This window comes from Neomonachus schauinslandi, chromosome 4, assembly GCF_002201575.2.
Source record: "Neomonachus schauinslandi chromosome 4, ASM220157v2, whole genome shotgun sequence".
Classification (NCBI taxonomy): Eukaryota; Metazoa; Chordata; class Mammalia; order Carnivora; family Phocidae; genus Neomonachus; species Neomonachus schauinslandi.
In genome coordinates this window covers 17950013-18094191 of record NC_058406.1, presented here as the reverse complement: position 1 = coordinate 18094191, position 144179 = coordinate 17950013, and the positions used below count along the sequence as shown (strand labels likewise).

General features: G+C 45.5%; 2 protein-coding genes across 2 annotated transcripts in view; one reads left to right on the top strand and one right to left on the bottom strand.

The window, feature by feature from the left end:
• Window positions 1-24150, top strand: part of RUNX3 (RUNX family transcription factor 3) — a 60201-nt gene extending 36051 nt beyond the window's left edge. Inside the window, exons 4-6 of the mRNA XM_044913905.1 lie at window positions 5354-5458; window positions 16090-16248; window positions 21343-24150. Coding sequence (XP_044769840.1) covers window positions 5354-5458; window positions 16090-16248; window positions 21343-21872 — 794 coding nt within the window. The 3' untranslated portion in view covers window positions 21873-24150. The remainder of the gene's footprint in view (window positions 1-5353; window positions 5459-16089; window positions 16249-21342) is intronic.
• A 40932-nt stretch (window positions 24151-65082) lies between these two features.
• CLIC4 (chloride intracellular channel 4) lies at window positions 65083-138857 on the bottom strand. The gene is made up of 6 exons (XM_044914438.1): window positions 138636-138857; window positions 101439-101548; window positions 90501-90626; window positions 83694-83800; window positions 69980-70161; window positions 65083-69243 (listed from the first exon to the last, which is right to left on the bottom strand). The coding sequence occupies exons 1-6, from the start codon at window positions 138705-138707 to the stop codon at window positions 69079-69081; spliced, it is 762 nt and encodes a 253-aa protein (XP_044770373.1). The 5' UTR covers window positions 138708-138857; the 3' UTR covers window positions 65083-69078.
• Window positions 138858-144179: the final 5322 nt, after the last annotated feature.

Here is a 144179-nt window from a genome sequence, read left to right as displayed (position 1 = left end):
GACAGGTTGGAGTTTGGGACCCAGAGCCTTTCCCTGGCCCTCCGACTTCTGCCAAGACCAAGAAGCCAGATGGAAACTTCTGTTTGTTTCCTTGCCTTTTATTCCTTGATGCCATCTTAATTCCAGGAAGATAGGTTTCCACGGAGGACATAGACACACCACCACCACAGAGCCCTCACGATAAGCCTGAAGGTGGGACCCAAGGCAAGGGAGGGAAAGAAAGCAAGTTGTTGGTGTCTCCAGCAATTAGGCCCCAGGTTCCCACCCCACCAGATGTAGTGCCTTTCTCACAACAAATATTCTATAATGCACCCTTCGCTGTCCTACAGTGAAATGTGTAACTAATGGAACCTACCTACTTACGTGCAGTTTCAAAATCCATAGAAGTCCATAGCTATAATGGAGAACAAAGGGGAAAGGGATTTATGATAAAATATCCATCTGAATATATAAATGTGGGGCGAGACCGCACTGAGGTGAGCGGGTGCCTGCCCCCCTGGCAGAAGCCCCGGGAGTGCCACGGCAGACCTCCAGCTGGGCGTGCAGGACTCAGAGTCCGCTGCCGTCGATGACATGGTCTTCTGAAGTGGTGAACAATGCTTGGCAAAGTTCTGAACAAAGTTTCGGGGGGGGGGGAAGAACTGTCTTCCATCCTGGAAAATTCAACAGATACTAAAAGTGTGCAAAAATCCTTTGCTTTATTTTATGTAAAATTGATTTAGGCTCATGGCTCAGAGAATTTTTGTAACAAGTGTTTCACACCCAGGAGGAACCACTACCTGGGTGCGCGGTACGGTGCTGGACGTCTGTGTCCTCCGTCCCCCACGCCCCCTCTCCGGGACCACATACCACAAATTCCAAAAATGTCCTCTAGGAGGCAGCCTAGGTGAAAGTGAAAACAGCATGAGTTCTGGAACTGTCATTAGCTGGTTAAAAAGAAATCATAGTAGGTAGAGCGAGATTTGAGGTGAGATGTGTGGGTGCAGCCTACAGGCTTCTTGACCAATGTCGAGAAAACCCAGAGGTCCCCTGACACGTGTCCCCCACCTGCTGTCCATGAAGCCCCCGTGGTGGGGGTTTATGATACGACAACCCAGGCTGAGGGGGACAGAGACTGGCCCAGAGCCACACTGCCAAAGGCGGCTGTAAGTGTTGATTGGTCCAGGGGCCCTGGGTCCTGCGAGATTGTCTGGGGTCACCTAGGGCCCCGAGGGGTAGCTGTTTCCAGACTAGGACTTCTCCCCTCCAGCCGGGCCCAGCCCTGGGAGTGCCTTGATTTGCAGTTCCTGGACTTCTGGCTGATGGCAGGTTTGCCAGGGGTTCCTGCACAAAATCCTCCACCTTCTCCGTCATCTCAGCTTCCTGCCCTGAGACAGGGAGAGATGGGAAGATGGGTTCACCACCAGGTAGAGAGAGAGAGAGGTGAGGGGCACTCAGGGGGACAGCTTTCCCCCACCCCTTGTTCGGAGACCCCCCGCCTCCCATGGTACCTGACACGTGACCCTCCCTTCCACTCCTGCTCCCAGGTCCCGGCCCCTGCCTTTTGTCCTTCTCCCTCCCTCCTCCCTTTGGGCACCTGGGAAGGGTGGTGCCAGGCCTGGAAAGTGGGAGGAAACTGTAGAGGAGGGCTGATGGCCTCAGGGGTAGTTTGTGGTTTGCTGCCTGGTGAGAGTGGGGGCTTCTCACTCCCCAGGAGCAGGTCCTTAGTATGGGGTTGGGAGAGGGGCAGGCTCCAGCACATTCTAACCTTTCTGGCCCTGCCTAGATACTATTGACCTGGATGACTCATTGCCCCTCTGTGAGTCTCAGTGTTCCCATCTGTAAAATGGAAATGGTTGTCTCTCCCATAATGCATTTAACAAACATTTCTTGAGCGCCTCTTATGTGCCGGATGCTATCCTAGGGGCTGGGGACACAGCAGTGAACAAGACAGAAGTTCTGGTGCCCAGGGAGTTTACCATCTAGAAGAGGGAGACAAAAGAAAATAAATAAGTAGAGGAATTGCCGAACGTAATAAGCACAATGGGGGAGGTTTGAGCAGGGAGGTTGGGAGTGGGAAGGTCTCTGATGCTTCACATTGAGCTTCTTAACCTTTTTTTTTTTTTACCCCATGGGCCACTTGACAGTTTCAGAATAATGTGTTTTAAAGAATAAAATAAAATACAAAGGATTACAATGGAAACCAATTATAATAAAACATAGTTAGCAAAATGTCTAAAAAAATTGGGATAAATGTGCTCTTTTAGTAGTGTATTAAATAATTAAGATGTGGCAATGGGTCTGATGATGACCGTGATTTTGAAGTTGTGACGAGCATAAAAGATATTTAGAGAAATATGCAATGTCTGTAATGTGATATGTAAATATCTGTGACGTCTGTTGGTGACAAGGTCACAGGGACTTCTATAATACCTCTGTGGTTTGTTGCCCACGGTCATACTTGAGGGAGATGCTAAACTGTAGCCAGAGGTTAGAGACAATACAGTTGTCTCCTTTTCTCCTGTCCCTGTTCACAGGGCCCACTTAATCCTAAGAAGGAGGCCTGGATGCCAAGTTTAAAATGCCTGCTTTAGATAAAGGGGACAGAGAGGGCTTCACTGAGGAGGTGACTTTTCAGTGGAGACCTGAGGGAAATGAGGGAGACACAGGAGCACTTCAGTAATTGGGGCCCATCTGGCCCAGCACCTGGCAGTGTCTAGGAGGTGATGGAAGCAGCAGAGGCCCAGGGACCCCCCCCCACCCCCTGCCTACCCGGGAAAGTGCCCGGCTGGCAGGGGAGGGAGGAGTCCAGGGGAAAAATGACCAAAGAGGGAGGGATGGCAGATCCCAGGAAGGGTAGGTGGGCAGGGAGCCTGAGGCCACCTGCCTGGCATTTCCCTAGACCTTCTGCACTTTCGGTTTCCAGAAACCATGGAAAGTGCCCCTGTGGTCTGAGAGTGAGGGGTTTGATTTCCTCTGACCCAGGACTCCAGGGGCAGGTGCTGTGTGCATTTCCATCCCTGCCTCCAGTGTACTGGCTCAGGAAAATTCTTCCAGAGAGGCCCCACCCTGCCCCAGTTTGAGTCACACCTCGATTTAAACCAACCCCTGGTGTCTCAGAAGCCCTGGGGTTCCGTGGTGTGGCCCTGGAAGCCTGGCTGGTTTACTTTTGTTCTGGATTCTCCTGTTTCCGGGACTTGAGTTTTCACATGATCACCGGACCCAGTCCGGCAAAGAGAACCACAAGCTCTCCTTCCCTGCCCTGAGTTTTCATCTCCAGCCTGTGAAGGGGGGTAGCAAGACTGCCTGCCCACCTTGGAGAGTGCAGGGAAAACAGAGGGGTCCCCATGGGCAGCCTCCCTCAGTTGCCCACCCTGACCCAGCCCTGGCGGACACAGGTGCACTGAGCCATTGGGCCTCTGCCCTTAGGGAGTCCCTGGATCGATAAATGGGGCCCAGAGATAGGGATGCTCAGAAGCAGAGAAGGAGGAGGCCAAGCTTAGGAGACGAGCAAAGCCCCCCGCCCCGCCACCCAGCGCCCCAGCCTCCCCAATCTCATACTGTGTGGGGGCTTTGATGCTGGTAAGAAGAAGGCAAGAGAGAAGGGACTCCTACTTCACTGAAGGTGCTGGGAGAATTGGGTTGCCCTTATCTTTCCCTTATACCACACCCACCAGTTAAACCCCAGAAGAATCAAGGAATTAAAGGTAGAAGGTAGGGAGAACGCTGTTTATCTAAGGTCAACCTTATCTGCTTGTTACATGGGGAACCGTGCCTGAACATGAAACACTAGGAGAAATCACCAACAGGAGGAAGAACTGAAAATGCTAAACAGCTCCGTATCAGAAGGCAGAATGTAAAAGCCACTGAGCTGAGAAACTGGTTGCCACAAAGAGGGTGGGGAAGTGCTAATAGGTTAACACAGGCTGATTTCTAAAAGGCACTAGAACGCGAATAAGGAAAGCGTAAAGGAACACGAAGCGATAATTTGTGTTGGGTTGGGAAGACCATAATCATATAAAAAGTTTCAGTCTCACTAGGCATGCAGAGCGGCAGATGAAGTCAGGAGCATGTAGATCTTCCACCTTGATAGGCGGCCATGCTGCCGATGGCCGCGTGCTGAGTGGGGGCGGTCACGGTCACAGTGACTCTGGAGGAGCATCCTCTCACTTGAGAGATCAATGCCCCTGAATGCGTCCCAGCCCTCTGATGCGATGAAATCACTCACCACTTCTTGGAATCTGTTCTAAGGAAATAAGCAGAGATGGAGACAAAGATTTTTATAAACAAAAGGTCATTTTCGTTTTATTTTAAATGGTAAAAAAAAAAATTATTATTTTAAAGGTTTTTCCTCTCTTAGGAATTTTGAATGGAGACTTTGGAGCCAAATGTCTATCTAAAAATAGAACAGAGTTCTGGAAATAACAGTTACGTCTACAAATGAAATGTCGGCAGCTCCCCAATCAGCCCACTTTCAGCGGCCCCCCAGGGGGCCTCTGGGAGGAGGCTGCAGGGGCAGCAGCAGGGAGTAAGGAGGCAGATAAAGAAAAGACGAGGCTTCTGTGGGTTGAAGTATTTTGCAGCCATTAAAAATGAAGTTTGTGAAGGATTTTTAATGACATCAGAAAGTGCTTATGATGTGAGGTTAAATGAAGAAAAACAAAACCGGGGTATGAAGATACGTATTTTGGGATCCTTGCCATTCTATAAACACACATACCCACCCAAAAGGGATTAGAGCAGAAAACACCCAAATGTTAAGTGTTTATTTCTGGCTAGTGGAACTGTGGGTGATTTTTCTGTGTTCCCCAAATTTTTTATAAAGTTCATAATTTACTTCCAGGAAAAAAAATACGTATTTTTTTAAAAGATTTTATTTATTTGTTTGAGAGAGAGAGAGAGCATGAGCAGGAGTGGGGGGAGAGGCAGAGGGAGAGGGAGAAGCAGACTCCCCGTTGAGCAGGGAGCCTAACCCATGACCCCAGGATTGTGATCTGAGCCGAAGGTAGATGTTTAACTGGCTGAGCCACCCAGGTGCCCCCCAAATATGTATTTTATACAAATTTTTATAAATACATGGGGTGCTCCCCACCCCAAAATCATGAGGGTCTCTGAGTAGAAGGAATGGCACAAAGGCCAGGAAGCAGGGAGGAAATAGCAGGGTGCCCAGAGCATGGGGTGGGGGAAGATGATAAAGTTGGTGCCAGACCTCCCGAGGCCTTGAATGCCAAGACCAGCAGGTAGAACTTCACCCAGAGCCCCATCTTCTGCCCAGGTTCAAAGGAGAGAGATCTGCCCCTTCTGGAAGGGAGAACAGGCTATCGTTAATAGCTCCAGGTGCCAACCTTCTGCCTTTATTTTCCACTCCCCCCAGGGAAGAGTTTCACACTGACCATCACCGTGTTCACCAACCCCACCCAAGTGGCCACCTACCACCGAGCCATCAAGGTGACCGTGGATGGACCCCGGGAACCCAGACGTAAGTGCCAGAGTCACTGAGCCCCCTGGGTGGGGGAAGAGAGCCCCACATGTGGTGGAGAGGGCAGCAGCCAAGGTCAGATAGATGGCACTGGGTCCCTGGAGCTCTCCTGTGGGGGATCGCAGTCCTGGGCTCTACATCCCAACACACACTGTGTGCCTGCCAGCAACCCCTGAACCCTCTGTGCTTAGCCCTGGACTGCTGGAGGCCAGCGAGGATGCTGGGAGGGGAAGAGGCAGAATTAGCTTGACCCCCTTCGCTGTGGGATGCCTGCCCATGGAAAGCGGGGGGGTGGATGGGCCTCTAAGGGAGTATGGATTTGCAGTTTGCATCTGTTAAGGAAAGTCTTCAGGGATGGAAAAGGCTTCAGATAGGGTATTGGTGAGGGGAGGGGGGTCAGGCCAGGTTTGCTCTACTCCACCCCAGCTTCCTCTGCCAGGGGCTGAGGGAGGGAGCCATCAAAAACAGGAGCTGGTCTGGCTGTGAGGCCAGATCCACTCCTTGGAAACGTTCTTTGGATCTCAGTATGTGACTTAAGTCACACACAGCCCAGGCACTCTGACCCCAAAACCTACACTCAGGAATGCAGATTTGATTCTGCAAATATTTATTGAGCACCTACTATGTGCAGGGGGTCCTGATGTGTGCTTTTTAACATCAGAGACACTTGTGTTTAATTGCTTCTGCCTGCTGAAGGACCCCCAGTTTGCAGATTTAGATTAGGGAAATTGGAGGGAGGGGCAGTTGCCACAGAGTGGGCCAGAGGTTTATGTTCACTGAATGAATGAATGAATGAATGAATGAATGAATGAATGAAACTGAGAACCAGCTGGCCATCTCTGGACTGGCTGCTTTCTGACCAGGGTCCTGACCAGAGTGCTTTCATGGACCACCCCCGGATTTGCGACCTGCTCAGTGTGGGGCATTGAGAGCTACCCTGTCTTGCTCTTTAGGATAGTGACCCTTTGCAGTTTGGAAAACCCTCTCACATTGATTATCTCATGGGATCCTTGTGACAGCAGAGCCAAAGGGTCACCCCAGTTCCAGTGAGGAGAGAATCCAGGCCAGGGGACATTGAGAACCTGCCAGGGCCTCCCACAGTCTGCTGAGAGGTGCCCTGTCTTCCTAAGACAGTCTGGGATTTCTATTCTAAGCTGGGTGGACTTGGGGCAGGAAGACAGAATGGGGACCTGAGCCCAGGAGGCTCAGAACAAGGGTGTGGCTATGCCAGGGTGTTGTCAGTGAGGGCCACCCAGGCCTGGCCGTGGGCTGGCCCCTTCCTTCTTGGGAATCAGGCTGGCCTGGCTCCCCATCTAGCCAATTCCTGGGCCACGAGGCTCACAGGCGGGCATCTGCTCTGGCCATATTCCTGTTGGGATTGGACTTGGATGGGTCCATGCCCCTGGCCTTGGGCTTCATAGCCCTGGACAAGTTGTGTCTTCTTTTTGGCCTCAGTTTTGTCATCTGTGAACTGGGTCAGTGATCCCAAGAGTCTCAGGGGGTGATGTTTAGGAAGCTCTTGTGAGCCGTAGGCCACCATGATGCAGAGAGCAGATCCTGAGCCAGCCCGCCCAGTTGAGGGACCTCGGGGCCTCAGCCCCTCCTCCCGGAAGTGGGGTGATACCACCCACGCTGCAGGCCTAGAGATCAGTGACGGCATGTGGATAGCATCTGGCTGTGGCAGAGGGAAGGGTCCTGGTGAGTCACTGGATTCATGGTGTCCTGTTATCCCCAGTACCTGGCCACTGCCATGCATTCCCACCACCACCACCATTAGTGGATGGTGACCCTCTCTTGGTCAGCAGCAGGATGGCTGCTGAGAAACCGAAGCCATGGCCATAGAGGTATAAAGGAGGTGACATGCCACTCTGTCTCTAGGGGCCGAATCGGGATGGACAGGAGCCACGGTTGGGCTCAATGTGATGCTGCAATGCTTAGCAGCCACTCCACAAAGCACCCAGTCCGTAGAGGCATGCGAGGAGGGGGTCCCGGAGCTTGCTAGGAACATTCCCTGGGGGGCCCAGCAATGCCTGGAATCCCACAGGGCGTCCACGTCCAGCCTCGCTCGTCCCAGAGCCGCCCACCCTCCCCCTTGAGGCCCCTGGATGAGGATAGAGGCTCAGCTCTCCTGTGGGAGCCCCCAGTTCGAATCCTCTGCCTACTCCTCTCCCCTGGGGTCCCCCAGACCTGAGACAGCCCTTCTGGGGGGTGAGCTGATGGGGGAGGGTGACACGGGACAAGGCAGTAGAGGCCAGAGGGAGACGAGGCAGCAAGAGGAAGGAAAGGAAGCTGGGCCGGGGGACAGGCTGGAGTCGGAGGCTAGGCTGGCTCCGCGACCTGAGGCAGATGGCGCCCCTCTCTGGGCCTTGGCACGGGCCAGACCCATGGGTTTAAAGAGACTTGTTCAGACAAAATCTTAGCAGAAGCTGATTTCTGGAAAAGAGCAGCTATGGGAGGGGGCGGCTCTGCAGGCCGCCCGTGCTGAGGCCCTGCTGGCTTCTGCCCCTGCCCACCCCAGCCTGCGGGTCAGGCCTCACCAGCACCCTGGCCTCTAACCCTGACCTGGCCTTCAGTCTGTGACCTTGGACAAGTCCTCTTCCTTTCTGGGCCTCTCTGTCCCCACCTATATGAGGTAAGAGGCCAGCTGCTGGCTGCCAGGCATTCCCCACGCGCCAGGCCTGGTGCGAAGTCCCCGTTAACGGGCCCTCAGCCACCCCAGGAGGGGACAGGCCAGGAGGCAGAGCCCCTGGCCCAAGGGTGAGCTTCAGTGCCCCCCACGGGCTCCAGTCTAGGATTCAGAGAAGTGAGGGCCACTTGGAAGGGCCTTCCCACCTCCCTGTGCTCATGTATAAAATGGGGACGATAGTAGCTCTCAGCATCTGCCCTGTGGGGTCGTCCTGAGTGGTAAAGGAGCTGGTAGCCGCCCAGCCCCGCCGGAAGTACCAAACCCTCATGGATGATCACAGGATTTCCTTTCTGGGCTTTTCTCCTGCTTGCTGACTCCCAACCCCATGTGAGGCCTGAGCCTCCTGTGGAGTGGGGTGGGAGTAGGGGCTGGTTCTGGGAGCCAAGGAGTGGGAGTCTACAGATCCCTGAGGCCCAGCTGTGGGTTCTGTGGCTGGGTCGTTCCCCTCTGGTGCCCTGCAGAGCATGCCCGATCTGCAGCCAGGTGGCTGGCTGGGTTTGAAGGCTGGCTTGGTGGCTTCCTGCCTGTGTGGCCTTGGTTTCTGAGGTTCTCAATGCTGGTGTCCCTCATAGTCACTGGGGGCTGGTTAAAAAAGCAGGTGGCTGAGCAGGATCCAGGATTCAGGCAGGAGGCAGTCCAGTGCCTAGCAATTCTGGCATGGACCGTGGTTTAAGAACCACTCACCCCATCTTCCAGGCTTAGCAGGTGCTGGTACCTGAAAGGGTAGGACCCAAGTTCTTAATCCTGCCTGGGGCAGAGGGGGGCAGTTCAGGCATCTTGCCTGTGGGCCCTTTCTTCCCAAAAATGTACATGGAATGATTTCAACAAATATTTTCCCGGGCACCTTTCATGTGTCTGGCACTGTTCTAGAAGCTGGGGATGCCACAGTGAACCCAGTAGACAGGCTCCGGGGAAAGATGGTAAACAGCGGGGGTCACCACGACCCACAGGGCCCCACCTGCTCTGTGCTCATTACCCCCTGCCTTCCTCCCTGACATCCTTGGCCTCACTCACCCCACTCTGGCCACCCCAGCCTCCTGGCTGGTCTTCCAACTGGCCAGCCACATCCCTGCCTCAGGGCCTTTGCACTGCTCTTCTCTCTCCCTGGAACACTCCTCCCCGGACACCCCCAGATACATGGCTTGCTCTTTCCCACCCCGAATGAAGGCTTTACTCTAACTTCTCAGCGAGCCCTCCCCTGACATGTTGTTTCAAATCATACACACCCCCACCCCCACCCACACTTACCAGCCTTGATTTTACCTAGAGCCCTGATTACCTTCCAAGATGCTATAGCGTTCACTCATTTATTTCTCATCTCCCCTTACCGGTGCTTATGCTCCATGGGGCAGAGGTTCTTTCCTCTGCTTTGCCAGATGCTGGCCGGGACCCCGAAATACAGACATGAGCACTTAGGAGGTACTCAGTAACTGTTTGTTGAATAAATGAAGTAAGCAAATGATTAACTGACTTAATTTCAGGTAGTGAGAAGTCTTAGGAAGAAAAACAGAGCTGGGGGGAGGGGTGGAGAGTGCACGGATGGGACATGGGCAGGGAGCAGATCCAGGTGGGGGCCTCTTAAAGAGGTGACATTTGACCAGAGAGGTCTGAAGGAAGTGAGCACAGAGCCAGTGGTTGCTGTGGGCCCCAGACAGCATGGGCAGGAGAAGTGACCCTAACTAAGCCTGTCTCTGGGCCTTTGAGGGTCCTAAAGTTGCCCCAGTTTCGTTCGCAGCTCCAGGTGTGGGGAGGCAGAGGGATGCCCGGGTTGCAGAGAGGCAACGGCTTCCGGCCCCCGGCTCCCAGGATCCCCTTGATCCCCAGGGGAGTGCACCCAGCAGGAGGGAAGGGGTTAACCTCAGACCTCCCGGCTTCCCCTAATCAACCCCAGGCCGATGGAAGCCCCACTTGCAGCCCTGGGAGGGAGACGCTTGCCTCCCTGCCCGCTGGCCCCCCGCCAGCCCATTTCCCTGCCCAGCCACCGACCAGCTTTCATCTGCTCACAGGGGGCCGATTCAAGGCGGACCACCCGGGGCCCAGCACCCGCCTGCGAGTCCGCGCGCGGTTGTTAAGAGTCGGGTGTAAATCTCCTGACAGGCCACAGAGCGGGCCTCGGGCCCGGGTGCCCCACCCCACAGCTGGGCGGACAGCGGCTGCTGTGTCTGCGTTGTGACCGCACCAGGGCCCGGCCAGGCGGCCGAGTGGCTTCAGACGGGTGAAGGCCCCGTCACGGGGGCCCACATTGTTCCCGGCAGCCGATGCTCTTCCTGAGCCCTGCCCAGCTCTGCTTCTCCCTGTTCCCCGTCCCCTTTGCCTCCTGTCCCTCCCCCACCCCGCTGAGGCTGAGCTGGTCTCTTGCCAGGGGAGCCTCAGTACCCGTCAACATAGCACTCCTCTCTTGGAGGTCTTGGGAAGCCAAGACCTGAGCTGCCAAGCTTCATGCAGCATGCTGACCATTCCAGGTTTGACCTGACCTCATGCCTCCACTTTCCCATCTGTAAAATGGGGGCACTGGTCGTAGCCTCTCAGAGGGCTGTGGCCCTTGTAGATGACATGCACGGCCCACCTAGCACAGTGCCTGGCCCATCGGAGATGGTTGCCAGTCTCATCACGGGGGCTGGCGTTGGGCCAGCGTGAAGGCAGGGGGATGGCCCTGCTGGTTCCCCCAGAAGCACCAGGTACCTGGTAGGTGCGGGGACCCCATGCTGGCCCAGCTGGTGGTGATGAAGGATGCCCTGGGACTGGCGGTAAGGGAGCCCCCAACCCAGAACCCGGCCCTTGTCCTCTGCCTCCAGCACTGGGTGACCCTGGGTGAATCACCCAGTCTGGCTGGGCCGCAGCATTCATTCCCCTTCTTCTGATCCTCCTCAAACATCTGCGAGGCTGGGCACACTCACTGTGTAGACCAGTAAGGAAGAACTGTGGAGCCCAGAATACCTTCCTTGAGGGCCAAGGCCAGACTGCCCATCTTGCCCATCTAATTCCTGCAGCATGTCCACACACCCTCGGGAGTCAGAATGGGATCTCCATTTTACAGATGAGACAGCTGGAGCCCCGAGGGGGAGAGTGACCTACCCCTGATCACCAGTGGGTGAGAGCTGGCTCGTACAGGCCTGGGCCACCGGGACCCGCCCTTCCACAAGTGAGGGTCCCAGCACGAAGGGAGGCGGTGTTGCAGGGGTGTGCTGATCTGAGCCCAGCTCCTGGAGGCTGACAGGTAGCCCAGGCCAGGTGTGGTGGGCCCAGGTGGGGCCTTACTCAGGTGGTCCCCATCCTCCCTGCAAAGTGCTTTCCTTTTAAACACTTGGAGTCTGTCCTGCAGCTCATCCTCCCTTCGGGGGCTAGACAGTAGGGAAACCACACTGCAGGTGTGGCAGCTGAGGCCCAGAGGAGGAGAAGGGCTTGGTGGGTGAGAGCAAAGCATGGTTAGAGAGCTGGACTCTCAGCCCTGAGCCTCAGAGCAGGGCAGGGCTCCTGGGGGAGTCCACTGAGACCCTCTCCTCTTCTCCCCAGGCCCACCCTCCTGGGCCTGCAGAGAGCCGGTCTGGGCCCTGGGCCTGGGCTGGGCCCTAACACCCATTGTCTGGAGGCCCTGATGATCAAAACCCAGGCCCCTTTCTAGCAGGATGGCCTCCAGGAAGAGAAGATGGCCTCAAGCCATCTGCGTGACCTCAGGCATGTCGCTGACCCTCAACCAGCCTCCACTTCCTCACCTGCAGAATAGGGACAGTGCAGGGTGAAGCCAGGCAGGGCATGTGGACGACTTAGACGCTGGAGCGGAGGAAGCGTTCCGTGAGTTCTGGCGGCTGGTTTTACTTCCGGTCGTGCTAGCTCCTGCTGGGGGCCTGTGGAGGTGCTGCAGAGGCTCGGTGCGGGGACGGGGGGGTCTGCCTGCCGGAGAGAGGCCCTTGGGGTGAGCCCCGAGCGACAGGGAAGCGTTCGTGGCAGGGGCTCCCCCTGCGCCGTGGCTCTGAGGTGTGAGGGACTACCTGAGAAACGCCGGGAAGAGCAGCCCAAGAGGAGGTGGGTGGTGGGGGCTGAGCCGTGCGGTCGAGGCAGCCCTGCCTTCTCTCCTTCTGGAGGCCCTCAGATGGCCAGGGGCTGAGCTTTGTAAGCGTCAGCCGGAGACTTTCAGAGCTAGAGGGGCCTCCGTGAACAAGCTGTGTGGAGGGGAAACTGAGGCACGGTGTGACAGGGCTGGGCCCCAGGTGGCCACGTGAGCGGGGTCAGAGCTCCCAGCCCACTCCCGCTGTGGGTGGCCAAATGAAAGAGGTCTATTCTGTAGGCCCATCTCTCCTCGGGCACAGGAAGTTCCGTTCTGCTCCAAATGTGACGGCCGGGGCCCTGTGGCTCGGAGACTCTCTGGCGCCCTGGCCACGTGGAGCCACCTCAGCTTCCCTTGGCCCCTCCCTGGCAGTGGCCCCGGAGTCCCACAGCGGCAAGGAGGCGAGTCGCAGAGTGCTGTTAGAGCAGCCCTGCTCCAGGAAGCGTGGCCCTGGCGAAGCAGAGCCCCCTATGGTGGAGGGCGTGCTCTCGGGCCAGATGACCTGATTTCTACCCCAAACCAACCGCTTGGCGCACATCTCAGCTGGAAGCCTCAGTAGCCCCACCTGGACAGTGGGAGCAAAAAGGAGACTGTCAGGAGGAAGAACATTCCGTGGACTTGGCCTCGGGGGTCTGCACACCGGTGTTGGCTCTGCCGTCCCGGCTTTGTGTCCAACTCACCACCGCGGCCCCGGCGTCCCGGTCTCTGACGTGGGCATGATAATCCTGCCTCCCGGGGCATGCGCTGGGGTACAAGTGGCCCGTGTGGCCGGGGCGCATTCGGAGACCTTGTTTGGCCACGAAGGGGACACCGTGGCTTGCGGGGGGGCGGGGACTCGGGTGAGGCCACGGGGCGCACAGGCGGCAGGCCCGTCCTTGAGCCCACGCTGGCTGGGAACCCCGCCCTCCTTCCACTGGGCTGCGGGCGCGAGTGTGAACACTTGGTATACAGCGTGACTCAGAGACAGGACTTCGTCCCCCAGTGACGGTAACGACAAGGCCTGAGGTTTTGCAGCTGTCCTGGCAGCACCCTGTTGGCTCACGTCAAGCTTGTGGTTGACTGAGACACCCAGAATCTCTGCACCCAAGCTGCTCGCAGGTCAGTCTGCAGTCCCCCCACGTCTATCCGGCTGACTTCCTGCCTGTTGAGATTGTTCTGAATTCGTTTGTCCCCCAGCTTGTCCACATCACCCCGCCATTTTCAGGGGCCACCACAGCCGTGTCAACAACATGTCTTCCAAGGCCCCTTGGGGCTGAGCCCCGAGACACGCCCCTAGAGACCACCTCCCGAGGGGTCTCTGTTAAGCAGTCCTCAGTTGGCGAAAGTTACCCAACCCACCAGAAAATGAAATCTCAAACTTTGAGGTTGCAAACTGGCAGCCCGTGAGCAGGACACATCCTACAGGTTGGTTTGGGGGTTTGGGGGTTTTTTCTTTTTCTTTTTTTGCAGTGTTGGAATTAATTGCCAACATGTAAAGATTTCACATCAAAGCAGGTTTCTTCTGGTAAACAGGAAGCTCTGGCCACACTGGGCCCACGCACATCAGGGCACTGGCCAGCTGGACCGGGTGGCACCTACCCCTTCTGCAAGGCACACCCTCTCCAGTCTGCCCCACTCCCCAACCATCCCATGTGCCTCACTTACGTGACTTGCCTGGTCCCCACGGGCATCAGAGTCTGCAGCCCCAGCTCCAGCTCAAGTCACCCCAGCCTCCATTTGCCCCCTTACCAATGGTCCTGGGAGGCAGCCCAGGGGGGCCTGGCTGGAAGCCGAGTGTTCTCATCCCAGCTGACAGTGTCCCTTGGGCTCCAGGCCTCGGGCGTCCTCCGAGGAGAAAGTGGGTTCCCTGCTTCTTGATGACTTGCTGAGCCCACTGTGGCTCCCAGGACTACGGGTTCATCTCTAAAAGCACTGGGATGCCCATTTGAGGCAGGGATGGGCAGGGAGCCTGGGCATGTCTGGTGCCAGAATCCATTGCATCCCCATTTTGAAAATCAGAAATCAAGCCCATTTTGAAGCCTCCAACTCTGTTTCCTCATTCCCAAGGGCAGTCACTAGTCATTTCATGCTTTTCTAGGCCCCCAGCATGTTTCCAGGCCTCAGGAAGAACAGTGAGGGTTTCTATTTTCCCTCCCACCTACTTCTCTCTTCTCTCCTTGTCAATCCAGAAAACTCGGCATGTCACTGCGGACCCGAGGACTCAGGCAAGCCTTGCCTCTCCCTTAGCTGCTCCCCATGCTTCTCCAAGGGATCCCAGATCCAGGACATCCTTCTCCCTTCCTCACTGTGTGACTGAGGGCAAGCCTTTGCACCTCTCTGAGCTGCAATTCTCTTTGTAAAAAGAGAACCTGGCCACCCTGTTTGCCTGGCCTCCTGCCTCAGGGTCGGGGTCAGGTGGAGAGGAACGGTCCAGCCTCTGGATGTTAGCCGAGCGGATGTTAGGCTAATGGCTGGTGTCTGGCTGATCAGCCCATTCTAGTGTCTGTGCTGGAGAAATCCCCAGACACAAAGAGGTGTGAGGAGGGTGGTTCTGGAGAGTACCGCATGTGAATAGCGGAGGAAATGTGAGAACAGCCTAATCATCCATCCTAGAGGATGAGGGGCTGAGTGAGTTGTGGCCTCTGGGGCTGTGACATGCCGGTCGAGGGACATCTGCTGGCTAGTGGCCGGTCCTCCTCCTCCTCGCTGTGCCCTCACTGTGCCCCAGGGGGGGCTCCCAAGGTGTAGCGGGAACTGCGCTGTTACCACAGGGCTGGGTTACTCCCCCCATTTTACAGATCAGGAAACTGAGGTGGGACTCTGGGATGTGCTCCTGGAAAAGCGAGCTAGAGAATGACAAACCAGGCTGAGAACATTCGAGAGGTTCTGTGAGAAACTTGCTCCATGTTTTCCATGCTGTGACACCAAAAAAGGCTGGAAAGAAAGACCACCAAACTGACTACGTGGGGGCTTCTGGGGAGGGGTTTAGGGTGGGTCAAAGGAGCCATTAGTCTGACCTGTAATTCTGTAATGCTTTTATTTTTGTAGCGGTTCATGTGTTGCTTGTGAAATATAAAATGAATAATTGAAAAAGGGAGGGGGAGTCCCTGCAAGCTTGACGTCATTTGGAAGCCGTGAGGGTAGCCTCAGCTAGGCCGCAGAGACAGGGGCGTGGCAGCCCGACCCTGCCCACACCCTCGGGGCCCGGGAGACGAAGCTGGGGCCCCTCGTGAGTGGGCCCCGGCAGAGAAGTCATGGGAAATGCTAGCAGTTTGTCTAGGTGTGATGCCCCAAGCCAGGGGTGCTGGTCCCCTGTCCCCAGCTTCCAGTCAGAGGCGGGAGCTCAGCCCCGCCCAGAAGTGCCCCAGGCCTCTTCTCATCCCAGCGGATTTTCCCTTCTGTCGAAGGCCTTCCGGGAGAGGAAAAGCGCGCCCTGGGGGTCCCAGGGTGGCTCAGGGCTGGAGCAGCCGGTTGTCACACTGCAGGACCACCTCCCGCTATTCTTGTAGATGTGGGGAGTGGGGGGGTTCTGGGACACTGGGAGGCAGAGGGTGGCAGCACTCCTGGGTTCTCTCCCTAGTCCCACAGAAGCCCCCTTGAGCCACTTTTCACAGGCCTGCTGCCTCAGTTTCCCCTTCTGCACAGTGGGTTGTAGAGGTTCAGGTAGAAGCACGTGTATTCCTACTCAAGCAGGCAGGGGTGAGACAGACCATCATGGCAGCCCCAAGACAGCACATCGTGGCCACTCTCTGTCCAGAAAGCCTGTGGGAACCTCAGCAAAGAGGTTGGTAGTCACCTGAGGATTGTCCCTGCAGAGGTCTCAGGTTGGACCTCAGGGAGAACCTCCCAGCAGAGTGAGGCATTTCTGTCCCCCTGAGACTCTCGGGAACCAGCTGCTGATGGGCTCCCCATGCTCTGCAGGGCACCGGCAGAAGCTGGAGGACCAGACCAAGCCATTCCCTGACCGCTTCGGGGACCTGGAACGGCTGCGCATGCGCGTGACCCCGAGCACGCCCAGTCCCCGTGGCTCAATCAGCACCACCAGCCACTATAGCAGCCAGGCCCAGACCCCCATCCAAGGTACGGCACAGGGGGAGCCGGGGTGCGGCGGGTGGAGGGAGGGTGGACGGGACCCTGGACGTGGTCCTGCTTCTCCAGACAAAAGGCTCATTTAAAGGTCATTCACTGCACTGCCTTGTTTGATGAAAGAGGGCGCTCTTGCTCATTGGCTCCTACAGATGTTTCCTGGGGATACTGTGTGCCCAGACCTGGGCTAGGCCCTTCATTCATCACTCAGCAAACATGTACAGACGCCTACCACGTGCCACGCGCGGGATCAGCATGAATAGACACAGGCCCTGCCTCCAGGAACTCACGGTCTCCTGAGGGACATGGGTATTAATCCCATAGTGTACCCGTTAAAATTGGGGCATGACTTATCTAAGGAGCCTGTGGACCCCATGTGCCCCCTCCTGAGCCATCCGAAAGAGGGGCAGTGGTGGATGCCTCTGCCCAGGGCTGGGGCGACATTCTGAGGCCACGACAGCACTCGGGCAGCATTTGTAAACAGCAGAGCGATGGTGCAGCCCTGGACACACACAGCATTTCCTGGAGAAAGTCCCCCGTTGGCCCAGAGACTTCTCCCAAACAGAGAAGACGAGGGCGGCCTCTCAGCTGAGGCCCCAGACAGGTCTGTGTCCCCACTGCCTGGGGGGACGCGGCAGGCACGAGGAGGCCTTGCAGAGGAGATGCATGCCTGGCCCGGGGCAGGTCCATACATGGCCCAGTGAGGAGCATCTCCTCCGTTTTCCGGGCCCTCTCAGCCAGCAGGCTGGGGCACAGGAGCCTGTGTGTGATGGGCCCTTGGACCAGGTGGGGCAGAGAGCCCTCGTCCGAAGTGCCGAGAGTGGCCATTCCTGCAGGGCCTGCTTACAACCCATCTAGCAGAGGAGTGAACTGAGGCCCAAGAGATTAAGAGCCACTCTTGGGTCACAGAGCCCATCGATGACCAGGTCCGAAGTCCCCCACACACCTGCTCCCAGGAACTTCCTGCACTTCTGAGGGTGCAGACAAGGGGGCCCCAAGCAGGAAGAGCCCGGGGTGGGGTGCGAGCTGACCCCCTTCTCCATGCTCCAGGACGGGCTTGGGGCTTACTGGGGCCCTCCGCTAAGGGAGGCCTTGCCCCCAGCCCTTGCCACGTGCACCAGGCGTGATGCAGTGGCCGGGGTCTTGATACGGCCTCGCAGCATGAAGAGACGGTCCCTTCTTTTCCGGGATAGGAAGCTTCTGCTCTTGGCCTTGCTGAGCCCGCAAGGTGAGGAGAGACCCGTGGGCTAGTGAGTTTGAGGCAGTCAGTGGTTCTGAGCCCCGGGGGGCCTGCGCATGGGGGTCTGACCTCAAGAGACCGGGAGAGGTAATCTGCTCTCCAGGTTCCTGTCCGCCCCTGCCCGAAAGCTGTCCCTGCTCCCATCTCCCCCAGGCCAGCCCTTGTCAAGGCACACTGGCCTGACACGCCAGGCCTTTCCCTGCCATGGGCACAGCTGGGGCCCAGGGGGTATTGGAGCCCGGCCTGGGAGCCCCAGATTCTAGAAGGTGAGGGTGAATAATGGCTTCCTGTGCAGCAGCTCCCCTGGAAGGAACACCTACCTCCCCCCTGCCACAGGTGACGGACACGGCTTAGAAATCGGTGCCTACAGAGCCTGAGGCAAGCCTACCCGCCCCCTGTCCGGCCACTAAGGGCCGGGCCAGAATCCCTACCTCCACCCTGGGGCTGGGAGGAGAGGAGGCTGGGCCTGTATGGGGTGTGGCTGACCCAGTCCTTCCCCTTCTGCAGCATCCTGAGGCAGGGCCCCCAGGCCCTCCCTCCATACCCACGGGCAGCCTGTGTGGCCCTCTGCCCCAGCCAGCTCTCCCCCTTCCGGGGCCTGTGCTCTCTGGAGTGAACTTTGCCGTCAGGTGGACCTGGCTAGGGATCCAGCTCTGCCAGGCCCCGGCTGTGATCTCAGGCAGATTACTTCACCTCTCTGAAACCTCAGTATTCTCATCTGTAATGTGGGAAGAAGAGGGGTGTTGGCAGGGCCGGGTTTGGGGCCCCCTCATTGGCATTCCCCCTGTGGTGGGATGAGCCTCTGCCCTCAGACTCTATCCTGGGGATCCCCCTCAGGGCACCCCACCATCACTTCTGTCGATGCCCCTTAATAGCTTTGACCCCCTGGCTTTGGTCACTAGTAAGCAGTGCCGAGACCCCGACTGCTCCAGACGCCAGCCCCCGGCCCCCTCGGCTGTGGCTGCCCACGGTGGGGGCTTCTCGCAGCTCAAAGGCCTCATTCAGCCACGATGCAGCAGCTGGGGCAATTTGGAGAAGAAAATAAACATTTCCTTCCAGTGTTGGGATTGGCTGCTCCTCAGCCGACCAGCTCGGGTTTCCTGGGGCTACTGGGTTGGGGGTGCGGGGTAGCAGCCACAGGGGTGCTGAGGGCAGGCCCTCCCCCACCACCCAGGCAGTGAGGCAGGAGAGGACAGTAGCAGTCTGGGTGAGCCCAGCTCAGAGCCCACAGCCCATGGGAACTTCAAGGGCCACACGCACCAGGCCCGGGTCCACCTTGCACGGCCCTGGGCTTCCTGGGCCCTGTGCTTCCTGGGCTGCAGCCCTACTGTCACGTTCTGGGGTCCCTGCTTGGGTTTCCTTTGTTTGGAGGATGGGGCTCCCATCGCGTGGGCGGCACTCACTTCCTGGGCTCAGAGTGGGGGTGTCAACCTCGTGCTTGGCTCTGCTCGGGGAGCCAGGCGCTGTCCACAAGGCCTTCTGCCCTGGTGTGCTGAGCTGAGGCAGGGAGCCAGGCACCTCTGACCCCTTACACCCCAGGGCAGCACTGACCAGCCAGGGGCCCTGTTAGAATACTAGATGTTCCAGAAGGCCCCAGTCATCCGTCGCCTTGATCCCCCCATCCACCCACCTGGAGTCTGGGAGCGTTGTTCCATTCTGATTCACAGTCAGGACCAGAACCAGAGCCTGCTAAGGCAACACCCCCAGTGGAGTCAGGAAGGTCCCAAAGCCCTGAGAAGTTACAGGTGTCACTTGAGGTCACACAGCACCTCAGGCAGATCTGGGGAAACTAGAGGCCTGAGGGGACCTGCAGCTCGCCACCCTTAGCCAAGCCTCAGAGCAGGCAGGGCCCACGTAGAGCTGGCCACGTGACAGGGACAGGTCTCCCTCTGAGTCCTATTTGGTGGGGGTAGCACAGAGGGGTTGGGGCCAGACAGACTTGCCCTCGGGACCACCACTGGGGGATCATCCACCTCTCTACTGCTGCCCAGAGTCACCCCCTCGGCCAGGGTACAAGGAAAGCCCAGGGTCAGGGACCCCCCTTTGCAGGGCCCTGCACGGGCCAGTTCTCTCAGGTGCTCAGAGCAAGAGGTGCTCCAGCTGGTGCACAGTGCAAACCCTCATCGGAGCCTCTACTCTGTGTGGGTCTAAGCACTTCACATGTAGGAACTAATTTAACCCCTAGCAACTGTTACTGCCTGTATTTTTCACGTGGGAAGATATGCACAGAGAGGTTAGGTGACTTGCCCAAGGACACACAACCAGTAAGTGTCAGACAACCGGGATACACACAACACACAACCAGGATAAGTGCCGTGCTGGGCTGCCTCAGAGACAGGACAGCTACCTGTCAGGCCCATTCCAGAGCTCAAAACCTGAGCCCTAGGATTCTGTGCCAGGTCGTGTGCTGTGTGACCCTTAGGCAAGCGCCTCACCCTCTCTAGGCCTGAGTTTTCCTACTGAAGGGGTTAGACTCAATCCTGAAGCCCCTTTGAATGCTGAGGTTCAGGGGGTCTGTGACTGCAAGAGTAGGGCGCAGAGGCTGAGAGGCTCTTGTCTGGGAGTCCAGTGAGGACCCATACCTGCAGGAACTAGGGCAGGGCCTGGGCTGGACGCCGGGTCCCTCCGTGTGAAGGCGCGTTTGGCCCACCAAGCCCCTCCGGCTGCCGTCTCGTTTTGCTGCTGAGCCAGGTGAAAGTGGTGTCTCTTCCCTGTCTGGCCCCCGGTCAGCCTCAGCCCACAGGACAGCCCTGGGGACACAGGCCCACGGTGAGGGACAGACAGCGGCTGTGGAGCCAGCCCCCACAACACCAGCAGGAGCTCCTGGAAGCTACCTGAGCCCCACCTGGGCAGGAGAGGTGCACACACCCAGCAGCAGGGAGCCGAAAGCAGAGGCCTTGGGATGAGCTCCAGTCCTTCCTTTGCAAAATTAGGAAAATCAGTCTCTCTGGGCCTCAGTTTCCCTATCTGTAAAAGCATGCTCCAGCTCCCAAGCTCAGAGCACCATTGGAGACTCTCTTCATACCCACAGTCTTACCAGTTATTAACAGCGAGGGAGGAAGGCAGAAGCTGTTCCTCACACCCCCAGCAGCCCAGGTGGGCCCACCTTCATGCCCTGGACAGGCTTCTGCACTGCTAGGCTGTAAAGAGGACTCCATGAGGAGAAGGGAAAGTCCTCCCCTTTCTCCACGTGCCCACGGAGGCCTCCAAGGCCACCCATGGCCCAGGCACCTGCTCTCACCTGCCTCCCAGGTGGGGCCGCATTCCGAGCTGGGCAGACTCCAGCCTGCAAGCAGCCCAGGGCAGTAAGAGCGAAGGCAGATCTAGAAGCAGGGATTCCCCGCAATTGGCCGGTGAACCAGAGCCCCGACGCTTCATTCTTTTTTTTTTTTTTTAATTATTTGGGGCGCCTGGGTGGCTCAGTCATTAAGTGTCTGCCTTCGGCCCAGGTCATGATCCCGGGATCCTGGGATCGAGCCCCGCATCGGGCTCCCTGCTCCACGGGAAGCCTGTTTCTCCCTCTCCCATTCCCCCTGCTGTGCTAGCTCTCTATCAAATAAATAAATAAAATCTTTAAAAAAAGAAAAAGATTTGTTTATTTGAGAGAGAGAAAGAGCACACATGCTCAGCGGGGACGGGCAGAGAGGGAGTCTTAAGCAGATTCCCTGCTGAACATGGAGCCCCGCGCAGGGCTCGATCTCACAACCCGGGGATCATGACCTGAGCCGAAACGGCGCCGGGCGCCCCACCAATGGGCCACCCAGGCGCCCCTCCCAAGGTCATTCTTGAAGAGGCCCCCCTGGGGTGCTGTCAGACTGTGGCTGACTGTCCCCCTTGCTGTCCCCCAGGCACCTCGGACTTGAACCCTTTCTCCGACCCCCGCCAGTTTGACCGCTCCTTCCCGGCGCTGCAGACGTTCACGGAGAGCCGCTTCCCGGACCCCAGGATGCATTACCCGGGCGCCATGTCGGCCGCCTTCCCCTACAGCGCGACGCCCTCGGGCGGCCTCAGCGTGGCCAGCATGCCGGCCACCAGCCGCTTCCACCACACCTACCTCCCGCCGCCCTACCCAGGGGCCCCGCAGAACCAGAGCGGGCCTTTCCAGGCCAACCCGTCCCCCTACCACCTCTACTACGGCGCATCCTCCGGCTCCTACCAGTTCTCCATGGTGGCCGGCAGCAGCAGCGGGGGCGACCGCTCCCCCACCCGCATGCTGGCCTCCTGCACCAGCAGCGCGTCTGTCGCCGCCGGCAACCTCATGAACCCCAGCCTGGGCGGCCAGAGCGACAGCGTGGAGGCGGACGGCAGCCACAGCAACTCCCCCACCGCCCTGAGCACGCCGGGCCGCATGGACGAAGCCGTGTGGCGGCCCTACTGACCCCCCGCCCTCCCCCGGCTCCAGGCGGACTGCTCCCGACGGAGGCAGGGACCCCGCGAACCTTCCCGGCAAGTGGCTGGCCCGGCTCGGAGGCTTGGGGCAGGAATGGGACTTATGCTCCGGGCCAGTCATGGGCCCAGGGTCCACGAGTCCTGGGGCCCAGAGCTGGTGGGTGGCTCCGAGAGCATCTAGTCCAGCCACGTCGTTGTACAGATAGGTAGGGACCTCCCTCAGGCCGCTGCCCTATAGCTCAGATCCTCATCTCATCCCACGTGCCTGTGGGAAGGTATCCTCCTGCCACCTCCCCTGGAATAACCTGGCTGTCCCCAGCCGTGCCCGGTGCTATCACAGGGCCCAGGTCCCCTGGGGGCAGAGACCATCTGTTCCAGAGAGAGGTGGCATTTGCCCACATGGCCTGCGTCTGACCCACGGGGCCCTGGAAAGACCTCCCCACCCCCTCCCCTTCCTCAGAGACCCTGTTACCCCATGGGCCCAGCCCTCCCTCAGCATTTATGCAAACTGAATCAGAACTGGAAGGTCTCCCTGCCCCTGAGAGGGTTTCCCCTCATTGTATAGATGGGGACGGGACCCATCCAGAGGCCCTAGGAAGTCGCTGGCAGAGATGGGATGAGAAGACCCCCAAGCCAGTTGCCCCCCGCCCCACCCAGCTCTGCTTCCCTAGAGTTCCTAACAGCTGAAAGCCTCCCACCCTGTCCCAGCTGTCTGCGGGTCCCAAGCCCCAGAGACGAGCCAATGGTAGCGGGTCCCTAAAACCAGGAAAAACACCTGCAGACAGGTCCTCCGTGCACTTTACCAGCCCAAGGTGTTCACCCTCTCTTCTCTTGGTGGAGGGCCAGGGATCCCCCTTCCCCCGCCTCCTTGGCTGGTCTCAGAATTGCCATTTTTGGAAAGAGCACAGGGACCAGAGAGGTCCTAGCAGAAGGCATCGGGGTGAGAGGTCACGGGGTCAGATTTCAGCAACCCTGTCCCACCTCGGTCCAGCCAAGCTGTGCACACCCCCAACCCCCAGGCTTGTGGGCAGGCCCGGCCAGATCTTCCAGCCTTTGACAGCACTCCATCTTGAACCAGTCTGTGCTCCAAAAGCAGGCTTGAACAAAAACCAGTTTTTAAAGCTGATTTTAGAATAAGAAGCATCAAACATTTTCAAACCCACGGTCTCTTAGAGGTAAAGCCCTACAGTAGTGACCAGCAGCCCCTCTGCCTTCAGAGAGTGTGGCATTGTAAGGCCTTCCGGCGTCCTACCAACTTCCAGCCGAAGGCCCACGTTGGTGGGGACCCAAGGGAACCCCAGGCGACGCTAGAGCTCACGTCTGCGGCTCGCAGACATTTGCCCAAGAGGAATTGGAGAGGTGGGGAGCCGCGGCTGCGGGGCGGCGGGACCGAAGGGCTGGCCAGCCTCGGCGCAGCACCCCCTGTCCTCAGGGGGGAGGTGTTGCCCCTTTAGTTTGCAGATGGGAAAGCAGGACCTGCCCAGGGGTTCAGGCTGCACAGATGCTCATGTCTGAGTTTAGTTCTAAAAAGGCACAAGTGGAAAGGACAAGAAGACCCGTAAAGGCTAGACAGCGTGTGGTTTTCAGTCATCGTTTCAGCCACATCCTCTGTGGATGTGACAACCTGCCCTCCGTCCTTGTTGTCTCTGTGATAGCTCTCGGCCTGCCGTGCCACCCCCGACCTGTAACAGCAACCAGATGATGCGCACCGGATACACACTCCAGCGAGCTAGGAAGTCTTGTGGTGATCTCACTCAAACCCCTCCTGCTGCAGTTTCTCTGGTCCTGTCCTCACTGGAAAAAGCAGTCTCCATCTCTTCAAGATAGCTGCTGGGGTGTCCTGCTGATTCCCTGCACCCGGGGGGGGGCTCCCCACCCCTTCTCAGGAAGCAGCTACAAATCCATTGCCCTGGTACCTCCCTCACGCCTGTTCTCTGTGGTTGCAGACTGGCCCCAGGCCTGCATGGGAGGCGCCCTGGGGTTCCCAGTGCCCAGCACTTTGTAGCCCCACTCCGGATTACTAGCCCTTCCTGATAGCCAAGGCCTGGTAGGGGCAGAGACAGGAAATAAATGGATCTCCTCCCCACCCCACCCCCACCCCCACCACCCCCGCCCCCGCCGACTAAGCGATGACAGCCATGCTGAGTCTGGTTTTAAGGCCCATAGTGGGTACAGACGGCTCAGGCTGCTAGGAATGGGTCCTTACTTACAAGGCTGCTTTAAAGTTGTCCTCGGCGAACACACTGATTTAGAAAGCACAAGGAAACGGAGGGGTTTTGATACCATATTACTGTAAGTTTGGTGGTGGTGGGTACAGAGCCTTTGTGACATATTGTCATGTCGAGGTGTTAATACCTGCCACACACACATCTTCAGTGAAACCGTCCCAGAGCTGGGAAGGGGGGGAGGGGTGGAAACTGCTTTGCACTATAATTTGCTTAGTGTGTTTGTTTTCAATGCACAACTTGCTGTACAGTAAACTGTCTGTCTTCTGTACTATTTAACTGTAAAATGGAATTTTGACTGATTTGTTACAATAATATAACTCTGAGATGTGTTGAAGGATCCCAATGCCAGACTTCTAGGGCTGTGTGTATGGGGTTGGAAGCCGGCAGGGTGGGGGTGGGGGGCTCTCCGACCATGGCCAAGGAGGAACAGGGCAGGGCCTGGGGACAGGAACAGGACTAAACCCACTGCTTTGGAGACCTCCAGCACCTTGGCCTCCCTGCATCCAGCTCCAACAGTAATGACCACGGGAACCGCTCTGGGCAAGTGCGGCCTCCTCCTGGTGTGGCTGGAACCCCAGAGGGACATCAGACAGGTCTTCATGGTGCCACCACGACTCACAAGTAGCCCGAAGGAGCAGTGTACCCCATCTTGTTCCCCAGGCTCGGATTGGGGCGGGGGCAGAGGCGGGTGGAGGGAGCACAGCCACGGGGAGCACCCCGCCCCGGGGCCTGTGTTTGCTGGGCCCACAGCAGTTTAGCAGCAGATCAGAACTACAAAGCAGGCAGCTGGGTCAGCTCCCCCCGTTTGCAGATGAGGCAGTAAAGGTGCAGAGAGGGTGTCACCTGGCCTCCCATCTCCCCAGAGATGTTTGTGGCTGACGGCGGGCGCTCTGCGTGTGACTGCCCGGGGACCTGTCTCGGTGCCTGCCAGCGAAGAGGCCCGGCCGCCCGTGCCTGTCCAGGTGGGACCTGGGGGGGTGAATTTTCACAGAACAGACCTTATTCTCTAATGAAAATACTTCAAAACTAATCCCAAGACTTTGCCCCTTTCCGTTAGGTCGGTCTGCCTGAAACCCAACACCCGACAGGAAGTTTCCCTTTCCTCGGCCTAAACCCTTGATCCGGGCCCCTGCCCCCACAGCACCCGTTGGGCCCCAGGGGCGGCAGGCTGTCTCCCAGCAAGCCCCCAAACCCAGCTGCAGAATTTCTGAGTGTGCTTGGGTGGCGTCTACCTGGCATGAGCAGGGCTGGTCCTGGACAGGCCAACACTCTGCTTCCAGAAATGGGTTGAGTTGGGGTCACTTTGTAGGCAATCGTGGAGATTAGGAGGGGACCACAGTTCAAGCCCCTGTGCCCCAGCCACACTTTGGTGCCACGGCTGCTGGGAGAGGAGCTGTGACCTCTAGAGCCCCTGACTCAAAGCTCCATCGCCTTCCCCCAGCAGGCACGGACCAGCGCACCCAGTGCATCCAAGACGAGAACTGAGGCGGGAAGAAGTCCTGGGACTTGGCCCCCGGGGGGGGGGGGGGGGGGGGGCGGCGTGCGGGGGATCACAGAGCTTGAGGGCTGTAACCACAGTGGCCTGCAGGTGGCAGCAGGTGGGGAGCATGCAAGGTCCCCTCAGGGTGGTGGTTCAGTGGGACTTCCTAATCTTGGGAGCTTCATCCTCAGAAGGGCCTGGGAAATGTCTTGGTTGGAAGAACGATTTGCTTTCCCCCTTTAGCTGTGTGGCAGTGGGTGGTCCCTGTTCCCCTCTGAGCTTCCTTTTCTATTCATACTTCTATTCTATACTGTGTCCGAGTACCAGTGCGTGAGTGGAATCACAGGTCCCATGATCACTAAAGGCCCTGCTTTGGGACAGCCGTTTACTTGGCTTGAGGGAAAGTTTGACATCCCTAGTTCGGTAACCCCAGAGTCCTAGAGCCCTGGCCAGGCGCCCCCACCTCCCCTGAGCTGCCATCAGGAGCTCAGGACGTGAAGCAGTCTGTCCAGGATGAAGAGGCCATTTTGTCCCAGAGTCTGGGAGCCCGTTGGCCTCCAGAATTCCATTTTGGAGGCTCCAGGAGTTGCTCTGGGCTGGGCGGGGCCTACAGTCTCACCAAACCCCACGCCCGCCCCACAGCCTGTGTGTGGCTGGTCTGGCCATAGGCTGAGAGCAGCAGTGCAGGCCTTGGGACTCCCAGAGGTGGCCTCCTGGGCACGGGGCTGTGCTGAGCACCTCCTGAGAGGGGATGTGGCCCCCAGACAAAGCACTGCCCCTCGGAGCAGTCCTGCAACTGCAGGGCTTCCGGCCATAGGGACGGCTCTGGCTTGTATTCTGAGAGGGACGTCCCGGCAGGATTTTATGACCCGAGACAGTGACACGTGCCCAAGGGGAATATTGTGAGGGTCTTAGAAGACTCCTGGGGGGCCAGCAGGGGGTATTCCGGGGAGGATCAGGGTTAGACGCAGACCCCATAAACACAGGCACCCAGGTTCCCCCCTCCCCCTGCCGGCATGGCCCAGGGGCAGCTCTCAGCCACACCACGTACCCGCTTGGCCACGTGAGCAGGGAATGGCACCTCAGTGGGTCAGTTCGTTTTGGGGTCGTAAATGAAATGAGCTGTCAAACAAATGGGGGTAGGGGCAGCCAGAGTGAAAGAATGAACTGTTCCTTGCGGAAACCCGGAGTGCCCCCATTCCTCCCCGCGAGGGCCGGGGAGCTGGAAAGGGGAGGGGCCGCACCCCCCAACATCCGCATCCACACCTGTGTGGTCCATCGGCTAGAGGAGCCTGGAGGGCCGGATTCCAGGCTTCCTATTTTTAGTTTTGCAGCTAAACTCGTGCTGTTTTATATATTTATATTGACCCGTGGAGAAAGCCTGCCCTGAGCCCGGCCAGGAGGAAGGCTTCAGGGGAATGGGGAGTAGAACAGCCCCAGAGCCAGTTTTCTGGAGCCACTTTGTGCCCACGCCGACTGCTGGAAACAGTTGTGGCCTCGCTGGTGTCCTAATGGGTGGCAGCTGTCTGGGCCACACCACCCCACGCTGCTCTTTCGGCTTGATGTCTGCAAGGCCTTGGCCAGGGTTCTTCACTCATTCGCCAAACACAGACCCAAGCCCCACCGTACCAGCAGCTGCCAGACAGCAAGAAGAAATGGCAAATAAGTCACAGCCATGCTCTTGAGGAGCACATAGGGCTGACAGGCAGGAAAACAGGTGTGCTCACCCATGGGATACATGGTGTGGATGAGACAAGATGGAAAGATCAGGAAATTCACCTGGCAGAGATGTGGCAGCTGGGCTGCATCTAAGCATCTAAGCAGAGGGCACCGCCTGTGCACAGGCCTGAAGGACGGGAGCTGGGCAGTGGGGAAAGCGGAGTAACAGCAACAGGATGGGGAGACAGAGGGGCCCAGGTCACAGAGGCCGGCAGCCAGTCGGAGGGGATTTGGTTCTGCAGACATTGGGGAGCCAAGCTGAGGTGTGGCGGCACATTCAGATAGGTGTGTGTTGGAGGGGATAGCACTGTGGTGGCGTGCAATGTGGGCTGCAAGCAGGTGCAGAGACCTGTTCACAAGCTACTGCAATAGTCCAGGCAGAGGAGGGCAGAGCCTGTGCAAAATGGCAGGAGGAGGAGCAAAGCGTTCCTAAGGCACTTTTAACACTGAAGTCACAGGAAGGACCCCAGGACCTAAACCTCAGCTCTGTTTTTCTCGGTTTCTCAGGGTTATAGCCTCTGAAGGAGCCACCGGAGACAAGGTTGCAATAAGAGTTTGCAATAAGAGTTTTTGTTATTGACAGCTGTGCAAAAACAACAGCCCTGCCCTCTCCCTGACCTCCCACCCCACAGGTTGTCCTGCCTCATGACAACCACCTGACCACCACACCCAAGGCCACAGGCAGCCTCTCAGACTAAAGCATTCAGGGCTCAGAGTCTGGTCCAGCCACCCCACTCTCCTCTGTGGCCTGAAGATATAATAGTTATAAGACCTTGAGTTTGAGGTTCCCAAGTTCTATGTATTACAAATTGTAAAATCACATTTTAAAATTACACTAAATAACAGGGTGCTGGGTAGCTCAGCCAGTTAGGCATCTGACTCTTGGTTTTGGCTCAGGTCATGATCTCAGGGTCGTGAGATCAAGCCCTGAGTCGGGCTCTGTGCTGGATGTGGAGCCTGTTTAAGAGTCTCTCTCAAAAATAAATAAATAAATAAATGAAAAAACTACTCTAAATAATACATAGTCACGGGAGAGAAGGGAGATAATACAGATCACCAAAAAGAGCACAAGAAAAATCACCCACAATCCCACCCCTCCAAAGATAAGCATTGTTAATATTTTCAGTGTTTTTTTCCCCCATCCAGAACTCTATTTTCTATAAATATGTACTTTTCCAGGAATAAACATTTTTCTAGCCAGTTATACATTGTATAACAGTATATCAATTAATGCATTTTAAAGATAGAAACAAAAGTAATCTAGAATGAAATCACTGAAAGGATGGGGTTATAACTGTTTTCCATATTCTTCTTTATATTTTTTGGTGTTTTCCAAAGTTCTCCAAAATGAGCACATTTGTCAGGGGGATCATATATTATTAAATTTCTAGACCCTAAATATGCAAGCAGAGGAGTTCAAGATTGGGTTTAGACCGAAGCTTTTGACATTAGCTGAGGCATCGCCTCTTCCAGAGAGCCTTCCTTGATAACCCCGTGCTAGGTTTGGTGCCTTCTCTGTGCATTTATCTTTGAAATAATAACAACAACAGCTAATACTGCTTGCCAAATATTTTACCATTTTTAACTCAGCTCATTAAGGTGTATACTATCACTATCCCCATTTTACAGATGAGGAAACTGAGGACCAAGAACAGAATTCCCCCCCAATTCTAGTGAGGGCAGAGCAATACCTGAGAAGGTTGTTTGCTCCCCATCAGCTGAAGGTATTGGAAACTCAAAGTAAGAACTGACCTCAGGGAAAAGGCGCTATTTTCTGCACACCTGGGTTTGTGCCCCATGGCTTGTACTTGCATAAAGACTGATCATCAAAGGGAAAAAGAAAGGAAAAAGAAATCATTTTCTAATTTTTGGTCTTTTCTTTTAAAAAGTAGAAGCAGATGGGGCACCTAGGTGGCTCAGTCGGTTAAGCATCTGCCTTCAGCTCAGGTCATGATCCCGGGGTCCTGGGACTGAGTCCCACATTGGGCTCCCTGTTCAACAGGGTGTCTGCTTCTCCCCCTGCTTGTGCTCTCTCTCAAATAAATAAAAAATAAAATAAAAAGCAGAAGCAGAAAGGACTCAAGGTTTTATGGCCTTTTCTCTGCTTCTGAGAGTGATGTGTCTGCCTTTCTGGGTTGTGATTCTGAGAGTCACAAAGCAGGAAATCCAAAGACGGAAATCCGTGTCTCTGCACCCTCTGGTGACCCCCCAGTCCATCCTTCCCCATTCCGAGAGGACGCCCCGTGAACGAGGCCTCCCTGGAGGCGGGCGACGGGGCTCACTCCCCCAGGACCCGCACACAGGGGGGCTATCTGCCGAGGTGGCCGTCTCACCCTGCCTCACACAAGTTCTATTTCTTTTTCCATGAAAACAAGTCAGTCCTAAATCACCAACGCCTGAAAGTAGAAAAATACGAGGCCCATATCATCATAAAACAATTTTAACACGGCGGGGCCCTCCTGGTGGCAGGAGGGGTGGCCAAGAGCTCCATGGCAGCCCCTTCCAGTTGCAGCCCCTGGAAATGCTCAGAGGGATGCGAAATTTGGTTTTCATTAGCAGCGAATGTGAGGAGTTCTGTCGCTCTGAATGGACCTTTGATTCTGGCTGGCGGTGGAATCTTTCCAGGGCCCAGTGAGTTTTGTTTTGTTTTGTGTTTTTTTCACAGAAAATGGGCCAGGCCCTCCTCGCTTATATCTCCCTGGACTACACGGGGATTGGGCAACACCCCAACCTCTTGACTTCTAAAGTCAACAGCTGGGGCGGGCAAGAGAGGCACGGAGACCATTCGGCTTTATTGACTCTGAGGTTTTATTAAAAATGTTATGTTTCCTTGAGGTCTGCGTCAGACCCAACAAGAAGCCCGGCCAGTGAGGGGCTGGCCCGGGCCGAGGGGATTTTCAGCACCTGGAAGACAGCCTGCCTTGACCTGGTTTCTCCCACCCCCATGACCCCCAGAAATGGCCTTCGCTTTAGAATCTCTGCAGAAAACCCCAATTCTTCCCTTCTGTCCACTTTAAGTGACAGAACATCGGCCTGCTCTTTTACTCATTCGCTGGGTGTTGGTTCAGCACCTCTGGGCGTGCTGGGTGCCCGAGAACCAGCTGTGGAGGCACCAGGGTCCCAGGCCCTCGGACCGGAGGGACGCCGCGAGCAAATCTGTCACCTGGTTTCAGAGAGTAATAGGGGCTGTAAAAAATAAAGTAGGAGAGTGAGCTGGAGGAAGACTGGGAGCCGGGAGGGTCCCTCTGAGGAGGGGACAGCACGGGACCGCCCGATCTCAGCTGCTGGGCTTGCTGCCGTCTCTCCAGTGGGCACAACCGCAAAGCCATTGGCCCTGACAAGGCAGGGGCCGCAGAACAGCTTCCTGGCCCTGCCCAGCGGCTCTGTTAAGGCCCTGTTCCCCATCAGATCATGGCCAGCGACGGTCTTAGCTCCGGTTCCCAGAGGCAGATCCAGAGGTAGGGATCTGTGGGTCGTGGGCTTTCAGGAGTGGAATGAGGGAAGGGGGACAGAGCAAGGAGAGAGAGCTAATTGGTGAGGTCTTTGGGCTGGAGACTGGCCTCACTCTGGTCTCCCAGGGGCCTCTGGAGCATGAACGGCAACACTGAGGTGCCCCTTCCCCACCGAGAGCCAGCCTTTTGGACTCCAGTGTCGGTCAGCCAGACTGTGGCTTGCCGATCCCCAGGAGAGACGGAACCTCCCTGGTAAGATCCCTACTACTGGGCAGAGAGCAGGTCTCCAGAGAAAGGGGCAGATGTGCACTGTTAGCAGCCAACACTCACGCAATGTCTACATGATGGACCTGGGTGATGTCCATGGAATGTCAAGATTATCGAGGACATTATAGTGGAAGCTTCTGGAAAGTTACCCACATCCCCTTCATAGGCCAATGCCCCCCTTCCCCTGCTGCTGTGAATCTGGGGAGCAGGAAGGGGCAAGACCATGTGTGCCAGAGGGTAGAAGATAAACCTCATGAAGATTCAGGTGTCCATCATGTTGATGAAGATATCAAGGACCCAAGGGGCTGAGGCACACCTTGTCTCACCTCTGAGACAAAACACATGTTGTACCTTTCCTCTTCTACCATGCAGGAGACAAAAAAAAAAAAGCGCCACCCCCCCCCCAAGATATGTCCATGTCCTAATCCCTGAAACCTGTAGGTATTACCTTATTTGGAAAAAATGGGTCTTTAAGGATCTCAAGATGAGGATATCATCTTGGGTTATCTGAGCAGGTCCTAAATCCAATGACAAATGTCCTTAGATACACAGAGAAGAGGAGGAAGCAATGTGCCAACAGAGGCAGAGATTGGAGTAATGAAGCCACAGGCCAATGAATATCTGGAACCACCAGGGGCTAGAGAAGGCAAAGAATGGATTCTCCCCTGGAGCCTTCAGAGGAAACATGGCCCTGCCAATACCTTGATTTCAGGCTTCTGACCTCTAGAACTTGGAGGGAATCTATTGTTTAAAGGCACCCTCTTTGGCCTCTTTGAATTTGGAAGCAGCATATACCACACTTGGGAATAATACTCTGACCTTTTTATTAAGTGATTAGAATGCTAGTGGGTGCTTTTAATTGTGTTAAAATACACATAACATAAAATTTACCATCTTAACCACTTTAAGTCTACATTAGCCATCTTAAGTGGCATTAAATATATTCACATTGTTGTGTGACCATCGCCACCATTCATCTCCAGAACTCTACATCTTGTCAAGATGAAACTCTATCCCCATTAAACAATAACTCCCCAACTTCTGGCAATCAGCATTCTACTTTCTGTCTCTATGATCTTGACTATTCTAAGTGCCTCATATAAGTGAAATTACAAAGTGCATGTACTTTTGTGACTGGTTGATTTCACTTAGAATAGCGTCCTCAGGTTCATCCACATTGACATATGACAGGATTTCCTTCTTTTTTAAGGCTGGATATTATTCTGTTGTATGGATACACATTATGCTCATTCATTCATCTGTTGATGGACACTTGGGTTGCTTCCATGTTCTAGCGACTGTGAATAACACTGCTATGAACATGAATGTACAAATATCTCCTCAAACACTGCCTTTCATTCTTCGGGGTACATACCCAGAAATGAAATGGCTGGATTATATGGTAGTCCTGTTTTTAATGTTTTGAGGAGCCGCCATACTGTTCTCCACAGCAGCCTCCCCACTTTCCATCCCTGCCAACAGTTCAATTTCTCTACATCCTCACTGACATTTGTCAGAGAAAGCTTTCAGCTTTGAGATGAAGAGAGAGACGACTCTGCCAAGGTCCAAGCTATGATGCCCTGCTCTTCAAGCCACACAACCAAGAAGATTCCACAGGGCAAGAGCAGGATATTGGGCGAAGTCATTGGCAAACCTGGTAGAAGGGGGTGCTAGTGCAGACCCTTAGGGTTGTCAGCAGCAGAGAACGACTCTTCTTTTGAAAAACAGTGTTTGGCCTGCTACTGGATCCTAAGAAAGACTGAGCACCTGGGACAGGAAGCAGCTCTACTACCTGAGCTTCCAAACTGAGCTAGGGATTATCAGATCCACCAGGTCATAAGGGTAGGAGGGCATAGCAGCAACCCCGTATAGACTAGAAATCGTATACCACTTGGAATCAGGACTGGGCAGATCCGGAGGATCCAGGTAAGTGAAGAGGTGCATCAGACCCCCCTCCCCATGTCATCTGCTTCTGTCATCCCTATCTCTATCCCTAGACACACGCCTCATGGTCACAGTTCTCTACAGTCACCTGTCAGAGGAGCAAAGGACTCAGGTTTGGTTCATGGGCTGGCACACAGACTATGAGCAGTACATCTGTTCACCCCCTTCATATGGAGGAAGAAGTGCTACATGTCAGCGCTAACGCCCAGGCTCAGGTGCAGGCTGTTAGAAGCAGAACCACACAGGAGGCTCTCAGAAATGGAGTGTCAGCTATAGACTTTTCCCAGTTATGCCCTTGGCATTGCCTGGTGCCACGGATTGCATAGTCTCCCCTCCAAAATTCATGTCCTTCCTGGAACCTCAGAATGAGAACTTATCTGGAAATAAGATCACTACAGATGTAACTAGTTGAGATTAAGTCATACTGGAGTCGGGCGGGCTTTTAATCCAATGGTGTCCTTATAAGAGGAGAAGACACGGAGACAGAAACATAGGGAGAAGACCAGAGACTGGAGTGATGTTCTACAAGTCAAGGAACACCAAGGATTGCCAGCCACTACCAGAAGCCAAGAGAAAGGCATGGAAGAGACTTTGCCTCAGAGCCTCCAGAAAGAAACAACTCCGAAGGCACTTCAGTCTTGGACTTCCAGTCTTCAGTCTGTGAGAGAATACATTTCTGGTATTTTATGCCACCCAGTGTGTGGCACTTCGTTATGATAGTTCTAGGAAATGAATACACCTGGAACCGTGTGGGTGATGGAAAGATGGGCAACACATGGAGCCATTCGGCTTGGGCAGGGAGGCCAAAAGGCCTGCACTGTCATCTTTTGGCCAGAGAGACTTGGAAAGGTTCTTATGTTCCAAAAGCAAAATGAGAAAAGGAAAAACCACACATTTCCACCAACTTTCAGGAGGTGAGGACTGCCACCCCACCCAGTGGGAACTTGGGTCCAGGATGTGGACAGAAGTGTCATTAGTCCAGGCAAGAAAACATATCCAAATGCTCTTGAGGTTGTTTTTGGAACTGCATTTGGCCAGATGGGAGAGGTGCTGGGCCAAGGTCCAGTTGGGGGAAGAGGAGGGAGCAGCCGGGTACTGGGTGAGCAAGTGAGGGAGATCACTCCTCTTTACTCCCAGAGACCCCTTGTTCATAGATGTAGGTCTAGGAAAAGCAGAGAAGGGGAAACCTGGCTGGGGTCTTGCCAAGTTGCCCCTCTGGGTAGGAGACCAGTGGCCATATCACCTCGTCCTGGCATCTTTTAGTGAACAGAGCATGTCCTCAGGGCAGAGGAAATCCTTAAGGAGCAAGAATCCACTAGAAACATCTCACTCAAGTACCACCTTCCCACTTTTTGCTATATCAGCTACACTAGTATTTTACTCGACATTTTTCTTTAAAACATTGTCTCTTTCTAGTCTCTTCAACAAATGGTGCTGGGACAATTGGACATCCACGTGAAAAAAATGAGTTTCGACCCCTACCTCACACCATATACAAAAATCAACTCAAAATGGATCAAAGACCTAAACGTAAACACTGAAGCAATGACACTCTCAGAAGAAAACAAAGGGGTTGGGGCACCTGGGTGGCTCAGTCGGTTGAGAATCCCACTCTTGATTTCAGCTCAGGCCATGATCTCAGGGTCGTGGGGTTGAACCCTGTGTGAGGCTCCATGTTCAGCACAGAATCTGCTTGTCCCTCTCCTTCTGCTCCTCCCCCCACTCACGTTCTCCCTTTCTCTCTCTCAAATAAATAAATAAATAATTTAAAAATAAATAAAATCTTGAAACAAAGAAAACAGAAAACATGGCCTTGAATTCTTAGATATGACACGAAAGCACAAACAACAAAAGAAAAAATAGATAAATTGGACGTCATCAAAATAAAAAAAAAAATTGTGCGGCAAAAGACACTATTGACAGAGTCCAAAGGCAACCTACAGAATGGGAGAAAATAGTTGCAAATCATATATCTGATATACAAGATTAATATCCAGAATATATAGAGGACTCCTAAACTCAACCAAAAAAAAGATAAAAATTCAATTCAAAAATAAACAAAGGACTTAAATAGACATCTCTCCAAAGATGATATGCAAATGGCCAGCAAGTACATGAAGATGCTCAACATCACTAATTATGAGGGACATGCAAATCAAAAGTGCAGTGAGATACCACTTCACATCCACTAGAACGGCTACAATTAAAGGGGAAAAAATAAGGAAAGAGCAAATGTTGGCAAGGATGTTGAAGGAATTAGAACCTTCATATACTGCTGGTGGGAATTTAAAATGGTTCAGCCACTTTGGAAAACAGTCTGCCAGTTCCTCAGAAAGTTATACACAGAGTTACCACATGACCCAGCAATTCTAATGCTAGATATATACCCAAAAGAATGGAAAATAGGTGTTCCAACAAGTACTTGTACACAAATATTCCCAGGAGCACTCTTCACAATAGCCACAAAGTGGAAACAACCCAAGCCCATCAGTGGGTGAATGGGTAAACAAAATGTGGTCGATCCATACAACGGAACATTACTCAGCCACACAAAGGAATGAAGGACTGACACATGCTATAACATGGATAAACCTTGCAAACAAACATGATGCTCAGTGAAACAAAAGACCACAAGTTATAGGATTCCATTTATATGCAATGTCCAGAATAGGCAAACCCATAGAGATGGAGAGTAGATGAGAGGTTGCTAGGGGCTGGGAGAGGGGGTGATGCACAGTGACTGCTGAAAGGTACAACGTTGCTTTGGAGGCAATGATCATATGAGTGGTAATGATCGCATAACCTCATGACTATACTGAGAACCACTGAATGGTACACCTTATAAAAGGGTTAATTGTGGGGCGCCTGGGTGGCTCAGTCGTTAAGCGTCTGCCTTCGGCTCAGGTCATGATCCCAGGGTCCTGGGATCGAGCCCCGCATCGGGCTCCCTGCTCCACGGGGAGCCTGCTTCTCCCTCTCCCACTCCCGCTGCTTGTGTTCCCTCTCTCGCTGTATCTCCCTCTGTCAAATAAATAAAATCTTTAAAAAAAAAAAGGGGGGGGTTAATTGTATGGTGTAGGAATGATAGCTTTTTTAAAAAAAATTGTCTTCCAGTCTGGACATGTTGGGGACCAAGCCGCACGACCGAGGCTTTTGCTCTTTATGGTAACAGTACCTACCTCACAGGACTGGTGGGCAGACTCGTGAGCTCATGCCGTGATTTGCAAATGTTAGCTTTCAGCAGAACCTTCTGGAGCACTTGTCAAAGACAAACTACTAGCCACATCCCCAGGGTTTCAGATTCAGCAGGAGCCCAAGATTTTGCATTTCCGGCAAGTTCCAGAGGGATGCTGACACTGCTGCTCTGTGGCCCACACTTTGAGAAGCACTGAAGGGATTCATGCAAAGTGCTCTGTGTCCGGCCCCAAGGACTCAAATAGCACGTGAGTCCTGACTTCTCTGAAGGGGTCACATGAGTCATGTTCTCAAGCCCGCAGAGCTCCTGCAAAGCCATTTTGCGTGGTCATCTCAAGTGCCCCTGTGGATTTGATAGAGAAGTGACTTTCTCCAGGGCAGTGAGACGGGCCTTCAGGATGAAGTCTCTCCATCCCTGCTCTGTCATCTGCTCACTCATCCAAATATATCCCGGGCACTTGCCCCATGTCAGGGGCGTGCTGGGCTCTGAGGGAGCCCAGGGGTGATTAAAAGCCAGTTACAGAAGGTCACGGCTGGGTGGAGAAGACCACGCTGATCCTGAAACAGTCATCACAGGGGTGTGTCCGAGGTGCCACCCCATAAGGGTACACTTTGAGCAATCCCCAGAGACGTCCAGAAGCAGGCTGGTGGCAACGCCGAGATTTCCTGCAGGGTTTGGGTTCTCTTTCCAGCTCAGGGCTGACCCCAGAGAAGCGGGCAGACCCCGCTTGCCCAGGGGTGGGGTGCCCCGTGAGATCGCTGGCCTCCAGGGAACGCAGGCACATCTTTATAGGCTCAATCGCCAAGACAAGCTGCTTCTCAAAGGAAACCGGAAAGGAAGACATTCAGAAGGGTAATAGTGCTCAGTATTTCAGCGGTTCTAAGAGGCGCCATTTTTCACATTTTACTATCTCTGAAAACTGGGGTGTGTCTTACCAGAGCTGTTGGCCAGGGGCCCTCTGGATGGAGTTCTCAAGCCAAGCATCTCTCTAGTATGGGTTTCTGTGGCTTGGGAAAAAAAAAATCCTGGAGACAGTACAGGAGTATTCTTTGCCTCTAGGAACCAGACGGCTGTGGGTACAGGGCAGGGGAGGTGGGCAAGCAGACGTGTTTAGCAGCATTCTTCCTGTGGGAGTGAAAAGTGGGGAGCACTGCACAATGCAGAGCCCGTGGAGGGGCCATCAGTCCACCTACGGATTCTTGGAAGAAAAGCTGCTTCAGAATGGTTAGCTTGTGGCAGAGGGATTAGGGAGAGCATAAAGTTTGCCTTCTAGGGGGTGCTGGAAATCTCTTTCCTAAACCCAGTGGTAGTTCAATACTGTGCTGGTAAACTGGTCCCTGAGGGAGAAAAAAAGCCCAGAACTGTAGCATTTGCCAGTTTCCATGGTGTAAATATTCCCACAATGGCTGATTTTGAACAATAAACAGTTTAAAAGCTGGTTTGCAAAATTCCTAAATATTTAACAATCAGCCCACCAATGATCACAGATGTATATTTACATGGATAAAAACTCATCAGATATACTTATGATTTGTGCACTTTATTATATGTAAGCTTTTGCTGAATAAAATGCATTTAAAAACGGAAAGAGAGAGAGAGAGATTACCAACACTTGCTGACACAGAAGACAATATTGTTTAAAAAAGCACAGGTAGGGGCGCCTGGGTGGCTCAGTCGTTAAGCGTCTGCCTTCAACTCAGGTCATGATCCCAGGGTCCTGGGATCGAGCCCCGCATCGGGCTCCCTGCTCAGCGGGAAGCCTGCTTCTCCCTCTCCCACTCCCCCTGCTTGTGTTCCCTCTCCCACTGTGTCTCTCTCCGTCAAATAAATAAATAAAATCTTAAAAAAAAAAAAAGCACAGGTATTGGTCACTCTGACTCAGAGTCAGATTTTGAATGTGATGAAGTACATTTTCGTGTAAATTTCGTATCATTTTATTTTCATATAAATGTTCCTTTTATGTATGTACAAGAGTGATATATGTACGTTATGCACCTAAATCTAGAGGAGCTTTTTTATTAAGTGTGAAATAAAAAAAGTCTAAGTGATAAGAAAGTATTGTCTTAGCCTAATTGACAGCATTTTTATTTCCTATGGCATATAAAATAGTGGTGTGTCTGTATGCAGTGATGTCATAGATTTGTTGAGATATAACAAGGCATTTTTGCTCAGTTTTACAGCTGTTCTCAAGAGTTGGCTAGAACACTGGACCAGGAATTAAGAGATGGGTCTGCTCCCACCCAGCAGCCTCCACCTGGCACCAGGCAGCCCGGGCTTCCAGGCAAGTCAGCTATCCTCTCGGAGCTTCAAGTTCCCTACTTCTAGAATAGGAATAATAACGCTACCCACCTCCCACGGCTGCATCGCGTGGTTTAGCACGGTGCTTCAGGGACACGTGCTAAGAATTCAGCCAAGGGCTGCAAACTGTTGCTGCTGTCATTTCTTAGACTCTCTGAACCCTCATCTGTCAAATAAGCCCCGTCCTAGGTTTGCTGGGAAGATCCAATGAGCTAATGTGTATAAACAGGCTCTGCAAACTGGAACGTGCTGTGCTCACAAAAAGGACTGTTAAGAACAGTCTAGGGGCGCCTGGGTGGCTCAGTCGTTAAGCGTCTGCCTTCAGCTCAGGTCATGATCCCAGGGTCCTGGGATCGAGTCCCACATCAGGCTCCCTGCTCGGCAGGAAGCCTGCTTCTCCCTCTCCCACTCCCCCTGCTTGTGTTCCTGCTCTCGCTGTCTCTCTCTCTGTCAAATAAATAAATAAAATCTTAAAAAAAAAAAAAAAAAAAGAACAGTCTAAAGATTGTGAGCAGTACACATGGGAAACACATCAGGGCCATGAAACTGTGATGGGTCACGTCGCCCAAGGAAAAGAGCCGAAAAGGGAACCGCGAAAACAGCGCCTCAAGACTCAAACCCCACTTCCACACATGGAAACATCTGTCAATCTGTGGTTAGAGCCGCCGGCCCAGCCAGGCCGCTTGGTCATTTCAGAATGGAGAAGTGGCCATGGGAACGGCATCCTCGTCTGCGAGGGACTGACGTAGGGGCTGGGACAGAGGGTGGGGGGCGAGGCACCAGAAGCTGAACCGAAAACGTCTCAGTGAGGCAGTCGCACCCCCTGCCCAGCTGTGCTGTGACAAGACCACGTGGCCCACGGCTAAGGAACGTGGCCTTCCCAGCCAGAAGAAGCTGGGTTCAAATCCCAGCTCCGCGAAGATCCTCCAGCTGAAAACTGCGGACCAATCATAGCTACTTTCAGGATCATTGGGAGGATTAAGTTAGATCACGTCCACAAAGCTCTGGTAGGCTCGGCACACTGGAGTGTCTCTGTAATGTGATGCCGCCCAAGGCCATCAGTCTCTGTGCCCCCGGTGAATCAGGGGGGGCCAAACGCGGAAATCCACGTTTACCGCGACGTGGTTAGTGCAGAACAGAGAACAAAGTCTGAGGTGCTATAGAAGGGCACAGGGTGTGCCAGAAGTTTCCTGGAAGAGCTCCATCTCATCAGATGGGTAATTAGCCAAGCAGTGGAGGGTGGGAAGGGCTTTCCTGGCAGATACGAGAGCGTGAGCAAAGCCAGGAGGCTTGAGGCAGCCAACTGTCCTACTACACAAAGGGCTGATGCTCTGAAGATGGATCCCTTGGTTTAGTGGGGGAGTCACAGGGAAATTTCTTCCTTATTCTGAGCCAACGTTCATACTCAGCTGGCAACGAAGTGGACTGTTGCTGCTCCTTCCAGAGCTTGAGAGTGAGCTCCCCAACACCCGAAGCATTTAAGGACAAGTCATCACAGGGCCAGTCCCAGGCCTCTCGCCTCCAACACCTTCCTTCCTGTGTGGCAGGGGGCCGGTGTCTGTGGGCTGCATGTCCCAGACTCCCTTGCCAGTGGGTTGTCAGCGCGGTTCCGGTCAGGCAAGGCAGGGTCTGGGGAGACGGAAGAGGGGGATAGAGACAGAAGCTGGCATCTTCCTCCTCAAGCGAGATGGCCGGCAGCAGCTGCATCCCCGCCGTGGTCCAGCTCCCACCCAGCAGCCTCCACCTGGCACCAGGCAGCCCGGGCTTCCAGGCTCTGCCAACCCCTCCACCCCAGGGCAGAGCACCCAACTGCAGTCAAGGGCATCCCCTTGATTGCTCCCTCCATCCCCACAGCACCAGCTCCCTCCATCCCCAGGGCACCAGCTAATCTCTGGGCTGACTCATCATCCCCTCTTCGGCTCTCAGCTCTCCCCTGACCTGTGGAATGAACTCCCTGTATAAGTCTCTCTGTCTAAAATGGCTAGCGTGTTTCTGTTTCTTGGTTGGACCCTAAATGACAGAAGACCCTCCTGCGGTCATGTGACAGGACTTCAAGTCATCGATGGGAGGCTGATCCGGAAGGGCCTTTGTAAGGTCCTTTGAGACTCTCGCCCAGCCAACCACGGCCCCCATCTCGTCCCAGCGCCACTTCTCTCTGAGGGGGCCACAGGCAGGCCAGCCCCACACAGACAGGTCCTTGAACAGAAACCGAACCCCCAGCCCCAACCCCAACCACCGGAGAAGTCCAAGAGCCCTTCCATGGTTACCCAGAGCGGAGAGAGTCAGTTCCAGATCACAAGGAAGAATTGCACAGAGAGCTGGAGAAGGGTCCTCTCGCCCCACTTTTAGAGACTGGATCCTGCTTGCAGGCAGGCAAGGCATCCTCTACCCCCTGGGCCAGCATCCCCATTTGAGGGTGAGGAAATGGGCCCAGAGAGGGAAAGTGACTTTTTTGGAATTCCCAGCGGGGGAGCAGCAGAGCTGGGGCCGGAACCCAGGTGTCCCGGCTCCTGGCCCGGTGCTCTTTTCCCTCCTGCGTTATCGGGTTCACCGACGGGACTGTGCACCCTCTTGATTGCAGTTGGGTCCAGCCAATGGGCTCTGGTCCAGCCAGCCCATTTCGGGATGTTTCCTACATGGACCTAAGGGCATCTGGGCAGTGGGAGGCCTGCAGCCTTGTCTAAAAGTGAAAAGCTAAGGGTGACCTAAGTGTCATCAGCAGGAGGTTAGTCACAAGTGTGGCCTGCCCACCCCTTGTGGCCCTGGGCAGCCACGAGACTGTACACGGGATGATCTCGGCCCGTGGCATTTCCACAGGGGAGCCCACGTTAAGGTGTGCGTAGAGAACTCTGAGCAGGGGTCAGTGTTGGGGTCGGACAGGGGTCTGCACTGGAAATAACGTGCTTTTCACTTGAAACCCGTCATGCTGCTTGTGTGCTGGCCTCGGGCACACCATTGTTCTAAGAATAGTTAATAAAGTTGTCTTTAATATGTCACTTAAAACATAAGGAAAGAAATGGGTTGGGGCTCTATGTGCAACATCACCCCAATAAATGAGCTATCTGTGTAGTGTGCCCTCTGGGAGGAAAAAAAATACTTATTTACATATAGAAGGAAAAAAATGTCCGGAAGGAACACCACCAAACTGTCGACACAGGTTAAGATTTGGGGAGGGGGAGAGGAGAAAAGGACACTGCTTTTTACTTTATCCACTTCTGAACTGTTTCACATTTTTTTTGATGAACTTGTTTTATGTTATAATTAAAAGAAAAGAGGAAAAAACCACATTTTCAGTTACAAATGCCTATGGTTGGCTGGGGTCTCCTGTGGTCTTCCTGGCACATGGCAGACTCAGCCTGACCCTCCTCTGACTAAGGGAGGAAGGGAGGCAGGCTAGGAGCCCCACCTTTATGTTGCAGAAAGCTGGGCCTTTTAGGATGCCAGAGAAAGATAAGAGCGAAGGGGAGCCGTGGCATCAGTTAAGTCCACCCCATAAAAGGAAACTGCTGAAGGTCCCTGTGTCTTATCTGTACCCAGAGTCTGTGTTCAGGCCTGCAGGGTGGAAGGATCCGGACATATAAGAAGGTTGGGAGGCGGGAGGGAAGAAACGTGGGGCACCTGGAGCATCAGGAGGGATGGCTAGAGGGACCAGAGAGGAGACCAAGGCGGCTGGAACTTGCCTGTGGATTAGATGTGTGATGTGCTCCATGCGGTCCCAAGAGAAAGGGCTGGACTCCATGGGAGGAGACCCCCAGTACCTAAAGGTGGACTCCGTTATCAGAAAGAACTGGCAGTTGAGAAAGAGCAGTGAAGCTGGAGGCATAACATGTCCTGATTTCAAAGCTACAGTCATCAAAACAGTATAGTATTGATGTAAAAACAGACACACAGATCAATGGAACACAATGGGGATCCCAGAAATAAACCCACACATACATGGTCAATAGATCTATGACAAAGCAGCCAAGAATACACACTGGGGAAACGACAGGCTCTTCAGCAAATGTTGCTGCTGGGAAATTGGAGAGCCACACGCAAAAGAATGAAACTAGACCCCTATCTTACACCGGACACAAAAATGAACACAAATGGATTAAAGACTTGAATGTAAGACCTGAAACCATAAAACTCTTAGAAAAAAAACATAGATGGTAAGCTCCTTGACATTGGTCTCTGTGATAATATTTTGGACTTGACACCATACTAACAACAACAACAACAACAAAATAATAAAAAATAAAAAAATAAACAAGTGGGACCACATCAAGCTTCTGTAGAGCAAAAGACACCAGCAACAAAATAAAAAGATGACCTACTGAGTGGAAGAAAATATTTGCAAATCATATATCTGATAAGAGGTTAATATCCAAAATATATAAAGAACTCCTACAACTCAATAGCAAAAAACCAAACAATCCAATTTGAAAAAATGGGCAGAGGAACTGAATAGACATTTTCCCAAAGAAGTTATCCAGATGGCCAATAGGCTCCTGAAAAGATGCTCAAGATCACTCATCATCAGGGACTTGCAAATCAAGATCACAATGAGATATCACTTTACACCTGTCAGAATGGTTATTATCAAAAAGACAGGAAATAACAAGTGTGGGGGAGGATCTGGAGAAAAGGGAACCTTTGCACACTGTTGGTGGGAATGCAAATTGGCGCAGCTACGATGGAAAACAGTATGGAGGTTCCTCAAAAAATTAAAAATACAACTACCACATGATCCAGTAATTCCACTTCTGGGTATTTATCTGAAGAAAATGAGAACGCTAGTTTAAAAAAAAATATATCTGCACTCCTAGTTCTTTGCAGCACGATTTACAATAGTCAAGATATGGAAAATAAGCTGAGTGTCCATTGACGGATGAATGGATAAAGAAGATGTGATCTATATATACAAGGGAATCTTATTCAGCCATAACAAAGAGGGAAATGTTGCCATTTGCAACAACATGGATGGACCTTGAGGGTTAAGTGAAATAAACCAGACAGAGAAAGACAACCACTGTATGATCTCTCTTACATATGGAATCTAAAAAAATGCTAAAAAACAAAAAAACAACCGAACTCACACATACAGAGAACAGATTGGCAGTGCCCGAGGTTGGGGGTGGGAGCGGGTGAAATGGGTGAAGGGGGTCAAAAGGTACAAACTTCCAGTTATAAAATAACCAAGTCATGGGGATGTGATGTACGGCATGGCGACTACCGTTAATAATATCACGTTGCGTATTTGAAAGCTGCCAAGAGACTAGATCTTGAAAGTTCTCATCACAAGAAAAAAATTGTAGCTACGTGCGGTGACAGATGCTAACGAGACTTACTGAGGTGATCATCTGCAATCTATACAAAGATCGAATCATTATGTTCTACACCTGAAACTAACATAATGTGGTATGTCAATTATGCCTCAATTTTTTTAAAAAAAGTTAAAAAAGAAAAAAAGAGCTGCCAATAGACCAACCTGAGATCAGATGAACTGCCTAGAGAGTAAGTGTCCTGTCATGGGAGGAGATCAAGCAGAGGCTGGGCACTGGCCAGCAGGACACCGTAAAGGTGATTCAATCGCAGGACGGAGGGGTGGATTCTCTGACATCCAGAGTCTGTGATCTTGGGACAGGAGGACCCAGCACTGGGACAGCCCCGTTCGCTGAGTTCTCACTATGGGCCCAGCACTGTGCAAAGGGTCCTTCCAACTCTAGAGCCGCAAGCCTCGCAGCAAGGCCGAGGGCGGGGTACCCCTGCTCCCCTGTTCCACAGGTGAGGAAAGGGCTCCGGGGGCCAGGCCCTTCAGTGTCACACCCGTCGCCCTCCTGAGCCTCAGGTGCTCCAGTCAGCAAGGCCCGCCTCTCACTTGCTTCCCCTTCCCTGAGCGGACACTTTGCCAGTCTCTCCAGCTCTCTCTGTTCTCATAAAATACACATTGCCTTAAATTGGCACAACTGTGTTGTGCTGAATTTTTTAGTATTCTATCTTACTTTAAATTTGAAAAAAAAAAAATTTAACCCCTCAAAAAGGCGACAAGAAAAACACAATAAACTCCCATGTCCCTTTCACCTAGATTCACCAATTATTAACGTTTTGCTGTATGTTCTCTCTCTCCACGTACCAGTATACGTGATTTGGGGCAGACCCATATGGACGTCCGCTGCACACATGGGGACCCTTCACCCCTCGATGTCGCGGGCGCCTCCGGAGAACAAGGACGTCGTGTTACATAACCCGGGACAGCGATCACATTCGGGGGAGTTCACACGACACAACACTGTTCCCTGACATACAGTCCACATTCCTTCCACCAACTGTCCCAACACTGTCCTGTCATTTTTCCATGTGCGTGTTTCTAGACATGGGTTCTCATCCCCATCCCTGCTTCTTCTGCTCAGCCCACGACGTGGGATCCCTGTGTGTCCCTGCGGGCACACGGCCACCTTGCCTCCAGCTGTGGCACGCCCTCCCCACCCCCCAGCGAGGGACACCTGCCACAGACAAGGCTGTGCAGGACATCATCCTCCTGTCCCCTAGACCAGTGCTGCTCGGACTTAGCTCACAAATGACCTGCGGCTCTTGTGAGGGGACAGAGTCTGATTTGGTAGGACTGCAGTGGAGCCTGGAAATCTGCATTTCTGACCCACTCCCAGGAGACGCTGACACTGCTGGTCCACCCCTGGAGCAGTGAAGCCCCTTTGTGCTTGCTTTTGCGGCAGGCAGGAGGTGGGGGTTGGACCAGGGGCACGATTGCCATGTCTTGGAGCTTGTGGACTTCATCGTCACAGAGCACGGCCACTCTGAGCTCCGCGATGGCTGTCCCTTGTCTGGGCCCCCACGGAGGCTCAAGCTCTGCTGTCTCCTTCGTCTGCCCCCCAGACTCCCCTTCCTCCCCACGATGTGACCAAGGAGGGCAACTGAAGCGGCAGTTTCCTGTGGCCAACACGAATCTCTCTGTCCCCCGAGCCGTGCCAGCACCTGGAAGGCTGGTTCCAGCCCTCTGGGCAAGCCCCGGACCCCTCGCAGAGAACAGCATCTGGTCTGCAAATGAATATGCCTGGAGCTGAACACCTGTTATCACCGGAGTCACAGACCTCGTCCAGCTACCCTGCCTTAAGCTGGCTTCTGCTTTACAGCCAAGGAAACAGAGGCACAGAGAGGTGGTGTCACTTGCCCGATGCTGCACAGCCAGAAAGATGGGAAGATGGGAATCAGAAGGACAAAGCCAACGACCGGGGGAGCTTAAAAGTGAAAATACCTTCAATCAGACCAATTGCAGTGGGGAGAAAATGACATTTCTAGGAAGATCCATTTTGCTAAGGCTCATGGTCAGTGAATGGGCACTGGACCTTTGGGGGTTTTTTGAGGATGCGGGATCTCTGGGTTGAGCAGGCCAACCCCTGCGTGTGGGGTACTGGAGGCAGCCTCAAGAGCCGTTCTGGAAATGTGTCCCTGAGCCTCTCTGGTCCAGCTCCAGGCACCTGCCTGGCCTGCCCACGCCTCCCTGCACCTTTGGACCTCAGGGCTCCTGTCGCCCCCTTGCTGCCCCCTGCTTTCCTCCCATGCCCCGTTCCTGCCTGTTAATCGCCCCCCCATCTTCCCGTCAGGGCCAGACGCATGAGGGGCTCAGGCAGGTGCCTAATCCTGCCCCTGAGGGGCCCTGCCCGGGGACCCCTCCTGCTTTCTCGCCTGCCCATCCAGGCTGGGAAGCTCTCTCTGTTCCAAGAAAAGGACCCATGTCCTCAAGCATGTACACAGGCACCACCCAACGGACCCTCGGCCAGGGTGGGGACCATGAGTCACATCAGCAGCCCTGGGAAAGCCACCTACCGTCTTCCCTGTGTCTCGACGCCTCGAGCCCTGCAGATTCCAGCCCTGGCCTCCTTTGGTCCCTCAGCCAGACCCACTCTTCCCTTCCTCAAGGCTGTCCCTCTATTTATGACAGGTGTCCTAAAGAGCTTCAGCCATGGACCTCTTACATCCCAGCCTCTGTCCAGATGTCACCTGCCCAGAGAGGCCTTCCCGGGCCCAGCCACACCAGCGCCCCACTGCGTCGCCCTCGCCACCGCCCTCCAAACTCTCTCACTGCCTTCCCGGCTGACCGTCCGGCTCCGACCCCTGGAAAGCCACCTCCAGGGACCACGACCTTGTCTGTCATGCTTGCCGGAAAGAGGCCTAGCAGGAAGCAGGTCCATTACGGATGCTCATTTCTGCTCTTCACAGTTTACCCGCTGTTTTTGTTTCCACCACATGCTCAATCCACACAAGCCTGAAAGGTAGTTCCTCGCCCCTTCCAAGATGCGCAAGCTGAGGCCCCGAGAAGTAAAGGGACTTGCCTGAGGTCGCTTAGCCAGGAAGTGGCGCAGCTGGGACACAAACCCAGGTCTTTCTGAAGCCAAACATCTTGTGATGTGTAAGTTTGGTCCCTGTGAACACATTCTTCAGGCTGATTCCCCCCTTGTGCAAAGACAGCACCCTGGATCCCTGCCCGCCCAGTGGCTGTTGTGACCAATGTCCATTTAGGGACCAACAAGTCCCCACGGGGGTCAGGCGTCTGCGGCCGCCTTTGCTGGCACGGGAGCTGGGCCACTCACCTCTCAGGCTTCGGCTTCCTCATCTGTAAAATGGGCATCATCATAATCCTCACAGCCCGCTACAGAGTTCCATACATGGAGTCTATTATTAATGTTATGTTATTTGTATGTGTATATGTTCAGTACAGAAGTAGAACCCCAGTACATTTCTGTCACCAAAAAAATAATAAAACACTGCAAATAAAGGGACAAACTAAAGCTCCAAAAGGTAAAGACACCTGCCCGAGGTCACACAGGAGGGAGGAGCGGGACCACATCCCAAAGCAGGATCTTCCAGCTCCGGGATGGCTCAAGCCATGTCTTCTGGGATCAAAGGCCTACCTGGGGACAGACTGCCCAGCACAGCTTCCGTCTTTTCGTTCATTCATTCACTCCTTCATTCAACTTTTGTGAATGGCAGGCCTCCTGCTGTGTTAGAGATTCCAGCAGCGCCTGACATTCTAGAAGGGGGCATGAGAAAGGGACAGCTGCTCCGGGACGTGCCAGTCCCATGAGTCCTGCCGGGAGACAGATTCAGAGAAGAAGAGAGGGGGATCATCATGTCTAGACTGCTTATAGTTTTAGAGGCAAACACATTTCTCCCGTTACTATAAAGAAAAAACCCCCAGCCAGAGGAAGTCCACAAGGCAGAGGGGAAGCAGGGTGAAGCCCAATGAGAAACCGAGGGGCTTTGCGAGGCCCGAAGCACCCGGGATCCAGCATGGATGCCCGGGCACTCAGATCGAGAAAGGGTCAAACGGGGGGCGCGGGGAGCTGTCAGCCGTGCTCAGGGCCCATTAAAAAAGCCCCCGAACCCGAGGGTCATTTCCTCCTGCACAGTGGATGTATTATTTTATATATCTGGCCAAACACAGGGGAGAAATGCAGGCTATGCGGCCAGGGGCCGAGAGAGAGAGGAGAAAAGAAAACAAGGTGAAGTGGAGTTTTATGAGAGGCACTAAATCCCCTCGCACGAGGAATCACACGGGCTGCTAACGAGGACGACTCCGGAAAGTCTAGGGGACGGAGTTAGGGGAGACGCAGGTGATGGGAGAGAGGTGAGTAAAAATGCACGTGCGTGTGTGCACATTTGTGCACACACGCATGCGTGCACATGTATGCACACAGAAAGAGAGCCGTGCTGGGAAGAAAGACATCAGGGGAAGAAAGGAAACCCTACAAGGTAGAGCTCTGGAACCATCCCAAGAAGAGCCCTTTCACGTAGAACCTTCCATGCTCTGGGACCGTGGGCAATGAGGGAGAAGGGAGGATGCCACTGTTGGGGGGATGCCCCTCTGGGCTCCCGCAGACCACCCAGAGTCATGGTCACCTGCAGGGAGCCCGGTCTCACTTCCTGTCCCCCATTGTCCCCTTCTCGGGCCTGGGAGCTGAGTCTGGTATAAGACATAGTCTCTCACACACACACACACATGCACACACTCATACTCATTTACACACACATGACTTTAATTCCTTTTCCTTTGGGTGGATGGAGGGAGCTTCTGGAGCAACCATTGAAAGGGCCTCCATGTTCTCCAAAACTGCCAGCTCCCCACCCGCTTGGGCTGCAGTAAGAGACCGCTTTTCCCCCTGCATGGAGTTGTGGGAGGGCCCAGTGATGCTTATAAGCACTTAGCACTGTCCCTGGTACAGTGCCGGTAAATGGGAGGCATTATTTTTCTTTTTTTGTTTGTTTTTGTTTGGGAGGGAGGGGCCGAGGGAGAGAGAGAATCTTAAGCAGGCTCCACGGCCAGCACGGAGTCCGATTCGGGGCTTGATCTCACGACTCTGAGATCGTGACGTGAGCCGCAACCAAGAGTCAGACGTTCAACAGATTGAGCCACCCAGGCCCCCTGGCATTATTTTTCTTTCTATCATTGGCAGTGACCTTGGGAGGGCCTGTGCCAAGGAGATGGGAAGGGAAAAAGCAATGAGGAAGCCGGGGCAGGAGTGGTCAGGGAGCAGCGAAGGGTAAGGGTCTGCTGTGGGGTTAGGCCTCGTGCAATTGAGGGATCCAGTGTCGCTATGTGCCACCCAGACTGGCAGTCAGAAATGGAGACTGGGGGTGCATGACGGCGAGGACAACGGGGACAGCGCGTCCACTGCTGAGCATGGGGGAGGAGAAATGCGGGTTCTGTCACCAGGCGGAGGGATGAAGGTGGCCTGGAGAGATGCCTGGTGTCCACTGAGTTGTGCCCTGCCTCAAACTGTGACTCTGAGCTCGCCACTGGCCACTCCATTTCCTCTCTGGGAGTCTGGGGACCCCATCTCCGCACAGATCTCTGGCTCAGTCTGCCACTACCCACCGTACTTTCCAGCAGCGCTCCCCTCGCCCATGGCCAGCCCCCCCCCCCCCAAGCCTCCACAGCTGGGGGCCACAGCCAAGAATTTCGGCAAAGTGCCTCACCCTCCAAACAAACAAACCAGAAGGAGGCACGGCCTAAGTGTCTTTTTGGTCCGCTGCCTGATCTTGAAGCCCTGCCTGATTTCTTTCAGGCCCAGCTGTAGAAAACACAACCTTTATCTAACAACTGAGAAACAGCCCTGAGTTCTGATGTGGGTTGCAGCGAGACGTTTGTCCTGGACAAAGGTAATCTGGCAAACCTCCCAGCCCTTCCGAGCACCCACCCATCCAAACTGTGGAGGCTCTTAGTCAATTTGTCGAAGTTAGCGACAGGTTCTTCCAGAAGGGAGTGCCAGTCTGAGCCCGCAGAACGTGTGCCAACGTCTGGGCAGGGGTGGAGTAAATTGCCCATTGTCTGAGGGACGGCCTGTGAGGTGGCCTCAGAATCTGCTCCCAGACCACACTCCCCTACTTCTTTCGGGAACATGAGCCGGAGGCTTCAGGATCCCCTGACTCGGCTGCCAGCTCCTATAACCCCTCCAGGCCCAAGCCCACCGTCACGGCCAGGGTAGGAGGAGCCCAGGGTGAGTCTTGTTCTCCAGCCCATCCCAGGTTCCTCAGCTGGCAGGGTGATCAGGACGCCTGGGTGTCCATGTGGGCCACGCCCAACCACACCCCCCCTCCTGCCAGCCATCCCCTGCATCTGATGCTGCAGGGACAGGGAGTGACAGGACTGGGCCCTGCATTGCCTGAGTCACAAATTCCCGGTGCCTTCCTGACCCCCCCATTTAGCCTTCAGGTGACTCGACTTCTGCCTTGGGGACTTAGGCTGGCAAGCAGCCCCCAGTAGTGACAGTGGCTGGATTTGCACGTGCTCTTGCCACCCAGTGGTTCTCAGTGGGGCAGGATGGGGGGCACATCGGGTACACCCCTGGGGGAGGGGGAGGGACCGACTGCTCAGCACCCACCTCCGACCCACTACTCGGAATCTCCAAAGCCCTGGCATCCCCTGTATTAGGCTCCCAGGCCCCTGACAATTGCATTGTGGGGCACAATTCTTCAGGCTTAATCCCAAGAGCCGGAAGACCCAGGACGGAGCCCCGACTCAGCCCCTTATGAGCTGTGTAAACTTGAGCACGTAACTGAACCTCTCTGAGCCTGTCTTCTCATCCCTAAAGTGAGGGTGATACTGGCACCTCCTCCACAGGGGGCATGAAGAAAATACGGGAGCACTCCCTACGGCCCTCGGCACAGGGCTCGGCGCAGAGTGAACTCTCAATAAATACCGGCGGTCAGTATTGCTGTTGCCATGAGGCGGAGAGCCTGCTGTTAAGACTGCCCTGCCTGCTCTCGGGCCACGGTCTCTCTCTGCCCTTTTTCACTAGCCAAAATATACCCCTCCCCGTCAGGGCCGCCACGGGTGGTTGCACGGCTCGTACACTGCACAAAGTGCTGTCGCTGGAATTGGGGCTGAAGTCCCACCTGACTGCGCACCGGCATGTGAGCGGTACCCACAAGAGACACATTTTCTAATCTGCCCCAAAGCGCCACACAAGCTGTCTCTACCTGACAGGCCCCGGCAGGAAGAGAACAGTGATCTGCTGGTTTGTAAAACTGTATAGATACATATATATTTGGAGGAAAACTTGAGGAATCGGAAAATCAGTTTATTATTCGTTGAGATTAGAACATGATAATTTTCTTAGGCTGGATTATTTAGGAGTGATGTGTCATGACGTTTACAACTTCCTTTGAAATGTTTCAGACAAAATATATAGATACAGATGTCCATACAGATACAGAGAAATATAGATATGGAGAAATAATGTACATAAGCAAACAAATATGGCCAAATGTCAACAGCTATTATAACCAGGTACTAAGTATGGAGACTAGTTGAGCTATTCTTTTTTTTTTTCCAAAGATTTTATTTATTTATTTATTTGAGAGAGAGAGAAAGAGAGAGCACACACACACAAGCAGGGGGAGGGGCAGAGGGAGAGAGAGAATCCCAAGCAGGCTCTGCAATGAGCGCAGAGCCCGACACGGGGCTTGATCCCACAACCCCAAGATCATGACCTGAGCCAAAACCAAGAGTCGGATGCTCAGCCAAACAAGCCACCCAGGGGCCCCTGTTGGACTATTCTTGCATCTTTTCTGTACATCTGATGGTTTTCATAATAAAATTACGAACTATTTTGATTTTACTCATAATTTTTGTAAAGGAAATGGTGAGAAAGCGGTCCCGGGGCCAGCTGAATTCTCTCTATCCTCCCCCCAGCCTGCACAGTCGTCTTCCTTTCCAAGAGAGACCCTCCCGGGCAGGCCCTTGCCTGCTTCGGGCGTGTGGGGAGCATCCTCCCAGGGTGACACGTTAGAACCACTCAGAATCCAGTGCCCAGAAGGGCAGACAACCACCGCCTCTGACTCGGTCCTCCCAGAGGAGCGCTGACGGACGCACAGCTCTGTGGCCTGCGCCCCCTCCCCCTAGGGACCCTCCTTTGGGAGTAAGAACATCCTTCCTGCGCTTTGTATAGTCGAAGAAACTGGAAATCGCGTAATTGTCCACGAGGAGAGGACTAGAAGCATAAATCGAACAGCTGTGGGTCTGCGCGTCCGGACGCCAAGGTAGGCCTATGACAGTCCAAGGGAGACAGCAAGCTGCAGAGCAACCTGCATGATTTGTTGTTTCTAAAAGAAAACCCTAGATACATATGATCACTGTGTATGCCTAGAGAAAGATCTGGAAGGTGGCCCACTGAACTGTTCACAGTGGTTACTTCAGGAGAGTGAGAGTAGGTGGAGGAAGAGAACTTTCACTTTCATGTCAAACACATCTGCATTTTGGGGATCGGTTCACAATTCTCAAGAGCACACCTCGGAGCCCTCACTGGTTTCACTAACGCTCACATAGCACCTACTGTGTGTCGAGCACTGTTCTAGGCACCTCGTGCCGATTAACGCATTTAATCCACACGTCATTTCCATCATCTTTCCCGATTTAGAGATGAGGGAGGCACAGAGCAGTTACATAACTTGCCTGAGGTCACACAGCCAGTAAGTGGTGGCGCTGGGATGTGAACCTCTGCCGTCTCTCTCTAGCCAAAGTGCCACCAGTGGATCATATCCCCTCAGAGGCCTCGCCGTGCCCTCCCAGAGGGCTTGCATGCCCGACTGAGGTACTCTAAGGGCAGCTGAGGAGGCCGACCTGAGCTGGCCCAGGTCCCAACGCTATCCGAGGCTGGTAGGAGGTTTGTCCTCTTCTTTTCTAAGAGGGAAGCCATGAGGGCACCAGAGAAATAACGAGGGTGTACTCGGGTAAGGCCCTGCAAGCTCCAAAGCCCTTTCTTTATTCTTCCCATCCATCTCTGGCGTCACACAATGTTGGTCCTGAAAATCAAGGCCCTTCTGCTCCTTTGACAGATGAGGGAACTGAGGCCCAGAGACAGGGAGAGCCCCACGTCTGGTGGAGTTTGGTCAGGGCCTTTCAGGGCGAGAGGGGAGAAGAAAGCCCCATCCTGTTGTCCAGGCTTTCTCTGTCTTGCTCTCTGTGGGTGGTGAGGACCGTGCCTTGAGTCCCGTGGGCCTCCCGTTGGCCGCCAAAGGGGAGGCCCTCTCCAGGACACCCCTCACAGCTGGGACCCCATAGTTCCCACGAACCCTCATCCTCGGCGTCACTGGGGCCTGGACAGAGGTGTCACACTGCCCCAGAGCCACACCTTAGAATTCTGAGAATAAGAAGTGGCCCAACACCCCAGAGGAGACACACCCAGATGTTCGCAGGGGCAGATCTGGGGCGTGAAATTGCGGGTAATGTTTATTTCCTTCTTTGTACTTTCCCACACTTTCCAAATTTTTATTTGGTGAACGTGTATCACTATTATAATTAGGCAAAGAATACTATACTTTTTTTTTCCTCCAGGAGAAACCAAGGACGTATCACAGGACGTATTTCAGCCAGTGAGCGTAAACTATGTGACACTTGCTAAACTAAGAAGAGGACATGGGAGAGGGAGAGAGCCAGAGAACCAACATTTGTTGGGCGCCTACTACGTGAGGTGCTAGGAATGCTACGTCCATGATCCCTGTAATCTTCACAACCGTCCTGGGCGTTTGGTGTTATGATCCCCATTTTATAGGTGGATATACCGCGGCCTTCCCTTGAGGTGGCAGAAAATGCAATTTCTAAACCAGTTTGGTTGTAATACATCCAGAGGATCTACTATCTCGTGCCTCTTAGAGAAGAGTCATCGGTTCTTCACGATACAGACGCCCCACCAGGCACCACTGTATTGTAGCCCAGAAGTGACCACTGTCCATCACTTGCCATTTTCTTGATGACGGAGGGTCATTTTATGTCCCGCGGGCAACGTTTTGTAGATAAAGCTGAAGTGGCCTCAGTCTACCATTTGGATGCCCGCAGCGCTGAAGACCAGGACCATCCTTCCAGAAGCAATGGATGACAGTGGCGGAAGAGCTGGAAGCAGGGTACGGTCTTTTGACTCGGGAATTCCATCCCCGGCGATGGATTCCTAAGAACTACTTCAGCAGAAGTAGGAAGCTGTAGGCATAAAGAGGTTTGTGTCAATATTAACTGCAACAGCAAATGCCGTATAATCCAACAAGGTGACAGCAGACTCTATAAACAGTGATCTTCGGCAACAGGGAAGGAGTTTCTCCATACGTGGTGGCCGACGCCCACAAGGCCCCACAAAGGCCCTGCCTCCTCCTAGTCACATGCTGGTGAGGCCCCGTCTCATGCTGACTAGGGCTGACCTGGTGACCCGTGGGCCATGGTGGGAGGGACCACAGGCGGCTTTCAAGGAGAGATCGTGAAAGACGTTGCCCCTTTCACCTCAGTCTCTTGATCACTCCTTCGGGGGAAGCCAGCCACCATGTCATGAAGAAACGCAAGCCCCACGACAGAGAGGCCCAGGTGGAGAGGCGCTGAGGCCTCCCGCCAATAGCCACGCAAGCGCGCCATCTTGGGAATGGAGACCCCGGAGCCCCAGTCAAGCCCTCCGACGCCACAGCCCTACCTGACGTCTCAAGTGCAAGTTCTTTCTCATGAAAGACCGTGAGGTAGAACCGCCAGCTGAGCTGCTCCCGAAATTCTTAACCCACAGAAACGCCGAGAGAGTAATAAGTGCTGTGGCTGGGTGTCCACAAAGCTGGAAAGAGATCCTGGCCAGGCCAAGGACATCGGCTCTCATCGTCTTCTTGGCCCTTGACCTTTCCCCAAAACCCCTCCATGAAATGCTTTGATCACAAAAAAAAAAAAAAAAATTAAAATTAATGAATAAATGTTGTCATTTTAAGTCATTAGGTTTGGGGGTAACTTGTTCCACAGCGGCGGATAGACGATGCCCCATGCAATGGAATGCCATGCAGCAAGGAACGTGAAGGAACATCTGCTGCATACAACATATGGCAATGTGGGGGAACTTCACAATGCTGAGCAAAAGAAGCCAGATAGCAGAGGACATTCTTTGTGATTTTACTGATAAAGAGGTCAGAAACACTCAAAACTGGGGCGCCTGGCTGGTTCAGCCAGTGGAGCACGTGACTCTTGATCTCAGAGTTGTGAGTTCGAGTCCCAGGTCTAGTGTAGAGAGGACTTAAATAAATAAGTAAATAAAACTTAAAAACAACACCATCAACAACTCTTGGGCGCCTGGGTGGCTCAGTCGGTTAAGCGTCTGCCTTTGGCTCAGGTCATGATCCCAGGGTCCTGGGATCGAGCCCCACATCGGGCTCCCTGCTCAGTGGAGAGTCTGCTACTCCTTCTCCCTCTGCTGCTCCCCCTGCTTGTGCTCTCTCTCTGTCTGTCTGTCTCTCTGTCAAATAAATAAAAAATAAAATCTTAAAAAAATTAAAATTTAAATTAAAAAAAAACCACTCAAAATTAATCTATGCTATCAGGGTAGTGGTTCCCTGTGAGAGGGGGAGGTTAGCGACTGGGGCCAGTCAGGAGGGGGCCCCCAGGTGCTGATAATGGTCTACTTCTCGATCCGGGCGTTGTTTAGTTCAGATCATGGGTGCGTTTAGTGTGCAAAATTTCATCAAGCTGTGCATTCGTTACTAGTCTGTATATACACCCTATTTCAATACAAAATGTTTTAAAATGACCATTTTACATGCACTGTATAAAATCTAGACACCTGTGGCCAGGCTCTGGTCAGTGACATGGGAGAGTCTATACAAGGATCTACGTCCTACAGCACACACACGCTCTGGAAGGCGGGAGGGAAAGAACCGGAAATGTTTGCGTTGGGGTGCAGGGATTCCTGGCCCTCCTTACATCTTTATTTCATTTGCCATCTTTACATCTTTAAGTATTTCCTCTAAGAATGTATTATACTTTCTTTTCAAAGGAATGAACGAAAGGGCCAAGAGGTAAAATACATCTCTGTAGGGTGTCTAACCAGCAACTACGATCTAGTCTTCTAAGGAGTAAGCTTTTAATTCACCGAAAATCTGACCACCCAGATGAACTCCTTCCCAGAGATTTTACAAATAGCTCAAGTGTGGTTTCTCTAGCAGAATCGGTTATGGCAACTACCGTTTACGTTAAAGGCAGAGAAGTGAAGGCCTGCTCCCAAGGTTCACAGAACCGCCTGGACTGGGGAGGGCGAGAGAAGGTGTCACAACGTTGTGGGCAAAAAGAGCAAGAAGTTATCACTTTGCTGTGAAGAAAGAGGGAAATCTGCAGCCCTGGGAGATCCTTCCCAGTGCTGATAGTAACAGAATCAGAGCAGAAACATCACCCTCCAATCCCAAAATGGCTGCAGACTCACAAGGAAGAGGAGAGAGTTCTCAAGTTTTACTGAGCTATGAACTTTGGGCTTCCCGTAAGAGCTTTCCAGAATAGGTTCCATATTGGTCACAGCGAACCTCAGATGTTCCAATATTCAGGTCTCATCCTGAAGACAGAGAATCTGTTCTTGCAGCCCCTTCCCTATGTCTTCTCTCAGCTTGGAAACTATCAGTGGCTCCCCTGTCTGGAACCCTACAGCACAGCCTTAAAAAGCGTCCCTGATCTGTCCCCAAACTACGAGTCCAATCCGGGCACCCACAGTTGCCTCACCTCTGGCCTCCAGGCCAAGGCCCCATTGTATCCCTCACCTGGGAACTCCCTTCCCCAACGGCCCTGTGCACAGGGAAGGGCTTTCTAAGCTTCAAAGCTGTGGAAGAAACCACAAAGGAAATGTTTGACAGATCCGTGCTACAAAAAAACAAAAAATTCCGGTGTGATTAAAAAATACAAGCAAAATTAAAAGACAAGCAACTGGAAAGAATGTTTGCAGCAAATACCACAGACAGATGGTTAGAACCCTTAATTTATGAAGAACCCACATAAATCAATAAAAAAAAACACAAAGATGCTCATGGATAAAAAGGCAAAAGACATAATAAGAAACAAATATAAGTGGCCAGTAAACACTTGGAGGGGAAAAAGGATGCTCCATCTGTCTAAAAAGCCAAAGAAATGCAAATAACAGTAAGATGCCACGAAGTTAGCAAAGACACTGCTTGAGATGGCATCCACCGCAGTGCTGGGGTTGGGGGGGCTGGGGTTGTAAACCAGTGTGATATTTCTGGCAAGCCATTTGGTGATATTTATCAAAAGCCTGAAAAATGTTCCTACTCTCTGTCCATATAACTTTTTAAGCCATTTCCTAGAAACTTTCCGGCAAATAACTTGGTGATACGTGTCAATCCTCTTAAGAGGTTCATACTTCTGGTTCACATTTCTGATTATTTTCTCCGAAACATGGAAGTTGAATGACGGTCAAAGATGTACGCACAGAGATACCCATTGCGATGTAAATGTGTGATAACAGAAAGCTGGAAACAACCTAAACACCCCTCAGCCGGGGAATCAGTGAGTCAATTATGATGCATCCATGTGATGGAAAGCATTAGGCAAATAGCCTTATAATAATCGAGAGTTCCAGATGATGAGGGAAATGCTTATGATATGATAGATTTGTAATGGAAAGTAAGCTGTAAAATTCTTAAAGAAAAAAAAAATCCTAGCCAATAGGTGGGAAAACACACCATGAATGGGGGTTGCCTCTGGTGGTGAATTCGGGGGAAATTTGTGTATGTGCTTCTTTACTTTTTTCTGTACTTTCCAAACTTTTTACAGTGAGCAGAATCACTTTGATAATCATTTAAATGGTTAAAAACCTTTTATGAGTTTATTCTCCTTGATATACTGTTGATTTTCCTAGTGAAAAGCAATTTTCCCTTTTCAAGTCGTCGCAAGGTAGGTTCCATAAATATGCACGAGTGAAGGAATGAACAGAGCTTTTAAGTCTCTTGTGAATCGTTTCTCACCTTCTGCTTTTATTGCCTGGTTATTTGTGTTTATGTCTTTTCTCCCTTGTGATCCTGGAAGCTCCTGGAAGGCAGAAATCATGCGTCTCCATTTATTCGTGATCAGCCAGGGCCTCGTGCCCAGGAGGCACTCAGTGTTACTTTTTTAATGAATGGAGCATCTGATATAGTTAAGTGTGTTTTAACAGATTAAGATTGTGGATCCCAAGGATTATTTGTTAAACCCATTCCTTATGAAGTCAGGGAACTCCCTGAGAGTCAAGCAGAAGGGATCAAGATGTGGTTCCAGGGGCCACTGTGCCCCTACCTGGTGGCCCTCCCATTGTCTAGTCCCTAGAACACTGTCCTAGGGGTCCCCATACTGCAACTAATTAACTAAGGGGCCGTGGGCAAGTCACTCATCCTTAGTTCGTTCCTGGATGAGCCAAGGGTGCTGGAGTATTTCCAGCTTGCTGGTCACCATGAGTTCTGAAAAGCATCTGATCATGAAAGTTGGCTCAGAATATCAAGTTGGCAGGTATCTTAAGAACACTGTAGAATTTTTCTTAAAAAAAAAAAAAAGTCTCCCTGGATAATCAAATCAATACTATGCACCAGTGACTTGGGCTCCATTTCACTTTATGTACATTTTTTGTCTTTAGGTCCAATTTTAAAAATAATTAAAATAGGCAACCTTAAGATTCTGCTAAGGACCATCCCTATCTTGAAGCATGTGTAGAGATGAAGAATGATCTCTCTGCAGTCAACCATTTAGGAGAAGGACAGGACATCGTTGACCTAACAGTGTTGCCAGTGAAGGAAGGGAAGGGAGAGATACCCTGGCTTTTCTTCTGCCCCTCCCTGGATGGGGAACCCTTCCACGCCGCCTCAGCAGCAGGACGATTTTGCTGGCTTACAGTGACCTCTGCAGACAGCAGCGAGTTGCACATCTAGCTCTGAGCCAAGGAGGTAGGGAGGCCCCCGTCGCTCTCCCCGGGCTCCCGGAGGCCCCCTCTCATCGGACAGGACACCTCCTCCAAAGCGCGAGGTGCACTCGGTACTTAGTGTTGGAAAGGCTCAGCGCTGCTGAGCACCCAGCACACGGTACCTGACTGCGCCCCGGAGCTGGAGCTGGAGCTGGGCCGGGTACAGCCCTGCGCCCCCTGGAAGAGTCGAATTGGGGAACTCCGGGCGGCCCCACCGCTGGGCCGAGAAATCAGCCTTGCTGAGTCCCCACTTGAGCCTCTCCCAACCCAGCGCCATAGGTAAATTCCGGAGCCAGACGGGCCTCTATCACCTTCCTGGGCACGTGGCCTGGGGCAAAGTATTGAACATTTCTGTGCTTAAACTTATCTTAAAAAAAAAAAAAATGGGGTTAATAATCATCCCTACCTAATAGATTGTTGACCAGATTAAAAGATCTGAAACATTTTATTTACATATAAATCAAGACATTTTATATATTTATATGTACGTTATATATAAGCTTAACACAGTAACTGGCACATGGTGTTTACTGAAAATTATTACTCTTATTTGAGGAAGTCAGAGAAAGAAGGATCACTTGAAAAAAATCGAGGAATGCGCGTTCTCACTGTATACAAACCAGAATGAGGACTGCTCGCCGGCCGTCGTTCTCCCGAAGGACCCCCTCCCCGGGGGGCTCCCCTCACCGGATGCCACTCCTCCTGCCGGGGCCGCGGCCGGGCCTGGAACGGTGCCCCCTCCCGGGGACGACGGCGTCCCGCCGCGCTCCGCGCGGACCCCTCCTGCGGGGGGCCTGTCCCGCGCCCCCGCCCTGCGCCCGCGCCGTCCCCCGCGCCGTCCCCCGCAGGGCTCGGGGAGCCGGGTCCCCGCGGCGGGGACCCGCGGCGGCCGCGTTGCTGGCCCTCCCTGCAGCCGCCTGCCGCTGGGACCGGCTGCGGCCGTCGCGGCCCAGGCGCTCCCGGCGGCCACCCCTCCCCCCCCGCGAGGGCGCGCGGAGGAGCCGGACTGTGTCCGCGGGCCGCCTCGCCTCCCGGCAGCGGGTCCCCCTCCCCGGCGCGGAGGCGCGGGTGAGAGCGGCCGTTCGGCACCGGAAGGAGGGGAGGAGGCCGGAGGTGCCTTCGCGGCGCGCGGCAGCCCTGACAGATCTGATAAAGAGGAAGGAAGCCCGCGAGGCTGCCGAGCCGAGCTGACGGCTCCCCAAACTGACGAGGGTCTGCAGCTGTCACGGCCGTTTGCAGCCGCGGGAGCCACAGCAGGGGAGCCTGCGCCCCCTGCCGGTCATTTTTAGAACCGCACGCAACGGGCGAAACGAAAGTCAGCCAGGGCGAGGCTAATGCTTGCTGCAGAGCGAGGTGGTGAGCCTTCCGGGAGGAGGCAGGGCCTGTCCGGGCCTGGGCCCTCTACCTTCTGCTCCTCGCCAGGGACCTGCCCCCGAGAACAGACAAGAATAGAATTGCTTCCGCTGGAGCTCGGCTGGCCTGGCCACCCAATGACCTTGGCCGGCAGGGGTTGGGCCACCAAGTCCACCCTAGTAAAAGCAGAAACACTTGGGCAGATTGCAGAACACGATCTGCCTATTGCTCCATGCCTTGGGCTTGAACTTTGGCTCTGAACTTAATAGCTGTGTGACCTTGAGCAACTTTCTTAACTCCCTGTGCATCAATTTCTTCATCCATAAAATGGGAATCATAGTTTCCATCTCACAGGATTGTTAGGGAGACTGAGTAAAGTGCTTAGCATAGTTCCTGGCATATAATAAGCACATATGTTAAAATTTTTTTCAATTTCAGTGTAGGTCTTAGTCTTATTTTGCACTTGCTATATAATTGGTTCCTCATTCTGGGGATTCTCTTGCTGTCTTTCAGTCCGTTTCTAATTTAATTCTACTGTGGTCGGAGAACATACTTTGTATTATTTCATTTCTTTGAAATTTATTGAGACTTGCTTTATGGGCCAGCATATGGTCTACTTTGCTAAAAGTTCCTGTGTACTTGAAAAGAATGTGCATTCTGCTGTTGTTGGATATAGTGTTCCAGTGTCAATCACGTCAAGTTGGTTAAGTGAGTTATTCAAATTCCTTAGTGCATGTTTGGGGAGGGAAGGGTGCTTTTTTTTTCTTCTGTTTTTCTATCAGTTACTGAGTGAGCTATGTTAAAAATCTCTAATTACGATGGTGTATCTGTTTCTCCTTGTGGCTTAACTTTTGCTCTATGTATTCAAGACTGTTATCAGATGCATATAAATTTAGGACTGTTGTATCATCCTAGTAAATAAGCTTTTCATTACAAAAGGACATTATAAATGTCCTATATTATAAAATGTCCTTCTCTTCAGCTCTAGTAATACTTCTTGCCTCAAAGCCTGCTTTGTATGATAAATGGTTACATCTGCTTTCCTTTGATTTACTGTGTCCACAGATTGACTGTTCCATCATTTAATTTCAGCCTTTCCGTATCCTTATAGTTGGGTTCTTCTGCATGTCATATATTGGGGTTTGATTTTTTTTTATCATTCAACACTGACTTTTCATCAGATTGTTTAGTCCACTTATACTTAATAGAAGTACTAATGGTGTATGGTTTATGGCTAACCTTTTGCTTTGTTTGTTTTCAGTTTGTCCTATCCTTTGTTCCTTTAGTCCTCTTGTCCTTTCTTTGGGATTCATTGGATTTTTTTAACTCCTTTCCCCTTGAACCTTAGATTTTTAAGTTATTTGTTCTTGTAATTATCGTAATAGCTACCCTAGACATTGCAATATTTATTATAGTTTTCTTAAATTAGTACTTTACCACTTGCCAGATAAAGATCCTACAAGTACTTAACTCCACTTACTTTCCTACACTTACACCGATGTTATATATTCATAATACATAACTACTGTTATATATTCCACATTGTATATTTTCCTCCACTATATTTTACTTCTGTAAGCCAGTTACATGTTCCACAAAATGTACTTCCACAGAATATAAATATGTAAATGTTTACTTCCACAGAAATAAAATATACAACAGTGCATGTCTTCAAGACATTATTGTTGCTGTTTAAATAATCAATATGCTTTTACATTTACCTACAGATTTTATCTTTGCCATTGCTTTTTATTCTCCCTTCTGATTCTGTACCTCAATCTGGGGGTCATTTTCCTTTGGGCTGAAGTACTTCCTTCGGTATCTTCCTTAGCACTGGTTTGCTAGTGCCGAATTATCTGGTTTTGTCTGTCTGAAAATGCCCTTTTTGACTTAGCTTGTGAGAATACTTTCACTAAGTATGGAATTCTCCATTGGTAAGGTTTTCTCTTTATTTTATTTTATTTATTTGACAGAGAGAGACACAGCGAGAGAGGGAACACAAGCAGGGGGAGTGGGAGAGGGAGAAGCAGGCTTCCTGCCAAGTAGGGAGCCCGATGCGGGGCTCGATCCCAGGACCCTGGGATCATGACCTGAGTTGAAGGTAGACGCTTAACGACTGAGCCACCCAGGCACCCCAGGTTTTTTCTTTTCTTTTTAGCAGTTTAAAGATTCCCCTGTCTTCTGGCTTCCAATGTCTCTGCTGAAAAGTCAACCATTAGTTTTATTGTTACTCCTTCAAAGGTTATGGGTCATTCTTCTCTGGATGTCTTTAGGATTTTCTCTGTCTTTGGTTTTCAGCAGTTTGACTATGACATTCTTAGGTGTGGTCTGTTTTTATTCCATATGGAGTTTGCTGAGGCTTATGAATCTGCGGTTTGATGTCAACAGTTTTGAGAAAATTCTCACCCATTATTTCACTAAATACTGCTTCTGCCCCATTATGTTTCTGTCTGTGACTTTAGTTACACATACCTTTATATTGCGTTCCTTGTCTCCTATGCTTTTCTTGTAGATTTTTGTTTTGTTTTTGCATTCTTTTTACTGTCTTTGCTTCAGTTTGGATTTTTTCTGTTGACCTACCTTCAAGCACTAATCTTGTCTTCTGCTGTGTCCATCTTGCTGTTAAACCCATAAAATGAATTTCAGATTTGTGCTTTTCAGCTATTTAAAAAAAAAAAAAGCTTTATTAAGGCATAATTTACAAACTGTAGAATTCACCCATTTTAGGTGAACCCAAATGGTTTATAGAAAAGTCTTTTCTTTTTCCTTTTTCCCTCTTAATAATATATTTTGGAAAGGGGCGCTTGGGGCTTTCTTGGAAAGGGGCTCATTCAGTTAAACATCTGATTTTGGCTCGGGTCATGATCTGAGGGTCCTGGGATCAAGCCCCATGTTGGGCTCCACGCTCAGTGGGGAGTCTGCTTCTCCATCTCTCTTTCCCTCTCCCCCAGCCCCTCCCCCCTCTCATGTTCTCTCTTGCTCTCAATCTTTTTTTTTAAAGGAATATATTTTGGATGACATTTAAATTGAATTTTTTTTTTAAGATTTTATTTATTTATTTGAAAGATAGAGACATAGCAAGAGAGGGAACACAAGCAGGGGGAGTGGGAGAGGGAGAAGCAGGCTTCCCGCCGAGCAGGGAGTCTGCTTCTCCCTCTTCCTCTGCCTCTCCCCACTGCTCCTGCTGTCTCAAATGAATAAAAAATTCTTAAAAAAGAAAAAAAAGTACACAATTTAGTGGGTTTTTTCTATTTTAGTATTCACCAAGTTGAATAACCATCACCGTTACTTAGTTCCGGAACATTTTCATCACCCCAAGAAGGAACCACATACTCAGCAGCAGTCACTCCCCATTCTTTCCTCCCCCAACTCCTGGCAACCCGCTAATTTGTCAGTCTCTATAAGATTTCCCTATTCTGGAAATTTCATATAAATGGAATCATATGTAACCTTTTGTGATTGGCTTCTTTCACTGAGCATGTTTTCAAGCTTCTTGTATTGTACCTTGTGTCTGTACTTTTTTTATGGCTGAATAGTATCCCATTATATGCATATATGGAAAGATTTTTATTTTTTATTTTTTTTACCCATTCATCTGTTGACATCTGGGTTGCTTCCATTTTTTTTGGCTACTGTAACAGTGAAATGAGCATCCATGTACAAGATGTGTGGACAAAGTTTTATTTCTCCTGGTTATAAACCTAAAAGTGGAATTGCTGGGTCATATGACTCCTCTATGTTTAACTTTTTGAAGAACTGCCAGACTTGTTTTCCCACGTGGCTGCACCATTTTACATTCCCACCAGCAATGTATTGAGAGTTCCGATTTCTCCACATCACTGCCCATATTTAATAATTGTCTTCTTGATAGCCATACTAGACAGGGTTTGTGTGTGTGTGTGTGTGTGTGTGTGGTTTTAATTTACATTTCCCTAATGACTAATGTTAAGCTTCTTTTATGTGTCTACTGGCCATCTGTGTATCTTCTTTGAAGAGGTATCTATTCAAATCTTTGCTCATTCATTATTCAGTTATAAGAATTATGTATTCTGGACACTAGACCCTTATCTATAATCCATATTTAGAACAGATCCATCATCCCAAAATAATCCCTTATGCTTGTTAGCAATTCCCACTCCTGCCCCCAGTGCCAGGCAACCATTATGCTGCTTTCTGTGTGTTTTGGGTAAACTCCTCCTGCTAATGAAATCTTGTCTCCTAAATATGGTGAGATTATGGGAGATTTCATTCTGCCTTTTGGAAGCCCTGGGCTTAGCTTCTAGGATGCCATGTACAGCTCTAGAATTCAGCAAATGTCCTGTGAGAAAACCAGTCATGTATTTGGGGTCCCCAGGTTTCCAGTGTGCCCTGTAACCAAGAGTCTTGTGATTTTCTTTTCCCCAGCAGACCCCTCTGCTGGGCCAAACCCAATCCTCAGTCTCAGGCCTAGAATCAGCAAATGCCCCCCAGGGAAGAAAATGGCCAAACCACCAGTCCACCTCAGAAAGGCTTCCTTCTCTGAAATTCCAATTCATTTAGTCCTTACTGCTTCCAGTTTTCTGAAATAAACTATTATTTTGGTGTTTATGTTATTTGCAGTATGACTGTTGTGTTGCTGTGACCCACTATATCCTACCCAATAATTACTGTAAACTTTTAAGTCTTTATATCTTGTCAGGCAAGTTTCCTAGGTTTCCCTCCCTTCTCCAAATATATATGGGCTATAGAGGGGCGTAATTCTTCCATATGAATTTTTAAAATGCATTTGTCTAGTTCTGTCTCTCTCTCTCTCACACACACACACACACACAATTGAGATTTTGTTGAAAAACCTATTGAATTTATAAATTACTTGAGACAGAATTAAAACTTTTAATTAAGAGTCTTAAGCTCCCTATCCATAAACATGGTATACCTATCCATTGAGCAAATTTCTATTAGGTCCTTTGATAATATTTTGTACTTTTCTTATAAAGGAATTGCATTTTTTATTAGATTTGATCTAAGATTAATAAATTAATAAAAAGATTAGTTTATCTTTTAAAGCATTTTATTTTTTAGAATAGGTAATATGTTACAAATTTCTCAAAGCTCAAAAAGTATAAATTGACAATTTTGCACTCATTTTCCTCAGTCACCCAGAAGAAATGTCATCCAATGTTACTAGCTTATTAATTTTAATATGGTTAATATTCGTATATTTTTTCAATATTTTACCTAGTAATCTGGCTGAATTTTATTATTTCTGATAGATTATTTTGGATTTCCTTTATGTATATGCATCATCTGCAAAGAGCAACCATTTGGTCACTTCTTTTCCATTCCCTATTCTAAGGATTTTACTGCATTAACTAGGATGCTTCTAATAAAGTAGCTGTAAAAAGCTGAATAATAGCTGTGACAGAAGGCAATCCTGTCTTATTCCTGGCTTTAATGGAAGGGCTTTTGTTTCATATTTACATATGAAATTTGCTGTAGGTTCCTGGCAGATGGCCTTTCAGGTTAAAAAATTTTTGCCTTTGGCCCTACTTTGCTAAGAATGAGAATCATGAAAGTTTTTATCAAATTCTTTTATGCACCTATTGAGATGACCATATGATTTTTTCCCCTTTAATCTATTAAATGTGTTGAGTCACCCACTCATGGAAAAAAAGTAGTCTCAAGTAAAACACTTTTACCCCAGGTTGTTATTTTCATGATGGGGGGAAAAAAGAACCTTTTATGATAGTGAAAATATACTTTATTTTTTTAATACAATAGCTGCCAGCAATATACTGGTTCTAGAGAGAGAAAAGAAAATACAAGCATTCTATAATAAGCTTTCATTTGCCTTTTCAAGTAATTCTAAAGAAAATACTCCAATTCTGTTCAACATTAGGACTTAGGGAGTTGAAATTTTTTTCCATGATAAAAACATAATTTCGACAAGCCCCGATCTTGATCATTTGTAAAGGATGGAATAAAAAAAAGCCCATTTAGTATATCAATAATGAATGCTTCCCTCTCTGAATCAAATGCTGATTATAACCAGTGTAAGAAAATGGTTAATCAATAAACGATGAAATGTGTATCAAAATGTTTATGAAAAAATACATTGCTATTTCTTCTCATTTTTTACCTTGTAGGTATTTCTTAAATGGATATTTTAAATGTACAGAAACAAAAGCTATCTACATAACTCTAGAAAGATCCAAAACTCAACCGATGTTAAAATGCCTAAATTCTAGAGTTGATCAACTTAGTGAAGAATAAATGTCAGAAATCTCTTAATTGTACACAGATTGCTCAAGAGTTTAAAAATATTGTGTAAGCTGAGTTATCAAGAAATCAAACCTAGTATGATTTTCATCACAAAAGTCAATGCTCTTAATAAAAGATAGCAGAGGGGTATAGAAAATCTGCACCTACATTAAAAAAAAAAAAGGAAGTTATATCAACTGAAATAGTAAAGAGCTTTCCAACTGTTCAACACAAAAATTTCTCAGAATTCCTTGGAAAACAGTGAGAGTTTCCATTCAGACTCTAATCTTGTTGAGGTGGAACAGAAGGGGTTTACATAAAGGGGGAAATGATTTAGTAGTTGTAGAAATAGTATCAGATGATCTGCATTATGTCAGTTTATAAACTACATGAACTGCCATGAAAACTTCTATGCCCTAAAATCTCCCAAGATTTTAAGCTATGATCTTTCCACAAATATAAAATGGGGGGGAAAATATGTTCTGGGATCATCCTTTTTCCTAGCTTTTGTCCATTTGCCAATCTCAATTTCATCTATCTTCCCTGATAAAGTAATAATAAGATCTGTCTTTCTACATCAACATCGTAACAGACAGATCTGCCTTCCTTGGACATCTAGACAGACAGCCAAGTAAAATCATGGGATAAATTTTAAAAAGACAATGAAGAGAATAAATATCCAAAGTGAAAGTAGTTCACGACTGAGTTTCAGAATGTGGTTTTCATCCCTCTATTTTGAGAAATGTACCTCCGTCCTCATTAGCCCCTCTATTCTACACCACTTAGTCCCCTGCTCACTGGAAAGAACAGACCCTTCTCTTGAATCTTTTTCATACTTTGAGAGCCAGGAGGCGAGGTTCAGTATCACCTGAATGCCAAGTTACTACTATTTTAAAAGGTGAGAAGTGGTGATGGCTGCCTGTGTCCTGGAGCACACGTGACATTTTCTCCCACCGAAGCTACTGCTATAGAACTTCCCGGCGATAACCTGAGTGCTTTTCTTGCAACCAGATAAGTCATCATCCAATATTTAATTAAAGGTGGGTGCCCAAATTTTTTATCAGCAGTAAGGAGTTCTAAGAAAGGCAAGGCAAAGAAACTTCCCTGAGCCAAATGGATACAATATGGAGCTTATCTTTCTATACCAAGGTAATTACTGACTGATAGGTTAAAAAATGCAGTATATGCTTATAAAAATCAGGCTGCTTCCCTAACGCCAGTGACTACTAAATGTTAACACACCAAACGGGGGAAAACATTGCCATTTTAAAGCAATAATGTAAATTTCCAAAAACAGCCTATGAGAAATAGCACTTCTTAAACAAGTTACATATAAAAAATTACCAAAAATGTATGATAGTTACAACTATGGTCTTTGCAGCAGTAGTACTTAGACAGTCCATTTTTAAAAAATGAATAAATACGTAGCAAACTTTTGTTTTATTTTTACCAAGTTCATCCTCCCTTGTTAGAGCACAAATCATTCCTGGTTTAGGACTTCCAATTTTTTAAAAAAACAAACATGCAGAGTGCTATTCCTCAATGCGGCTTTAGAAAAATTTAATTGAAGGAAGTACAATGATTGAGATTAGGCAAAACTGCAGTAAATACGTACTCACCATAACAACTATAATTTAGTTCCAAAGGAGTTAACCATGCTCTACCCAAAGTTTAAGAGTCAACGGGGGTTGAATGGGAAAGCTGGTGATGGCTGTTTTATCTTGTTTTTAATACACGATGGAAAAGGCATTCTTTAGGTTATCCATATTAATTAAATATGCTTCAGAAACAAAATTCTGCTTGACATTTTGACAAACCCACCCTACATTCCTTAGGTTATTATCTGTGTTAATTTTTACATTACAAGTCATACTGCTATCGCTAAATCAACTAAATATCAGTTTATGTAGTGTTACTCAAAAGATCTACAGACAGCAAGGTCTACGCTTACCTAAAAAGGAGCTTTTTAAAATAAAGGAGGAAAGCAATAAGGTTCCAAAAGAATGGCACTGGGCAAAATACACACAAAAAGCAACACATTCAGACAGAGTAGCAGGTGCCCATAGGTTTTTCTCAGATAGATAAAATGCTTTGAGGAAGATCTTGAGAATATCATCCCTCTCTCTGAACTTGCAGCTCCTACACAGTGTCCGATGTTATAACTGGTATGAAGGATAAATGCTTTTAGGCAAAAGTAAAAATCCATGTACAAAGTAAAACAGCAAAATCTGTAGTGACTTTCTGTGGAAGGCTCTCTTCACTGGTGGTGACACACCCAGGACAGACTGAATTGAGACAGAGTATTCTGATACAGTAGCAATCCTTTCATATACTCTTACTAAATATTATACAATCCCCAAAATACATAAATATTCCTTGTACCATGCATTGTGCACCAGTTTTCGGCTGACTGATGAAGTCGTGGGTACTATTTTAACAGTTACACATTGGCCCTCCGAAGTTCTGCCCTCAGTCCCCAGGGAACAGACACAACGGTGAGGGCTCCAAAGGGACGGCAATCTACCTCTAGAGGGAAGAGTGTGGCGGAGTGTCTCCGGATTAGAGGAGAGGAGGGTATGGGGCAGGGGAGGGAGACAGGATAAAGTATTTTAACATAATACTGCTTAGGAGTGTATATTTAAAGATAGCTACTATACCTTGTCTAGCCTTTATCCTAATCTTGAGTAACTGCACGTTCATGCAAAATAAAATTTCTACTTTATAGGAACAGGAGCAGTCTGTTAGGAAAAGCATATCCTTAGGGGAAGATGCAAAGACATCTCTCTCAGAAGGGATATTTTACTTGGTAAGTCTTTTGGCTACATCACTATAGGCTATTTCAACCTCCTTATCACTGGGACAGGTATTGGTAAACTCATCCCTACTATGCGCATTAGTTAAGTATCTCCAGATGCCAGTCATTCCTTTTGGAATATCAAAGTTGCGGTATTTTTTGGCGACCACCTGAAATACAAAGAGATCAAAAGTTAACATTTATTTTCCATGACTTGTAAACCAGACTTATCTCTGATTTTAGGGCAAACTAATTCTGTGAATCTCTGAGAACTGCTTCTATTTGAGAAGTCACCTTCATTCTAACTAGAGTTTTAAATAATGACAAGGACCGCAAAGTACATGTGAACTTCAGTAATGTGACAGGGATTGCAAACGCCTGCCCTGGTGACCCAGAGAGACAGCCAGGTGTAATCCCCGGGTAAATACTTCAAGGCACACACATGATTTTACATCTCTGTTTCCCTTGGTCTTGATCTTTATCACAACTAGTGTTTACTACTATTCTATTTAGCGCAGTGTCTTACACAATAAATGCTCAGTAAATATTTCTTTGCCTTATATAGAAATAACCAGGTGATCACACAACAGAATCTGACAACGTAAGTCAATGTAGCAAACTCCAATTCAAAGTTACCTGCTACATTTTTGAATTTTTATACAGTCACCAAAAAAAAAAAAAAAATTCTTCTTTCTCATATGCCTCAATTTTAAGACATAATTTTCCATTTTGTTAACTCGAGGGTATTCCAACTGTTGCCTAAATAGTATTAAGTTATACAGTTTGGGGTTCCTAGTCATATACCAGATCAAAAAAAAAAAAATTTATAGACAAAGAAAGTGCTATCTTAGTACACAGAGAATACCCGGTCTAATGGTGATGTCACACCACATCCTGCAGGCCTACCTTGACAATGTGCAGTTTGGGAAGCAGGTTGCAATCAGCTAATGTCATTTCATTGCCATCCAGAAATTTACGTGTAGAAAACTTAATGTCCTCCATACTATTCTCATCAATTTCATCAGGGAGGGGAGAATTCAGATATTCATCCAGTTTCTGTAGGGTTTTCAAGAGACCCCTCTCCAGTGCTGAAAGAAAGACGGGGATACTGTAAGAAGGAAAACCACCCAAGTCCCGAAGTAGAAGCATTACTCTTTCGGTCAATAACTATTTTATCAACTGCTTACTCTGACATGAGGCACTGTAGAACAGGACAGACAAGGTCCCTGCTCTCCTGGAGCTTCTTTACATGGGGCAAGGGATGAGACAAGTACATTTGTTCAGGTAAGCACAGAAATGAGCATGACCGTTTCAGAAACTGGAATCTGTAAAAACTCAATAACTAAATGTCCCACTTAAAAACACACTATGGCCCAATACAGTGGATGTTTAAACTAGAAAAATTAGAAAAGGCAAACCTATTAATTCAAGTCTAGGGAAGAAAATCTTGCCAAGACAGAGATTCTTGCCCTGAATTTTAATGCCTGTTTCCCCAGGAATATTTGGATTTATCACCAAGAAACACGTTAAGATACTCCGATACAGACAATCCAAGCAGAAAGCCTGAAGTTTTTGCACTGTCTTGTAATACACAAGAAGTCAAGAATAGCACTATTTTATAACAACACGGAAAACACAGACGTCAGATTAGAGAGTTCGATTTACAAAAGTGCATCAGGGGGCTCTTCACCCCAATAGATTAAGATGTTATGACTGTTATAATTCAGAGACGAGTGGGACAGAGCCACCCCTGTGTACCTGGAAAGTCAAGGTTAGTGACCTTTAGCGGAGGGGGTGGGAAGGTCGTTAGATACACATACGGACTAACAGCAGACCAGTCTTCTGCTACCCTTATCCTTTACCTTCCCAGGCTGCCTTCCCCCCCCCACCCTCTGAATGCACAAGCTCACACTGGTGACCCCAGTGCTTGGCCATAAAAGAAAGCTACATATCATGAGGTGACAACCAATACAGTTATAAGTTTGAATAAATTTGGAGAAAAAGACAAATTAGAGAAAAAGACAAAAGTTTTATATGCTGCGTATTAGATATTTCACCAGATATTAGATATTTCACCAGCAACATAAGTATGTCCTAACCCAAAACCTCTTCTTCCAAATTGCTCCCACCCATTCATTCTTGGCAGCGCCCCGCCCCCTGCAGTGCAGACAACAGATGGCAGATAAGGGGCTAGATAAGGGGCTGTGGGTATAAAAAGGAGTAAGTGGATTTTGGAGGTACTTAGGCGATAAAAACCAACAGAGCTTGGAAGCAAAACTGAATATGGAAAGAGGATAGATGTTTTCAACAAAATACAGACGTGAGCTCCTACTACATGCCAACTCTTATTTTTTTTTTTTTTTAAAGATTTTATTTATTTATCTGAGAGAATGGGAGACAGAGAGCATGAGAGGGAAGAGGGTCAGAGGGAGAAGCAGGCTCCCCGCTGAGCAGGGAGCCCCATGTGGGACTCGATCCCGGGACTCCAGGATCATGACCTGAGCCGAAGGCAGTCGCTTAACCAACTGAGCCACCCAGGCGCCCCATGCCAACTCTTACTCTAAGCATCATTAAATTCACTCTTGAACAAAGCAGTTTGAGTTTACATTTTGGGGAGTGGGCATAGTACAGAGAAACGGCCAACAAACTATTCCCAGGGTAAAGGCTGGTATCATTTGCTGAAACATTTACCTGCCTAGAGAAGCAGGTTCAGGGGGTGCGGACAAGAGTTCAGTACGTGCTGCCTTTGAGGTGAGTTGTCTGTGAGACCTCGGAGTAGGAGCTGGGCTACAGTGTCTGGAACAGTCTGGGCTGGAGCAGTATGGCTGGGAATCCTGAGAACATAAATGAACACCGAAACCACGGAAGCGAAGGACAGGCGGGGGGGCCCAGGGTAGCACCCTAAGGAACATCATCTGTGGTGTTGTGCAAGGCAGATCAGCCATTTTCGTTGTTATATAGCATTCCACTATATGACTATATAAGAAATATTCATCCATCCTGTAAATGGGGTCTGTGTTGTTTACAGTTTGAGGCTCATGACTAATCGTGGAACAAACATTCTTGGACATATCTTTTTGGTGCACATTTGTTCATATTCCACTCAAAAATGGAGTTGTGGGTTACTGGGTATACCTGTGTTCAGGTTTAGTAGAAACTGCAATCAACTTGCCAAGTTCAACACAACAAAGAGCAGTGCAGAGACATCCCAGTGACTTCACATCTTCAACACCACTCGGTGCTGTCAGTCTCTTCAGTTTTAGCCATTCGGGGGGATGACAAATTAGGTTTAACACCTTTTCATATTTACCGACTATTTGGATATCCTCTTTTTGTAAAGTGCCGTTTGTTCATTTTTCATCGCATAGCCTGTCTTATTTGTAGGAGTTCTCTATAAATTACAGATGCAAGTCCTTTGTGGTAACACGTATCACGTATTCCTTCACCCTTTCCACTCCCTTAATGGTGACTTTTTATGAACAGAAGTTACTAAACCTAATGTCCAATTAATCAATTTTGTTTCTTCCAAACAAACTTCCAGTGCTTCATCCAGATTAAGAAATCTTACCTACCCCTAAATTATGAAGATATCCTCCATTATCTTCTAGATATTGTGTATTATTTACCATTCACATTTATATCTACAATCCACTTAGAAATGGTTTTTGTGTAGGTGTGAGATAGGGGTATTTTCTTGACTCCATATTCTGTTCCATTGTTCTGTTTGTCTATCCTAGTATTAGTACCACACAGTTTTAACTACTATCCCTTTGTAAGTCTTGATATCAGGTAATTTAAGTCTCTCTTCAATTTCTCTAATAAATTTTAGAATTAGCATGCCAATTTACACACACACGTGCATGCATGCATGCACAGAAAACCGGCTGGGCTTTTCAATAATTCACAGATTCAACAGAACCCCAACTTGAGAACTGGCATCTTTACAATACTGAGGCTTCCAATCTATCAATACCACTTATTTAAATCTTTAAAACATCTCTTTCAGTGTCTTATGTTTCCTGTGTAGAGGCTTTGACCATCTTTTATTGGATTTATTCCTAAATATCTGACTTTTTAATATCTGACATTTTGATGGTGTAAATATTTTTGCATGTTTTCTATTGTTTGTTGCCAGCATGTAAAAATACAACTGATTCTTATAATGGCCTCATATCCAGTAACCTTGCTCTTTCATTTTATTCTTACAGTTTATCTGTAGATTCCTTTGGATTTTCTACATACACAATTACATTGCTTAAGAATAATGACAAATTTGTTCCTTCCTTTACAATTCTCATACCTTTTATTTCTTTTTCTTGCCTATCGTACTGGCCAAGACCTTCACTACAATGCTGAATAGAAGTGGTGATAGTGAGCACCCACTTCTTAGTTCCCAGTCTCAAAGGAAACCGAAATTTCACTAGTTCCCTATTACATTTGATATTTGCTATACCTTTTTTGGTAGATTCTTTCTGCCAAATTAAGGCAGTTCCCTGCTACATCTAGTTTGTTAAGATAAATATATATATATCATTTTACCATAAGTTATCAAATTTTATCAAGTACTTTTTCTGCTTCTACTGAAATGTTATTTTTCTCCTTTATGCTATTAATTTATACAGATATTTTAATGTTTAAACAATCTTCTGTTCCTGACTTAAACCCCACTTGGTTGTATTATCTTTTCTCATACTGCTGGATTAGATATATTTTATTTAGACTTTTGCATCTATGTTTGGGAGAGACTGGCCTGAAACCATCTTTCTTTTGATGTTCTTGTGTGGTCTGAGTGTCAAGGTTGACCTCAAAAAGCAAGCTGGGAAGTACCTTCCTGTCTTCTGTTCCCTGCAAGACTATGTGCAACACCGATGTTACTTCTTCCCCAAATGCTTAGAAGAGTGCATTGGTGGAGCTATCTGGATCTGGAATTTTTTTTTTTTTATGAAATGGTTTTTAATTACAGACATAAGACTATTTACATTTTATGCCCTCCTATAGTAATTTTGTTACACTATACTTTCTGTAAATTTAACCAACAGTGTTTTCAAATTTATAAGCATAAAATTTTTCATAATATCCTCTAAAAATCGCCTCAATGTAAGATCTGTAACAATCTTTTATTCCTAATATTGGTTATTGCTGCCTTTCTCACTTTTCTGGATTTTTCTTGTCAAGGATTTATTAATTTTTATTTATTAGACTTTCTGTGGAACTAACTTTTAGCCTCACTGACCCTCTGTCATGTTTGTTTCTTATTTCAAGGAAATCTGCTGGTTAGTATTTCCTTTCTTCTACTTTCTTGGGTTTAATTTGCTGATCTTTTTCTACCTAAACCCCTGAGGTGGAGACCGTCAGATTTCCAATCCTTTTTTTTTAAGATTTTTATTTATTTGACAGAGAGAGACACAGCGAGAGAGGGAATACAAGCAGGGGGAGTGGGAAAGGGAGAAGGAGGCTTCCCAAAGAGCAGGGAGCCCAATGCAGGGCTCGATCCCAGGACCTCGGGATCAGGACCTGAGCCAAAGGCAGATGCTTAACGACTGAGCCACCCAGGCGCCCCTCCAATCTTTTTTTCTAACATAAGCACTTAGAGGTATCAGTTCCCCTCTAAGCACATTGTTTGCCATATCACATAAATTTAGACCTGCTGTCTTTCATAATTTTATTTTTCTTCAGCCCACAGATTACTAGAAACGTACTGCTAAGTTTTCAAAGATGTAGAAATTTTCTAGCTGTGATTTTGTCACTGATCCCTAGTTTCTTTTCTTTATAGTCAGAAAAAAATATTCTGTATGATTTCAATTCCCATTTTTTGGAAAATCTTTCAGATTTGTATATTTACAGTCAATTTTGATGAAGTGTTCTACGAGCATGTGAAAACCAAATTTATCATTCTGCAGTCGTTGGGGACAGTGTTCTATGTACGTATCAGCGAGACTAAACGTGTTCGTTGTGTTGTTCAATTCTGCTAGACTCTCTGATTATTAGTTTTTGGCTGATTCTAACAGTTACTAAAGGAGTGAGTTAAAATCTCCCACCAAGACTGTGGATTCGTTTATTTCTCTTTTAGTTCTGTGAATTTGGCTTACATATTTCCAGGCTAGGTATTTAGTAATACAAATTTAGAATCATTCTATCTTTCAGGTAGATTAACCTTTTAAATCAGTTTGAAACATGCTTCATTATCTCTAGTTAGTGCTTCTTTCCTTAAAGTCTCCTTTGTCCAGTATTGGTGCAGCTTTGCCCCCTTCTTTCGTTAGTATTTGCACTACTTTCCTTTCACCTTTCCTGAATATATGTGTGTGTTTCACGTATATGTGTGTGTTTCACGTATATGTGTGTATTCATTCTTGTACATAAAAGCAACATATTGTTGAGCCAGCTGGCAAGTGAGGTCTTCAATTTGGAGTAGTTAAGTCATTTACATTGAATGTAATTACTACGAACTTTGATTTGAATCTGTCATCACACATTTTGATTTCTACTTGTTCTGTGTTCTCTTCTTTCTTGCTTCTTTTGGAGTAAGTTTTCAAAATCCATTATTCATCTCTCCCTCTATTAGTGTGTTGCAGTCTTTTACTAGTCTTTGTTCCCTCTCACCACTTCCAGGATAATGCAAGGGCCTCATAACACTCTGCCGTCACTACCTCCCTCCTGTCCTGAAGGCTGCTATTGTCATGTATATTCATCTGACATAGATTTTAAATTCCACAAGGCATTACTGTTTTATACAGACAGTATGCATTTATACTTTATAACATATTTATACTACTTTTTGCTTTCTTTCCTTCTTGTGTCTCTTGGTGTTCATCTGAAATCATTTTCCTTCTGTCTGAAAAACTAAGTATTTCTTTTACTAGGAATCTACGGAGATAAGTACTCAGTTTTTGTTTGTTTAAAAATGTCTATTTCACCATCACTTATTAAAATCCATAAATAAAAAATTAATGTCTTATTATATTCTTATAGTATTTTTTCAGCTGAAACACTTGGGGAATATATAACAGTAGAATTAATTCTCAGAGCAGCCATGGGACATGGGAAGAGCAGATAATATCCTACTTTAAAGATACAGAGGTGAAGGAGAATCTGCCTTATTCTGAACATCAAAGAAAAGAGACCTGACTGACAGCTTAGAGAATGTGGGTGTGTTTTGACCACTTGGAATTGTAAACTGAACAGTAAATTTTAGAGGTTCACGGAAAAGGCCATAAGAAAAAGCTGACCAGGGGGCGCCTGAGTGGCTCAGCTGGTTAAGCGACTGCCTTCGGCTCAGGTCATGATCCCGGAGTCCTGGGATCGAGTCCCACATCGGGCTCCCGGCTCAGCGGGGAGCCTGCTTCTCTCTCTGACCCTATCCCCTCTCATGCTGTTTCTCTCTCTCTCTCTCAAATAAATAAATAAATAAAATCTTTAAAAAAAAAAAAGAAAGAAAGAAAGAAAGAAAAAGCTGACCAGTTTAGCAAGTACATGAATCCAGGGCAATAAATATAAATATCCTATCTTGAGGCAAAAACAAAAAATTATTTGGATGTGCTTGCTTTTGCTCTTGGAGAGTATTTCACTACTTATAGAATTTTAATTCACTTTTAGCTCTCTGAAGAGCTCTTAAGATTGTCTTCTGGATTCTACTGCTTCTGTTGAGAATCAGTGCTCACTCCCGCTGCTTTTACCTTGAAGAGCTTTCTCTCTGCCACCTGTAAGGTTCTGTCTGGTTCTCAGCAGGTGCCTATGGTACACACAGGTGTGGTTCTCTTTATATTTAGCCTGCTTGGGTTGTGTAATGTTTGACTCCATGGCTTATCTTTCATCAGTTTTGGAAGATTCTTGGCGATTACCTCTAACTATACCTTTGGCTCCATTTTCCCCTCTCCTTCTGGGACTCCAGTTACACATATATCAAACTCTTTTCATTGTGTTCCACAAGTCTTACACTCTTTCCTCTGTTTTTATTTTTCCTTTTGTCTCTGTGCTTCCATTAGTTATTTCCTTCTGACCTATCTTCCAGTTCACTAATTCTATCTTCCAATTATCATGGTCTAATCTCTTCGATTCATATACTGAATTCATAATTTCAGATATTGTATTTTTAAATTCTAGAACTTCCATTTGGTTTTTTATAATGTCTAGTTCTTAGTTGAAACTTCCCCCGTTAGGGCGCCTGGGTGGCTCAGTCGTTAAGCGTCTGCCTTCGGCTCAGGTCATGATCCCAGGGTCCTGGGATCGAGCCCCGCATTGGGCTCTCTGCTCAGCGGGAAGCCTGCTTCTCCCTCTGCCACTCCCCCTGCTTGTGCTCCTGCTCTCGCTATCTCTCTCTCTGTCAAATAAATAAAATCTTTAGAAAACAAACAAACAAACGTCCCACGTTGTTCTTCTACCTTTGACTATCTATAATAAAGTTAAAGTCAGTATCTGATAACTGAGTACCTTGTAGTTTTTACTATGTTTTAAAAATATGTATTAGTGGAGTGCCTGGGTGGCTCAGTCAGTTAAGTGTCCAACTCTTGATTTCAGCTCAGGTCATGATCTCAGAGCTGTGAGACGGGGCCCCTTGTTGGGCTCCATGCTGGGTGTGGAGCCTGCTTGAGATTCTCTCTCCCTCTGCCCCTCCCCCCCCCGCTCGTATGCTCTCTTAAAAAAAAAAAAAAGTATTAGTTATGTTCAGTATCTTAATATTAGCACTGTTAGATTTTTAGAGCTGTTAAATTTTTAAACTCAGGGCTAGTTTATATTAAACTAATGGTCTACTAAATCATGAACCTCTTCCTTCTAATTCTTGTTATTAAGTCAATGCATTATTCTTGCTTCTCCAACTGCACTCTATTTTCTTTGAAGGTAAAGTCTGTCTTGTGCTTCCTCTGTATATCCCCCAAATTTCATGGCATTCTACCCAAGCACAAATTAAACATCTGATCAACATCTGCCACAGACTGAGAAAGGCCAATAATTAAATATAAAAGTTTGGAGTTTCTTAAATGTGTGGAGAAGGTTCAAAAGGAAATCAGGTGAACATGTAGAATAGACACTTTTAAAGTCAGATGAGTGGAGATATTTGTATCTGACTGTTACATCTTTGTGGGAAGCTGAAAAGGAGGCAGGAACTGCATATTACTATAGAACATAAGAGCCATTTTAAAATGTAAAGAAGAATTGGTAAAATTTTTTACTTAGGTAAATATCAAACAAATTGGAATGTATGTATGTCAAGTGACAGATGACAAGATCAAGATCAAAGAACTACCTATTTTATTAATAAAAGGTCACTCTAGCCATAGCCAGGATCAAGCTAGTTTATTTCTTAGAGAAAAGAGTTAAGCAGGAGGACACTGGAGCCGAGTAAACTAAAGCTGAGGAACTGAGTTCAACTGCAACTACGGAAGTGACAAGGAATCAAGCCATTTAAAATAAAAGGTCAAAAATACAAAAGCAATAGATATAACCTTTCACTGATTACATACAAGGTATTGATCATGCACGTAGTCATAAAATGTTAAATTTATAAATTGACAAGAGAATGAAATGTGAGAAACAGCTAGGTTAGTAAGGAGTCCAGGGCAGGATGGAAAACTTTTCATGGTTGTACTTAAAAGGGGGTGGAGGGTGGTGAGAATGAAGGGACAGTAAATCTCAGGACTGTGAAAGAACCAACTTAAAGATTCAATATGCTTCCTATCAAAATCAGTGAATACAAGGGCACCTGGGTGGCTAGGTCGTTAAGCGTCTGCCTTCGGCTCGGGTCATGATCCCAGGTCCTGGGATCGAGCCCATCCCTCTCCCACTCCCCCTGCTTGTGTTCCCTCTCTCGCTGTGTCTCTCTCTATCAAATAAATAAATAAAATCTTTTTAAAAAAATCAGTGAATACAGAATAAATACACAGATATAAGACAGATATAAGGACTTATTCTTTGATCAGATTATAATGAACAGAGTCACGGCCTCTACCAAAGATAATACTGTGAAGTCAAACACTGAAACAAACTCTCAAATGGCACTTGAGGGGTATGGCAAGTTTATGATCTTCAACCTGCTCTAAATTCATCCTTTTCCTGAATTAGTTTTCAAATATATCCAACAGAAAAAATAAAGTATTCTAAATTTACAAGGTTTGAAACATATGATGCGTATAATCCTAGATGTAACACAAAGGCTAAAATTAAGAACCTGATATACATTAAAATTACTATTCTTTCTACAATTTTGGACCTAGTAAAGCACCTGCAATGAAGCTGAATTGCTGTACCTCGCTAGAATGTTAATGATTTTTCATTAAGAATCTCAGAATAAAGGGTATAGTAATGCAAAGAATGGTGAATTCGTTTCATTCAATTTTTATGTAACAACACGAGGAAGGCCAACAAAACAAAGACAGATGTGCCAAGAGGTATTAAAGAGCATCATTCAATAAACATAATGAAGTTTTGAAGACAAACCACAAAGGAATCTGGTTAAGATAAAGAAAATGTCAAGATTAACCACTAGAAGGCAGTAGCAAGCTATGAGAAAGGAGGCCCTTGTCTTACACTACCATTCTCTAACACCCCTGCTGTGGCAATGCTGGTATCTCTAAGAAGGTATTTGAAAAGCTCTCCAAAAAAATTAGTACTTAATTGTAATAGAGGCCATCTGATTAGTTTTAAATTAATTCTGAAAACCAAAACAACTTTTTTTTGCCTATGAAACTACAGCAAAATTTTAAAACTCTCTCTCTCTCTCACACACACTCATACACCCATGCCAGGGTCAGAAGTGTGGGGAAATGAATACTTTCACATTAGTGGGAATATAAACTTGTGTAGACTTTTGAGAAACAAAACCTTTTGACCTATTTGGAATCTAGCACAAGGACATTCACTGGCAGCATTGTTTGTCACAATAAAAAAACTTGAGACAATCCAGATGACTATCAACAGGGAAACAGTTAAATAAAAATCCATATTATGGAACATTAAGCAATATTTCTAAAAAATAAGGTAGATCTATATTTTGGTATGGAAGGACTTCTACCACATAATATGTGAAAAGAACGATTGCAGAATGTAAATATACACATAAATACACACTCATATACAATGTTTGCAAAATTACATAGAAAAAAAGGATGAATATTAACTGTGTGGGAAGAGCTCAAATGAGGTTAAGAAGGGACACTGAAATTTTATTAAATTTATTTCTAAACTATTTTAACTTTTTCAACAAGCATACATTACTCAATTACTTGTATAATTTGAGTAAATGCAAGACAGAAAGCATTAAATTTAACATGACCATATTTGCTGTAGGAAAAGAATACAATTCACAATGAAGAAAACCAAAATTACGAGCCCTTACAAAGATAAAACTGTATTTTAAAGCTACTGCTAATCTCAATAAAGGGTAATCTTATGCAAACAATTTTTAAAGGCCAATATAAAATAGGGAGAGGTTAGGAGTATTTAAAAGATGACTGGGCAGCTCAGTTGGTTAAGCCTCTGCCTTCAGCTCAGGTCATGATCCCAGGGTCGTGGGATTGAATCCCACATCGGGCTCCCTGCTCATTGAGGAGCCTGCTTCTCCCTCTCCCACTCCCCCTGCTTGTGCACTCTCTCCTTTCTCTCAAATAAATAAAATCTTGGGGTGCCTGGGTGGCTCAGTCGGTGAGGCATCTACCTTCGCTCAGGTCATGATGCCGGGGTCCTGGGATCGAGTCCCCACGTCGGGCTCCCTGCTCCACGGGGAGTCTGCTTCTCCCTCTGCTCCCCTGCTTGTGCTCTCTCTCACATACATAAATATTTTTTTAAAAAATCTTAAAAAAAAAAGGAGTATTTAAGGGTGACTAAATATACATTTAGGTTCCATAGCTACAATGATGAACAACCATCCTCTGATTCCAAACACTTCCACAGAGAGAGAGAAAAAAAAGGAAGGGAGACAGGCAGGGAGGGAATTCTGAATAAAAAGGAACTAATTAGAACCTATAGATTCCTTGCCTCCACTTAAAAACAGGAATTTGGACATTATGAAATATGCCTTAGGACATATAATGGCAGATTTCATCACTGCTAAATTCACTGAGCTCTTAAGAATATTATAAATACCAACACACTAATAAATTATCTATTAGTTACATTTGGGAGCTTAATAATTTATATAAATTAATGAAATCACAGAAGTGAAAAAAAAAAGATCTGGGACAAGTCATATCTAACCCATTCCCTTTTATAAAAGGAATTACCTATTAATTTCTTTTAATGCTTCAAAAGATTACACAAACTTACTCCCAATCAGCTTTGGACATGTTACCAAAAGAATTCATTCATTCTTTGTTTTTTTTTCTTTCTCCCTCCCTCCCTCCCTCTCTACCATATTTCCCTTTATTTTATTCTTTAAACCCTATTTGTTTATTTTGTACCCCATCTAAGCACTGACCCTTCTCTTTCACTGGCCCAACAGCACAGCATCTAGGCATTTAATTCCTTACTTAGAATTATGTCTTAAAATTGTCCAAACATATTGAATTTTGTAAACTATTTCCATAGGCTGGTAAGACTAATCAAAAGCTTGCCTACTCTGATTTACCATGTAAAATGACAAATCCATCTCTTTGTAAGCGGTTTATAATAAAGTTTGGGGGAAGAAGGACCTGGAACACTAATTTCCAAGGCTGATTTAAGGCATCTTATTGCACTAAACAGACAGACAAGACACCTTCAACAAATCTACATATACTCAGTAAGCTCCAAAGTGATTTGGAATATTGTTTTCTAAAATCTCCTGGCAGTGAGAGGCCCTACGGGGAAAGTTGCTTGGCAACTGGAATTCTTATTTACCAATAGGTAATTTAATATAAAGCCTTCTAAGTTATACACTGTGTGATCCATTATGTTGTTTGTTCTTACTGGTTATAACATTCTAAGGACAGTAAGCGTAGGTGGCTACTTAAGACAGTAACAAACTAGTAGGAAAAAATAGAATACAAAGTTATACTTAAATGAGTCACTTTCTCCCCTGTTCTCTCCCCTCTATCCCATCCCCAAAGCAACTGTTTGGTTTTGTTCTTTGTGGTTTTTTGGGGTTTTTTTAAGCAAACATATTTTATTCCCCTCTCCTCCCCACCAAGTGTCAAAAGAAATTCAACCACCCTCCAGCTTCCAAAACTACAGAGAGAAATAAAAACATTATGAATTTAACTCAGACGGTTCAGGAACTATGGGCAAGAGCATCTGGATATAAAAGGATGATTTCGTGAAAAGAAGTCACCTGCAGGAAGGATGGGTACGACAGAAAGGATACCGTGTGCAGATAGAAGGGGCTCCATCGTAACTGTTTGTTTAGCGTATGAAATGCTTAGACCGAAACATCAGTCAGGAAAAAAGCCAATTACTTAGGAAAGTTGTCCCCAAACCAAGGCAGCTACTGGAACACACTGAAGAGCTATGAGCCAGGCTTGGACACTACGGCTTTTCCCTCCTTCCCTCTGCTGCAGAAAAACATCACATGCAGCGAACATTATCCCAGAAACCCTTGAAATTCAATACTAGATTATAAAATGCCGCAATTTTAAAATTTAATAATAAAAAAAATACTAGCCTGAATAGCTTGGAACTCTGCCCACTGCAATCACATAAGGAAATTGGCAAGTGTTTCCATTTTTTAAAAGATGGTTTATTCTTGCTTAACCAGCAATGATAATTTTTTCCCTTTGGTTTTCTTGTTCATCTGCAGCCATAAACGTCTACCCAAAAGAACCGCACCCAAGCCACCAAACTGTCCAAAACCAGGATGGATTAAAGTATCTTTAGGAGCTGGCATTCTTGTTACTGTAATTACTTTTAATTAAACACTAATGTTCTCTCCAGAGAGTTTTACTCAGAACGATGTTTAACATCTCAAAGAGAGGAAAAATTACTGAATGGTGTAGTTGAGACAAGGTTCATTAAACGGACCTCTTTCAAAGAGGCTTCTCTTCACCATACATAAGTTCGGTAAACGAAATAATAAGATGGGGTCCTTTAACAAATAGAAGAAGGAATTTGTATCTGCACTACCCTAAACAATTCTCACGTGAAAACAGGACTTGAAACTAAAATCCCATTTTAGGATGCAGAGAAATTAGGAAGACTGGGGAGTATAAATGCGCTCTTGGAGTAACTCCCGAAATTGCTCTTTAAGGATAATTATCACAAAAATCCACCCAGGCTGATTTTAGGCTACCAGAACCCAACAATAAACAAAAGATTTAGTAATAATTTAAATGAAGTTGTAACAATCTATTCCAAACCACCACAACCACACCATTCATTGTTTCTGATGCACCGTTAACTCTCTGTCTAGCTCCCCCTTCGTGAAAACTATTCATTCAGTAAACACTGTGTCGTACAACTACCATATGCTAGGCACTGTCCCACTAGCTTGAAACAGGAAAATAGCAATTTAAGGACTTACCCTGGTTTATCATCAAATCTCTAATCAACTTTGAAAGCCAGTTTTTAATACTTAATGGGAAGGTCTGGACTCCAAAATATTTATTTTAAATCACTGTCATAACAGGATTTTTGGATTTATTTGGGGTTTTTTTGGTTTGTTTATCTCCGGTGGTAATCTAATCACTTGGGGTTTTTTGTTTTTGTTTTTGTTTTTTACCTTCGTTAGCCTCTGGCCTTGAATTCTTGATATATGCAGAGAATTTGGCAAAGATGTCCATTCCGGCAGTATTTGATTCTGGGTGTTTTGGTGAAAGCTTCAAGTACCTAAGGGGGAAAAGTGAGAATGGATAATAGATCCTCCAAAGATGCATTAGTGTACGTTCTCTCCATCAACAAACCATTGTGCTAGCAGTTACTAGACATCTTTTAACAGTTACTACTCTAAGAAATGCCATCATCTGTTTTCTATGATATTTTTAAGATGTGTTTTTTTCCTTAGGAAACAAAGCTCTGCAGTGTTTTTGTTCGCATATTAATATTCTTGGCAACCAAAGGGCATCTGCACTCCACCTCCATTTTATAAATTAGGATGCTGCGGAAACAGCCTACTTGTTCAGAGGCATGTGCCAAGCCAATGGGCATCTTAGAAAGAGAAGTCTGGAGCAGCACGGTCCAAAAGAACTTTCTGTAATGATGGAAATACTCTGTGTCTGCATTTCCAATACAGTAACCATTAGTGAAGTGTGGCTGGCTATCTGAATAGGAGTATCAATGAACCGGTGTTATATAAAGTTAAAAATTCACTTCCACCATTGCACTAGCCACATTTCAACTATCCAGCTTTCTCGAAACAGAAAAGCCAACCAGATCCCTGGTATGTGCCGTGCACCGAGGCAGCCGGTGTGGCAGTACTACACACCCAGATGGCAGGGACAAGCGGGCACCTCGGTCATCCGCAGTAGTGTAGGGACAAAAACAGCAGGAAGCAGATCACTCACTTCGATCCCACACTTGGGATTTTCCAGAACCTCCCATGGACTAGATATTGTAAGGGTGGGACTGAGCGCCGGAACAATAAGAGGTTGGGAATTTTGCTAACAAGTGCTCTTACCAAGTTTATCTGCTTTGAAAACGGACATTCATGACACACAGCTTTTTGTTTTTTCAACCACACAAATGTGTATTTTATATACTTAAATTCCAAACACACAGACTCAGTGTCTATTTCTTCCTCACATTGGAAAATACATGTGAGAAGGTTCAGCTCCTCCCTCTTCCCTTCAGCAGAGAGCTACACCCACTGGGAGTTGGCTCCACAGGAATTCCGACCAGTAGCACCATTTTAGGGAAGACTCGTCCGCTTACAGGCCCTGTAAAATTTCACTGGAAACTGGGCGTGGTGCAGTTAAGACTCGGAGGGGGGAAAAAATCTTACATTAAACTAGTAATTTATATTTCTTCATATATTTTAGGGTGCTGTCTTGCCACTTCTTTAAAATTAAAAATGAAGGTGAGGTATTTTTAGGAAGAAATTGAGTTCCGTCGCCAGCTGTGGTGTAGTGTCTTGTTAGCTTTTTTATTCATTTTTTTTTTTACATGTGCGATCTGAATTCAAGGAGAGAGAGATCTAAAAAACTGGACATAAGAGATTATAAAATACCTACTGAATACATACATGCTCAATTTATCTTCCCTTTTAATAACTCCCAATTTTTAAGCTTAAAGATTTCTCTTGTAAACAAAAATATTTACATAATGAATTTTTTTTTTTTTTTAAGATTTTTATTTATTTGACAGAGAGAGACACAGTGAGAGAGGGAACACAAGCAGGGGGAGTGGGAGAGGGAGAAGCAGGCTTCCCGCAGAGGAGGGAGCCCGACACGGGGCTCGATCCCAGGACCCTGGGATCATGACCTGAGCCGAAGGCAGACGCTTAACGACTGAGCCACCCAGGCGCCCCTACATAATGAATTTTTCAGTGAACAATTATAGTAAATGAATTTCATGAGGTTATATATTATGTATACTATATTAATAATATATAGTTATATGTATATATATATTTTTTTTTTTCTTTTTTCCTCTTAACTACAGAAAACTTTATCCTTTTTTTTTTCCCCCTTGCCTGGGCTAAAAGAGTTAATTCCAGGTTCAACATCCCTGAATTCCCCTTGACTATAAAAACAACCAGCCTCCAGTTTAAATGTTTTTACTGCTTGTAATACAGTAACTTCATTGACTCATTCCAAACAAAAAATAGCACAAGGAACGTAAGTGTCTCTTCAATACATCTATGTCTTCCTCTAGCCAAGTTTCCAAAATTCTTCTTCTTTTCTCTGGCCAATATTTAGCTGTACCTACTTTTTCTAATGAAGTAAGGCTTGAAGGTAGGATTAAACTGCAGATCACTGATACATTCATTGTTCACATATATTCATTTAGTCTAACTATTAAGGATCTACCCTATGTCAGGCATTACACTAAGTGCAGAGGTTGTACACTTAGATGAGCATATGGAAGCATATTTACTAGAGACCTATTTTAATGAACAGGTAAGAATGAAGAAGGATTTGCAATTGGCATATCCTTATCCATCTAAAAACAGATGCTATTACAATTCTTAAAAACAAAACAAAACAAAAAACAAACCACTGTTCTTTAAAGCAGGTTAAACAGGCCCTATTCTTCTCCAAGACAAACCATTACACTTGTACTATTAATTTAATGCATACAATACTAGAACTACAAGAGACCATTCACCTCAAACTCTCATTTTGCCTAAAAGGAAATTATATTCCAGAAAGCTTATATACTTGGGCCCCCAAAATCCCTAGAATAGTTAAAAGTATTGCCAAACTACAACACAGGTTTCCTGTCCCCAAATCAAGTGCTATTTTTGTTCTACTACAGATCAGGTTCTCTCCGAAAGATAAATCAAATTCAAACCAAGAGGTCCTCAATCAGTTGCCAGCTTATTTTGCATTCCCCCAAACACTGGATTTTAATAATTCATCATTATTCACTTTCCCAAATAGCCTGATAAAGCAAAACTTCTCAATGACTGAGAGCCTCATTTCAACATTTGACAAAAGGCAGGCAAATAATCAATAAAAGGGTATGTGTCAACAACATCGTGGGCACGAGCACCCAGGGCGTGCAGACTTCCAGATCCATCCTTTATTCTGTATTACATCACAGACTATTAATGCTAAGACCTAGCTAAGAATATCTCCATCCTTTTAGGAAAGATCTCAGACATTTTCTTTCTCATGTGAATGTAAGAATAAAGTCTGATTACACAACCCATTAAGTTACCCTTGTAAATTCAACTTTCATCGTATTTCCCACTTAAAAAAAAAAAAAAAAAAAAAAAAGGCTTACTAACACTTTATAGGGCTCTTCTCCAAAACTGTCTAACTTCCCCTACCCTTCTATCCTTTCATCAGTAAGTGAGCGACGCACACAGGTCTGCTTCAGTTAAAAATCCAAGTTTCAAAGCTTTTTTTGGGCAAAGTACTCCCTCCATTCAAGCAAGGGGAATTAAATATATATGTATAAATACTTTCCCCAGAGGAGAAGATAAAGTTTCTTCTTTCTATGTATACTGGTCACACAAACCAGCAAAAGTTCCTTGCTTTAAGCTCTTCACTGCTCTCTAGATTCTGAACAACTCTGGAACAAGCAGTTGCCTGTATTTATCTTTGTTTGTCATGACTGAATCAGAAGTGCTCTCACAAAAACACTCTGTTCTCAGTATCATCAAATGCCAAAAACATGTTATTAGAAATGCTAGATTCTGGTCTGCTAGCTTGTGCAACTCCTCTGCCTTTTCTCTTCATCCAGTCCAGAAACAAGAAGGCTCTCAATCAGGGTGTGAGGAGGATCAGCAGGAGTTAAGGACCCGAAGACCTCCTTGTCCTCAAGGGGAAAGGGAGAGAGCCAAGATGTCCCCTGAATGCCCTAGAACACAGGAAAGGGAAAGGAATGCCCGTGGCGGTCCTGGAAAGAACTTCCTCCTGTTATTCCTCTGGACAGAGGCTCTGCTGTCCCTCAGCATATCACATCAGGGGCTGCAGAGGCCAGTCAGGGGAAGGCACTCTCAATCTAAACATGCTGCTCCAGTGCACAGAAATAAAAACTCATCCGGGGGCGCCTGGGTGGCTCAGTCGGTTAAGCATTTGACTCTTGATTTTGGCTCAGGTCTCGAACTCAAGGTGTTGAGATCAAGCCCTGAGTCAGGCTCTGTGCTCAGCGGGGAGTCTGCTTGAGATTCTCTCTCTCTGCCCCTCCCCCCAACACTTGCACGCCCACATAGGCATGCACTCTCTCAAAAAAAAAAGAAAGAAAGAAAGAAAGAAAGAAAAAGAAAAACTCATCAGAAGTTAAGCCTCACCTATTTCTTAAAAAGGATTCATTAAATTTAGTTTGACAGCCCCCTTCAGTCCCACTTGCTCATCACAGGAAACTCTCTTTGATTTCTCTCCTGCCTTTCCTCCAAGCTTGAGCCAGCCTGCAATTTTACACTCACTAAAGCACAATCCCAATTAAAGACTTACATGTCACCTCTTTTGTAAAAGTCAAACTCAACAAAATGAAAAATAGAAGAGACATGGGTTTTTGAAGTCCTATAGGCCTGGCTTTGAAGTACGCCAGCTCCATCACCAGTAACTATAAAACCAGGACAAGTTATTTAGATTCCTTGTCTTCAGTTTCTCCACAAAGTCTTGGAGAGGAGTGAGATAATCCACAAAATAATCCACAGTGTACAGTGCATAGCACATAATTAGCACTTGAATGTTAGTTAATAACAGCAGAGGCATCAGCAACATCAAAAATACTCCCTTCTATAAACAAAGTGAAATTTTAAAACTTTATTTAGAAACTCTCTTCAGAATATAAACTACAACAGAAAAACAAGGAAAATAATGGAAATAGGGATGGGGATTAAAGAGCACATTTAGCATGATAAAATAAAATAAAATAAAATAAAATAAATTTTAAAAAGCACAAGGAAAATACCCTTAGAGAGAATTTAGCACACTGTGAACCCTTTAGAACTGAAAGATCTCCAAGTTTTAAATTATTTAAACTGAAAGAAAAGACCATCTCTGGTTAGAGTATCTCTATGAATATGCCCAAACAAAATCAAGCTGAAATTTCTATATATAAAAAGCAAAGTGAAAATGTTTATTTTGGGAGTGCCTGACTGGCTCAGTTGGTGGAGCGTGCAACTCTTGATCTCAGGGTTGTAAGTTTGAGCCCCACAGTGGGTATAGAGATTACTTAAAAATATTTAAAAAAAAGAAGGAAGAAAATGTTTATTTTCAAGGTCCAATTAAGAAAGCTATGATATGGGGCGCCTGGGTGGCTCAGTCGGTTAAGCGACTGCCTTTGGCTCAGGTCATGATCCTGGAGTCCCAGGATCGAGTCCCACATCAGGCTCCCTGCTCGGCGGGGAGTCTGCTTCTCCCTCTCCCCCTCCCCCTGCTTGTGTTCCCTCTCTCGCTATGTCTCTCTCTGTCAAAAAAAAAAAAAAAATTTTAAAAAAAAAAAAAAAAAAAAAAGAAAGCTATGATATGTCTTATAGAGGCTGCAAGAAACCAGAATATTTTGATATTAGTTCTACCATTATCTTCATGTCCATTACCTCTGAGAAAAAAAGCAAGAAGGAATAATTACAATTGTTCCTGCAGTTGAAGAAAGCCCGGAATGCCCATCGTTCTTTCATTCACTTATGAGATGCCACTTTTTGTAAATTAAAGCTGAGTCCAAGTGTTCTCTCTTTTTTAAAGCCTTTCCTGGTTCCACTCACTTTCCCTCACCACCACCACGACCTCTCCATCCATACTGGACTGTGTTTCCTGAGGATAGGAATGATGTTTTTTAAAGATTTTTTTTTTTTTTTTTTTTTTTTTGACAGCGAGAGACACAGTGAGAAAGGGAACACAGCAGGCGGGAGTGGGAGAGGGAGAAGCAGGCCTCCCGCTGAGCAGGGAGCCCGATGAGGGGCTCGATCCCAGGACCCCGGGATCATGACCCGAGCCTAAGGCAGACGCTTAACGACTGAGCCACCCAGGCGCCCCAGGAATGATGTTTTATTCACTACCTTATTCGTAAGGCTTTGTTGCCTAGTAACTGTAGAACAAATGAATGAGTGAACTCTGAGTAACCGATTATTTTAGAACTCTCTGACCCAATAATCCCACTCCTGGGAAATTTATCTGGATATGGAGAGTAAAAGTCAAGTCAACTAGCAAGAAAGGCTTGGGCCAGAAGAAAAACATTTCCGTTTTCAGGATAATGAAGCCAGAAAAGCCTAAAGCAATCCGAAACGCATTGAACCTATTCCAAGATTACAGTATGATGCAAAACTGCACATTTGCAATTCAGGTAACTGTCATTATAGTCCATCTATCCCTCACCTGTACCTCACGTTATTGGAAATAGTTGAGTACCTTAAAATCGTTAACTATGTGGACTAATGTGCAGGACCTGGGAATCTAGAACACTTCAGAGAAATACATAAAGAAAAACTGAATCCCAGGGACACAGTCTAAAAAGTCAATTCCCTTGGGTGAGAGCTTCCCACAATTACCTTTAAAATGGCCTGATAAGAAACCCCCCAGCAACCTGCTTAGAGATTCTGGCTGGGTTCAGTCTGAACCTGTCTCTCCTTATCCCTTCTCTTCCCTAAACTTCTCTCTCAGTTTGGGACCAATTCCCCTCAAATAATCAGTCTTTCCTAACCTAGCGCCCACGTCCCAAACCTACTTTCAATGTATACTCTATAGCTTAATCACATTCCTACCTATGCTTATTGGCCTAGCCAGAAGGCAGTTCTGACATCTGTGTAGCAATAATTATAGCATTAATTATAATGAATGAAGAGAAGCCCTAATCACTGCAACTTAATGCTGAGTGAATTTAACTCCAGTATCATCCAGAGAAAGATCTTTAAAGGCCAGAAAAGACCAAGCTTTAAAGAGATAGCAATATTTTCATGCATATTTTCCTTGATACTCACTTGGGAGGGCATAAGACTTCTTCAAGAAATTCTTCAATCTTATTTACATCCGTTTTGACTTCATTGTTGAAAGTTATAAATGGTGGGTGGGTCCCAGGAGCCAAGTTCTGCAGGTCTGCAGGCTTCCTGTTAGGCAAAACAGTCAAAATTGGATCATTTTTAACTCTGGGAAGGCAACAATACTTTAAATACTCCGAGTGGTTTTAAATGTTTACATATATAAAAATGAGTAAGAATTAGTATTTTGGGGGGCGCCAAGGTGGCTCGGTCAGTTAAGCATCTGACTCTTGATTTCAGCTCAGGTCATGATCTCAGGGTTGTGAATCGAGCCCCACATCGGGCTCCATGCTGGGCATGGAGCCTGTTCCAGCTCGCACTGAAGAAAAGAAAGAAAAGAGAAGAGAAAAGAAAGAAAAGAAAAAAAGAAAAGAAAAGGAAAGAGGAAAGGAAAGGAAAGGAAAGGGGAAAGGAAAGGAAAGAAAGAAAGGAAAGAAAGAAAGAAAAGAAAGAAAGAAAAGAAAGAAAAGAAAAGAAAAGAAAGAAAGAAAGAAAGAAAGAAAGAAGTAGTATTTTTTTCCACTATTTAAACAGTTGCAATACTATTCTATGGAGAAGCAAACCTTTACAAAGCACAAAATTCATGATAAAAAAATCAGGAATCTCTGATTCTAACCAAAAGACAAAGTCCCCCATTCTTATTCCAAATTCACCTGAAGTGCTTATTAGAAATGGTGGTAGAATTGAAAGGAAACAGTCTCTAGTCTCAACTCTAGCACCAACTCATTGTGTAAAGATGAATAAACCATAACTTCTCTAGGTCTTCCTCTTTTTTTTTTTTTAAATAAGGAATAAGAGCCGCTGATTCCTACAGTCCTAACCATGAGATTCCAAATTCAGCTGCTACCAATTTTCCATTTTCCTAGAAGTCCACACTCAACAAGGAAAAAGATCACCAGTCAAAATGACTTCAGTATATAAAACAGAGCATAACCAAAGGTAAGACACAACACAGAAAGGGCAAAATATTACAGTGAATAAGAAAGGCTCAAATACATATTAGATTAAGAATTTTGTCCAAATTCATTAAAAAGCCATCAACAAGTCAAACAGATAGGAGCCAAAAGAAATTGATACACAATAGATAAATGAACACACAGAAAAATGTAAAAAAAAAAAAAAAAAAAATTAACAAAAAAATAAAAAAAAAAAAAAAAAAAATTACCAAAGAAATTCAAGTGTAAACTATGATGACATCTCTCTCCTATTAATTAGGAAAAACTGAAAATACACAGAACAGTGATAAAGATGGTGAAAGTGGATACTTACAACTACTAATAGCATGGAACGTTGATACCACTCTGTTAAAAAGCAAAATGGCTTACCTAAGCCCATCAGTGAATCCTAGGATCAATAATAATGACCAGATAGCGTATATCCTAATGATAAAATACAAAGCATACATCACCATCTATGAAATATTCTTACCAAAGAAGTTTAACCTGAATCTAGAATCAAGCCTCTTAAGGCAGCTGTGTCTCAAAGTATGATCTAGGGGACCCTTTCACTGCGTGGTCGGTCCATGAAGTCAAAACCATTCTCATAATACTAAGACATCACTTACTTTTTCCACCCTCATTCTCTCATGCCTGTATAGTAGAGTTCTCCATAGGCTACTTGTGTGGTATTACGAAGTGTTGTATACAGAAACAAACATGAGAATCTGTCTTCTATTAAGACAGACATATGAGATGTACCAAAATGTAAAACAACACCACTCTTCTAACTAATTTTGTTTTGGAAAATATAGTTTTAATCAAAAACATATTTCTGTGATAACAAATAATAGGTTCACGATTGTTCTAACTAGTAAATATGTTTTAATTTCTCAACTTTAATTTCTAATACAGTAAAGTTGATAGATATAACCCACATAACTGAAAGCTCTTTGAGGTCCTCAATAATTTAAGAGTATAAAGGAGTTCTGAGACCAAAAAGTTCATTTACAAGAAACTTGAGGAGATGCAGGACAAAGTTAAATGATACCACAAAGAAGCAATCAGCCAAATACAGAATTCGGGACACTCTACAGTTCAACAGAATGGATTTCTAGTCAATGGCATGAGGGGAAAAAAGGCAAAAATGGCGGCTGGAAGGGACTGTTGTAGATTAAGAAAAATTTAAGAGACATAACAACCACATATAATGAGTAGAATTTGTTTGGATCGTGATTTGAACAAACCAGGCAAAGAAAAAAAGATATTTTGGAGATAACTGGGGAGATCGGATCATATGCTGGGGACTAGACATGATAATGGCAGGGTGGTTGGGTAAGAAAATGTAAGTACTGTTTGGAGATATACAGTGAAGTATGGAGGGTTGAAATGACAGCATTCCCGGGATTTGCTTTAAAACATACCAGGAGGGATAAAAAGAAGAAAAAAAGGGACAAAGCAAATGGGTAAAATCTCAATAACGGAGTTGAAGTTAGGGGGAAGTTTATTCTATTCTTGTGTATGTTTGAAAACTTTCAATAATTAAAAAGATAAAACTTTAAAAAACTTAAAACTTAAAAAAAGCACTATAAAATTGCTTCAAAGAACTTTTCCCCTACCTATTATTATAGCCCTTCCTTCATTCCCTAACATAAATGCACAGAATTTGAACAAAGGATATCTCTAAGTGTATCATGAAGATGAAATACTTGGTCACTGAAAAGAATTTTTTAAAATAGAGTGTACCTCAAAATCTCTACTCGTCCCAGCTTATCAATTTTCCCTGGTCTTACACATATTCCTTCAGGGTCCCTCTCCCTTTTTTTCTCCCTCCACTCCATTCAGGTTTGGAAAGTGTTTCATCTATGACTACATTCCAAAAATACAAAGGCTTATTAATTATCTGATCATTCCAAATTTTCTAGCTCAGACCCCCCCCCAAGCTCTAGAGCCCATCTCCCTCCCAAACCAAAGAAAAATAAGACATGTTTTCTATCAACTTGTATTAAGAACCTAAGCTCTGGGCGCCTGGGTGGCTCAGTTGGTTAAGCGACTGCCTTCGGCTCAGGTCATGATCCTGGAGTCCCTGGATCGAGTCCCGCATCGGGCTCCCTGCTCGGCAGGGAGTCTGCTTCTCCCTCTGACCCTCCCCCCTCTCATGTGCTCTCTCTCATTCTCTCTCTCTCAAATAAATAAATAAAATCTTTAAAAAAAAAAAAAAAAAAAAAAAAAAAAAAAGAACCTAAGCTCTAACAGAGGACTTTTAAAAGTCAAAATCTGATTTGATGTTCAATTCTGATTCCTTTCCTGAGCAGACTTTGTCTGAGAAGGTAAAGTTGAGCACAAAATGACGGGAAAACATGAAAGCTGAGTAAATCTTCCAGATCCACGTGTATTTAAACAGTGATGTACACATGAGACTCTTGGAACTCATGTAAGTACTCGACTCCAGGTCAGAACTAGTCTGTTTCTAGGTTTCATTTCTTTGGTTTGTTTGGTTAGTCCTTTTTACTTCTCACCCTGACCACCTGTTCTTTGATCACTAACAAGTCCAACAGGTCCCAGACCGTGCCATCTTTGGTCTTCAAGTCCCCCTCACGTTCCCACTCACAGCTCACAGATGTTCCCAGTTACACTTTATTTCCTCAACTCACGAAGACCTTGTACATAACCAAGGGTCCAGAAACCCTAACAGTTCAGGGTGCATATATTTTCAAGTTTTAACATTTTAAAGTTAGAGGGGGAGGGGGCACCTGGGTGGCTCAGTTGGTTAAGCATCCGATTCTTGGTTTCAGCTCTGGTCATGACTCGGGTCATGGGATGGAGCCTCGCGTCAGGCTCCGAGCTCAGTGGGCAGTCTGCTGGAGATTCTCTCTCTCTGGCCCTCCCCCCGCCACTGTCACTCTCTCTAATAAATAAATCTTAAAAAAAATAAATAAGACTTTTCTCATTCCAAAGTTATAAAACATACCCATCAACATTTTTATGACTAACAGTCCATTAATGCCTAAATGTACGGTTATAATAACATACATCTGTATGTTTTACAAATAATTTTTTCATGAACAAGGTAGAGTTATTAAAGGGGAAGAAAGGATAGACGCTTTACAATAACCCATGGGGGGAGAGCAGCAAAATAAGTAACAGCTATTCTATAATAAATTATGACAGCTTTTAGCTCTCCAAATAAAAATGGGGAGGGATAGAGTTGACATGGTAGAGAAGAAAGAGCCAAAGACTGAATAAAAAGGACCTGGTTAAAGTCCCAAATTGGATAGTTCTGCCATCCACCAGCTATGTGACAAAGGAAATCACAACCTCTTCGGATTTCCTGCTCTGTGCTGCGATATAAGACCTGCTTTGCCTGTGAAGATCAAATAAGGCGTGTGAACATGAGCTAAACCAAAGTGTGCGAATGAGATCCACGCCTGCTTTCAGGATCACATTAACAAAGCATTATGCAGGAGATGAGACTGGCAGTTTTAAACTCTACTTGAGGTCTGATGGTTCAAAACTGGTTATCTAGCATTAACTGACTGGTAATAAGAAATCTGATTAACAGAGGCTTGTAAATTGGGTGCCTGGGTGGCTCAGTCAGTTAAGTGTCTGCCTTCAGCTCGGGTCATGATCCCGGAGTCCCAGGATCAAGTCCCACACTGGGCTCTCTGCTCAGCAGGGAGTCTGCTTCTCCCTCAGACACTCCCCCATCTCGTGCTTTCTCTCTCACTCTCTCTCTCAAATAAATAAATAAAATCTTAAAAAAAAAAAAGTCTTATATAAGTAAAGTGAAACCAAGCATATGATTACCAATTTTCTACTAATATCAGTGACTAGTGAATATTCCATTTTGTTTCTACTAAAAAGCTGTATCGATTTTTAAAAAGCAAAGGTGATGAAACTGTGTTCTAGAATTAAGTGTTGAGATGAAGGGCAACCATGCTGGGTCCTTACTCCAAGTGAAAGTAGATCCCAGAAGAAACTTGGATGCAACTTCAAAATAAATGTTCAAGTTGCAAGCACTGAGGTGACTTAAGCTGTATCTATCGAGTCATCAGCCAAGCAGAATCTCACCTGGCACTCCTAAGGCCTCAGGTGTTTTGTTTGACCCACAAAGGCTCATTTTACAGATGCTGCATAGAAACTTAACATTTCAGAAAGTGCAGTAGGGCAGAAATGAAACTGAACAGGCAGGCAATGGCTAAAACTGTCAGGACATCTTTGGTTTATTTCATAAAAGCCCTTCAATAAATACTCAATGAGTCATTCAAACTCATTTCCTTAAGTGACACCTAGAAAAAGCAAAGTGTATATAATTCATGCCATGAGATAAGAGCACAAATACTCTTCAATGTTTGGGGGTTTTCTTATTTTTGATGTTACTTATCTGAGTAGTCTTTATTTATTTTTTGTCAGAGTAGATGAAAAAAGATTCTTTTGCTTCTGGTTGAAGGAAAGGAAATAAAGAGAAACAAACTAATACAAAAGACAGGGAAAGGAGGCCTAGGAGGAACCTCATGGGACCTAATACTTTAAGCAACTTAAGTGGCTTAACTTCAATTAAAGTTTAATTCAGTACACTTGCAACAACTGGAGAACACTGGGCTGGTGGCTCAGCTCCAGCTGCTTCTTATAAAAGGAGTACAGTATAGCCATAGGACCCTGGAGCTGGGTCTTAAAGATGACCTATTTTGTAACTAGCTGACTCCACTAAATGGAGGGAAAAAATACTATGCAGAACTTATATATATATATTTTAAAAGATATTTATTTGACAGACAAAGCGAAAGAGGGAACACAAGCAGGGGGAGTGGGAGAGGGAGAAGCAGGCTTCCCGCTGAGCAGAGAGCCCAATGTAGGGCTCGATCCCAGGACCCTGGGACCATGACCTAAGCCGAAGGCAGACGCTTAATGACTGAGCCACCCAGGCACCCGAACTTATATTTTTTTTAAAGATTTTATTTATTTATTTATTTGAGAGAGAAAAAGAGTGTGTGTATGTGTACATGGTGGGGGGGGGTGGGGAATGGGAGAGATAATCTCAAGTCTGCTTAGCATGGAGTCCCACATGGGCTTCATACTGGGCTCAAGCTCACAAGACTGAGATCATGACCTGAGCCAAAACTAAGAGTCAGATGCTCAACAGACTGAACCACCCAGGTGCCCCTAGAACTTCTATTTTTAATTGATTTATTTTTGAAGGTACTGATTTTCAAGGCATAAAATTCATCCACACAAATCAAGAGAATATTGGACACTCTATGGCAAGTATGAAAAAAAAAATGTAACACCAAAAATCCTTTGTTTCAGAATACTTTACTCCTATTACTTATTCTTCACTAGGTTTGCCATATTCTGACTAAAGTCACCAACTGAATGAATGAATCATGGATTCACCAAAACATATACACCAAGGTCCCAGTTACTAAGCATCTGTCTATGTGTCCCAATTCAACCAGTTAAAGGATTTTATTTTCATGATGTGGTATACTGCTAAACCTTTGTCTACTTTAATGTCAATTTGCAGAGCAATCATGTTAAAACAAAACAGCACCCACCAAAAGGTTTCAAATACAACTTCTATAATTCTTAAGAGATTTTCTTAACACAATTTAGAGTTTACACTGATAGGTTTAGAAAAACATTCACCAATAATGTTTTTCTAATTCAGCTCTTAGTAACCTCAACAGGATCTATCATCTTCGAAATCATTTTGAAAAAGCCTGTAAGGATGTGGCCGTGAGGCATGCTCTCTCTATGCCTGTCCATGTCTGTCTGTCTCTCTCCGTGTATCTGTCCCCTCACCCTCAAAACACACACATACACGGGGCGTCCGCGTGATTCAGAATGTGTTTACGAGACACATATCTTGATCTGCAGGGGTAACAAGGGCTTCATATAGCTCAAGTCAACCTCACAAAGGGAAAGAAGGGAGTCTGTACTCTCCTGGCTGGCCAACAGCAGGAAATGGAGGGTTTCTCTGCAAGGCTGGCCTGTTCCATTCCATTCAGTCTCTCTGTATGTGTCATTCACACCGCTGTCACCACCTGGAAACCAAACTGATCTCTCAGCTTGCTGAAGACAGTTTTCAGAAGGATGGAACCACAGAGACATGATAAGGAAAGCAAATTAGCTGAAGAATCTATTTAGAAATCAGATTTTGTTCTGAGTTTATAAAGGACTTTTAAGATTTTATGGCTCCATGGCTCCATGTTAAATGGTTACAAAATTGTTAAAGTTTAAACTATCATAATAAGCTTCCAAAACTTTATGCTGTTATTAAGTGAGTCTTACACAATACCTCACAAATGGTATGTTGACATGTGAAGCAGAAGGAAACCATCTGTGACAATGCAAAGGATGAGGAAGTTTTAGCGTTTGAGGAAATGGGAAAATGGAAGCATACATTTCCCAGATTTTTTTTTTTTTAAGATTTTATTTATTTATATGACAGAGACAGAGACAGCAAGAGTAGGAACACAAGCAGGGGGAGTGGGAGAGGGAGAAGCAGGCTTCCCGCCGAGCAGGGAGCCCAATGTGGGGCTCAATCCCAGGACCCTGGGATCATGACCTGAGCCAAAGGCAGAGGCTTAATGACTGAGCCATCCAGGCGCCCCATTTCCCAGATTTTTGAAAAGCGGTCTTCTCCAATTTATTTATTTTCTCAGAGAACACCACGGAGGAGGGATTTTATTCAGTGATAATATAGCAGGTATCACTGCTTTTACAATAAAAAACTAATTTCTTAAAGTTATCACTTCTCAAAACTAGAAAAGCTTACCTAACAAGTATGTGACACTCAGCTATATCCAAGTCAGCGTCTCAGGGATGGGTGGGTGTGGGGGGGGGGGGTAGAGAAATAGAGACAAAGAGAAAGACGGGGGGCAGGGGGGGAATGACTGTTGTCACACTTTCTTCTTTCTCTTCCTTTTGCCTGCCTCTCAGGCTTATCTGTGCTCTAAAGATGCTGATCACTGATTTAGAAATTTCTAGGCATAATGAAGGTAGCAGAAGTCTTCAAAGATTTTCATCACTGCCAAAACCTGTCAGCCAGGAAGTATGACATAAAACAATGAATTCTATTCAACAAAAGGTCGGAAAATGGTTTGATGAGTAGTAAAAAAGTACCTCGAACAGTGTTTAGCACATAGTAGACAATGAAGAAGAAATGTTAATGTTTTCTTTCCTTTTTTGTGAATTTAAAAACGAGGTAACTGACCTCCAAAGATGAGGCGTCTTGCCCAATGTCCTAGGGAAACAAGTGACAGGGCTCTCTCCACACAGAACCAGGTCTCTTTCCCTACTCCACTGCTCCCCATTTAATGACATGTGATAACATCTTTAAATATGCCCCAAATTTTAATATTTTCATTTAGATTTACCTGAAGATTTTGCTTAAATGGTGGTTGATGTAAGCCAAAATTCCTTCTGAAGCCTGGGCACTTTTTTTTTTTTTAATCTACCAGTTCCATAATACAACTGCAGCATGAACAGAAAATGAGGTTTAGAAATGACTCCCACCACAGCATTAAGGCAGGCAGGCAATGGGAGACTGTTCCAAGCCTCACAGGGGCACATGAACACCACCAGCATAGTCATTAACACCAACTGAGATTCAAAGAGAACGTGTCACAAGATGCCAGAACTAGAAACCAGCTTGTTCTTATGGATGAAATGTCATGTAACAATAATTTCCTCAGAGCACAGAGTGGGCCTCTAAATAGCTCACAATCGAGTCTTATTGCTCTCCACCAGTTGGTTCTGCGATCAGTCCTCTTCAGCAAGGAATTAGCAATTACCAGGAAAAGCAAGAAAATAAGCACTAGAGGCATTTTCTCCCCCACAGTTTTATAAAAACAGTCATACCTAAAGTTTTAAAGTTAAGATTATAAAAAGTACTTTTTACTACGGAGTGTTTTACTCCTCCGTGACAACTTTATCTTTCAATGGTTTTTTGAGCCCATGTTCACTCTCTTGAAATCTTAGTCAAGACTGTAAGTGTCTAAATTCATAGAAAAGGTCCGGAAGGATAAAGACCAAACCCAAATGCAGTGGTATCTGTGAGGGGGAAGCTGATGACCAGGGCCTGGGGGTGGAGGGGATTCATTATCATGTACTACTTCTGCACCTTTAATGGCCCTCGAGAAGCACGTTTTAGATGTACCGTAGACCTAAGATTTCTAAAGAAAACTAATATTGGCTCCAATTTTAAGTGCTCTCTGTTGATTTTACACAAAGCCCTAGAAAATAGACAGACATCTTCTTTGGATGGTAACACTGACTAATTAGGAAGCCCTGAATCTTTCATGCTGCCTCCCATGTGTCACTTTTTACATGTAGGGCATACTACTCTTAAACATATACAAGTCCTCAAATATCAACCAACTTACAGAAATAATATCTTCAGGAGCTTGTACAGGAAAAGCGAAACAGCCATTCTGAGTTCACTTCCTTTCCTGAACCAGATCCCCCTCGTTCACGGCACTATCACTGTATGGACCACAATCAAGCACTGTGTCAAGCTGCTCAAAGAAGGCTTTCTCGAAGCGTGGCAGTCAACTCACTCGCTCAAAGCCAAAAATGGAATAGGAGAAATCCGTGTATTTTAAGACACAGGGTGTGTGCCTGGTAGCATGGTCTATTTTTAGAAGTTACATTGAGAAACTTCCTTTTTGAGTGCATGTAGGAAAAAAAAAAACCCAGTAATAGAAGGGTAACCGCATGAATTATTTCATTCTTATGGCAGCTCTGTCCAAAATGAGGTAGGTGTATCTTTGAAAGAGCCTGCAGTTTGAACTCTCACTATCCCCAGAGGTTTACCTCTGCATTCATATACATAACTAAAAGGGTTCCTGGAAGACTTCACAGCTTATTTTCAATAAATAAACCTTAAGTCTCTAAAATCTCAAATAAGTGCACTAGCAGTAAGTAAAGAAGAGAGTTTAAGGAACTGACAGAACCAGGGAATGCCAGCCGAGAACTGGGAACGGAATGACAGCTCCCATATAACTCTCACTTGGTGATGCCGGGAGAGATAACACACATAAATTCTGCCACCCATCATGTGACAGCCCGTCCAGTTTTTCCTGGACACTGTTCGTGACTGACATGCTTAAAAAATAAGCAACAAACCATGTTGTCGCCTTTGTGTCAAGAGGCATACATTTCCACTGCCCAATCCTAAATTTTCTGTTAGTGTAACTGTTCTTAACCCTTGATTTAAGTCTCTTCTTTTTCCCTAAGTATGAATGTTCTTCACCTCAAACCTGTTTGCTAAGGAAAAACAGAAGCTCCTGAGTCAAAGGAGCTTACTATTTATCAGGGCTCTTCTCAGCCCTCTCCACTTTGGTCTATGGAGAGAAAGTTAGAAACACTCTTCAACTAGCAAGAACAATCACAGGGCCACGGATAATCCCTCTTATTTTACAATTATATTTAACCAAATATGGTTAAAATCGTATTACAAAAAATGCCTATTATTCCCTGAAAAGTAGAATAAATGAAATAGACCACAGCAGTATTCATCCTCCTAAAATCTCACTCTTGTTTTTAAGGATCCAGATTACATACACCACGTGTTTAGTACATTTTAAACCAAGAAGTTGTCGGCTTAGAAAGTTCTTCATAGCTCCACATTTACACTGGAAAGTCAAAAATGTCCCTGCATCCACACTAAAATTTAGCTCCTGGTGCTGCTCTTGAAATTAAAGGTAAACATACAGTAAGTTCTTAAAAATACTGAGTGGCCAGTAAATGCAATTTATTGACACTGTGAGTTATCCATAATACTTATACAAGTTAAATTTGTCCACAAATCAGCTGAAATTTAATAAATATATTTATTTCCTTTAGAGAACATACGCATGCAAAGTGACGAATGGGGAGAGATTCAAACTGAAAACAGTATATACTCAACTTAAGTTGATTTCAAACTGCAACAAAGTCTTACCTCTTCAGATCCACGGTTGTGACACTAAATACAACTCCTTTGAGCCAAAGAATCATGAAGAGCCTCTGGGAAAAGGGGCAGTTTCCTATGCTTTCACCATCACTGCCAGCCTGGGAAAGAGAAATCAACATTGAAGAACAGGGTCAAAGTGGTGATACTTAAAACGATAGACCGATTTCTGATTTATAATCAAGGATTCAAGGAAACAGCAAGAGTTGCATTGTAGAAGGAAGGGTGGAAACTCAGGTCTCTTACTCTGCTTTCATTTGCCCCCCTCTCTTCTTAAAAATGGCTAGTCTACTACAGCACTGTCCTACAGAACTTTCTGCAATGGTAGAAATGATCTGTATTACCACTGTCGAAATACAGTAGTCATTTGTGACATATGGCTAATGAGTGCTTAAAATGTGACTAATTCCACTGAATTTTTTTTATTTGCTTTTAATTTTATTAAATATTAAGTAATTTCTTGTTCTATGAGACAGTATTCTTTATAAAGCAACATAAAGGGGGAAACCTGCAGGTGTGTCTATCTCCAAAGAGTTAAATAATCCCCAACCCCCACTCATTTAAAAAAATATTCATTATGAAAATCCCATATCCTGTACACATTCTTTCAAGGAGCAAGAAAATAACAAGGTATCTTTATAAAAGCTATCTGTAATCCTACTTAATATGAATGGAGCAGCTGACGACCTCCCTGAGCTCAATGATGAGGTAGAATTTTCCTAGAAATCAGGGTGAGACAAATCTTTACTCCTGTCAGGTATGCCCCCAGTTCACAAAGGAGGGACAGAGGAAGCAAAGAACAGGAGTGGGGGCAAGAAAGCCAGCATGCTGGAAGAGAACATTCTGACACTTGCTAGGGAGCAACACAGCCTTCTTCACCACAAAGTCGGTGGAGAAAGCCAGAAATAACTTTCAACAGCTCATTCAGAGACGCATGGCTCAAGTTGTTTATTATCCTAAAGTAACTCTCAAAATATTCAGAAGCCATTTCAGTAAGATGCTACATTAGTAATGTTACTAATTCCTAAACTAATGGGGAAATAGGGTGGAGTAAAAAAATAAATAAATAAAAGCAGTTACCTGATTAAACATAACACAACTAACAAAATAAATGGGCATAAAAAGAGGATTCCAGGGTGCCTGGGTGGCTCAGTTGGTTAAGAGGATTCCAGAACCCTACCCTAATCAGACAGCATGAGTTCAGCAAACTGAACTCGTTTTTTGCTTTTTAAATCGTTCTTTATCAGAAACAAAACATACACAGAATTGTAGCCAGAGTGAATCGTATTAATTTCTAGTACTGCAACTTGCACAAAACTTGACTTTCTAAAGAAGGCCTAGTTCTTTAACTTTAATGTGATTAATAACCTAAATAAACATTTTAAATGAGGATTTCTGGGCCTTATATCCAGAGATTCTGATTCAGAAGAATTCCTAGGTAGGGCCCAGGAATCCTCATTTTGTTATAGGCACCCAAGGAGATCACAAAGCAGAACATCTATCTGCTCAACACGTGGAGAGACACTGGTGTGGGAAGGTCAGGATGATAGTCCTTCTTCAAAGTACAAGTCAGTTCACAGTATTAAGTCATCCTATGATACAATGTAACAAACCGGTACTCAAAGTTGCTTTTTTGAAGATGCTGGCCATCGCAACACCTATAGAACGCTGATAACATGTAAGTGAATTTACCACAGATAATAAAAAGTTAAGATACATCTTTCTATATAGCCTGATGATTAATATTTTTACACAAGGTTGTGGCCTTAGATACTCAAATCTTACTATCATTCTTGTTTTTGCTTTCCCCTCCCGGTATTAACATGCTTAGCAGCAGAAATATAACAACAAGAAAACGTATACCAAATTTCAGACTTACTGAAAAAGCAGTAAAGTTTGGTACACATCTCATACTCCCTATTAAACTATTCTTTTATGCACACACAAATAAAAGTATGTGTAATCTTCAAGATAGATCTGAAGAACTGCTATTTTAGTTACTCCCAAAACTCATGACAATTCAAATAACAAACATTGCCAAGTACAAGTTTCTCTGAACTTTTAATAGCATGAGAAGATTGGGAGCTAATAACCAGATAATGTTTTCATCAAGTGTAGTGGACCTGGAAAAATTCGGATCTCTAGAAGTCATAAGTCAAAAACTTCCTCTTTTAATGCACGTTGTAATAATAAAGTTCCATTTCAACATTTCAGTAAAATTCCATTCAAGGTAAAGGATCAAAAGCATGCTCTTCAATATGAACTACACTGAACATAACCTACTGGTACAATCCACTGAGGAGGATGTTCCGGTATAGTGGAAAGCATTACACACTGAAAATCAGGATACCTTTATTCTACACCCAGTTTTTTATTATAACAAAAATTAACACATAGGTATATCTAACCATAGCGTCTAAGAAAAGTATACCTTAAAAAAAAAAAACAACTTTGCTTTTTACTGCTTCTAACAGTGCACTCATTATTTTAAAAGTAATTAAAAACTGAAACACTGCAGGTCAGAGTTCCCTTACCTTTGAACCATTCGCTAGTTGCTTAATCTTCTAGATTTTTATTTTCTGTGTACATACTACTTTTCTCTTTTAAAAATGTGATCACACGATATACAACTTTTTTATGATCTACATTATTTTATTCTCAATTTAATGCAATCAACCCTCCAGAGGCTATAATGTGCCTGCCAGAATGGTGTCCAAAAAGGCCAAGGAGAGAGCCAGGGCTTTCTACCCTGCCAGCCAGGAAAAGGAGGCCCTATCCCTCCCTGCTCAGGGCGGGGGGCGGGGGGGGGGGGGGGGGGGGAGTCAGAGGAGGCCCAGTATACAGTAGTCAGGACGCTCACGATCAACTAGAGGTGATATCAGCGGAGACTACACAGGGAACTGGAACCCCCAGCCCCGCCTAGCAGAAATGAGGAGCCGCCCCAGGGGTATCCGGAGGCCACTGTAGCTGCTCATTCTCTGTGTGGCTGCAACAAGGCAGTGTCGTTGCCCTTCTCCCCTCCCACCCTCCTCCAGAGCAGCGTCAGAGAAGTCTTATTTGAGTGTTAGAGAAGTTCAAACAAAGCTTAAACAAGATCCAGAGTCGCATAACACAATATGAAAATGTCCAAGTTTCGACCAAAACTCACTTGTCATACTGAGAGCCATATGAAACTGAATGAAAAAAGGCAATCAATAATGTTGCCATCAGGATGACAGAGCTGTTAGAATCTACTGACAAAGATTTTAAAGCAGCCATGATAAAAGTGCTTCAGTGAGCAATTATGAACAGCTTGAAACAAGTGAAAACATAGAAAGCCTCAGCAAAGAAACAGAATATGTAAAGAAGAACCAGAAGGAAATTTTATAACTAAAAAATAAAATAACAAAAAAAAAAAAGCTCAGACTTTGAGCTCAACAGCCAAACTGCCAAATGGAAGGAACAGAGGAAAGAATCCCTGAACTGGAAGAAAGAACAGAAACGACCCACTCTGCACAGAGAAAAAGTAGACTGAAAATACCACACTTCCTATATATTTCCATATACTGAGGTCATCCATCTAACAGTTATTTTTGAAGGCTTCATTTATGCTATTCATCCAACAATTTCCTATGTATAAATTTATTCTGTAGAAACTTTTATACAGATGCCCAAAGACACAAGAGAGAGGAACACTGAAGCACCGTTTGTAACTGCAAACCACTGAAGACCACCCAGTGCCAATCAATAAAGGATCTGTTAATTACAGACCACCGCCAGAGGGTGGAAGTCTGGACTAACCACGTGGTCTTTGCTGGCACGGGTAAGAGTATGGTCAGTTTTTCCCTGTGGTGTTTGAAGTAGAGCAGCTATTGCCTGAGGCTTCTGTCTTAAGCCTCGGCTGCCCCTTTCCTGGTCCTCTGGCTAGCAAGAGTGGACTTCTCTTAGAGCGTTGTCTGCACCTGTTGGTGTTTCCAGCTGCCAGCTCCTCTAGCTCTGAGTCTGGGATAGATCAGGGCAAAAAAACCCAAGAAACTCCTCTACTCTGCCTTCCCAGAAGCGGAAGTCTCTCAGAAGTACTAAATTTAGAAAGCAAAATTGAAAATGTAGAAAATGTGGTATATCCATACAGTGGAATAGTATTCAACAATAAAAAGCAATGAGGTATCTTGATATATGCTAGAAGTCGGATGAATTTTGAAAAATTATGCTAAATGAAAGGAGCCAGTCACGGGGCGCCTGGGTGGCTCAGTCGTTAAGCGTCTGCCTTCGGCTCAGGTCATGATCCCACGGTCCTGGGATCGAGCCCCGCATCATGCTCCCTGCTCGGCGGGAGGCCTGCTTCTCCCTCTTCCACTCCCTCTGCTTGTGTTCCTTCTCTCACTGTGTCTCTCTGTCAAATAAATAAATAAATAAATCTTAAAAAAAAAAGGAGCCAGTCACAAAAAAACAACACAGAGTATATGATTCCATTTATATGAAATGTCCAAAATAGGCAAATCCATAGAGACAGAAAGTAGATTAGTAGTTACCTACCTAGGGCTTTTGTGGGGCAGGAAGGAAGAAGGGTTGAGGAATGACTGCTAATGAGTACAGTGATTTTTTTCTGGAGCACTAAAAATGTTCTAAAATTGGATTGTGGTGATGGCTGTACAACTTTGTGAATATACTAAAAACCACTGAACTGCACACTTTAAATGGATGCATTGTATGATATATGAATCATATCTCAATAAAGCTGTTTTAAATATATAGGCACAAATTACAAGTATAAATATACACATACTAGAAAAGATTTTAACTTGGGAAATATAGTTCTAATATTATGATTTCATATTATACAAAAAACATACATGCCCATAATGTTTTCCCCAAAATTAGAAAACTCAAATAAAGCAAAAACTTGAAGAATCCCAATGACACAGAAATAACCACCAATTTCCAGATAAAGGATGAATCTTCCTATTCCTTTAGATTTGTTCTTATAAAAGGGGTACTTTTGTTTAACTTGCTATGTGGGGTTTCTCTTACACACTCATTATTCCTCACCCTTCTCCCTCCAGGCCCCTGTTGTAATCCCTCAATTGCCTAATACCAGTATTTAATCAGAAACTGCCAGATTAACTCCTACATTGCTGAATAGGGGTCAGTGGTAGATGCCATAAATGTTTTAATGTTTTACTAATTCAAGGTTAAGGAAGGGCCCACTTAGAAAATCTAGTTTAATCAGTTGCTAGAATAGTCATTTTTAAACACCCAAGAAGGTGAGCTTGAACTTCATTCCTCTCTATTTCTTTGGGTTTAAGGGACTGGGGGTGGGGGTGATGGTGACTAGGGTAAGAAAGACAAGCCTGGGATCTGAAGGTAAAAATGTGCTCCTGACCATTAAATTATTTTCCTTGACACATTTTCTAGGGAATGCCTACAACATGCTGCTAAAAGAATAAACTTAAAAACTTTAAGGTTTCGGGGCGCCTGGGTGGCTCAGTCGGTTAAGTGTCTGCCTTCGACTCAGGTCATGATCCCAGGGTCCTGAGATCAAGCCCCGCATTGGGCTCCCTGCTCAGTGGGGAGCCTGCTTCTCCCTCTCTCTCTGCCTGCCGCTCTGCCTACTTGTGTTCTTTCTCTGTCAAATAAATAAATAAAATCTTTAAAAAAAAAAAATTTTTAAGGCTTCATTTACCTTTAGTGTGGATTCTATCTAACTTGGCTGTCTGAATACACAAAATGGCTTGCTTTGATTTAGATTACCCTAAAAAGTCTCAAAACAACATGATAAATGGGCAAAGTCATCTGGTTTCTATTATTCATTTCTTCAGAGCTTTTCCTAACCACATGCTAGAACCAAGATTTAAGAGTCCTAAGGTTTAATAAGCTCTCATCCTTCTATGGGGTCTGCAGAGCATGAAGGAAACAACAAGGTTTAGAATCAGACATATATGGATTTGAATCCTGACCTCACTACTTATTAATGTGTAATCTTTAGTAAATTACTTAACATCTGTGAAACTTTCCTACACCACGCTATTAGGGGGTCAAATCAGTTGGGGTACATACAGCTCCTGGCATATGTTAAGAATTAGTAAATGTTACTTGACTTTAAAGATGCTTCATGCAGGGGCACCTGGGTGGCTCAGTTGGTTAAGCGACTGCCTTCGGCTCAGGTCATGATCCTGGAGTCCCTGGATCGAGTCCCGCATTGGGCTCCCTCCTTGGCAGTGAGTCTGCTTCTTCCTCTGACCCTCCTCCCTCTCAGGTGCTCTCTCTCATTCTCTCGCTCTCAAATAAATAAATAAAATCTTTAAAAAAAAAAAAAAAAAAGATGCTTCATGCACAGAACTCAAGGCCTAACAATAGGTTCTTCAGTTCAAGCACTTAGTCATTAGACTCCCTAGTTCCTTTATTCTCCCAAAAAATAAGAAAGGGGAAAGAACTGTGGAAGAATAATTCCACAAATAAAGCCAAAGGATACATGATGGAATGATTACTATATCCCAAGCTCTGGTGACGTAAATAAAACACAGCCCATGGCAGGGCATGGGAAAGACCTCAGATGCTCCCATCTTCTTGTTCAGGATCACCAAGCCCTGAAGTCTACTCTCCAGGTTAGGTCCTATGCAAAAGAACAGATTCGTGTGAAATTACATGAAGATACCCAACTACCAGGGTTAGATGAAACTCCAGGCTAGGCTGTTCGAGTTCCACATAAAACATTTACCTTACTGAAAAGGAACTCTCTACTGTCCCCACACAAGCTCTTCACATGTATTCACCTAGTTCATCCTTATATTCTCTGACTCAGCAAAGCCACACTAACAGGACGCCACCACTTCCTAGCTGTGTGACTTTGAAAAAGTGATTTCAACCTCTCTGGGCCAGTTTTCCTCTTCCACAAAATGGAAACAATACGATGACCTACCTAGTTGGACTGTTGAGGGGAACTGAAGGAGTTAACAAATCCAAGGGCTTAGAACAGCACAATGGTCTAAAACCAAGGGGATGGGAGGGAGTTGTTCACTATATACCCTTTCACACTTTTTGATATTTGTACCATGCACATGAATCTTTCATTAAAAAAAAAAAAAAGCAAGCAATTTGCAACAATGTGGATGGAACAAGAGGGTATTATGCTAAGCGAAATAAGTCAATCAGAGAAAGACATGTATCATATGATCTTACTGATAATGAGGAATTCTTAATCTCAGGAAACAAACTGAGGGTTGCTGGAGTGGTGGGGGGGTGGGAGGGATGGGGTGGCTGGGTGATAGACATTGGGGAGGGTATGTGCTATGGTGAGCGCTGTGAATTGTGTAAGACTGATGAATCACAGACCTGTACCTCTGAAACAAATAATGCAATATATGTTAAGAAAAAAAAAGAAGAAGAAGATAGCAGGAGGGGAAGAATGAAGGGGGGGGAAATCGGAGGGGGAGACGAACCATGAGAGACGATGGACTCTGAAAAACAAACTGAGGGTTCTAGAGGGGAGGAGGGTGGGAGAATGGGTTAGCCTGGTGATGGGTATTAAAGAGGGCACGTTCTGCATGGAGCACTGGGTGTTATGCACAAACAATGAATCATGGAACACTACATCAAAAACTAATGATGTAATGTATGGTGATTATCATAACATAATAAAATTAAATTAAAAAAAAAAAAGGCAAGCAAACAAAAGCCTTCCCACCCCAAACATATGAAAATGATGTAAAACAAAAGTCACAGGGGCGCCTAGGTGGCTCAGTCAATTAAGCATCTGCCTTCAGCTCAGGTCATGATCCCAGGGTCCTAGGATCTAGCCCCGCATTGGGCTCCCTCTCCCCCTTGCCCCGCTCTCTCTCTCTCTCACACACACACACACACACTCTCTCTCTCTCGCTCTCTCTCTCTCGCTCTCTCTAAAATAAATCTTGAAAAAAAAAAAAAAAGAAAAGAAAATACAGATTACCAGACCTCACCTCTGGACATTTGGATTCAGTATGTCTTTGGTGGGGTCCAGGAATCTGCAATTTTTAACGAGCACTTCAAGCAATTCTAATTCTGATGCATTTGGTGAGCAGGCCACATTTTGGTAAATATTGACACAGAGGAAAAACATGCCAAAAATAAAGACTGGAAAGAAGTTTATTCCACAGTTAGACTTTGAATTTTAACTCCTCGTGATGCCTTCTGGACTCTGCTCTTTGTAGACCAGCAACCTGGTCACCATTTGTTAGACGCGGTTTTGGTAAATAACAGCCTCCTCTCATACTTTAAAGGAATACTACTCTATCTGTCCCCAAAGCAGGATATATCAAGACTTAAACCAAGCCAACCTAAAAGCCCTTAAAAACCTAAACACTCAAGGGCGCCTGGGTGGCTCAGTCAGTTAAGCCGTTGGCTAAGGGATGGACTCTTAGTTTAGGCTCAGGTCGTGATTTGAGGGTCTTCAGACTGAGCCCCATGTTGGGCTCCACGGTCGGTGGGAAGTCTGCTTCTCTCCTTCTCCCTCTGCCCCTCTCGTTCCCCTTCCCTGGCTTGCACTCTCTCTCTTGCTCTCTCAAATAAAAATCTAAAAACAAAACAAAACACCTAGACACTCAAATTGAAGAACATTCTTATTTATACAAACCAAGAAGCAGAAGCAAAACAATGTAACAATAATAATTCTAAGGGCTTATCCTACAGCCAAATATAATGTTAAGGACATTATGGTGACACAGAGTCCTCTACAGATCAAGTCCTTTATTGTGGGATTGTTGTATCTGGTTTAGAAGAACAATTGCAAATTTTAATTACTATATTATATTACTAAGTGATTTGACTTGTCAGGAGAAAAAAAAAAGAAAAGATTCTTCTGTGATGTTAGGGACATGGACCAATACCTGACTTGAAAAACAGGCTGGGTTTTCCACTTAGAAGCTATAGAACTCTACATTTGGGTAAGTCACTAAACCGTTTTGACTTTTAGTTTTCTCTTCTGGAAAAGGGGGTGGTCTGGGGCAGGGGGTGGGGGGTTAGAGACTGCTTTACAGAAGCTGGTAACTATAATGTTGTGATACAAGATATATATTTCTACTCTCAGGGAATACAGTGTATGCAACTTCAAGAAAAGGAGCAAATAATAAAGCAAATGGGGTAACATGTTAATAGGTAAACTGGGTAAAGGATAGTCTTTGTACTGTTCTTATTCCTGCAACTTGAAAGTGTAAAATTATTTCCGAATTGGTAGTTTTTAAATTATTCATCTAGTTCCCACTTCTGTAATAATAGTTTATAACTATAATTCATTTTTACTGTACCATTTTTATATTATCCCCAAGGACAGATAAAAATCTTTTTAAATTAAAATTTTTTATTTCTTAATCATCCATCAACAATGTGAGGGCCCACCTACACTAAATACTGGAGATCTAGTGATGAATAAGAAAAGACATGGCTCCTACCTTTGTATTACCTATGTTCTACAAAATTGAATCTGAATAATTTAAGAATATGAGAACACACTAAAAATGAAAATCAATATAGGATACAGTGTAACTCAAAATACATCCCCCATCTGGGGCTCCTGGCTGGCTCAGCCAGTGAAGCATGCGACTCTTCATCTCGGGTTCTGAGTTTGAGCCCCATGTTGGGTGTAGAGATTACTTAGAAATAAATAAAATCTTAAAAAAAAAAAAAAAAAAAAAAACAGGGGCGCCTGGGTGGCTCAGTCGGTTAGGCAGCTGCCTTCAGCTCAGGTCATGATCCCAGGGTCCGGGGATCGAGCCCTGCATCAGGCTCCCTGCTCATCAGAGAACTTGCTTCTCGCGCTCCCTCTGCCTGCCGCTCTGCCTACTTGTGCTCTCTCTCTCTCTGTCAAATAAATAAATAAAATCTTAAAAAAAAAAAAAAAAAAACCAGGAGCGCCTGGGTGGCTCAGTTGGGTAAGCGACTACCTTAGGCTCAGGTCAGGATCCCAGGGTCCTGGGATCGAGCCCTGCATCGGGCTCCCTGCTCAACAGGGGGCCTGCTTCTCCCTCTCCCTCTGCCGCTCCCACTGCTTGTGCTCTCCTGCTCTCTGTCAAATAAATAAATAAAATCTTAAAAAAAAAACAAACCCACATTTCCCAACAATTGAAATAACACTTTAACATTTAAAGTGTCATAAACATCCCCCAATAAATCACGATTTTGTGAGTTTCAGTTTTATGGGCTTGCCATGGCTCCTCCTCTGAGTTGGTAATTCAGCTTTTAACGGGAGACTTGATGTTCTCTTGCTTTAGTCTAAATCACCAAATTGAGGAATTATTCAAAACTATTCAAAAATATGTCTTTTCGCTTTATTTTATTTTCAAATATACCCTTTCACACTTTTTGATATTTGTACTATGCACATTTTTAAATGTGGGAGGGAGCAACTAAAAGTATAAGACAAAGTTTATCATGCTTAACCATATAAAATAACCTTCTAAAATTTATAGTTATTACTAAAGTCATCAAGATTCAAAGTTACTTGAAGGCTGTTGGAGGAAATCACTGAAATACACAATTTAGCCCACTGCCTTAGCCAAATGTCATGGTTTAGTGATACAGCTCTCTTTTTTAAGCTTCGTCCACCTACAACTATGGATAATTACACCTGTCGAATGTGAAACAGAATTCATTTTCCAATAGCTTCTCAGGCTAGTTCTGTTTCCATTAGTAAATGACCAAATTATGATTCAATTACCTAATGTAGCCGATAGTTTAACTTAAAATAAAAAGAAGCCTGTAAATAGGTACAATAGTCTATAAAAATGAGGTCTTTGCAAAAGTTCTCACTTCTCCTCTCCCAAGATGACCTCCCACCCACGTTCTAGAGGACCCTATACCACGATTCCATTATCCCCTCCCATTTGTCCTGTACAACAAGGCCGCATGAACCTGGACACTTTTGTGACTCAAATCACATTACCTTCCACAAAAATACCCACTGCAGCACCTGCCCTTCAGGTGAAGCTCAAGCCTCACCTCTACGAAACCGTTCTAGATCACTCTGGCCCAAACCAGTTACCTGTCCTCTCAACTTCTACTCTGGCTTCTCAGACTCAGATGTCAACACAAATCATCAGAAGATCGGTGCAGCTTCTGATTCAGCAGATCTGGGGTGGGGCTCAAGATTCTGCATCTCTTACAAACTTGAAGGAGTAGCAAGCCTGTGCCACTTATTTAACAATTAGTATTGAGTTGCCTTGTGATCTCTTAAATCATTACTGTTCCCTGCACTCTATCTCCTGGGCTAGTCTGTAACTTCACTGAGATGGCATACATTTTTTTTTATCTTCCCATAGCACCTCATTTGCTGCAGGTGCCTTACTATTTATTAGCTTTCTAGTGATTGCTAACAACGAAAGCCTCTGAGTTACAAAGAATGAGCTCCAGGTTATCAGTACAGAAAAAAAAAAAAACACAACTCAAATCTTCCTGACTAAGGCTTCTCAAAAATTCAATTAGTTCTCCAGGTGAACTTGGGACAGAGCTAACAAACCACAGAAGCCACTATAACAAACTCTGAGAGTTGGCTGCCCAACACCCCTTCTCCCACTTTTTATTGCTGATAGAACTCCCATTTTTGATGACACTTCTGTTTGTCCATCCCCCAAGGGACACAGAGGATGATGACCTAATCCCCAAAGCTAGGAATAAATCCTGACTGATTCTAAGCCAGTCATGATAGTTCCATTCCTCTTGCCAGGCATTAGTGGCAAGACCCGGTGATTAGATCCAGTCCTAGTCTTTGCTCTTTGCTCTGAAGACAAAGACACCAGACGAGGAAACCCTTGGATGTGAGGCCTGTGGCTGCTGTGGCCAACCCGACAGGGAAGCTGCAACCAACACCAAAAGACAACAGAGCCAAGCGCATCGCAAAGAAGGGAGCCAGACCCTGACATACTATACACAGAGCAGTCCTCCTACTACACTTCTTTCATTACATACGTTTCCTTAGGGGTTAAAGACAATTTGAGGTAGAGTTTTCTGTTTTTCACAATCATAAGTATTCAAAACGTTCTCACCATTTATCTCCAATTATGAGTAGCAGGAAGAATAAAAACATTTGTATGGTAAGGAAAGAAAAAACAAAGTTCTCGATACAAGCTAAAGGAGATATAAGAGCCATTCCAGGGCTCTGGTTTGTTTACAATTAATTCTATTTTCTACAGGCTGTGATTTAGACTTTGCTCTGGGATTTCAGTGGGCTGGGTAGCATGTGCCACTGATGTTCAAGCTATAAGCTCTCCTCCTCATTAATGGGACAGCTCACAGAAAGAACACCTCCTTGCCCGGGACCCAGGTACATTTATTCCACATGCAACACATACTTACTGAGGACCTATTATCTCCCAAGCACTGGGAGTTGGCACTGGGGAAACAACTGTGAAGGAGTCAGATAAGACCCGACAGCTCCTGAAATTTAGATTTTTATGGAATAAAGAGATAATATATCAAGTTAAAAACGTATACTGGAGCGCCTGGGTGGCTCAGTGGGTTAAGCGTCTGCCTTTGGGTCAGGGCATGATCCCAGGGTCCTGGGATCGAGCCCCGCGTCAGGCTCCCTGCTTGGCGGGGAGCCTGCTTCTCCTTCTCCTCCCCACCTGTGCTCTCTCTCGTTATCTCTGTCTCTCTCTTAAATAAATAAAATCTTTAAAGAAAAAAACAAACGAACAAAAAAAACCCTATACTGTAGTAAGTGCCAAAAGGGAAACAAAGTACTAAGAATAAGGATAAGGAGCACCTACTATAGATAAGATGGTCATAAAAGATCTTAGACCTACAGAATGAGAAGCCAGCTGTGCAGGAGCCAGTGTGAGTATGAGAGGAAGTGGTATTGGCAGGGGCCAGATCATGAAAGATCTTCTAGACCAAATTAAGGAGTTTGAATTTTATGTTTACAGTGGGAACATTTGCTTATTTAACAAATGTTCACCAAGTGCCTACTGCGCAGAAAGAAATCATTTAATACAGTGGTTAGCAACAAGGACTGTGGAAGCAGAGTGTCTGGTTTGATAGTCTACCTAACCTATTGTGTGATACTAGACACTACTTAACCTCTCTGGGACTCTGTTTCCTTATATGTAAAATGGGGATTACCTACTTCATAGTTAGGAGATTAAATGAGTAAATATGACAATCTCTTAAAACACTGCCCAGCATCTGGTAAGTGCTCAGTAACAAAGTATGTGCTAAGTAGAGAACAATTTCACGACTTCATTGAGCTTGGGGGAAATGCCAGAGAATGGGGTAATGGGATACCACTGAAGGGTAGGGGCATATGAGGGCAAAATCCAACTTCCATTTTAAGACAATAAATAACACTTGCTACCATATGGAGAACAGGCTGGGGACATAGAGCTGGCAAAGAATGTACATTGGGAGACTTGGAATGTGGCTTAGATTCGAGGCAATGGAGTTAGAAATGCATGGATTAAATTGAATTGGGAGGGTAAAATCCTAAAGACTTGTGAGGATGTGAGGATTTGCATGCCAAAAGTGAAGGAAAGAAAGAAATTAATTAACTCCAGGATTACTGATTTGAGCAACTGGGTAGAGGAAAGCCTCAAGATGGGGGGGGGGGGCGGGGGGGGTGCCTATACTTTGCTGGAAAACAGAGAAATCCTTCAAGAGATAACTGTACAACTATCACCTTGGCTTAAAAATATTTAAGTGTGGGGCGCCTGGGTGGCTCAGTTGGTTGGGCTACTGCCTTCGGCTCAGGTCATGATCCTGGAGTCCCGGGATCGAGTCCCGCATCGGGCTCCCTGCTCGGCAGGGAGTCTGCTTCTCCCTCTGACCCTCCTCCCTCTCATGCTCTCTGTCTCTCATTCTCTCTGTCTCAAATAAATAGATAAAAATCTTTTAAAAATATATATATATATTTAAGTGTGAAAGGCTACAAACCAAAACTGACATTGTTGACCTCAGGACACACTTCAGGAGAGGTGGGGACGGTGGTATTAACTTTATATACCTCTGTATTGTTTTGCTTCTCCTTTTTTTTTTGGCAGGCAGGATTTAAGAAAATTACAAAAGAAGAAAATGTTCAAAATGTTTACACATGACAATCTTATTCCTGTCCCTAACCACTGCCAAGATACTAAACTGCTTAAAGATGACAGAAATTCTTTTTTTTTTTTTTTTAAAGATTTTATTTATTTATTTGAGACAGAGAGAATGAGAGACAGAGAGCATGAGAGGGAGGAGGGTCAGGCGGAGAAGCAGACTCCCTGCCGAGCAGGGAGCCCGATGTGGGACTCGATCCCGGGACTCCAGGATCATGACCTGAGCCGAAGGCAGTCGCTTAACCAACTGAGCCACCCAGGCGCCCCAAGATGACAGAAATTCTTTAGAATTCTTCATATTGCTTGAAAAAATGGTGAATACAAAGTAATCACTCAAAAATGACTAGCTTAAATAAAGTAGGGAATGAATGAGTCGAGAAAGATTCTACTGAATAACTTTCGTTCTGTTACATATTTGAAGCATATGCTGAAAATGAAAACAAATGCTCTAATCTATACTCAAATCAAATCTGAAATGTCACAGCTAGAATCATTTGTTAAAACAAAGTGTCAGATATACAATGACCAGACTTCCCATCTAAGCACAACAGAACCATAACAAAAATAAGTTCTGCTGGAATGTTTAATTTACATTCACCCATCAAAAGCCTAAGGAGAGGGCGCCTGGGTGGCTCAGTTGGTTAAGCGACTGCCTTCGGCTCAGGTCATGATCCTGGAGTCCCTGGATCGGGTCCCGCATCGGGCTCCCTGCTCGGCAGGGAGTCTGCTTCTCCCTCTGACCCTCCCCCCTCTCATGTGCTCTCTGTCTCTCTCATTCTCTCTGTCTCAAGTGAATAAATAAAATCTTTAAAAAAAAAAAAAAAAAAAAAAAAGCCTAAGGAGAAATAAAGTTTCTTATCTCTTCAGAGCAAATTATATGCCATATATAATTAAAAATACTGAATGACAAGAAAGGAAAAAAGAAGATAACCAAAAGTAGAACCCTTCTTTCTGTCTGGATCAACCTTGATTCTACTCCCTATAGGAATCAAATACAACAAATGAAAATGTCACCAAAGTGGCCTAGAAACAAGTTAACAGCTACTGTTTAATCCAGTTTTTCTCACTTGATATGCACTATTATGAAAATGTTTTACATATGTTAATCCTCACAATAACCGTAAGAAGTTAGATACTGTTTTCCCCATATTTCAGGTAAGGAAACAGATTTTGAGAAGCTTAAGTAACTTGCCTTAGGTCATACAACTGAGGAGTAGCAGAACTGAAGTCTGACGTCTAAGGCCCATGCTATTAAGCACTTGGACAATTTCTTACACCAAGGTGAGAAAGAGGTAATAGAATCTTACCTGTTTAATCTCATGATTTTACGGTACAACCACCATCTCATTCATATGGACATTACTACCAAGTAAGATAAATTACCTGAACTACAATCAATATAACGTAATCTACAAATGTTATTTCAAATTTTCTAGTAGCCATAGTTTAAAAAAAGTAAAAAAGAAACAGGTGAAATTAAATATATCATAACTTCAACATGTAATCGACATGAAAAATAACTACATTCTTTGTACTAAATCTTTGAAATCTGCTATAGATTTTATAGTATATCTCAATTCAAACTAAACACATTTCGAGCACTCAACAGCCACCTATGGCTAGTGGCTATCATATTGGTCAGCACATGTCTACAGAAAAAGCCTCTGAACAACCAACACCAAGACCACCAAGACCATGTACTAAAGGTTGTGTACCTGGACTCATCAACTCAACATTCAAGCTCTCAGAAATGATTTATTCTTATTCCAAACAACCTTGAACAAGTTTGGCTTACCAAACTACAACAGATTACAACAGAAAAGTAAAGGAAATGGGCTGCATCAACAGAGCTAAGCTGGCAAAGGAAGAAATAAAACACACACACACATAACACACACACACACATCCATGCATGCACACACACAGAAGAGATCTAGATTCAAAAAGTGTAACAGCTGAGGCCACTTAGCAGAAGGGCAAAAATAGTCTTCCATACCTCAACAGTTCCCCAGGCCATTGCCATATTACCGAATTCATCAGAATGCTGGCATTAATGGGCAGTTAAATTCAGCATTTTAAGAAGTCAAGGAACCATTAATATATTTTAGAAATATTTTCATTCAGGGGCACCTGGGTGGATCAGTTGGTTAAGCATCTGACTTTGGCTTAGGTCATGATCTTGGGGTCCCGGAATTGGGACTCAGCAGGGAGTCTGCTTGTCCCTCTCCCCCTCCCCCACTCATGTGCTCGCTCACACGCACGCAGCTCTCAAATAAATAAAATCTTTAAAAATTTTTTTCATTTAAAATCAGTTTGAGAACTCTCTGTACTATCTTTGCAATTTTCCTATAAATCTGAAACCATTCTAAAATAATAAAGTTAACTTTAAAAAAACAATTTGAGGGTCACCTGGCTGGCTCAGTTGGTTGAGCATATGACTCTTGATCTCAGGGTTGTGAGTTTGGGCCCCACATGGGGTGTAGAACTTACTTTAAAACCTTTTTAGGGGCGCCTGGGTGGCTCAGTCGTTAAGCGTCTGCCTTCGGCTCAGGTCATGATCCCAGGGTCCTGGGATCGAGCCCCACATCGGGCTCTCTGCTCGGCCAGGAGCCTGCTTCTCCCTCTCCCACTCCCCCTGCTTGTGTTCCCTCTCTAGCTGTCTCTCTCTCGCTCTCTGTCAAATAAATAAAATAAAATCTTTAAAAAATAAATAATAAAAAAATAAAACTTTAAAAAAGTAAAAATAAATGAACAATTTGAGGCTTCTAGTATGGCAAAAAGTTCCCATAGATCAACCCTCTGCCCCCCATAACAAGAATAACTTCTAGACCAAAGCAACCACTTGACGGCACTGAAGAGTAAACAAAAGCAGGCAGATGTTGGAGGGGAAATGACATTTGGAAAAAGGGAAATACGCTGGACAAGTTTCCCCAATTTTTATCTTTTAACCTCATGCCATGCAGGGCAGCTCAGACACCAATGGAAAATTCACAGTTCTGCTGGCTTCAAGAACAGCATTCAGAGCAACCATCGCCATTGGAAAATAAGGTAGAAGACCATAAAAAAGAGAGCCAAAGACAGGAACCCTAAAATCTGAATAAAACTCTGCCCAAATCTCTAGCTGATCCCTGACATACACATGCACAGTACAGACTCCAAGCAAGACAGCTAAAAGAACTGAACTGAAATCTGAGCTGCCACCACCACAGAGGAAAGAGTTTTGCAGTTTGAGTTCAGCTGACTTAATTACCTGCTTAAAAAAAAAAAAAAAAAAGGTAGCAAAATCAATATTCTTTAGAAGAACATAACAAAATCCAAAGTTTCTACAACTTGTCATTCACAATATCCAGAATACAATCCAAAAGTATTCCCCACAGGAAGAAAGAGGAAAACACAACCCATTCTCAAGATAAAAAATAATCAAGGAAACACACCTTATGCTGACCCAAACTCTGTAATTTGCAGGTAAGGACTTTCAAGCAGTTATTATAACTATGCCCAAGAACATAAAAGAAATATATGCTCAGGGCGCCTGGGTGGCTCAGTTGATTACTTTTGATTTCGGCTCAGGTCATGATCTCAGGGTTGTGAGATCAAGACCCACATCAGCATGCACTCAACAGGGAGTCTGCTCCTCTCCCCTCCCCCCAGCTCGTTCTCGCTCTAAAATAAATAAATAAATAAATAAATAAATAAATAAATAAATAAATAAATCTTAATTATATTACTAAAAAAAAGAAATATGTGTCCTTTACAATTAGTTATTTGCACTTTGGTCACATACAAAAAATGTATCTCCAACTTTTCCAATGTCTAAGACTCATTCTTTTAACATCTTCTAACCAAAGATAAATGCACTAACTTCCAGAGTCTTCCTTTATCAGCCAAAGACAAATACGGGGGGGGGGGGGTGGGGGTGAAATTCTTATGCAAGTCAAAACCCAGCAGCCACTTTCCCTAAGGATAGTTTAAAAATATACATGCTATAGTATAAACTAGACTCAGAAAGAGACCTGGGATGAAAGAAAACTTCCTCCCCGATCTGTGTTTATAGCAGCTACCTGATTTTAGTGGATGAGAAGTATTTCTCTTTATCAACAAGTTCCCAGACCTAGAAATTCCACTAAGAGTTCAGCAATAGGATCAAAAATCCAATTTCTCCCTTTATAAAAAAAAAAAATCTAAATTCTCCAGGAAGTTCTTTTTTAAGAGATTACACTTTAGGTAAACAAAATAAAAATAAAGAATTCGGAGGATAGGGACGCCTGAGTGGCTCAGTCGGTTAAGCGTCTGCCTTCGGCTCAGGTCATGATCCCAGGGTCCTGGGATTGAGTCCCACATAGGGCTCCTTGCTCAGTGAGGAGCCTGCTTCTCCCTCTGCCTGCCTCTGTCTCTCTCTCTGATAAATAAATAAAATCTTAAAAAAAAAAATATATATATATATATAAAAGAATTCAGAGGATAAACAAGATATGTGAGCAACTTTAAAAACAATTACATCATATGGTTATGCACAGAAAATTAGCTATAAAGACACACATTACAGTACTGTTTAACAGGTAAATTTTGGACCTGTAAATAACTAAGAACAGTGGATTAATAATGATAACAATGAACAATAAAAAACTGCAGTCATAAAAATGTTATAGAATTTTAACATAAAATATTAGCAGTCAATAAACATGAAAGAATGAATTTTTCTCTGGTATTTTATTTTGGATTATCTATGTTTAAATTTTTCATTAAAATATATTACAAAATATTTTTTTATTATATACTCGACAATGTACTGCAGCTGTGAAAAATTAACATTAGAATTCTTGTCTATCTTCTTAGCTGGTCTAAAATAAATTTCAAATATCTGAACAGTACAAGATAGCATGTTTATTACTGAAATTCTTACTTGCCATTTCAATGCACAGGTGCCTTAAATATGATAAAGGTAAATTCTAACCTAGAATAAATAGTTCTGTATGTCTTATTTTAGACACAACAAACAAAATCTTTCCTTTATCTTTCAGGTAGTTCGTCTGGAAAATAAAATATATTTCTAGTCAAAGAATTCACTTTTGAAATATTCTTCATTTCTCTGACAAACTGCCCTCATTATCACTGAGAATTTTTATTACTTCCATTTGTATTTGTTTTCCAATAAACTGCATCTAATTATGAGAATTTAATTATCTGGATCTGACTTTGAAATTACAAGTCTCAATTTTCTGTCTGGACCTAAATACCCAAAACTAAGGCTACTCTGGTACATAAAATAAATCTGGACTAGACTGGACATTAGTTCTAAGAAACACACCCACTTTACAGATGAGAACAACAATTTGAACCTGGTCTTCCAGTTATGTAATTTGAAGATTCTAGACCTCTAAACCCATCTGTTATTAAGTTTAGATCAATGGCTATCTAGTGAGCACTAGACATAAAACCCAAATTACATGTCTCAAGTTCAATAACTGAATGCTATTTTTATCTCTGGTATTTTACTACGAGGCAATACAGAACCCAACACCAAAAACAGACTTAAAACTCTCTTACATGCATCTGTCCCCAGACTTCACATACCAATTTGCCCCAAAACTCCAAAAGACATTTACTCAATTAATGAGCTTTCTACTATATAACGAGATTGTGTTGGGTGAAAATATAAAAGATTAAGAAAATAGTCCCTGATCCCTGATCTCCTGGAATTCACACTTGGGCCTGAAACAAAGAGAGGAGGAGAAATGATTCAGATGAATGGCAGAATAGGCAAATGCACAAAGCTCCAGACAGAGTGGGAAGGATTCGCTCTGCTGAGGGAGCAACAAATTCAGAGAAGGTGCTAAAACCTTGGAAGGCATTTGTTTTCATGAACTAAAACCCTTGAAATTATATGTTAAGATAAACTTTTTACAGAGTTGGGTGTACTCCAAAATATTTATAATAAAATATGCCATAAAGGTATATGGTTCTGCTCTTCAGAAACATAGCACATTCCTAATTGCGTGAATGCTCTGCATGCTTGCAAAGAGCTCTGAAAAGGAGCTCAAAAGCTGAAAACAGTTATTGTCAGTAAGAATGTTTTTGGGGGCTTTTTTTTTTTTTTTTTTAAAGATTTTATTTATTTATTTGAGAGAGAGAGAGTGAGAGAGAGCAAGCACATGAGAGGGGGTAGGGTCAGAGGGAGAAGCAGACTCCCCGCCGAGCAGGGAGCCCGATGTGGGACTCGATCCCGGGACTCCAGGATCATGACCTGAGCCGAAGGCAGTCGCTTAACCAACTGAGCCACCCAGGCGCCCTGTTTTTGGGGGCTTTTAAGAGTCCTTATTTGAGAACAACATGTGCTTTGGCCAGAAACAGATTTATTCCTTCATTCTGTCCTACAATATCTATGACCAACCCATCAGAAGAGTCTTATTATCTCACAGTGAGATCTGACTTAATGGTTAAAAACTGAATAAACCAAGAAAATACCAATCTTCCAAAAGACAACAAGAGTCTAGTCTCACAGTAAAAATACATGTGAAAAAGACTTGTTTTTCTGTTAAAGTCAGAATAAGAGTTATAAAATAACAGCATTGCAAGCTTACTCTCTCTGGTCCAGGCACAGTGTGCCAAGCCCTTTACATGTTAGCTAATTTAATCCTCCTATAAACTCTGAAATAGGTACTATGGATACTATTTTACATGTGAGGCTTAGAGAGGTCATTTTTTTCACCTAAAAAAAAAAAAAAGAGAAGAACTGGGGATAGGAAAATGACAACAGGATCAAGAAACTAAAGAAACCAACATATTTACAACCTCTCTCAAAAGGGGATAAGCAACTATTCTTTATATAGAAAGAATTTGTGTGTGTATGTTTGTTTTAAAGAAAAGGTTCCTTGTAAATGGTTTGGTTTTTCTTTAAAGGACAAAGGAAGACAGACCATAGGACTAAACAGTTTGGTAGCCTTTTAAGTGAGCCAAAAGTTAAAAAAAAAAAAATCAAACAAACAAACAAAAAACCTCAGATCCAAAAGCACTGGCTGATCTCATTAGCTCTGCTTAAGAAACTTTATAGATGTGACTTCACTCCTGGATTACACTTCTATATTTAGTTTATACCTAATATGGATAAAGTCCCAAACTAACAGCCATTTCCTCTCTCCACAAAAAGAAACTTCCTTGCTTTTTTTTTTTCTATCAACAATGCAAAGATTAGTGTAGGCTCCTCTAAAGGGAGAGGTTAAGAAAAAAAAAAAAGAACACGAAGAAAAATATTAACAATTTGGTATGTTATTTCTGTTAAACTTGGACTGCTTTGACACTTATAAACTGTAAAACAATCCTAAAATCAAATATGTGATGTTCCAGTCAAGTTCCTTAACAAGTTTATAAATAAACCCTTTAAAGAACTTTACAAAATACTAATTAACCAGGCCCCAAAAATGCACAGAGGTGAGGTCATGGAAATTTTACAGTTTCCTTTCAAATCTAACTAAGAGAACTGAAAGCAACCAAACTCATTTAACGAACCATTTGGAGTCACTGATTGTTAGTACGTTTTAGGAATACCCTTAAACATTCTCAGAGTTCCTTATTTTTTATTTTTCAGGGAGACTGAATACAGCAAAGAGTGAAAACAATTAGATAAACATTCAAGCTTCAAATAAAAGAAAGGATATAAACAAATAAAAAAGCTCTTAGTGGTTAAGAGTTAGGCTCTGGATAACAAAGACCTTGGTACAAATCCCAGTTCTGCTACTTACCAGCCCCACGACCAGACCACATGCAATGACCTCTCTAAGCCTCACATGTAAAATAGTATCCATAGTACCTATTTCAGAGTTTATAGGAGGATTAAATTAGCTAACATGTAAAGGGCTTGGCACACTGTGCCTGGACCAGAGAGAGTAAGCTTGCAATGCTGTTATTTTATAACTCTTATTCTGACTTTAACAGAAAAACAAAAACTTACTCTTTATTTTCATGTATCAGTGTACTCTATTTTATACAGGAATAAATTAAGTAGTTTCAAGAAGCTTAAAACACGGGGCGCCTGGGTGGCTCAATTGTTAAGCATCTGCCCTCGGCTCAGGTCATGATCCCGGGGTCCTTGGATTGAGCCCAATGCCTGCTCCACGGGAAGCCTGCTTCTCCCTCTCCCACTCCCCCTGCTTGTGTTCCTGCTCTCGCTATTTCTCTGTCAAATAAATAAAATCTTTAAGAAAAAAAAGAAGCTTAAAACATTATCATAAAATGAAGTGTTTTAAAATCAGTTTAAGATCCCTACATCATTTATCAATTACAGCCATGCTAAAGTTTTAAAGTTTGATTATCATCCCATTGTGGTATAAAGTAAAAAGTTAAAACAACAACAATCTCAGGGTCTAGAAATAAAGTAAGAATTAGGAGATTCAACTCTCTCTACTCTAATCCCTTAAAAATTACTAAGCATAACACCTGTCAATCTACACTAGCTCAATTTCTTCTGCTACAAATTAAGTAGAAAGAACCTGCTCTCTCCTAAACATGTCTGTATTTCCCGTAAAGAAAGCATTACATAAATGTCAGTTAATATATGACCAGCTCAACTTTATAATACCACAAAAATCAAGGAATAGTAACATGTAGTAGCACAAGAAGCTATTATGCCAAATCCATAATTCAAAAAGTACTTCCACAGAACCACTAGATCCTATAAGCCACAGATTACTCCTCTTTACTTCTTCATGCTCTAAAAAAGAAAGAAAGGAAGAAAAAAGAAAACCACTCTTACTAATAACACACTCTTAAGCTTGAGCTACTAGTCCAGAAAGAGCTGCTGAGGCAGAGTTTAAGATGGCAGAGTCCAATCTGAATGTCCTTTAGTTATCTAGAAAGTGTCAACACAATCATGGTTCACTTAATTCAGGATTAAATTGGAGTCTAATCTTGGATTTTTTTTTTACACTAAACATGCTCTTCTGATAAAGAAGGGTAAGTTCCCCCACCTATTTATTTGTAGTGGCAGCCTGGCAGATGCTTCTCTTAGTAATATCCTGGAGATTGAAACCCCACATATTGAACATATAACCTAACCATGAGAGGCGCCTGGGTGGCTCATTCGGTTAGGCATCTGCCTTCGCTCAGGTCATGATCCCAGGGTCCCGGGATCGAGTCCTGCATCAGGCTCCCTGCTGAGTGGGGAGCCTACTTCTCCCTCTCCTCCCAGCTCATGCTCTCTATCTCTGTTGCTCTCTCTCTCAAATAAATAAATTTTTTAAAAATAAAAATAAAATAAAATAAGCTAACCATGAGCTGATACAGTCTTAACTCAGCATTCCAGAGGCCCATGGAATAATAATAAGCAAACAATGCTTACTATATGCTAGACCTTAAGTTTCTTTTCTTGTATTAGCTCTTTTAATCTTTACAAAAGCCCAAGAAGTAGATACCATTACCCTAGTGAAGACCCTAAGGCAGCTAGCGAAAGGTAGTACCAGTATTGAAACAGTCTATATGGCTCCAGAGGCCACGCTCTTAACCACTACAGCATGACAACAACGTAACACAAAGATCCAGTCTTCCAAATGACAACTCAATTGCCTACTTGAAATATTAATTCTTGGGCGCCTGGGTGGCTCAGTCAGTTAAGCGACTGCCTTCGGCTCAGGTCATGATCCTGGAGTCCCGGGATCGAGTCCCGCATCGGGCTCCCTGCTCGGCGGGGAGTCTGCTTCTCCCTCTGACCCTCAAGATCTCTATCTCATTCTCTTTCTCAAATAAATAAATAAATAAATATTAATTCTAACCATCCTCAACTCTGAAATAGACTATTTAGTGCCTACAGAGGGAATACAAATGATACTTGAAGTCAACAATCATCCCCTGGCTCTGACTTTGGGATCTCAAATCCCAAATACTACCAAGGATAGAAAGAACCTTTCCGAGCAATACCAAGGTAGCACTATGATCTAGCACAGGAGTCTCTGCTGAGTCATCAAGACAGTGACTGCAACTCTTCATCCCACTGGCTGTCAAGCCACACACTCAGGGACAGGGCACAATCGTGGACTTTCCCTTTGCTCTTTTCTATTGTGCAAGAAAAAAAAGTAAATCTTCATTTCAATCTAAAATTACCGTCTTGAGGCACTAAATCAATATGAACTGAGCCCAGCGATCTGCATCATATTCTATTTCTCTGGCTTCTTGTACAAAGATTTCTGTAAATTTAATAAGCATTTGCTTTTCCCCAAGCATATGACATTTTCTCTCTTCTTTTCCCACCAGCTTTCTCTGGAATCAACCCTCTGCAAGGGAGAAAAAAGCTTCTGTATATTCCCTCAGCATACATTTTACTGAGTTAAGACACGTAATGCAGTTAACACAGGGCCTGGCATATAGAAAGCACCCCATAAATGTTTATATTATTTCAATTAAGTATGAAATACTCTTCTGTATATTCATTCTATCTCATGCATTTGGGAAATGCAACCGAAAAATCAGTCAGTGGTAATAAGCACATCTACTCTAAATATACACAAAACAGACCTTCCTCGCAGTGAAAAAGGCATCCCAGTCAGTGAATTATGATGACTCCCATGGGAAATATTTTCCCCTCTAACACGATGGTGTAGTGTTCCTTCCAACATTGTAGCTCTTTCAGCTCATAATTTTTAAAATGCCTCCCCTTAAAATGTTTCCCCTTCTGGCTACCAACCCGTCCCTTCTACATCGCCAAGTTTCTCATTAGAGTTGGCTTTACACGTTGCCCCTACTCTTGCTTCTACTCACTCCTGCACCTACGCCACTCTGGCGTCCCCACCAGGATTCCACCAAGGGTGCTACAGTGGTACCAATGACTTCCAGGCCGATAAATCAAATAGACACTCATCTTACTTGACACAAATGGTCACTCCCTTCTTAAAAGCCTCTCCTGGCTTCTTTGGTACTTCACTCCTATAGTCCTCCTCTTTCCCACGCTGCCCTATTGCAGCTCCCCGCTCTCCTTCTCCAGTTTGTCCTCTAACGTTGCACCCCTAAGTGTTGAGAGTTCCTCAGAACTTGGTCCTGGGCATTTTCCCTGCTACTCTTCATTCATCCACTGCATGATCTCACACACTTTAAATACCACATAAATATCATACATATGTATCAAGGCTGAACATCAGATCTGTATATCCAACTTTCTACTAGACATCACCACTTGACATCTCAGTCATCTGAAATTCATCAAGTCAAAACCTGAACACTGTCTGCTCCTCCTCCATCTCAATAAAAGGCACTGCTACCAACCAGTGAATCTGATTAGAAACTCCCATCTCCTTCAATATCTTCCTATTGACTCCACCTTCAAAATTTATCTCAAATTCATTCTCTTCTCCCCATCACCACCCTAATCCAAACCACCATCATCTCTTTCTCAACTACAGTGGCCTCCATATAGTTTGCCTTGTTTCCACTCTTGCGTCTCCTCTCCAGTTCCTTTTCCAGAGAGTGGCTAGACCACTCATCTTAAAGTGCACATCAAACCATGGCACTCCCTTGCTTAAACCATTTTGAGAACTGCTCTTTTTACTAAGGATAAAATTCACATGACTTACAAAGACCTCCATGATGTGGCCCATCTATATCTCACTCTGGACCTCAATTTTGTTCTCTCCATTCCAGGCATACCCTCAAACAAAAGTATTTGTTGAGTATTTCCAGCCTTTACATATATCAATTCCTCCAGCCTGGAATCCTCTTCTCCTCATTCTTCTCCTAATCACCATTCATCCAAATGTCATTTCTCAGAGAACGCCTCACTCAGCTTCTATTTAATCGGATTTCCTGTCATTCCTTCTCAAGATGCCCTGTTCTTGTCTGTAATGTAATTATATACTGTCTTTATTTGTGTATTTCTTTAACATAAGCCTCTCCCACTAGACAAGAGATTACATAAGGTCTTAACATACTCAATGTAACATCAACTCCTGATCTCCTCCCCGTCAGAACTAGCTCTCCACAGCCTTCCCCATCTCAATTAATAGCAACTTCACCATTCTATAATTTCTTCAGAACGAAAACCTCAGAATTCTCTTTGACTCCTCTTTCTCTCATATTCCACATCAGGAAATCCCGTTATCTCCATCTTAGAAATATATCTAGAATCAGATTACTTCACACCTTAGCCCAAGCCACCATCTCTTGCCTGAATTACTAAATAGACACCTAATTGGTCCCTCTGCTTCTGACCACGCCTCCTTATATGCTGTTCTCTGCAAGGTTATCCAAATGTCCTGTTAAATCAAAAACAGCACCTCCTACCATTCCCCATACTCCTTACCCTACACTTCAGTTTTCTTCATAGCCCTTATCACTAGCAGACATACACTTTGTTTGCCTCCACCACCTGAATATGAACTCCATGCTGTTCCTCGCTGTAGCCAAGCTACCACAACACTACCTCAATATTTGTTCAATGACTGAAAGAAAAAAGAATAATTATTCTGGCAGGCAGAAATTGGAGGTGGGAGAGGGGCTGGAGCAGTCAAAGATATTTCAAATGAAGGAAACACCAGGAAAAATCTTACATGAAGGCAGAGAAGTACAGGGCATGTTCAGGATGAGTCTAGCTAGAATGTGCAGCTGCTGTGGGAGATAAGCCTGGGAACATAGCTGGGTCATGATCTGAAAGATTCTGACTGCCAGATCAAGTTGTTGAATCTAAGTCAATAAATTAGAGAAAGGAGGATCCATTTAACATTTGAGGCAAGAAGTATCAATTTTAGACAGATTAAAATTACAGAATATTAACAATAACCAAATTATTGAGGGAAAAGATACAAGTTTTTTTAAACAACTGATAATATACACCATACTTAGACTCCATAATACTAACTACCCTTCATCTGTCAGCATGCAACATAAACATTTCACTCATCTCTAAGTCAATTAGTTCATTTAGGTTGTCACATAAGTCATTTCTTAAGGTCTTAATTCAACTGGAATTTTTTTTTAGCTGCGGGGCAGAGGGAGAGGGAGAGAGAGAATCTTAGGTAGGCTCCACGCCCTACACAGAGCCCGACTCAGGGCTCAATCTCACCACCCTCAGATCATGACCTGAGCTGAAATCAAGAGTCAGACGCTCAACCGACTGAGCCACCCAAGTGCCCCTTAACTGGATTTTAAAAAGCACAAGACAAAAAGTTACTATACTATACAGGAAAAAGCCATCAACCATGGCTCATTTACTCACCTGCTGATTGTTCATTAGGCTACACAGTGAGCTCCTCCAAGACTAGAGACTTGCTCTTATTTCTTTATCTCTCCAGCACTTACTGCATGGAATGTATTCAATTAACATTTGCTTCTATTAATATCCCTAAACTGTGCTAGACCATTTCTAGACAAAGATTGTATCTTATATCCTCTAACCCACTATAAGATTGAAGGAGAAAATTAATACTAAAAAATCATTTGGATTTTCAGAACAGATTTCTCCTCAAGAGCGTAAAGGAACAGCCTACCTCAAACCATTTAATCAATATCTATTCTGTGAGCAATTCTAGGTGTTGGCAAATTTCACAACAACAAAAAAAAAAGCCTGCTTTCTTCCAGCAAAGATCAAAGAGTAAATGCTCTTTTAGTGCCATTAGGAAGATAAATCCAGATACAATCTGAGTTTCTCTGAAAAAAATGAAATAAAGTATATTTCCTTTAAACCATCTCACAACTCAATACATGTTACATCCTAGACTGGGCTTCATTTTTCATTCCAAGTATTTTGCTGTCATGAAGAACATTAAAATATTATACTCTCATCAATAATTCATGCAAGTTTATAGAAAAGACTATGACATACAACAAAATAGAAACAGCAGCCATTCCCAAAGGAGGAGTGATAAGTAATTTTATTTTATGTATGTTTTCTAGGTTGTCTACAATGAATGCATATGCTTTGTTATAACTGGGGGAAAAAACACATATTTTTTAAAAAGCCCATTACATATAAAATGAATATACTAGGAAGCAGAAAGGAAATGACATTACTTTCCAAATTTGGGGCCAATATTTAAATAAAAGTAGACCAAAGTTAGATACTACTTATGCTAAGTGACTAAAAAACCAAATATTTGTAACCAAGGGTCCTGCGGACAATTACAAAATGTAAATAAAGTTTGTGTTACCAATAGCTAGCAACAGTTTTTACACCCTTCAGTGAAGAATCAACAAGCCTTCAACATTTCTAAGCCAAAACTCTGGATCTCTGTGTTAACTAAAATATGCTGTAAATGAGAACATCAAGTAATAGAAAACTGCACACTCTTCCTAAGTTTATTTCTTTGAAAATTTTTCAGTTCCATCTCGGACATTTGTATGTTCAAGGCCAAAATTTCATTTCCTAAGTCTGAACCTTCTTTTTCTCCCATTAGCCTGTTAGTCCAGCGGCTGTCATGGCTACAGCTCTGGCAGCTTTCTTAGCAGCCCAACAGCCCACTTCAGTTTGTCTTCAGTTTTCAATGAACTTTCCCTCTAGTCACCTACCACCCAGTCTCCACCTCCAAAATAAAGGAACTAGCTGTTAGCAGAGCAAAACAAGCGAAGAACTCACATATCCTTAAAAGTTCTTAATTATTTCAGCTTTTCTAGTCTCCAGTGTTTGCTCAGATTCTCTTTCTTCTCTCACAGATACAAATAATTAGCTATGCGGTGTGGTGGTAAAATCCAATACTTAAATTATTACAGACGATTGACATGTTTCCAACGCTACTATAATGAAAACTAAATGCTTTTCATAAGGATGAGTTACTGCACATGTAAAGTTGGTATAATTTTATCACAAAAAGAAAAAGGGGGGTATGCTCCTTACTTAGAGCCACATTGTATTTCAGCTTCAAGAAAAGCAAAAAGAAGCACAAAAAAAAAAAGAAAGAAAAGAAAAGAAGGGGCTTCCTTTTGCCTGGCTTCTTGGCTGGCTCAGTCGGTGGAGCATGTGACTCTTGATCTCAGGGTTCTGGGTTCAAGCCCCACATTGGATGTAGAGACTACTTTAAAAAGTGAAACCTTTAAGGGTGCCTGGATGGGTCAGTTGGTTAGGCAGCTGACTCTTGATTTTGGCTCAGGTCATGATTCCAGGGTTGTGAGATTGAGCCCAGCCTGTTTAAGATTCTCTCTCTCCTCTCCTTCTGCCCCTACCCCGCTCTCTCTCCCTCCCTCTTAAAAAAAAAAAAAAAGTGAAATCTTAAAAAAACAAACAAAAAAACATGCCTCTTAAAAAAAAAAGGCAAAACAAAAATCTATGAAACAAAATATATGCACGATAAATTCAGGTCAATATCTGGCCCTGGTTCTAATATTGTTACTTCTTCAAAGTAACCGTTAAACCATTAAAATTTAAGATTCTAATATTGTTACTTCTTCAAAGTAACCATTAACCATTAAAATTTAAGATACTCTTAGTCTACCTGTAGACTTGGATCTCACATACTTTAAATACCACATAAATATCATACACATGTATCAGTAGACTTTCACATACAGTCTTACTTATCTACATTAAGTTGTTACTTTCATAAATTTAGATTAATACAGTCTTCTGGTTTTAAATAAAGGGGAGGGGCGCCTGGGTGGCTCAGACAGTTAAGCGTCCGCCTTTGGCTCAGGTCATGATCCCAGGGTCAGGAGCCTGCTTCTCCCTCTCCCTCTGCCTGCCACTCCCCCTGCTTGTACTCTCTCTGTCAAATAAATAAAATCTTTAAAAAAAATAAAATAAAATAATAAAGTAAATAAATAAATGGGAAGAAAAAACAGAAACCAAACAAGGCTAATTGATCAATACTAAGTACTGAGCACTGAGGGATAAAAGCCAAGTCCAAAAGAAGACAACAGGATTAAAAGTTCCAAGAGAACTCACAAACTGATACCCCAAATTAAATTTAGATTCCTGTTAATTCATACTTGGAAGGTTTGTAATGATGTAATCTTCCTTCAGAAACTCCCTTTCCATTCTCTACAAGAGTCTCTAAAATGGGTAAACTCATCTTAACTTACCCCTACTTGATCTAAATCTTAATTAATGCTTTAATCACACTTCCCAGCCGGCCTAACACATTTCCCTTTTATGGGCTAATTCCCTATCCAGGAGGCACCTGACACTGAGGATCCACAGTACTAATGAAACAGGAAGTGGGAAAGTCTTGCTCATCATCCTTTTACTGGCTTCTCAGCATCCCTGTGAGCATCCTTTCAAACCAACTGTAATTTTCAGGGACAGCCAGGTCCTCCCCAATGCCTCTTTCCTATCATTATTCATATTGTGTTAGGCTTCTCATTGATTCAGTCCCCTACCTCAGCAGCCCCCACCTGGGGTCCCTTTCTCTCAGAATTTTACAGTTAACCAAAATCGTGACCTTGGCCCTTACAAAGAGTAGCACTAGTAGGACCTCAGGAATAGGTGAGACATGTAGAAAGAATAGAGTTCCCACTAACGTCACATTTTACATTCATTTTTATCTCCTGAATTTTCCTCTCTGGAAACCTCAAAGGAATGTCAAACCAATTAGAGCCAAGGTAACACTGTCTTAATGTTGAATTCGTTTTGTTCAATTTTAAGAACAAAGTTCCCAGCATCACTTCCTATAGAAAATGTATTTCTTTTTTCTTTTTTTAGATTTTATTTATTTGAGAGAGAGAGACAGAGATAGTGAGAGAGAGAGCACAAGTGGGGAGGAGAGGGAGAAGCAGGCTCCCCACAGAGCAGGGAGCCCGATGCGGGACTCGATCCCAGGACCCTGGGATCATGACCTGAGCTGAAGGCAGACGCTTAACCAACTGAGCCACCCAGGCGCCCTAGAAAATGTATTTCATTTGTATTAAAAAAGGAGGTTGAAAGCTGCCCTTGATACAAAATATACAGAACTCACTTTATACTGGCAAAAACAGTTGACAGTTTGCCCTTCTCTGTGATACAACTGCACCCTCCCAAATGCCACGGAGAAGCTGTTGAGTAGACAGCAATCCAAAACAGAGGGAAGTGTTAGGAGAACAAACGAGCCTGGGAAAATTGTATGTCTGAGCAAAAACCTAAGTAAGGTTTGAAAAGTCTCAACCTCAACTTTTAAATAACTTGTCTCCTTGGCACTATGGATTTGAATCATTCCTGGCTCCTTCTTTCAAAAGTATCAATCTATCTACTATTTCCCGAATAATGAGTTTACAAATAATGTCAAAACTAACATTCCCCTCTCTCCCTCCCTGTCAAATAAATAAAATATTAAAAAAAAACAAAAAAACAAAAACCTAACACTCCCATTCTTGGCTATTCCCAATCCACCTATTCTACCCACTTTTTTAAGGTCAAGTCCAAATCTACTTCCAGCTTTCCCCCATTTCTTAGCTTAATATGAATTACACTTGACTCCTTAAGCATGTACCATCTTGTGTTGTTGTTTTCTTTCCAATAAAATTTATAAACCTCAGTATAGGAAATGTTTAACAATTTCTTATAACTCCCATAGTACCTAGTTCAGTATTGGGCACTTAATTCATTCCAATAAATGCTTTAAGTCACAGATAATCAGATGGAAGTGACCTTAATGATGATCTAGCCCAAACCCTTCTTTTACACCTTGCTTATATGAATTATGCTTGACAATCAGAACTCCACCATTTACTTTTTTAAGAGCAATGGTTCTTAAACCTGTGTCAGGAATCCCCCCAAAAAAAAAGACTCACATAGGATTTTTTATGTAATTTCAAGGATTTACAGAATCCCCTGAATCCTATTAATGAAGGCTACATTTAAGAATAATATACTGGGGGCACCTGGGTGGCTCAGTCGTTAAGCATCTGCCTTCGGCTCAGGTCATGATCCCGGAGTCCTGGGATCGAGCCCCGCATCAGGCTCCCTGCTTAGCGGGGAGTCTGCTTCTCCTTCTCCCTCTGTCTACCACTCTGCCTACTTGTGCTCTCTCTCTGTCAAATAAATAAATAAAATCTTAAAAAAAAAAAAAAAAGAATAATATACTGTTGGGGCACCTGGGTGGCCCAGTCATTAAGAGTCTGCCGGGCGCCTGGGTGGCTCGGTCGTTAAGCGTCTGCCTTCGGCTCAGGTCATGATCCCAGGGTCCTGGGATCGAGTCCCACATCGGGCTCCCTGCTCGGCAGGAAGCCTGCTTCTCCCTCTCCCACTCCCCCTGCTTGTGTTCCCGCTCTCGCTGTCTCTCTCTCTGTCAAATAAATAAATAAAATCTAAAAAAAAAAAAAAAAAAGAGTCTGCCTTCGGCTCAGGTCATGATCCCAGGGTCCTGGGATCAAGCTCTGCATCGGGCTCCCTGCTCCGCGGGAAGCCTGCTTCTCCCTCTCCCACTCCCCCCTCGCTGTGTCTCTATCAAATAAATAAATAAAATCTTAAAAATATATATATACTGTCATTTAAAAAAAAAGAATAATATAGTGTCATCAACAAAAAAATAAGTCTTTACTGTGTGCCAAGCCCTATTCCCAATGCTTTCCATAGAATGGTGTATGGCTAGATCACATTTCCCAGCCTTCCTTGCAATTAGAAGAAGCCATGTGATCAAGTTCTTCCCAGTCGAATGAGAAAGGAAGTAACAGGCAGAACTTCTGGGTTAGGGCCCTTAAGAGACATGTGCCTCCTACATATACTCCACCTCCCACTGGCTATAAACGACTTCCCAGCCACCAGCTTTGACAGCTTAGGGGAGTTCAATGCTCTGGAGACTGCTGGAAAAACAAGTTGTTAACACTTTGGTCCCTGTATGACTAAGAAAGAATGCCACCCCAATGTCCAAAACACGCTCCCTGGACTGCTAAGTGAGAAAGGAAATAAACTTCCATCTTGTTTGAATCATTGTTTGGGGTGAATTATTTATTAAAGCACCTCAGACTACCCTAATTAATACATACAGATTAGCAGCTAATCCCCTCAGCAACCCTATAAAATTGTTGTTATTATTATTATCCTGATATTAGAGGTCAGGAAATTGAGGTGCTAAGAGCTTAAGAAACTTGCCTGACACACTACTTGAAGCCAGAGTCAAGCCAAGCAGTCTGGCTCCAGGGTCCACGCACACTGGAAATCCTGCCAAATATCTCAAAAGAAACAGTTATTCTTGTGTGTTATGCCACCCTGCACCAGACTAATTTTTTACAACCACCACCCCAATCCCAGCAGTTTAGTGACCACTGCCAACAGGAATTGTCCTGGTTCAAAATCATGCACCACCAAGTTTAAATTCCAGCCCCTAAGGGGCGCCTGGGTGGCTCAGTCAGTTGAGCATCCCCACTCTTTGGTTTTGGCTGGGGTGGTGACCTTAGGGTCATGGGATGGAGTCCCAAGTAGGGCTCTGCTCTCAGCAGGCAGTCAGCTTCTCTTTTTTCCCCTCTCCCCCGTCCCTCTCCCTGTCTCTCTCTCAAATAAATAAATCGTTAAATAAATAAATAAATTCCAGCCCATAAAACTAAACTCTACAAAGGGATTCCTTCTACGCTAAGATCAGAAATACCATCGCATCATACCAAAGCTACTGGTAAGGGCTGGGGAGTCAGCAGTGTCAACAAGAGCTGGGTTTATACAAGCCAGAGAAAGAAACGACAGTCATTTTCAATTTCTCTCATTGTGTGGTTCAGTAATTTTTACTTAGTACAGAAATCTTGGTTCCCAAATTCTAAACACGGCCAAGAAGAAATATTGATGGAAAATATGGCAGGTACAAGAAAAGACTAGAAGTACTACAAACTGGAGGGAGGGTAAAGTAGGTAGATAAAACCGCACAGGGTTTTAGAAGCAAAGGACCAAGGTTTGAGACTCAGACTATGAGGAGCTAAGTAAGTAGTTCCCAATTCCAAAGCATGTCACACATACATATAAACAGCAAAGTGCTAAGAAAAAAGGAAACAAATCTCATTTTAAACATTTGGTACCCTCTTATTTTCCAGGCACTTAGAAGAATATACAGACTTTACCTTCATGGAACTGTCTATCTAGAAGGGGAGATATGCATATAAATATGTACATACAAAATGACACACACTTAGTATCTATTTTCTGTGTATCAGAAGCTGTTCTTATCTTATGACATGCTCCATATACCAACTAATTTATTCCTTTGAGCTTGGTCTATTAATATCCTAACCGTACAGATGAGGTACGGAGAGGTTTAAGTATTGTGTCCTGGGACACACAACTAGTAAGTGAACAAAGTGGACCACAAATTTTAATTATAAATTAAAATTATAAAGAAGCTTATGCCCTTGCTAAAGGATCTGAATTTCACCCTATTGGTTAGTGGTTCCCAACTAGAGCTGGTATATCAAAATATATACACCTACCAGGCCCCTCTTGGTGGGGGAAGAAGGCATTCCCACTGTTGAGGATGACTGCCTTTGTAAGCTTCTTTCACTATTGGGAGGGTGCCCTACCCTCTGGGTGTTGGGGTAAACAAACACAAATGGAGAACTGCACTTATCCAGGTGATGGGGAGCCGCTGGACTCAGGGGCAGAGAACTCCAAAAATAACACTCACCAGGAAGGCAACGTAGCTGTGAGTCCAGTCACACTACTTAGTAAGGTCCTGGTCTATTGCTCTTAAATTTAAAGCTACCTAAACAGGGAAGCTCAATATCCTTTTCACTCATATGCTTTAAGTGTGTATAACAGTTTTTGGCTACACACTCAGATACCTCTTGGCAGAATAATTAACACTGTTTAACATACCATGCTGAACAACCATGGCCTCTGCCCCCTCACTGCTTTCAAAATAACTATATTTACCAGGGTATCTTCCCCATTTGCATTTCCCATAAATAGGTTTTGAGAAGAAATCCAGAATACTCTTTAACCAAAAAAAAAAAAAAAAAAAGAATACTCTTTACCACAATTTACCTGGCCCTTTTTTTTTCTCCTTTGAAACAACTCTCCCGGTTTATATCAGTACAATGTTTTACCTAAGCAGGATCACAAGGCAGCAGAAAACATTTCACCTCTTATTTCATAAATGAAGAAAATAAGTCTCAGAAAAGGAAAACAACTTACCCATTGAGTACAGAACTGAGACTTGAACCCTGGGTCTCTGCCACCAAGCCCCGTGAGAAAGACTTACAATTAGTGGTAAGCAGGATGCTTTTAGGTGGATCACAACATTTTTTACTTTAATAGTTAGGCACAGGAGAAATATAATCACCACACCTAATCAGTTTCAGATATTACTACAAGATGTATTTAGTAAATAATAATACACATCCAACACAAATATGGAAAACTGGGAAGCAGTATACAATCACTCAGGGTTGAGAAACAATGCACCATGCCCCTCTCCTTCTAATTGAAGGGTTAAATTAATAGTAGGCAGAGCATTAAGCATTGATCTCTTCCTCTCTAACCCATACACACTTGATTTCTTTTTCTTGTCTTGTTGTATTGGCTAGGACCTCCAGTACAAGGCTGAAAAGAAACCATTACTGATAGTACCCTTATCTGATTCTAAATTTAATGCTACTTCTAAAGTTTCACCATTAAGTTTTTTTTTTTTTTTTTTTTTTTTTTAGAACTTCAGTAGATATACTGTTTTTGAGTTTATGGAAATTCCTTCCTATTCCTAATTCAATAAAATTTTTTGAACACTGATCTGTGACCCACCCTTCTGCCTTCCACCCATCTTTCTTTTTTTTAAAGATTTTATTTATTTATTTGAGAGAGAGAGAATGAGAGACAGAGAGCAGGAGAGGGAGGAGGGTCAGAGGGAGAAGCAGACTCCCTGACGAGCAGGGAGCCCGACGCAGGACTCGATCCCGGGACTCCAGGATCATGACCTGAGCCGAAGGCAGTCGCTTAACCAACTGAGCCACCCAGGCGCCCCCATCTTACTTTCTCTTATTTCAGGTTCCTTCCTACATCCTCTGCACTTCCCAGTACTGTATCTGTCACCCAAACAGAATCTTTGAAGATATTCTGGGGGTTCTAGACCTGTCTGCTGTTCCAGTTCCCCGAACCAAAATGTTTCTAACACCAAAATATTTCTAACACCGATAACTGAAAGAAAGTCCTAAAACAAACATTGTTCTGATCATGTCTTCTCTCCCATCTCTCAAACACACCCTTCAATATCTTCCCTTCTTTAAAATAAAAACTCAGGGAAAAAAGAACAAAATTGTTCTAGATTCCTGTTAACTTTCCAATTCAGAGCCCTGAATAAGCCTGCGTAAGTGACTATGAGCATCTCAAGGATTTTGAGGTTTTGAGGGAGGCAGCTGGAGCCAGATGTTCATAACTCCTCTCTCCTTTGCTAAAAAGAAAAATATTAAAATAGGAAAGAGATAGGGGTATAATCTGTAAGCAAATAAGATAGTTCCAGGAAAGAGACCAAAGGGGAAAATCAACCCTTTAAAGCCCAAGCAAGTTATGAATTCTTCCCCTCATCAGTTTTTCTTTCAAAACAAAAGGGCACACACAATCTTTCCCGAGGCAGCAACACCGAAGGGAGCAGCCAAAATGTTGCATCATACAAACCACTCCGAGTTTGAGAAACAAGAAACCCAGATGGTGGTAAACTACCTAAGACAGGAAAACCCAAGTTGGGAATCTCGGTCTTTCCCGGAAGCCCTGGAATGTCTGCTTTTTAAAAAAAAAAAAAAAAAAATTAAGATCGCATCGAAAATTAAAGTTAGAGTTTCATGCCAGCGGGCAGCGAAATGCTCGTTGACAAAGCGTTCCAAGAAGTTGGGTTCATCATCTCCCGACTGAGAGGTTTCGGTCCCGGCCGGGGAGACTCGGAAGTGAGGGTGGGGTCGGGCGGGCGCCAGGGCGGGAGCGGGGCCGGGGGTGACGGGGCCCACCCCCGCCCGGGTCCTGCGGGCAGCGGCGCGTCCCACCCCGACGCGGGACGACGGTCTGGCGGCCGCCGGAGCCCGCGCAGCTGGAGGCGGTGACCGCCGCTCCGCGTGCCGGCTGCCGGGGATCCCGGTGCCGCCCCGGCTCCCTCAACCGGCCTGGGCGGCGGGAAGGCGCGGGTGGGCCCGAGACAATGGGCCGGGGGCGCGGGAGCAGCGTCTCTGAGCCGGGGTGGGGCGGGCGCCGCGCGAGGGCGCAGCGGGGGCGCCGGGGCCGAGGAGCGCCCGGGGCGCAGGGACGCCGCCCCCTCACGGCCGGCCGGGCGGACGCCGGGGGCTCAGCGCGGCGGGACGGCGGGCGAGCGCTTACCTTGACGAAGAGCTCGATGACAGGCTCTTTGTCCTCCTCCTTCAGCCCATTCAGCGGCATCGACAACGCCATGGCCGGTTCGGCTGCGCTCCGTGGACCGCGGCGGCTGCTCCTGCTCCGGGGCTGCTCCGGCTGAGGGTTCCCGCCGCGCTGCGCTGCGCCTCCCTGGACGGTCCCGGCGTCGAGCTCGCCTCAGCCTCGCCCGCCCAGCACTGCCCCACGCCCCGCGCGCGACTCGGAGGCGGCCCCAGCCCGAGCCACTTCAAGCCGCGGGGCGGGGCTCGGGGGCGGGGCCTCGTCGAGGGCGGGGCCAAGGCCCTGAATCTCGGGACCCTGGAGGAAACGGGGAGGACGAAGCTCGGGGGGTGTGGCTTCGGGCGGGGGCGGTGGAGAAGCTCAGGCTCGGGCAGTAGGTGGGCGGGACTCCGAGCCACGCCTCCCGAGGGGGCGGGAGGGAAATTCCCCCGGGGGCCGGAGCCTGACACCGCCTCCCGCCGCGGCGCGGGCGCGGCCTCGCAGCTGCTGCTGGCGCCCTGCCCGGTGACCTCATGCCTTCGGCTGGCCTGGGGAGGAGAGGAGGCGCCTCCCGCTCTGTCCCCCCGCTGCAGCCCCCTGGACTCAGCCCTTTTCCGCAGCGGCCACCTCCCCAACTCCCTCTGCTAGGCGGAGCTGCCTTCCGGAGGGACTTTTTGGAAAGTTTTCATCCCCTTAGAAACACCTTTTTTTCCTCCTCTGACTTCTTCCTTTTTTCTTTGACTCTCCTGTCACTTCTGTCTTGGAGCCAGCATATTGACAAATATTTATGAAGCCCTCGTGTGTTTCAGGCCCCGGGTGGTAAACAGCACGGACACGATCCCTCTCCTAGAGCCTACAGTCTTGAGCTGCAACCCCAGTGCCTGAAGGCTAGGAAGGATTCCCAAGCTATTTCCATGCTGTTCCTCCTGCCTGGACTGATTTCTTACCCCCACTCACCTGGCCACCTCGAATGTGCATCAGAATCACCTGGGTGCTACACCCAGACCTGCTTTATCCATCTAATTCCCGTTCTCTGGGGAAAGGGGAAATTCACATTTTAACAAGCATCAGGACAATTTTGATACAGGTGGTCCTTAAACCGGAGAAACTGTCCTGGGTTTTCAGCCCCAAAGACAGGGACTGTGATCCTTTGAGCCCGACAGGAGGTGGGTACCTAGTCTAGGTTTGCTACTGCTGAATGCCTAGAGCAAATATCACCCCCCCCACCCCCCGCTCGGAAAGAGTTACTTGTTCCCTCTTCTGACTTTCGTTAATACTTGACTCACAACTTTTCCCCACTTCCCAGGTTCAGTGGAATGATGGAGGTCAGTCGTAGGAGGTTTGTCTCTCGACATCCTTAGTGTATTAACACATTTCAGTTTGAACAAATTGAATGTATGCATGAAAATACTGTGAAACCTGCAGCTTCTTCCTCTCCCAGACCATAGCAAGTTGCTCAAATATTCTTGTAGGGACTCTGTGAAAGAGACAGTGTCTAGAGTCAGATGAAGTCCTGAAACCCCTAAGCCTGTTTCATTATGGCGAGTGGGGCGCTCTTACCAGTCTCTGCCTTACGGCAAGTGCCACTCAGTCGGTGACGGCTGTTAGCTCTGCCCTGAGCCTTGTACCGTCCCCGTTCACCCCTACAGGCTAGGATGACGTCATATTCAACTCCCTCTGTGACTAGCTTGTTTGTTGAAAAGAAAGAAACACCAGGGGGCTGCCCCCCAGATAGGGACTTAACACCTAAAACAAACTGAAGTGCTTGTCTGGACTCTGAACCGAACTCAATGTTAGTTTTTCACGAAATTATGAACTGAACCAAAGTTCCCTTCCAGCCACCCCCCTCCACCCTGCCTGAAAAGCAACCAAAGTGGTCAACCAGTTCAAAGCAAATCCAAGTCTAAAACGATCAAATGAAACCTCAAAGAAGGCCCCAAACTGGCCCTGGAGCTGAGGAATATTTCCAGGCATCCTATTCTCCCAGGTGTGCCTGAGGGTTTATCGAATTCAGTTTGAATCGGCGAACATTCCCTGCGGTGTCTGTTGCCGGTCATGTACTGGCCTCCCAGCACCAGGATAAGGAGATGGGAAAAGCCTGGAAGTAGGGCTCTTGAGACCTCCCTGACTACAATCCGATCTTAGCTGTGAGGAAACCAGACGTTCTCCTCCTCGGAACGCCGAGGCAGTGGTGGTCTCCAAGGCTCAGACCCCAAGCCTTAGAAACCCGGTCACAGTTACTCATACCTGGTGTTCCCACTTTCAACCCCATGGGCTCACAGGGATGGGCAGAGAGGGGGTGAGTTGGGATGTTTATGCAGGGGAGGCTCCATGAGCACCTTGTGCTCAAGTCTCATTTTCCAACTGTGAAATGTATGCATAGTTTGCATTCTAAACTCATGTTTGTTTCTATAGCACACACACCAACTTTAAAGATGGGTGGAGATGCATTCTCCTTCCCACCTCCCCCCACACCCTTCTGACCTCATCTTAACTGCTCTCCCCTTTGCTCTCTACCCCAGCCACACCCATCTCCTTGCTACTCCTTCAACAGGCCAAACACTCTGAGACATCTCCCAAATACCATCCTATCTGACAGCGCAAGCTGTTATAGGTCATTCCACCCTCCATTTTCTCTCTCTCTATACCACCACCCTCGGTCATATAGTCTACTTATTTATTTGCATCTTGTCTGTCTCCCCACACTAGAACATCAACTCTATGAGAGCAGAGATTTTTGTTTGATTTTGCTCATGGCTATATTTCCAGCTCGTGGAACAGCTCATGGTACACAATAAAAACTTATGGAATGAGTGAACGAGCCGTGTTTACGCTATGGTTTCCTGTACCCCGGGCATACTCTGGAGGGTCCTGCTTTCCTGGTCTGAGAAGCCAGGTGCTTTGTGTGTGTTATGATTGCCCCTTGCCAAGGAGTCAGGTTTTCCAAAGGACAAGATGGCGCCTCCAAAAAGCTTCCCCTAATGACACACTTCCCTCCTCCCACTCTTGATTATGTGGCGTTGCTGGCCGAGAGTCTCAACCCCACTTTCTACAACTGAGGCAGTAGAGAGGTGCTATGCACATGCACTCTGGGGCCAGACTGCCTGGTTTCCACTCTGTCATTTCCTAGCTCAGCATAACTTATTCAGTCTCTCTGGGCTACCATCTCTTATCTATAAAATGGACCTAAAAATGGTACCTATTTGATAAGATCATTGGTAAGTGAATCTATGTTAAGTGCTTGGAATGGTGCCTGGTGTGTGGTAAGTGCTCTGTAGGGACTGTTGATATTGTACCCATGTGTGCATCAGCTTGACCACTGTTCCACATTACATGCCCAACAGCTAGCTGGTTGTTTCCTGAACCAATTATATCTATTCCTCAGGGGGTGTCATAGGAATAGTTTTCATTGTCCCCATTTTACAATTAAGAAAACAGGGTCAGGGGGCACCTGGGTGGCTCAGTTGGTTGAGCGACTGCCTTCGGCTCAGGTCATGATCCTGGAGTCCCGGGATCGAGTCCCGCATCAGGCTCCCTGCTCGGCGGGGGGTCTGCTTCTCCCTCTGACCCTCCCCCTTTCATGCTCTCTGTCTCCCATTCTCTCTCTCAGATAAATAAATAAAACCTTTAAAAGAAAAAAAAAAAAAAAAAAAAAAAAAAAAAAACAGGGTCAGAGGGGATAAACAGAAGCCGTTCAGCTGGGAAGATGGTGGGGCTGCAATTTGAACCCACAGTTATCTCTTGGCTACACTGTCCACTAAGTGGTATGGGAAAAAGTAGGCTCCTACTCATCCTTCAAAGCACACTCATAAATTCCCCCGCTCCATGGAGCGTCTTTCCACTGTTGCATTGGTCTGGATTCTACACCACCACCCATCAAGGTCAAGGTCAGGGTGGTGTTGCAGTTCTCAGTGTGGGCTTCACTGGTAGACTGCCTGATTTCCAACCCCAACTTGGGTGAGTTACTCAAGTACATTCCCTCATCACTACAGCAGGCAATAAAAGAGAACCTAACTCATAAAGTCACTGTGAGGATTAAATGAGATAATATCTGCATTAAGCATTTAATAAGAAGCATTTAATAAATATTAGCTATGATTACTATTCATATCAATGTGTTCTGCCCTGGTATTCTATGAGCTTCCTGGAGCACTGGGAAACTTGTCATATATATCCTTACCTGAGCTAAATATTTCACTTCCCAGCCATGTGATTTCAAGTAAGTTACCTTCTCTGTACCTTCGGTTTCCTCATGCAAAATGATGATAATTACAATACCTACCTCACAGGCTTGTGATGGAGATTATACGGGTTAATAAATGTAAAGCACTTAACACTGTGCCCAGCATATACTACGTGCTCAATACACATTAGTTATTATATATGCTCTACTATGCTTAACTCAGTGCCTGGCCGCATTATATAGGATAATAATAATCAGACTAAGTGAAAGAATAAATAAAATAAATTTCAAACATTGCCTTTTAACTTCCCATTTCCTAAGTTCATATTGTTGTTTCTCTCACTGCACATATTACAGGCGTTCAGTTATTCTTTGGTGATGCCAGTCAACCCAGCTATGGAAAATCCCAACGCAGCTTTGAATTTCAACTCTGTCCCCATTGATGTCAATTAGGTCCTATAAAATCTTGCTAATTGTGACTTAGCCATAATTCTGGCTAAAGTTTAACCTGAATGCTGTGTCCATAGGAGCACCAACCTTTCCAGCCTCCCTATAGATAGATCTGGGCTCCCCTGGAAGAATCAAACACAGAAGCTGGAGATACATTTCAGTTCAGCTTTTCTAGGCCCTTGGGATAGAGTTCCAGTGTGTGGGTCCAAGGACTAACATGTTCCTCCTGGCCACAAGCCCCAGTAGATGGACCTTCATTAGAAAAAGGACCCATCCAGGTACCATTTGAAACAAGGGTACAGTGGAGAAAGGTTCAGAGAGGTTAAGCAGTTTGCCTAGGGTCACACATCCGGTAAGTGGCAGAGCCAATAATCAAACCCAGATCTCTTCATCCGTGTTGCCCATACCCTGGCCGCCCATCTGCTCATAATGCTGGTCTTGAAGGGTTCTTATGAGTGTTTAAAAAAGATGGCACATAGAGGCACCTGGCTGGCTTGGTCAGTGGAGCATGTGACTCTTGATCTCAGGGTTGTGAGTTTGAGCCCCACGTTGGGCATAGAGATTACTTCAAAAAAAATCAAATCAAATTTTTAAAATGGTAAAGTTTTTAACACAGTGTAGGCATTCAAAAACTGTCATCTTCCGCTTCTTCTGCACAAACCCCTCCTCAACTCAATTTCTCCTTTGCCTCGTGATCCTGAGGTTGCATCACAGGCCTTGGTTCAAATTCCACCTCTGTCGCTCACTAGTTTGGGCAAATTGTTCCACCTTATTAAGCCTCAGTTTCTTCTTCTGCCAAGTGTCAGAGGCTTATGTGGAATCAGGGAAGGAAGGGAAAGTTTACACAGATGTGAGAGGCCATTATTCATATCGAAAAGAATTTATTAACATGCTCA

Coding starts and splice junctions, on each gene's coding strand:
- CLIC4 (XM_044914438.1), bottom strand. CDS start 138,707: ATGGCGTTGTCGATGCCGCTGAATGGGCTGAAGGAGGAGGACAAAGAG. Junction 70,162..83,693: donor AAGGCCAGAGGCTAACGAAG/GTAAAAAACAAA, acceptor TCTTTCTTTCAG/CACTGGAGAGGGGTCTCTTG. Junction 69,244..69,979: donor CCAAACTGCACATTGTCAAG/GTAGGCCTGCAG, acceptor TTTGTATTTCAG/GTGGTCGCCAAAAAATACCG.